General features: G+C 33.4%; 12 protein-coding genes and 2 non-coding genes across 23 annotated transcripts; 6 read left to right on the top strand and 8 right to left on the bottom strand.

Annotated features, from left to right (window-relative positions):
* The first annotated feature begins 4151 nt into the window (after nt 1-4151).
* Nucleotides 4152-15153, top strand: LOC123910846. Of its 5 annotated transcripts, none has more exons than XM_045962121.1 (5): nt 4152-4374; nt 4597-4807; nt 6052-6924; nt 7225-8085; nt 12320-15153. In XM_045962121.1, exons 2-5 carry the CDS (start codon nt 4651-4653, stop codon nt 14956-14958), a joined length of 4530 nt encoding a protein of 1509 aa, XP_045818077.1. In that variant the 5' UTR covers nt 4152-4374; nt 4597-4650; the 3' UTR covers nt 14959-15153. The 5 variants fall into 5 exon arrangements, with proteins under 5 accessions (XP_045818077.1, XP_045818081.1, XP_045818078.1 ...); XM_045962125.1 differs by having other exon boundaries at nt 4157-4374; nt 7228-8085; nt 12323-15153; XM_045962122.1 differs by having other exon boundaries at nt 4157-4374; nt 7228-8085.
* A 2137-nt stretch (nt 15154-17290) lies between these two features.
* LOC123909101 (general transcription factor IIF subunit 2-like) lies at nt 17291-21389 on the bottom strand. Its single transcript, XM_045959877.1, has 6 exons — nt 21126-21389; nt 19482-19593; nt 18724-18854; nt 18557-18631; nt 18002-18148; nt 17291-17573 (listed from the first exon to the last, which is right to left on the bottom strand). The coding sequence occupies exons 1-6, from the start codon at nt 21360-21362 to the stop codon at nt 17469-17471; spliced, it is 807 nt and encodes a 268-aa protein (XP_045815833.1). The 5' UTR covers nt 21363-21389; the 3' UTR covers nt 17291-17468.
* Nucleotides 21390-23395: 2006 nt separating this feature from the next.
* On the bottom strand, nt 23396-29183 carry LOC123909633 (transcription factor GTE6-like). Its single transcript, XM_045960504.1, has 8 exons — nt 28822-29183; nt 26778-26993; nt 25988-26065; nt 25457-25681; nt 25201-25299; nt 24571-24629; nt 24045-24195; nt 23396-23902 (listed from the first exon to the last, which is right to left on the bottom strand). Exons 1-8 carry the CDS (start codon nt 28876-28878, stop codon nt 23732-23734), a joined length of 1056 nt encoding a protein of 351 aa, XP_045816460.1. The 5' UTR covers nt 28879-29183; the 3' UTR covers nt 23396-23731.
* Nucleotides 29184-30441: 1258 nt separating this feature from the next.
* On the bottom strand, nt 30442-30513 carry TRNAP-AGG. Its single transcript has one exon. It is a non-coding gene; the product is annotated as a tRNA-Pro (tRNA).
* Nucleotides 30514-30567: 54 nt separating this feature from the next.
* LOC123910092 lies at nt 30568-34469 on the top strand. Its single transcript, XM_045961139.1, has 2 exons — nt 30568-30749; nt 33507-34469. The coding sequence occupies exons 1-2, from the start codon at nt 30674-30676 to the stop codon at nt 34187-34189; spliced, it is 759 nt and encodes a 252-aa protein (XP_045817095.1). The 5' UTR covers nt 30568-30673; the 3' UTR covers nt 34190-34469.
* Nucleotides 34470-35153: 684 nt separating this feature from the next.
* On the bottom strand, nt 35154-42672 carry LOC123909005 (nucleolar complex protein 2 homolog). Its single transcript, XM_045959772.1, has 12 exons — nt 42418-42672; nt 42164-42327; nt 41530-41587; nt 41350-41444; nt 40345-40413; nt 38986-39501; nt 38067-38351; nt 37595-37924; nt 37289-37495; nt 36051-36140; nt 35876-35968; nt 35154-35557 (listed from the first exon to the last, which is right to left on the bottom strand). The coding sequence occupies exons 1-12, from the start codon at nt 42524-42526 to the stop codon at nt 35414-35416; spliced, it is 2160 nt and encodes a 719-aa protein (XP_045815728.1). The 5' UTR covers nt 42527-42672; the 3' UTR covers nt 35154-35413.
* A 3038-nt stretch (nt 42673-45710) lies between these two features.
* LOC123911919 lies at nt 45711-45861 on the top strand. The gene has a single exon (XR_006810788.1). It is a non-coding gene; the product is annotated as a U4 spliceosomal RNA (small nuclear RNA).
* Nucleotides 45862-47770: 1909 nt separating this feature from the next.
* LOC123911062 (protein IQ-DOMAIN 3-like) lies at nt 47771-51694 on the bottom strand. Of its 5 annotated transcripts, none has more exons than XM_045962399.1 (6): nt 51567-51694; nt 50663-50746; nt 50084-50377; nt 49476-49706; nt 48954-49073; nt 47771-48523 (listed from the first exon to the last, which is right to left on the bottom strand). In XM_045962399.1, exons 2-6 carry the CDS (start codon nt 50729-50731, stop codon nt 47957-47959), a joined length of 1281 nt encoding a protein of 426 aa, XP_045818355.1. In that variant the 5' UTR covers nt 50732-50746; nt 51567-51694; the 3' UTR covers nt 47771-47956. The 5 variants fall into 5 exon arrangements, with proteins under 5 accessions (XP_045818355.1, XP_045818350.1, XP_045818354.1 ...); XM_045962394.1 differs by having other exon boundaries at nt 48954-49076; nt 51567-51675; XM_045962398.1 differs by having other exon boundaries at nt 48954-49076; nt 50663-50740; nt 51567-51588.
* Nucleotides 51695-57836: 6142 nt separating this feature from the next.
* On the top strand, nt 57837-60511 carry LOC123909615 (pentatricopeptide repeat-containing protein At3g42630-like). The gene has a single exon (XM_045960486.1). It carries the CDS (start codon nt 57958-57960, stop codon nt 59191-59193), a length of 1236 nt encoding a protein of 411 aa, XP_045816442.1. The 5' UTR covers nt 57837-57957; the 3' UTR covers nt 59194-60511.
* A 4952-nt stretch (nt 60512-65463) lies between these two features.
* On the bottom strand, nt 65464-66700 carry LOC123908976 (low temperature-induced protein lt101.2-like). The gene is made up of 2 exons (XM_045959734.1): nt 66556-66700; nt 65464-65614 (listed from the first exon to the last, which is right to left on the bottom strand). The coding sequence occupies exons 1-2, from the start codon at nt 66634-66636 to the stop codon at nt 65531-65533; spliced, it is 165 nt and encodes a 54-aa protein (XP_045815690.1). The 5' UTR covers nt 66637-66700; the 3' UTR covers nt 65464-65530.
* Nucleotides 66701-87106: 20406 nt separating this feature from the next.
* On the top strand, nt 87107-90289 carry LOC123909864 (3-hydroxybutyryl-CoA dehydrogenase). The gene is made up of 3 exons (XM_045960791.1): nt 87107-87773; nt 88679-88791; nt 89609-90289. Exons 1-3 carry the CDS (start codon nt 87363-87365, stop codon nt 89976-89978), a joined length of 894 nt encoding a protein of 297 aa, XP_045816747.1. The 5' UTR covers nt 87107-87362; the 3' UTR covers nt 89979-90289.
* A 648-nt stretch (nt 90290-90937) lies between these two features.
* On the bottom strand, nt 90938-95082 carry LOC123909564 (probable inactive shikimate kinase like 1, chloroplastic). Its single transcript, XM_045960424.1, has 10 exons — nt 94790-95082; nt 93512-93558; nt 93323-93377; nt 93167-93239; nt 92984-93071; nt 92469-92551; nt 91966-92092; nt 91783-91861; nt 91427-91491; nt 90938-91226 (listed from the first exon to the last, which is right to left on the bottom strand). The coding sequence occupies exons 1-10, from the start codon at nt 94992-94994 to the stop codon at nt 91158-91160; spliced, it is 891 nt and encodes a 296-aa protein (XP_045816380.1). The 5' UTR covers nt 94995-95082; the 3' UTR covers nt 90938-91157.
* Nucleotides 95083-97550: 2468 nt separating this feature from the next.
* On the top strand, nt 97551-107952 carry LOC123907139 (glutathione reductase, cytosolic). 2 transcript variants are annotated; one of them, XM_045957245.1, is made up of 17 exons: nt 97551-97838; nt 98048-98224; nt 99243-99307; nt 99779-99848; nt 101014-101085; nt 102160-102363; nt 102648-102721; nt 102805-102888; nt 103384-103471; nt 103559-103640; nt 104651-104724; nt 105629-105736; nt 105876-105940; nt 106091-106204; nt 106717-106816; nt 107095-107148; nt 107622-107952. In XM_045957245.1, the coding sequence occupies exons 2-17, from the start codon at nt 98075-98077 to the stop codon at nt 107715-107717; spliced, it is 1500 nt and encodes a 499-aa protein (XP_045813201.1). In that variant the 5' UTR covers nt 97551-97838; nt 98048-98074; the 3' UTR covers nt 107718-107952. The 2 variants fall into 2 exon arrangements, with proteins under 2 accessions (XP_045813201.1, XP_045813203.1); XM_045957247.1 differs by having other exon boundaries at nt 97602-97677.
* A 1370-nt stretch (nt 107953-109322) lies between these two features.
* Nucleotides 109323-113167, bottom strand: LOC123907138 (DNA polymerase I). The gene is made up of 4 exons (XM_045957244.1): nt 112621-113167; nt 110923-111157; nt 110400-110622; nt 109323-109725 (listed from the first exon to the last, which is right to left on the bottom strand). The coding sequence occupies exons 1-4, from the start codon at nt 113092-113094 to the stop codon at nt 109515-109517; spliced, it is 1143 nt and encodes a 380-aa protein (XP_045813200.1). The 5' UTR covers nt 113095-113167; the 3' UTR covers nt 109323-109514.
* Nucleotides 113168-121896: the final 8729 nt, after the last annotated feature.

The following is a 121896-nucleotide window of genomic DNA, read 5'->3' as shown; positions in this document are numbered from 1 at the left end:
CCCCGACCCCATAGCCACCATCGTCGTCCTCCATAGCAAACAGTCAACAAAAGGTACGTTTTTCTAATTTGCTTCCAATTTACAATTTTCAAACCCTAAAATTAAAAATCTTCATTTCACCCTTATTTTTTCTGGATTCATATTTTATATGTTATGAACTTATGATTCAACTTATTATGATCCTTGGTCTGTGATTGTGTTGTGCATTTCCGTTTCTGTCTCGGATGTTGTTGTTTTTGTTTATGTTTTTGGTGTATGTGTATGGCCTGGTTCTTGTGTTTTTTGCTAGTTTTTTGTGCTTTTGATGTATATATCGTTTAACAATACTCCCTCAAAATATGCCTTGTGTTTATACTTATCATTTTGCTGCTCCAATTTGTTTGTTTTTTATTTAAATTAAACACAATAAATATGTAGTTATTCTATTCTTATTTATTTTTAAGAAGTGGGGGAGGATTCGACATTTAAGAAACATGATGAATCTTCAATTTTGTTAAATCTTCCCATATTTTGTTTATTGCTGATAGTGATTTCTTTTTGGCGTTATGCTATAACTATGTAATTGGAACATGTGATTGTTCTTTATAATGTTTATTTTAATTTGGAGAAGTGTTTGCTGCTATCTCCCTCTACCAATTTGCTTTTTAGCGATTGGAATGTGGTGTTTTGAAGTTGTCGTGTACCTGCTCATCTTGTACAAAGTGTTTTGATTACAGTGAATCGGAGGACCTAAAAGGCAATTAACCTAGAGATATCTAGTGTAATAGATTGTGTTATGGGAATAACTTTATGATTGTCCATAAGATTCATAACGATCTTGTTGCTGCTTGTGCATGTGAAATAATTTAACAAATTATATGTGATATTGCGGATGATGTGTTTTGATTGATGAATCTGGCGATGTTATTGGTAAAGAACAAATGATTGTTATTGTTCGCTATGTTAATAGTGAAAGTTTTGATAAAAGAAATATTTCTTGGTATTGTAAGTGTTAAAGAAACAAGTGTAAAGTCACTTAAGGAGAGACACTAGAGAAATTGTCTATGAATAGCTTGGGTTTGTCTAGCATTAGAGGGTAATGGTATGACGAAGCTAGCAATATGCAAGGTAAGTTTGGTGGTTTGAGAACTTTTATAAAAAATGAGAATCTTTGTGCTTATTTTGTGCATTGCTTCGCCCATCAACTTCAGTTGGCACTTGTTGCTTGTGCTAAGACTCACAAAGATGTTAGTGGATTTTCAGTAAGTTCAATATGCTTGTTAATTTAATACGATCTTCTAACAAGAGACAATAATTGCTTCGGAAAAACAAATAACTCAATTTTCTATATTGATTTAAGAGGGCCAAATAGAGACTGGTAGTAGACTAAATCAAGAATAATATATTGCTATGGCAGGTGACTCTCATTGGGGTTTCCACTTTATGACTGGTTTGATGACTTTGCATTATTATAAGCATGATTGTTTGTTTAATGTTTTGAATTTGCAGTTGTATGAGCTCAATGCTAGGTTTGATGAAGAGAATACTAAACTTTTATAATGTGTTTCATGCTTGAGTCTCTTATCGCCATTTACAGCTTTTGATGTGCAAACATTATTGACGATGGTTGAGCTTTGATTTTGTAGATGAGCTGAAAGTGTTGGTGCAACACCAACTTTAGGATTATGATAGGGATGTTCGACGTGATCCAAAATTTGTAAAGTTAAAAAGACTTTTGGATCTTTGTGTAAAACTTGTGAAAACAAATAAGTGCAACACATTTGATATGGTTTATAAAATTATGAAGTTGACTTTAGTCTTTCTGGTAGCAACTGGAGCATGGAACATGTTTATTTAGCTATGACGTTTATGAAGAGTCAGCTATGTAACAAAATCAGATGAGTTTGTGATCCAAAACCTCACTATCTAACATTCCAAAATCTAACATAATTTCTAATCAACTCTTCCGTTTTATCTTTGCCACTTTTTTCTCTTTCAATTTTTAATATTTCATCTATTTGATAAAAATCACTAAAATTCACACACAACAGGAGATACACAACAGGAGATTCTCGAGTTCAAACCCGATTATTCAGTCAAATTTATTAGATAAAAATAATGAGTATCAACGATCTTAAAGTAAAAACAGAATTATGTAATATCATAAATAAAAAGTATATCCGTATATGTAACTCATTTTCTTTTTTGTAAAAAATAAATAAAACTAAATGCGTCATATCAAGTTTCCTTTACTAAATTAACGAAGATGAAATGTTTTTTCCCTACCCTCAATTTGGTTAATAGCAGGAAAATTATAAAATGATTTTTGAAATGAAAATTTTGTATCCATTATTTCCTTCAATGACAAACAACGTTTGAATAAACATATTTAACAAATGCATAATATTCATTAGTTATTTTGTTTTTCCATAATCCACCACTGATAATGCTAGCTATTTCACTTATTATGGTGGACAGCGAGAATCTTTGGACGTATCAATTGGTTTGATCTGTCCAAAGATCCTTTAATGTTCGGTATTTTGTTGACTTATAAAAAATATATATGTTAGCTTTTTTTTTTTGGTGAAGAAAACGTGTTAGCTTTATGTTGAGAGTTATGGTGATACTCTCAACTCCTTATCACTCAATTTCTTAACATCTCCATCTAGCCATCAAATCAATTTTTTTAAATTACTATATTATTGTTATGAAGTTTTTACCATTGTTTAGCAACAACTAATCTCGACCACAAAATCAATTTTATATTTTCATAAAAATACATATCTTTTATGTTTAGTCCCTTTAAATTTGTTGACCACTTTTAGCTCTTACGTTTTTTTTATAAAAACAAGGGTTTTTAATCTTTTGTAAGCACATGACTTTTAATCCTTTGTAAGCACTAAAGTATCAATTTTTATATAAAAATTGAAAGCACCCGTTCTTATAAAATATATGGACTAAAAATTGATAAAATTTTCATAATAGCTGTTTTTTTTTAAAAGAAATATCATAAAGCAATTTTATTTTTTAAGAAAATATTTTATAAAAATGTAAACATTTTTAATCTTGGTCAAAAGAAAAAGACATATTCCGTATTTTGTAAAAAAAAAAAACAAAAAGTTATATTTATATTTATAACTGAAAATAAAGTATGACAAATAGTCAATTTAATAAATTGCGTATTTAAACATGTCAAAATTACAAATATATTTATAGTGCTTGACTAAATTAAAGACAACAATTTTTTTTTTACTATACAATTTTTTTTGACTATACAAAAAATATAAGTAATAACTAAATTAATTATCTAAAATTTGATTCAAGAGATTTAAATCATGTAAAGTAAGGAAATCAAATTTGTGGATTGTGATTGTAACAATCTCATAATTTATGTTTTACACACAATTTATTATGATGTAGCTATAATATATAATTTTGATTTATTCATTAACCATTAATATTACTTACTTTGTGCTATAAATTGATTCAAAAACTACCCTTTTATAAGAAACAACTACTTTTATATTTTTTGTAAAAAAAAACTACTTTTTTATATTAATTATAAAAAATAAAAAATTATTTTTTATATTTATTAAATAACTAATGTATTTGACATATAATATATACTAAATACACAAATTATTCAATAAACTTAAAAAGTCAATAATTTCTTATAAAAAAAATCGAAGATAACATTATAAAACCACTAGCAAATGTCTTTATAATTTCGATATATACTCAGAGATCAATGTGACAATAACGTATTATACTCCCTCCAGACACAAATATAATAAAAAAACACTTCAAATTTTGGTCACTATTATAAGCAAAAGTTAATTACTTTTAAACTAATTAATATTACTATTCCTAATATACCCTTATTTAATTCTATTTTATTTTAGACATTTATTTCACTTTTACACTTTTACATTTTTCAAAATGGATAATATAGTAAACTTAACTCATGTTTTGCATTAAATCAAGAAAATTAACTATATTTAACTAAATTTCGTAAATACCGCATAAACAATTTTATTTTTTATATTTGTGTCTGGAAGAAGGAGTACTACTTAATAAAAAAAAAACATTATACTTATTGTTGGTAAAAACTCAGGGATCAATGGGACAACAACGTAAGCATTATACTTATCGGTAAAAACATTAGCGGATTTGAAATGAGTTTGTTAAAGAGTTAAGAAGCATAGTTGAGATCCGCTTATAGTTTCATTCATTCCCTCTTCTCTCTCTCTCTCTCTCTCTCTCTCTCTCTCTTTTGTTCTCATCCCTCTTCTTCCTCACTTTCTCGCCGGATTTTCCCGAGAAAATCACAACCATAATTCCCGGGATAATTTCTTCAACCTCTAACAAAAATTCCATTCTCCGCATCAAATTCAGGTAAATCTCCTTCACTTTTCATTACCTCTCTCTTCTTTTTCAAGCCTTTCACTTTCCTTTTCGTTAAATCCGAATAGGTTTTGTTCAATTTTCTAGGTTTTTGTTCGGAAAACCCTAGGTAGTTTAATTATTAGTGGAACTAGTTTCTGAGTTTATGAATCGTAGATTTGATGTGGGGTTGTGCTGAATTTGTTGTTTTGGATTTGAATTTGTTGAATTCAGGTGCTGTATAATTGTTGGTGACTAGTGAGTAGATACTGTTTGGTTTGATTTTTCATGTCGCTGGAACCGTTGGATCGAAAGAGCTCGTTTAGGGAGAGGAAGCGCCACGAGAGTTCTGAGTCTTTTGGGTCTGTGGCTAGATGGAGAGGATCTTCTAATTATAACCGATCGCGTGAGTTCAATCGTGGTGGCGATTATCGGAGAGTAGGAGGTTGGTTTTCTTTAATATATGTTTTATGTTTTTGCTTTTTTGGGTTTGTAATTTATGATTTTGTGAACTTGTTAAATTTTGTCTTTGATTTTGGAAGTTATTAGTGTACTGATTGCCCTTTTGCAGTTAATGATTTGGATTATTACAATTTTTCCGTTTCTGTTATCTGATAGATTTGATTTTGAGCTTTTATTATTTTTTTGATTGACAAAATTTAGAGTAGGAGAGGTACGCCATTCAAGGTTTGAGAAAACCACTAACCTCATTTAGGATTAATACAATGGAATTGCGGAGCTTTTATTTATTTTTTTGTTTCTAAAGATCTAGTGGCGAAACACACGCATACACCCACACACACACTAAGTGTTGAGAAGTGGGGAATTGTGGGAACGGTCCAACATGTAAAATTTTCATGCAACCTTTTACCATCTGAGCTGAGCTGTATTTACGGGACTGTGAGCTTTAACTTTATTTATTTTTGGGCTTTTGAAGATATGACTCTGTATTTGTTATTATTATATTAAGTAGGTGAACATGCAAACTTTCTTATTAACTGAGTTAAATGGTATGGGCAATTTGAGTTGGTACATGTAGTCAATGATCTGCAATTGAACTCTCACCTTTCTACAGATATGGGTTTGATTATCTTAGAGCTACTAAAAACCCACATTGTGGCATCGCGCCTTAGGAGTTAGGACGTTGTAGAATTGCTTGCAACTTAGGCCTATATAGTTATCTATGGGTTGGGTCTATGTTGATAGCCCCAAAAGGATTTGTCTCCTCTAAAGTGAGTAGTTGGTTAAATAAGAAAATCAACTGTTGATATTATTCACTTCACTCTTTCAATGTGTTGCCCATTTGAGAGGAGTCAACTCTTTCCCAGGGTTCTATCGGTACCATGCTTGGTAGTAATGCGGTGCTTCTCGGTACTACCATCTTTTTTTGTAAAAAGGTAAATTATTGGAATGACTTTGCACAAATTAAACAATTGAAGGTTGTGTGGCATTTTCTAGGTTTGTATAGCTGTTGTTTTCCATCGCTGGAGTTCTGTTTTCTAAAACCCTGATTGGTTCCGTGATATTTAAATACAAAATGCTTTGCACTATATAGCACTCCTGAATTCTTATACGCATTTCCCTCCCCATAACTTCCTTTATTTATTTTGTTGTGAGAACCAGAAATGTAGTTTACATGTCTTGATTTTTTTTTCAATTTCCAATTTTTGGTTTGTATATTTTATGAAGGTCATCGTAAGCAGGGTAGTTGGCAGCTATTTCCAGAAGAATCTGGTCATCGGCATATGATTTCTCGATCTTGTGACAGGAGACTGGAGGAAGATAACTATCGCCCGTCATTCTCGCGAGGGGATGGAAATTACGGAAGGGGCAATAAGGAAAGCAGAGGAGCCTTTAGCCAGAGAGAATGGAGAGGGCGTTCATCTGAAACCACAAACAATTCTCTGAATATGTCGAGGAGGCAAACCAATGCAAGTAATGATCGCAAGTCGGTCGATGATATGCTAACATATTCCTCTCATTCACATTCTGACCTAGCAAATACTTGGGAGCAGCATAACATGAAAGACCAGCATGATAAGATGGGTGGTGTTAATCGGTTTGTTACAGGCCAGAGAAATGATAGGGATAGTTCTTTGGGTACAATTGACTGGAAGCCCCTTAAATGGACCCGGCCTGGATGCTCCACTTCACGAGACTCGGGCTTTAGCCGCTCAAGTGGCATGAGGAGCTTAGGAGGGACAAATTCGAAGGGAAGCTGTGAATGGAAGGTTGGGTTGCAACAAAAAATTGCAACTGCTGTTGAGTCAAATTCAGGGGAAGCTGCTACATGTCGTGCATCGTCTGCTCCATCTGAAGAGGAAAATTTGAGGAAGAAGCCTAGGCTAAATTGGGGCGAGGGACTTGCAAAGTTCGAGAGAAAGCATGTTGAGGGGCCTGAGGTAACTTCGAACAATGATGACCCTGTCTCACCTCCTTTCAGTATGGAAACCAATAATTTCCTCAGTACTGGCTTAGTAGATAGAAGCCCTAAACTTTCAGGACTCTCAGAGTGTGCATCTCCTGCAACTCCATCTTCGGCAGCCCGCAGCTCTTCACCAGGTATTTTGGATTTTATGTTACTGTTTATAATCTTTTTATTCCTTCTGCGAATGTGGTACCAGATCAAAGTAACTTAACTGGTAGAAGTGTTTAGTGCTGTTAGTGAAGTAACATCTCTGACCCACCTCAGTGTATATATTATAGTGTTGTGTGTGTGTGTGTGTCTGTGTGTTCAGAACTGTAGTAGATAAATAAATAATACTCTGATATCTGGTGAGTCATATTTATTAAGGTGTTTGAATGTGTATGATTTTTACCCTACTATGTATGATTTGTCTAAGCCTGAATTTCACCTTGTAGCAGGTGCAGATGATAAATTGTTTGGAAAAGCTGCAAATGTGGACAGTGATGTTGGTAACTTGAGTAGTTCACCTGTTCCTGGGTCTCAAAATCATCTGCAGATGTTTTCTTTCAATTTAGAGAAGGTGGATATTGACTCATTGATTAGTCTGGGCTCTCCACTTGTTGAGTTATTACCACAGTCTGATAATCTGAACTCTGTGGATTATAGTTTATTAATTTCCACCACAATGGATAAGCTGCTGATATTGAAAGCGGACATTTCAAAGGTATTAGAGGTCACTGAAACTGAAATTGATTTACTTGAAAATGAACTTAGATCTCTAAAATCTGAATCTAAGGATAGATTTCAATGTTCAGAAGCCGTTGGCTCTCTGCTAATCCCCTGTACTTATAGGCATGTTGCCAATGTCTCGGCTTGTGGTGATAGTAATTCATCTTTGGAGGTTAAAGATAGTGTAGATGTTAAGTCTAGTGCGAGCACTGGGGATATTTTATACGATACAATTATTTCTTGCAATGAAAAAACTGCAAAAGCAGCATGTGAAGTGTTTGATAAGTTATTGCCTGAAAAATGTTGCAAGAACGAGAATATTGGGGCTAGCAGTGGTTCATCCTCTCATAATGGCACACTTATTAAGGAAAAATTTGCTGAGAGAAGACGATTGGCAAGATTGAAGGAGAGAATTATAACACTCAAGTTTAAAGCTTTGCATCACTTGTGGAAAGAAGATATGCGTTTACTGTCTATTAGGAAACACCGCCCAAAATCTCACAAGAAACTTGAATCAGAGCTACGCACCACCAGTAATAGTCATCAGAAGAAGCGGTCTTCTATTCCTTTCCGTTTTCCCTTCCCTGGTATGAATATTATTCTTTATAACAATCACATTTCCATTGATTTTGCTGTATTTTTTGTTACATATATTTGTTGTGGTATCGACAGAACTTAATGTCATGATTTAATTCATGTAACCAATCATACCTAGTAGGAAACAACTTCAATTCATCAATTGTTATTGTTTTCTTTGAACATATTTAGCCAATTACGACATTGTGCTCTTCCATTGTTTCATAAGGCCTTGGGTGCACTTTGTTGATAGAGAAGGGGGAAAATAACAAGTTGGAATATAATTTCCATTCTTAAATTTTCTTAAAGAGAACCCAGTTGTGCCTTTCATCCATTTAGCGGACCGCATCTAGTATGATACTAACACTCGATACAAATCAATGGTTTTTGTATGGCTTGGTTGTTAAGTTAACTTTTGGCGATGCTGATGATGTTTTGGTTCATATATAATCTTTTGGTGACATCAACAAGAAAATTGGGACTTGTCTAGAACAACAAACTAATATGTTTCATTTTTAGTTTACTTAATTTTGTATTAGGCGTCAACAACAGTGTTAAGTAATTGACATGCTTGTAAATTATTAGGTCTTTATATTAATACCATGTGATGATTGATGAATCAAATCCTGGGTTCGGCATTGTGCCGAGCCTTATGTCTCTTACACAGTAATTTTAGGATTTACATTTATTTAATATGGACAAGAACAAATGAAACAGTGGCTCCATTAGCAGCATTCTGCTGAGGCTTATGTCTATTAGGCAGTACTTTTAGAATTTGAATTTATTTAATATGGACTAGAACAAGTGAAATAATGGCTCAATAATTATTAGTGCTGATAAAGAAATCGGTTGATGTAAAATTGTGTACATTAGTCTGTATGAGAATGGAATCTTCCAGAACCTTTTGAAATATTTCAGTTTTAATTTAGAATCTTGGAGAATCAATAATTAGCTCCTTGAGTTACTATAGGATACAAATGTTTTTTATCGTGCCATTTTATAAAGTACATAGATTTTTTCTGAAAGTTTACTTGGTAGATATGACAAGATTTGGGGGATCTCATATTAGAATTTTTCCCCGTATTGGCTGTCTACGGAGGATTTATCACTCATTAATTTCACACTTTCTTTTCATGAACAAAATTTATTCTTTTATGAAATCTGTTTTAGACCAGTAAAATAGAGAAAAGAAGATGGTGTGGTTTACAGGATGCGAGTGTACTGTTTCTCTAGTGTGTACTAATTGGAAAGACCCAAGTCCCACTTGAATAGGGAAAAGGCTTGAAAATATTCTAGAAAGAGAGATCCTCTTCACCTTACAAGCCAGTTTTGTACGAAAGTGTTAGGCCTAATATGACACCCAGTTAGGCCTAATTTGTTATAGTATTTCTAAAGTATTTTGTTTGTTTGATTTTAAGATGTTTATATACATATATAGTAAACATTACTTAAAATAAATATTTTAATATAATATATTTACAGTAATAATTATTAATGAATATAAAAAATATATTAGAATAACGGCTTTCCCGCTTTCCACTAAATGGCTATCCCAGTTTTAGCGTCGGCTGCTCCGTGCCCACTTTTGAGATTTGTCACTACTGTTCAATTGTTTTCCTACTGTTTACATAACGTAGTTCCTTGGTAACATGTAATTTTTTTGTTGCTCACTATTCTTGAACCCCATTCGAAGTTAATTATTGTTTGTAATTCTATTATTCCTATCTTACCATATGGGATCCTGAATATTAGATTTGGGAGGTTCTAATCATATGGCTGGTAATTCCCTCCTTATATCTAATTTTTCATAGGCTAATCATAGGCTACTAGTATTGGCCAAACTTCACATCTTTCATTGTTGTCTCTAAATTTTGTCTTATTTTGTACCTGGTTATCCCTTGAATTTGATTTCAATAAGTCAACTTATGCTATCAATTATCCCGTAACATTCACTTTTTATTCTTCTTTACATAGGACCAAAATAGAGACTAGATTGGAACACGATCTAAATCACTAGGTCTCTATTTCCTTCAGTCTCCTTCATCCATCATATGCACTGCATCTTCAGAACTCTTAACCCTCGATTGGAACATCTATGTACGGAAAAGTTAAAGGTGTTGATTCCCCCGTCTTTCAAATTAGAAGTCCTTGGATTCTGATAACCATGTTAGGGTGTTTTTTTTCCCTAGTAGCGCCAATAGATGATCCATGCCTCCCTTTAATATCGTCCATTTTCTATTTTAGGATACAGTATTATGTCACTTACTTTCATTAATGATTTTTCAAGATGCCCTTGGTTCACTTTATTGTAGAATCATGATACGGATTGAACCTAACTCCACCTCAAAACCATGGTTCAAAGGGGAGGATTGTCCAATCCTATATAAACCCTCACACCGGGTTCATGACTTCAGATGTGGGACTCCAAGTTGGGTTCATGAAGCCCAACTTGCACAAGAAATCGGTAACAGATCATTTACAAAGATACCTGTTAAACCTTATGCTCAGAGAAGAGTGACAGTTGGGGAGGATTTAGAAAAGGAATAGGAAAAATTGTAGATGGAGGGATTGTTTCCTCCTTTGAAGTAAAATATGGAGAATCTTAAAAAAAAAGTCATGTCTACACTCTATATAGATAAAGAAACGATGTAGTGAAGGAGGGTAGCACTTGTAACCTTTATGTACTCTACAATATCCAAAGAAAATACATTTGCTTTTACAAGCAAGGAGCTTGTCTCTATCTAGAGAAAGATCGTTAGCAAAACAATTACAACCAAAAAGCTTAGAGGAAGTTATATGGAGAATCATCAAATGGAAAGAGGAATTTGGTTAGTCAGCATAGATGGCATATATGAGTGATAACCTGATGTAAATAAAGCATTTGCCTAAAACTTTATACGGACATTAGCTTAAGTAACAACGTATGAGTGGTGTCAAGAAGATGACGGTGATTTTTCTGCAACTCTATTTCCTAATGTGCATTGAATCTACTCTAACTCTACTACTATACAATTGTTATCATAGCAGATTGCTGAATTTTGTGAAACCCAAAAACCTGCTGTGAAATGAATATTATTGCGAATAAATAGTGGTTCGAAGAAATCAAATATGTAAAAAAAAAAGGGTATGCTGCATACGAAATAAAAAGTGAATTGAGAGATTTAAAATTAGGTCATGTGCAGCTCACATGCTGCCTCTTTTAATTAAAAGTGAATTGAGGGGGAATTAATAATTGTAACAGCTGTTAGGTGTAAGTTAGAGGGGAGCAAATTAGTTATACAGGGAAATGATAAATAGGAGTCAGTTAGTAGTGAGAAAACAGTTATGTTGTAAGTTAACATAGTTCAGGAGAGAAAAGGCCTCTCGAATGCCTTAGAGTGTTTGTTCTCATTGCATACTCTGTTTAGTTCTTCCCCCATTTGGTAGAGCACAACGATTGCTTTGTGAATAATATGAATAATTTCTTTCCGTGAATTACCAGCCTAACAATGTCCTCGTTGAAGATGGAGGACAACATGTTGAAAGGCAACAAAGTTAGAGCACTTTAAAGATATTGATAGATTTACATATGGGTGAGAATATGAATAGATACTGTGATCCTCTAGGTCATGTGCAGCTCACATGCTGCCTCTACAATTTTATGATTTAAAAAAAGATTAAAAGAAAAACCAAGAATTCTTTTGTTTAAGGTATTACCATTTACCACTAAAACTGGTATGACTGAAACTGGAACAGAGGATGCCTGATGCTATTGTCCTAATAGCAAAATTGGGACAGCGTTGTGGTTTTTATAGCAGAGTCCTCAAAAACTCCTATGCTATAGCAATATAGTGCCGCTATAACTGCTATTTAATAACAATGATCTAAGTGGAACATTCATGACCATAAATTCTAAATCTATTTCCAACAGTAAGTTTCTTCTATATATATATAAGCCTGATGCTATTTTTATTTTTATTTTTTTGACAAAGTTTCTTCAATATTTTTATTGTGGGCCTTTGCCTGCTATTTTTGTTGCACCATTTTCCCTGTTACCTGCTGTGCCTTTAAAATAATTTTGGAGGTTGCTGCTCTGTGCTGGATTCTGCTATTAACTACTTGTTCATCAAATGAATCATGGGATTTTACATTTCAGATCACCTGTTCATTTGATGAACTGTGACATTAACATTTCATAGTAGCTCTGTTCTAATTTAAGTCTGTTTTGTGGTGATAAATGTACTCATCTTTTGTCTATATTTGCAGCAGGAAACCAACTGAAATTGGTTCCAACATCTGAGATGATTAAGTATACAAGCCAACTGCTTTCAGAATCCAAACATGAAATTCACAGAAGCACCTTGAAGATGCCAGCATTAATTTGGGATCAAAAGGACAAAATGTATTCAATGTTTTTATCTAGCAATGGGCTGGTTGTAGATCCAGTGGCTATTGAGAAAGAAAGGGCCATGATAAACCCTTGGACCGCAGAAGAGCAAGAGATTTTCTTGGAAAAATTTGCTGCCTATGGAAAAGATTTTCGAAAAATTGCCACTTTCCTTAACCACAAGACAACGGCTGACTGTGTTGAATTCTACTACAAAAATCACAAGTCTGATTGTTTTGAGAAAATTAAGAAAAAAGATGATGACAAGCTAGGGAAATTTTTCAAAGCCAAAACTGACTTGATGGCATCAGGCGTAAAATGTAACTCTGGAGTGAATGCTTCTTCACTTGATATTTTGAGTGAAGCTTCTTCAGTGATGGCAGATGACATTGCACGTGATCGGAAAATGCGTTCAGGAAGTTCCTTATGGAGGGGATATAATAATCATAATAAGTCAAGGGGTGACAATATCATTACAGAGAGGCCGGACAGTTTTGATGTTCTTCAAGATGAAAGAGAGACTGTTGCAGCTGATGTATTGGCTAGTATATGTGGTTGTGTTTTATCCGAGGCAACGAGTTCCTGCATAACTAGTTCAGTCGATCCTGTGAAAGGTAAAAGGGTCGTCAAGAAGTGCGTGAAAGTGAAGCCTCTATCCAAAAAACCTCCAATGCCAGAAATTACTCAAAATATTGATCATGAAACTTGTTCCGACGAGAGCTGTGGTGAAATGGAACTTACTGATTGGTCAGATGTGGAGAAGGCAGCCTTTCTTCATGCTGTATCATTGTTTGGTAAGGATTTTGCAATGATTGCACAGCGTGTCAGAACAAGATCCCAATACCAGTGCAAAGTTTTTTTTAGCAAGACTCAGAAACGTCTTAGATTGAATCACATGGGTGACAGACCTGAAAATGTTGGATCACAGATGAATGATGATGTGGATGGTGGCAGGAGTGATGCAGATAATGCATGCGTTGTAGAGACAGGTTCAGCCAATGGCTCTGATTCGTCAGGCACTAAAACAGGTGTGGACCAGCCTGAATCTGATAAGAACATGTATCATGATGAATCCAATCCTGTAGAAGCTAGCAACCTGTCAGCGGACTTGTATACATCAGAGGAAATTAATAGGAAAGTAGATCATGAAGATGTAAATATGGTTTCTAATGCATGTGTGATTGGTGGTGAGTCTAAACTGCGCACTGATGATATTGTAGGTGTCTTGAATGGTTCTGATAAGTCTGGTTCTGTCCGGGAGCAGAGAGCTATAGTTATGTCAGATGGCATAGAAATTGGAACAAATGAACCAATTGAAGGGGGAGGTGCAGTTACAGAATTGGTGTCTGGTACGGGGACAATGGAACCATGCTACACTAATTCTGTTGCTGAGGGTAGACTAGTTTCTGACGTTTCTTCTGCACAACAGGGAAATGAATTGGAGGGTTCAACTATATGTCTAGTTGATAGAGATGAAGCTGATACAGATGCTGTGATTGAATTGAAAGGCAACGTCCGCGATTCAAGCACTTTGGTGAATACTTCATTATCATCTGTGGATGTTTCTTGTCCAAGATTAAGTGTTGAAGCTGAAAATGAGCCCCAAATATGCCTTGAAAAACCTCAATTCTCAGGATCATCAGAGGTCCCTCTCACAGATCCAACAACTTCAACATTGCAATATACTGATGGTGCTGCTATGCAATACAAGAAACCATCTAGCCAAGATCTACCGTCTTGTGATTTTCAGGGAAACCAAGATATGATTGGACATGATTCCAGTAGTAATCTTGGCCATCAGCTTTGTAATCCTGGGAAATCACTGGACCATGTTGAGGCTGCTAGAGTCCTTCAATGCTATAATTTGCAAGTGCCTTCTGATAAGGAAGTGAATGTGAAGATGAGCTGCAGCAGTTCAGCAACTGAGTTGCCACTTTTGTCCCAGAAGATTGATTTAGAAGAACCACCCAGAAATGATGTGAAAATATTCGGAAAGATACTAACCAATCCTTCATCCACCCCGAAGCCTAATTTAAGTGCAAAGGGAAATGAAGAAAATGGTACCCATCTTCCGAAGTTAAGCAGTAGCTCTTCTAGTCTGAAATTAACCGGCCATGATAATACTGGTGGAAAATCAACTATTTTGAACGTTGATCTTAATGACTGCCGGGTCTTTCAGAATGTTCCTGTTATAAGAAGCTACAGCGATGGGAACAAAATACAGCCTGTTTTCTCATCACTCCCTGATTCTGCCATTTTGCTTGCCAAATATCCAGCTGCATTTGGTAGTTATGGTCTTGAAGCAGTCTCAAGTTTACAGCAGCAGGTTACAGAAATGGTATCATCAAATGGTATTGGTGAACCAGGGATTCTTGCAGGTGGATCCAAAAGTGTTGCCTCAGATCCAATAGCAGCCATCAAAACACATCAGACCAATGCTGACCAGTTTGTGGGTCAAACTGGGAATGCAATAAAAGATGGTGAACCTGTAGGAGAGGAAAAGGATTTGAATAGTTAGATGTATTCAGCAGCAACAGTGCACTGTATTATAGTTTTTCTTAAGCCTGATTTATTTTTTAAATTATGTAATGTAATAGGTGACTGATAATAATTTTCATATGGCAACAGCCATGTTATTATTGTTGTATTTTATAGGAATTCTTGAATAATTTCTGAAAATATTTATGAGCAATTGCCATTTTGGTTTGTGAAAGTTAAAATTCATAATGGGAAGTTAAAAAAAACAAATCACACTCCATTAAAAATTAAATTAAATTGGTATAAATCTTGAACAAAAAAAAATTGGTGTAAAAATAACAAATATAGTGAAAAAAAACTTTTCCGTACCTAAAGTTCAATAGCACTCCCTCCGGTCTTAATTATTATGAGAAAATATTCTTCACTTTTTAGATTCATTGAATAGGTGATGAATCTGACCTATATTAAAGATCAGATACATCAAAAGTCTAAGCGATTAGCCTTGAGGTAGGCAGTCAAGGGTGGTGCCGACCAAGACGTAAGAAGGATGGATGGTTGAAGTGAATTTATGAGATGGGTGGCAAGGCGGAGAATACGAGGTGGGGGGACAAATAGATCTAGGGATTGAAATAAAATACATGGGTTACGCGAGTGATGACAACATAAAAGTAAGGCGGCGACAACAAAAAATGAGTGATTGTGTATCAACACATGAATAATTTTTCGAACGGCGGTGTCGACCAAGATGTGGGGAGGCGAAAAAAAAAATGAATGGTCGGGGTAAATTTAAGTTGGATGGGAAAGATATAGGTTGAGAAGGGTGGAAAGACGGAGAATACGGGGTGGGGGGACAAAGAGATCTAGGGATTAAAGCTAAATATCACGAGTTAAGCAGTGTCGACAAAGACGTGAGAAGGATGGATGGCGAAATAATGACCCTCGTATGCAGGGTTGATGAACCTGCCTTTTTGGTTGGCGTGTCGAGGTGAATTTAAGTGGGTTGAGAAAGGTTTAGGGTTGGCGTGTCGAGGTGAATTTAAGTGGGTTGAGAAAGGTTTAGGTTGAGATGGAAGGGAAGACAGAGAATATGAAGTGGGGGGACAAACAGATCTAGAGATTGAAATAAAATATCATGAGTTACACGAATAATAACAACATAAAAGTATGGCAACAAAAAAAAAGTGATTGTGTGTCAACACATGATTTCTTGGCGGTTGAGAGGGTCAATTTAAGTGGGATGGGAAAGGTATAGGTTGAGAGGGGTGGAAAGACGGAGAATACGAGGCGGGGGGAGAAACCGATCTAGGGATTGAAGCTAAATATCATGAGTTAAGCGAGTGAAAGATATGGCGGAGACAACAAAAATTGAATAATTATATGTCAGGACATGATTTTTTTGCTTGTCGAATGAATAATTTTTTGAAAGATGGTGCCAGCCAAGGCACAGAGCGCCAAGAGAAGGATGAATGGTTGGGTTGAATTTGTGGGATGGGAAAGGTTAAAGATATGGGTGGGAAGGCGAAGAATACGAGGTGGGGCATCAATGAGATTTAAGGAGTGAAGCAAAATATCGTAAAACTTACGCGAGTGGTAATAGCATAAAAGTGATATGACGACAACAAAAATCAAGTGGTTGAGTGTCATCACATGATTTTTTACTTATCAAATGCATTTTATTTATTCATTTACTTTCAAGTTAAGAAATCAAAATATCGTAAGACTTACGACATTTGACATCATCATGTGATGACACGCAACCACCAGGATAAGGGTGGGAAGGCAACGAATACGAGGTGGGGCATCAAAGAGATTTAAGGAGTGAAGCAAAATATCGTAACACTTACGCGAGTGATAATAGCATAAAAGTGATATGACGGCAAGAAAAATCAAGTGTTGCGTGTCATCACATGATTTTTTACTTATCAAATGAGTAATTCTCAATGCATTTTATTTATTCGCTTAATGTCAAATTATAGAATTTGATGTCAAATTAAGAAATCAAATTAAACAATAAAGAAACATAATTTATAGCTATGTAGAATAATAAAATAAGAGTGGATGTGAGTTTCAGTCGGTTCAATTGAAAATATCAAAATTGTTAAGTTTAACCCGAGATTTTTCAATTTTGAGTGAATTTGTTATTTAAACCAATCAATAATATACGAATTAGTTTATCTTTGGGATGCTATGTGATCCCAAAGTTTTTCTAGTTCTACATAACTAATAGCATGTTTGGTTACATGTCCAATTTCTTTTTCTCGTGTAAGTCTCTGCCAGACGTGCGGCATTACCACGTTTTCTCACGTTTCCAAGCATACGCGAAGGTAGAAAGATAAATAGTGATATTGTAAAATCAGCAAAACCAACAGAACTAAGGTTTTAACCCTTCAATCAAACCTTATAATATATAGCCAGTCATTGAAAATCCATAGACCACAAACAGGATGCATGTTTCTCCATTTTGCAACTGGATAGAAAGTAAATGGAAAAATGATTTGATTTATACTGTATATACTAGGTGAAGAGAGAGATGAACATAAATATTTGAAGCTAATCGCCGGATTTTCTGTATTCAGGCTTCAGTTCATAGGTTCCTTGATTAGTTCCTTTGTTATTGTAGACACAAAGATCTTTCAATATATCTTTCAGAAATTGCTGCACAAAAAGGTATCATTAAGTTAAACATAGACACTACTAAACATACATAAACAAATGCTCAATAACCAAGTGCTGTGCTTGGAAGAAACATGGTGGCTAGCACAAAATCCGCCAAAATTTCACCATATACACATGGTGTTGCAGTCTATGGAGGAAACATGGCGAATATAATAGGTGTTGCAGCTTATGGTGGCTAGCACAAAATCCGCCATACTATAACACAGTGGTGCTGGCATGGCGGAAATTTGAAAACACAACAAATGAGTCTTTGAGCATGTTTACTAGTAGCAACAAGCTTCTATGGTTAGAATTCATTTTTAGTTTAAGTGTTCAACGACTACCACAGAAAGCAATATTCTAAATGTAATTAAGCTAAAACTGAATTTTGAGAGAAATATATTAGTCCAGGCAGCAGTAGCACATACCTCAGGTTGGTCAGTTTCTTGTATGAGGTTTCTTAAACTCCAATTTGGCTGCCTTTCAAATAGCTTAAATATGATCTCTTCCATTTCTCCACGGTCTCTTCTTGTTCTCTTAGTTTCTGTTCCTCGCCCAGCAGGTTTCTTCTTTTCCTAATATTGCAATACATAAACTTCTATTACATCTCAAGTATCAATCAATAATTATTTGGTAAAGGCGATCTTAGCTGTCATTTTAATCTCATTATCATAGTTCAAAAGTGTTGTCTACAACTGCAACTGCGGCAGCATCTGCCACATTTGCTCACATTTTTCCGCAAAATCAAAGTTCACAGTACAACCACGACCGCAACTGCAAGTCTGCGACCATAACTTAGAACCATGTTCATTATTAAACTTTAAAAAAAATGGTTCGATGGTAAGTTAATAAGTTATAAAACTTCTGAAGAGAAGCACGTGATGCTAAAAGAAGGGAAGTTTATCTTGGTATGCAAATGCAATCGTTTAGAACTCAAATTGGTAACAGTAAGAAGAAAAAGAAGAATAAGGCATTTTACTTACAGGAGGTCCAGCAACCGAAAAACTGACCATCCCTGGCATTGGCCTCATATTAAGTCCAGTATCATTGTCGATAACCTGGAAAACAGAGTTCAGGTGAGTTCATAGATAGATAAGTTGTATCCGATAAAATGTTATGATGAGAATGGAAGTCATGAGAAGGAAAAAACCTGTATCTGTCTATTTTTGACAGTATATTTTTTTGTCCTTTCACGACAAAGTTTCCCATAGAGTTCAAGGTTTTGATTATGTGGCCTCATGTCAAACTTGTTCACTATTTTTCCCTCCACAGCTACCTTTCCTACAATATGCCAAAAATCTCAACTGTTTCATTTATTTCCTAAATTAGATTTTAAAAAGGGATTTATGATATATGATGCTTCGGATATCAAATCAAAGACTTCCTATGTTGTTATATCCTTATTATGATTTACTTTAAGAAAAATAAAAGATCAATATCATTAAACAAACAATAACATAGCAATGGAACAATTAAATAAATAGATCAAAATAAACAACGATGGCCTCTTGCATATGGAAAGCTACAATGGACCTCTAAAGGGTTCGAATCTTCCCTCGGTTCTGCGATGAAGAGAGCTTTACAGCACTGTTAATAATAATGAGCATCAATAAAGATTGAATCGATCGGAATTATTTGAGTTTGATCCTTGGCTAGAACAATCCTTCATTCATACAAACCATTGAAGTTGCAGCCAAATGTATCTTTGTAATTCGTATTCTATCCTTAATTATCATGTAACTCATTTTGAATAATAAAATCACTTTTGCTCAGATTCTTTCAGTCTTCCTCCTAAACACTCTCAACTCAGAATCTCTCTGTTGTTTGGATTCTTTAAGTCTTATATTATAATGTCATGTGAATTAAAATCCAATACGTGTGGTGATTGAAAAGAAGGAACATATATACCTTGTGTTGTTGAGTCAGAAAAGACAGTCATGGGAATGAAGTCTTTAGACATATCCATAGCAAAACATCTCGATGCATTTCCACCTTCATTTCCACCCAACTCCATTGTAAACTGACCATTTTATTATTTCACTAAACAAATCAATCAATTTATAAATAGCAAAAAGAAAAATACAGGGAAAAGCATCATTAATAAAAAATAGGGTTAAACATATCTTGAATCCATATAAATGTTTATCCATTTCCAATTTCTAGCTTTTACAAAAAAAAACCAGTGATTTTAGTTAGTCACTGCAGAGCAGTGTTGTCAAATATCAGCCATCGCGGCATTATGGCGGATATTGGTGGAGGGTTTTTGGCTTTCTGACATGGCCAATTTTGTGAAGGATGGTGGCGCCATACTCGGATAAGACGGTGCAACATATCAGCCAGTATAGCGGTTTTTGCCTCTCCACCATGGTCCAACATCTGCCATTGACAACAACACTGCTACAGAGAGACTAAAATCACCCTGCTTTTATAACACATGATTGACTAAAAAATGATAAATTGTTGGATTTAACTCATATACACTGCTGCCATAAAGATTTTTAAAATTGTCAATCAATCAGAAAGTAAGCTATTTATAAACATCTAACTTCAATCATAACAACTTATGATTAGTGGTGATTTGATGACATTGTAACTTTTCCCATTGACAATGTATAAAAATTAAAAATTAAACTCTATTTTCTTAAAAGTACTAACAAGAATCCAAACGTATTTAACCCAAAAAAACTATGAAGCACAAACACTCCTCAAATTAGGAATGTCCCGCTGTCAGATGCGCGTGTTTGACATAGACTCGACACCGACAAATATGATTACATTAAATTATGTTATTTTCTAAAATTATTATCAGTGTCAATCTGTCAATGTCCTGTCGTGTCCCGTGTCCATGCTTCATAGATAAAAAGTAAGAGTAAACGGTCATTTTGATCCTTGAATGTATAATATGCTGTCATTATATTCCCTAACTGTATCAAAACTGCGGATAAATCTCTAACCGTCTCTTATTTGCAATTTGATGAACTAAATTGACTAACAAAAAACACATTTGAGAATCAAAATAACTCCGGAACCAAAACGACTCACTAAAGACAAACTCGAGCACGTGTCTGCAAAATTTTTATACATTCAAAGACTGTTGAGTATGGCTTATATGCATCAGGAAGAGGCTGAGGGCAGCCCAGGAGCTGAGCTAGCGGAGCGAAGCTCTGGCCACCCATATTAGGGGTATTGTTGTTGTTATCTGAACCAAATTATTATTATGATTATTAGTATAAATACCGCTTATAACACTGAAACCCTAATTCATTCGTTCATCTAACATGAACAAACCGTAGCGACTTCTACAGTCGGAGACTTACCCACCACTTGGGGAACTTTGTTATCAAACTTTTGTGTGTTCATTGTTTGCTTATATTAAGAAATATGATAATCCCTTTCAGTCAGTGAGGAAATTTTTTACTTTTTTTGATAAGCATGAGTGAGGGATGTAATAACAAGAGAAAACACACGCATGCATGAAAAATCAAAAATCAAAAATCATAACAACGACGATGATGATAATGATGAGAATGAGAATGTTAAGCAATTACATACCTGAGCATCATCGTTAGAGTTGAGAGGATCAATGGAAACAATGACTTTAGCGCTGGGAAGAGAAGGGTCGGAGGAAGAAGGTAGGGCACCAAGGGATTGAGCAACAACTGGAGGACATTTCATCAACCAAATTGGATTAAGAGCTTTTGAAGTGTCAACGTAACCACCAATTCCAGCTACACGACCACCGCTCTTCTCTTTGGTTCCGCCGCCGTGTTCTTCCACCTCCTCCTTCATTATGGCAAAATTCGTTCTTTCTTTTCGCTTCTTGTAGTAGTATGGAGAAACTACGTGTGTGGCTTACACATTATTTATAGAAGACCAATTTTGGTACATCACAATTTTTTTACAAATAATTCAATTTGAGATAAAAATAAAATTTAAAGAGTTTAAAGAAGAGTTTAATGGTTGTGCACCGTCGGTGTAATTTTGTTTTACACATACATCTAATGACGCGTTGCCACATCATTTAATGAATGTGACACATCATGTGTTTTTAATTACTATACATGATGTGTCAGTATATTATTGGACGCATGTGCAAAATAACTTTAAACTGACGGTGGATATAAATTAAATTCTTTAAAGATTACGCACTGTCAATGTAAATTAATTTTACACTGACAATCAATAAGCATGAAACATTCTTCCACATCATATTAAGAAATTGGGGTTCAATGGGGTGATCTGGTGGAAAACATGATTGGTATTGGTTGACACTGTAAAATTATTTTACAATGGCAGTGGATATTCTTTTTTCTCAAATTTAAATTAGTCATTGATATTTTATAAAAAATATTTTTTCCAATATTCGGATTCTATTTTCGAAATTTTAACTATTTTAAAACGTAAAATTCAAACCACATAATGTAACAAAAAAAAAAAAAAGAACCACATAAATACATATTTCAGATTGCATTTTTTGAAATAAAAACTTTTTTAAAAATTTCGAATTCTATTTTTTGATTTTTTTTTATAATTTCCAATGAATTAAAATTTTAAAAATAATGAAATAAAATTTCTAACAAATTTTACTTTAGAAAGTAAATTCCGATTAGTTTTAAAGGTGCAAATATTGAATTTTGGGGGCCCGGAAGAAATATGGGGATAAAGAGAAAAAATCAATATAATTATTAAACAAATTTGTTTGCGGGGAGGTCAGGATTTTGGAGGGAGAGTAGTTGAGAAAAAAATAGAGAAATTTTTCACATATTTTTGAAAGAGTGTCTTTATAGAGAATGATAAATAAATACTTGTGATTAATATATTTTTAATTTTAAAATTATTATAATAACATAAATTAAATTTGAAAAATTCATATACATCCTCCAAAATCCTCCTTCCAATACAATTTTTAAGTTCCACAAATTAATAAATTTTTGTATATTAAAGAAAAATGAACCCTCCAAACTCCTCCCTTCCCAATCTCATCTTCATCCCACCAGTTCCTTCCTTTTATTTCAAAATCTCCTCTCGCTTCTCAACTCGTCCCTGATGTCCGGCCAATTTATACTAGATTCTCGGAACTTATTTTCATTTCGTCTCTGATGTCCAGTCAATTCATACTAGATTCTCGAAACCTATGCGACCCAGTCCTTGGTTGGACATGAATAGGAGGAATCAAAAAGAGTTCGCAAACAAAGTCTTAAGTGGCACGAAAAAGTCATACTCTCAGCATGTGTCACATTGACCTCCACATCACTCCATACGTCATCTTCAGTGCATGCTGCATATAAGGTAGAAGGAAGTGAATCATCCTCCATGGACGTTACTCCTCAAACAGGGTAAAGAAATATACAAGGTTCTTCAATAACTAACAGAGCCTAACTGTTCATAAATCATCAAAAGTGTATGGTTCTCTGACTCTGAGATCAAACTTAGTTTCTTGGAGGTCCTAAAAGCAAACTCAACTTGCTAGGTTAACCACTCAAGCGAACAATCGCAATCTTGTCGAGAAACATTCAAGGTTTTACAATTCGAAACTATTCTCAATACACAATGTGCACCTTTTATAGCTCATGTTGTTTACTACGATAATCCTTTCCCCTTCGTCAAACCAACTAAATGGAACTGAATATATTCTCTGTTCCAGCTAAAAACACTTACTCTAGCTCAATCTCTCTAGTGAAGATAAAGTTAATGATGCCCTGACTTAACCTATAAACAAGCATCATTTCACTTTCTAACAAACTCAATATGCTTGACAAATTCAAATCCTTTCGAACCCATCCTCTTCGTTTTTCAGTTTCCTATCTACTACTAATATCAAATAAAAAGAAACAAATTACCATATCAGTCAAACATTAGAATTTAGAAATGATCAAATGAATATTACAGGGTCATGGGGGACAACAAAAAAATGTCTTCAAAATCAAAACTAGGTTACATTGCAAGGTTTTCTTTGAAAGCAAAAATCAAGCCACCTAAAAAAACTAGGCTTGACATAATAAGAGACAGAATGTGAGCAGCACAAATTTTGCCATTTTCCAAGAAAATGTCTTCATCAAACTAGGTGGTTGGTTTGATTTGTTTCTAGAAATAACTCATTGGGTTATTATCACTAACTCAAGTCAACCTAAGAGTAGCATGTTGTCTCCGAATGAACTTCAAGTAGGCTTCTTGGCCCTCTTCTTCTTAGCTTTTGCAATAGCATCACACAAATCTCTTTTACGTCTGTTGTTCAGATTTTCATCTCCGTCCACGCTTCCTGAATTCTTGCTTTGGACTTCAAGAGCATCTCTAACAAAAAAATTTAACCTCCACAAGGTAGACTCACTCTGCATAGAAAAACAATATACTCATTATCATACAGATAATATAATCATTATCATATCAATTTGATACAAACATAAGTAATTCAATCCAAGTAACAACAGTTTTATTTGTGTTATCACACTTTGAATGAAGTATATATCTGACCTGAGCATCTATGTCAAGATCCACCTCGTCAGCATTTGCTTGGAAGTTCGGATTAGCTTGGGCAACAATTTCCAATGCTCCGCGAAGATCATCAGCAGACAGTCTGGTTAGAGAAGCTCCAAGGTTTCTCTTTTCTTCCGTTGACATTTTTCTGTAACAAATTTTATCAAATTTAGCTTTGTGGGAGTGACAAAGTATTATCATAGATAAGGAGAGATAAAAGCAGAATTGGAAAAATGATGAGACAGAGGCAGTGAGGAAGGTATCAAATGAAGGGCAGAACTATTCAACAAGTTAATTGTGTCAAGTGATGTTGCAAAGTCCTTTCTTTCTCATAACCAATATATATGTGTGTATGATGAGGATCACTATACCGGTATTATACTTGAACACTATTATTTTTTGGTAACTTATACACGATGTTTTAAGATTAACAAATCAGAGCCACAAAAAAAAAGTTCGGGCCAAAAAATATGATAGGTTTGTTTTTTGGGGTACACTTTTAAGGAAGTATATAACACCTAACCTGCATCTTTTAACAACCATCTCCCGTAGCTCTTCTAAATGTGCATCAACTTCATCAAGCTGGAGAAGAAAAAAATACAAAGCAACATCATCTTAAATAAGTTTCATATGGTTCTATCCTCATATATCCTCATATTAGATACTGTTAGGGTCCTTTCTTTGAGCAAGGAAGAATCCCTAGAATAGTAGTGTAAAACAGATTCAAATTGCAAACATATGAAGGATTTCTTATTGGTGTAGAGAGATTGAAGAGAAGATACAAAGGTAAACAATGAAGATGATCGATAACCTTGCACACAAGGCTACCCCAAAAGAGCACTCTCCTTTTGCACTAGATAATTCTCTAGTCACAATTTAATTATTCAATGCTATCATTCCACTCTACCAATTGAGGGCTATTTAAAGACTTTCTAAGAATAACAAAAAAAAACCTCTTAACATCCACCTAACAAACTTATCAACTTACTAACTAACTTCTACTAACTAAATCTTAAGTACTCTAATTATCCTATATTTTATATCCTAACAGATACATCTTTAATAAGCATGAAAAAGATATAGGTTTATTTTATAGAATTCTCTTTCCTCATATTGAAATGCTCAATAAGGTTGTAAATCCCTCATAAATTACCTCGTTACTCAAGTCTCTAGCCATTTTAGCATGAGCTACTTCTTGAGCAAATTGCATAGCTAACCGTGCTTCAGCTTCTTCCTCTTCTCGTCTTGTCTCCTACAATTTAATAACCCCAGATGATAACAAGTACCAAGATATTGTTCTTAGACAATATTTAAGCAGTCTCCAAGATGATATAGGACCACAATAATTTCATCCAACACAAATTTGTTGCAACCATTTCTCAGGAAACAGAAAGTTTGAATTCAGTTACCTCTTCAGTAACTTTAGGCAGAAGTTGCAACCATTTCTCCTCAAACTTTTCCAGTAAAGTTTTTGCCATCACATGAACATCACTTCTTTCGTCATTATATTTCATAGCATTTTTGAAAACCAGTCTCACATCAGAACATATTTCCCGAATATGCTTATATCCAGTACCATCAATAGCCTCTATTTGGTTCTTAATGGTATTGAAATCCATGGGCTTGTCAATGATCTAGCATGCATCATATTACAACATATCAATCAAAACACAAGCATAAAAAGTTGAATACAAATAAAAGATCCAGTCACTTAAGGGCATGTTTGTTTAAGAAAAATATTTGTTTTCTTCTATGTTCCGATCCAGTACTTACCATAAGGTCATTATTAATGCAAATGTAACATTGGAAACCTTGAATGCATATGTGAAACTAACCGTACCTCTTAATAAACATGTAAGCTAATCAAATGCCTCGGGAAAGGTCATCATTACCAATGCAAATGTAACATTGGAAAACATGCATGCATATATGAACCATACCTCATAATAATCATTTAAGCCCAGGCCCTCTACATCAACCGGTTGCATAAAAGGCCAAGCCCACTTGTGTTGTGTGATCTGACAGAAAAAGAGCATTAAAGAATTAATATATAATGTAAATGTGTATGGGCTCAATCAATTTACAAAAGATACATTAAAAATATTTACATCTGAATAAGGATGGAAAACACAAACATCACAAAATGAAATATTAATAATATTTTTTGTAGACTGTTTTAGCAACAAAAATCTTCTTATTTTTATGACTTATGAGGAATAGAACAATGTATTTTTTTGAATTTCTTTTGCATCATCTGTTTCAATTCATGCCCTTTCATGAATCCGAATAAGGCACTTGCAAGTTGCAGCTATCTATATCTTTCAAATAACGAACCCTAATACAATGTTATTTACTTAAGCACATGCATGGTTCGTTTTGTGTGAATTGTGAGCATGTTATTTTGCGAATATCAGGGTAAAAAGAATTGCCTCATCAAAAAGTATTTATGCAAAGAACTTTTCGAGCTATGTGTCATTGTATTGTTGTCTTCACGAGAAGCCCATACAAAGAACACAAAATAAAAAATAAAAAAAGAAATTACAAAAATGCATAACCTACAACTTATTATTATCATGAACCGAAACAGATGATGCAAAAGAAATCCAAAATTACATGACCGTGTGTAAACAAATAGACAGTTAATAACACATTGGTAAAGGCACACAAAGATGTCATATTCCACAACCACAACACCACCTCAAACATTAACAATAAGTGAAAAGTAGCTACCTGGCGCAATATTGTGCCAAACTGGCGTATAAGATCTTGCATTCTTTTTTGAGCAGCCGCTTCTCTACGTGATGCATCCTGCTGTTGCTTCTTAATACTTGGAACATGTTTCTCCTTATCTTTATCCTTTGTAGTTGAGTTACCTTTTGGCATGTCTGTTTGCTTTTTATTTAAGCTGGAGTAAAATTTATCTATCTCATGCCCTTTCTGCTCAAGCTGCAGGAAAAGAAGCATATTACTGATTATAGATAACTTCTTGGGGTATAAAATTAAAGAGCAATCATATACAGACACACAAATGAAGCACCAATTATTGTCCATACAAAATTAATCATAAAAGCAAAACATAAAATCTCGGACCACACAGACAGGTTGATACGATATGGCCTTGTTGCTTGCAATAACTGTAAAATTTCTCAGAACAATCTTTTGTAATTACGCCACATCATTTACAGCTATAGCATTGCACAGCACACATATCTCTGTTCTTGTTCCGAACTTGAGTAGCATAACACACATCAACAAGAGTACATATATTAGCGTTTTGTTCTATTGCTGCTTGAGTAGTCATATGTAGCACTTCTAAAAGAAATTCACTTAAGCAAGTATCCAAAGAAGCTACAGGAACACAGTTTCAACACAGTAGCACAACTAGTCTCAAACTCACGTCGCAATTTCATCAAGAACTGGTCTCTTCTGCTGGTTTCATAGACCTTGTTGACAGCAGAAAGTGCTTCTTTAGGGTCATTAGCAATAGTAATGTCAACAGAATATTTAATCCATAGGCTTTGAAAACCAGATATGTAATCCTCAATTAAAAGATTCCCTTGTGTTAAACTTCCTAATTCATAATCTAGCTGGAATCTCCTTTCCGCATTGTCTTGATTGTAGTATACCCTTTACATATAATTTCACATTTCCTTGGAAGACTTGTGTAACCTCAGATTTAGAACCAAGTGTGGCACAACTGAGCTAATAATTATCCAGCTTGTGACACGTGCATCTTTTGTTAACCATTTAGCTATTTTCTCTGGATCTATATATTCTGGATCACTCCCATCAACATGGACCCATGGAATTCTTTCCCTTTGACAAATATTTTAGGTCGAAATTCCCAGCAGAATAAATATTTCCAGTAAACACAAACATAAAGTGATTCTCAGTTATCGCCAACCACAATTGCAGCACAACAAAAGAAGAAAAAAGCATTCACGAATCACGAACAATGAATATGAAAAAAATAAGAAGGCAACCAAGACCAAGAGCCCATAGAGCAAGAACTCCAGTCCACGAGAATTGACATGTTCGAAGTTGAGCCTCTGATACCATGCCAAATATCAAAAGAATTATGCCATGATAAAACCTATGTGGTCCTTTCCTTTCTTAAATAGAATGAAATTTACGTGTTACAACTAGAAGACCTAGAGACCAGCATGAAATGTTATGGTTATTCAAATTTCGCTACGCTGTTATGGTACCTATTCAACAACACTTTAAACTAAACAGTGTATCACTAAACTATGACGGTTTATTAACATTCTTCTACTCTAGCACCGCTATAGTCACAATTTGACAACGCTACCAAAATCATAACGGCTATAAATAAAAATAATAAACATGTGACAAAATCATAATTGCAACCAGCAACAGATCGGCATAAAAATGTTGCAAAACCATAACTACATCTAGCAACAAATCGGCATAATTATGGTCTATGAACATGTCTCATATGACATAGGCCCCGTTTGGATAAACAGCTTACTTTTGCATCTTATAGCATGATAATTGATAACCGCTTATGTATAAACTATATTTCTATAACAAAAAAAAAAAAGTTATTTTTTTCTTTTATATAAATTATAAGCTGTTTTCATAAACTATATCGGAGAGCTTATTAAAAAAATAAGCTGAAAACAGCTTATGAACATGCCATAAGCTGTTACACTATGGAATGCCTAAAAGCCATAATGTAAATACAATAATCAACATAGAAATGAATTAATTGGCTAATATCATATAATTTAGTAATAATGATAATACTTACTTGATCAACTTTTGAAATTAATTGATCAACGCGATGCTTGAAGTTGAAATTCTCCATGAAGCTCCTATCTGTCTCGACGGGATTCAATCACCGGTGCGCTGCCTTTAGTAGTGGGCGGAGGAGCAAGTCCGGTGGACGGTGGTGTGTGTGTTTCCGGGCAGTTGAGTTCACTGCGAGTCGTTCTCCAAACAAACAAACAAGGCCTAAAGCTGCGTTATTTTAGGGTTGTAATTATTAATGATCAAGTAGGATTAGGATAAGATGGCTTAATTAATATATTTTTAAGAAGTTAAATTAAGCGACCAAAATTGGTACTAGAAAGAATTCAACATGAAGAAAGAATAGTTAGCACAAAGATTATCGAAAGAGTCCGATTCAAACACATATATTATAGCGTGCAGTAAATTAGTAGATAAAAAATTAAACGTACAATTATTTCAAATAATAAACATGTAAATTTTAGGCAAAATATAGTTCATAGATCAAATTGATGGATTATTAATAGTTTTGGGACTATTTAGTATATTTATATATTTTATGGATCAAATCGAGAGAGATTGATAGTTTAAGGATCAAATTGAAGGTTTATTTTATTTTTATAGGTAATTAAGGAGTTGAAGGACTTGGAACAAAAAAAAAAAAAAAAATATCCATCCAAAGGACCTTCACTCAGCCAACATGGGAGCGAACTTGCCCTATTTCCTTGCCTGAACCCTCACCAATCATCATGGCGAATTAGGAGTGAACCAAGTCATAATGTAAATACCCTTGCTCGCCAGGGCTCTCTCCAGCAACCCTGAAGCAAACAAAGTCGGAAACAACCCAATCATATTCACTAGCACTTCGCTCCAACAAAACTAAGAAGTGAATCTAGGTTTGAAAATCAAAGGTCTTTCGCCCGACAAGCATATCTCCTGTTGAACGAGCAAGGTTGATAAAAGCACAAGTTTACAAGTTGTTTGGGAGCTGTCATTTTCCTCCAATGAAGAAAGCTAAGTTTGTTGGATGATTGGATGCTCACTCAACGAGGTTCTGTTTTTCCTCACTTATAAATACAAGCTCAAACAATCTCATTTCTCATTCAATTTTGTAAAGAGCTACGAAATACACTTGTAGAGGTTGAAGGCGTGATTTTTCGCTATAGAAAATTTTTGAAGCTTTACTTTCAAGTCTTGGATGAAATCTCTCATATCTTATGGATTCAACCATTATGATTTAGACGTAGTAATTGTTAAGAATATTAATGATACTATTCTACGTAGTTAGAGTTGGTTAATCCTCACACCTATTTTCATATTCTTTTATCAATCTATATTCATTCAATATGAATTTCTATGAGTATCTTTCTCATAAATACTCTTATGCTCTCTATCTTGCTGAGTATAATTTTCATCCCTATAATTTCATGATTATCAACCGTAATCAACCATACCTTTATCCATTTTTAAGCCGTTATCATGATACTCTAATTTATTTTCTTCTATTTTTTCCAAAATTTTAGCTACAAAACATTCACTAATTATGAAATCCATCTTCTAACTTAATACTAGTTTCCATGATAAGATATTTTCCCATCGTTTACTTACTGAAATGAAAATGAAAAAAAAATATTGTGAAAAAGGGGCATTCCGAGAATTGAACTCGGGACCTCTCGCACCCTAAGCGAGAATCATACCACTAGACCAAATGCCCTTTCATATGCTTCATATTCTTCGTACTAATATACAATACGTATTCATTTTAGTTAAACTGATACACTATTCTTCAACCTCATTTGGTTATTACATTTCAGTTTCACACACACAAAGGAAGAAAGAGTGAGATTCAGTTGAGCATAGCAACATCAACAACAATGAGTCTGATTCATTTGCTCCGATCACAGACTCGCCGTCACTTATCTTCTTTATCATCATCAAACACTCCTTCAGGTTCTTTCTCTTTCTTTTTTCAATTTTCACAAAATCCACCAAATTAGGGTTTTTTTAGGGTTTATTTATCACTTTATGTTTCTGATGCCATGAAATGAAACTGTTATTGTTGTAGTATCTTAACTTAGCTTATATCCATTGTGTTTTGTTAGTGTTAAATTTCTTTGTTTCTTTTGTTGCTTCATCAAAAATGTCTGTTTTTTTTTTTTTTTTTTTTTTTTTTTTTGTGAATTTGGGTATGTTTGGATTGATTTGTTTTTGAGGTTATGAAAAGTTGCTTATGCAAATAAGTTTTTATGTTAATTCATAAGTTTTCACTAACAAAAATTATAGCTTTATAAGTGTTCTTCATATACTACCGTGATAAGCTAATGAACAATACATAAAAGCTTATATATTTGCATTAACTCAAAAATACGTCAATCCAAACGGGACCTTATTTGAGTTATTTACTTATATAAGTACTTGTGAGATTGTTTGGAAGAATTTATGGAAACAACTTATGAAAATAGCTTATAGATTTATAAGAAAACAATTTGAATTTATTTTATCTTGTTCTTGTGTAATTGAAATAGCTTATTCATAAGCGTGCTTATATGATGATCGATTATGTTATAAGCTGCAAATTAAGTTGTTTATCCAAATAAGGTCTTTATTTTCTACACACTGAAGGGAAAACAAGGAGTCTGCAGTTGTAGATTACCTTGAAGTACTGTATGTAATTTTTATAAACTTCTAAATTTAACCTTGGAATATGGAAAGAAAATGAATGAGACAAATAAAAGCTTGTTTTTCGTTCATGTCAATTATCTTTGATAAACATATTTTTATTAGAAATAAGTAGCGGTGTGTAATACCGGCTATATCGCCTAGCGAAATTTGAACAAATCGCTATTGTTGCGTGATACGCTGTTTAGTACAAAGTGTTGCCAAATAGCCATCATAGTACTGTAGGGTAGAAGTTGAACAAATCGCTATTTTCCGTGACTTGTAATTGACAACACTGTAAATAAATTATGGCAAATGCAAATAATTGGAGGGTGAGAAACCTCCGATAGACAGCATGAAAAACTAAGGCGCAGAGTTTTTTTTCCCCAGTGGCTATGGCTATGCTAGGGGGAAATATCAACATTTTTAAACACAGTACCTTAAAAGTCAAAAACAGAGTCTTATCTCAAACTAAATTTAAGGGAAGAAAACCACCCCAAAAATGTGAGATTTTATATACTACTCGCCACCACAATTTCCCCCCTTGATGTTCTGACACTGAACTTGATTAATTCTAAAAGTAGGAGGACAAACAGTTAGGCAAATTACTAAGGACTTCAATCAGATTATTGTATCACTTAAAATTTAATGACAATAAGATGTTTTATTTTGCTACCTCTTAGAAATCAGTTTTGTGCGTACTGCAATCTTTGGCATCATGATTCATGGCTAGTTGGAAAGAGATGTAGGGTTGTATTGCCATGACCCTTTCAGCTATGAAAATTTGTTGATTTGATGTATTGCCCTTTGTTGCTAAAAATTAGTCTATTCTCTTTTAAAATATCAATTATGGGGAAACACTCGTAATTTCTACCTCTTTAGTTGGATGCCTACTACTGATTATCATGTTCTGTCAATGTGTGCTTTCCTTTGTTCTTTACTTAGTTGATATGACGTCTCAATTCAGAGACTTCTAATGATGTATGTTTTTCTTGTTCATCAATCATGGCAAATTTGTATCAAAATATAAGCTTCGGCTGTAAATGGAATGGAAACACAATGTTTTCTGAAAACCCTAACAGAACTTTATTATCTGTGAAGGAGTTTTATTTGCAAATGTCGCATCATTTTCATTTTCTTTTCTTCTTTCAAAGTTTTCCACACAAAAATGTGAAATCAAGTTATTTCACACCAATTATGGCTTTGCTTGATGACTTTTTGCTGTCTTCTGGTTGAAACTAGTGTTGTCAATCGCGGACAATAGCCGTCTGTTCAAATTCCGTTACATTGCAGTGCTATAGCGTTGCTATAAGCCTATAACAACTATTTGCTGCGTCGCTATAAGCCTATAACAACTATTTGTCAACATTTTGTACTAAATTGCATATCGTGGAACAATAATAATCTGTTCAAAGTCAGCTATGAATAGCACCGCTATAGCCGCTATTTAGTAACATCGATTGAAACAGATGTATATTGTCAATGATTGAATCTTAAGTATAATCTTTTTTTATCACAAAAAACCTCCTTTGCTTCAAAGTTTGTGTTTGTAATATGTTAAATTTCCAATTTCTGATTTATTTATCCCAGTTCTTCAATGATCCCGAGAGGTGTTCATCGCCCTAGTTGGCTTTAATTTCTGGCTTAATTAAACTTGAACCATAGAATGTTATGGAACTGAGTAAATTGAATCATGGCAAAAAGACACAAAATTCACTACATAGCTTCAAATTAGGATGTAAATATAATAAATAGCTACAGCTATAACAGCCTATAAAACCCATAATCTGGAGTTAAAAAATGTTCGGGGTTATGCTTATGTTAAAACAGTGGTCACTTGTGTAGTGTTTTAATGGTTACTCGCATCTAAATGTAATGGTTCCTTGAAGAAAGACTCTTTTATCTTGTTTCTGAACTGAATTTATATAGAGATCTGTTTTGGATGTTGTTTCTGAAATGATGTTAAAGCTTTTTTCTTTAATTTTTATTTATTGCAAATAATGACTTCTAATATTTTCTTATTTCAATACATTTGTTTCCATGGTTCAGTGTACCAGTGTTTTAGGTCCTCCACATGCGGACAGCCGATTAGTTCTAATCCATTATTCAAAACACTGAACAATGTGAATCCAACATTCAAGACTTCTTCCCGAATTGCTTCCACTCAAATAAGATGGGCATCTAAAGCCGCGGCAACAGAGGAAGACAAGATTAGCATTGGACCTACCAATGGAAGAGGACAATCTGAGGAAGAAGACAAGGAAACCGGAATTTTCTACTATGGCCCGATCTCAAGTACCATAAAAAAAGTAAAACTTCTGTCTCTCTCGACTTGCTGCCTCTCAGTATCACTTGGCCCGGTCATAACCTTTATGACATCCCCTGACAGTAATGTCATCCTAAAAGGTGCAGTCGCATCATCAGTGATATTCTTTAGTGCTTCTACAACCGCCATCCTTCACTGGTTCGTCAGCCCATATGTTCACAAACTCAGGTGGCAACCCGGTTCGGACAGCTTCGAGGTGGAGATGTTGTCATGGCTGGCAACACATATTCCAAAGACTATCAAGTTTTCGGATATTCGTCCACCAAACACCAATAGGCCTTATGTGACATTTAAGGCTAATGGAAATTTCTATTTTGTCGACGAAGAACACTGTCACAATAAGGCACTTCTTGCTAGACTCACCCCACAAAAGGAAACTCATGATTCTGCTTTCAAGAACTTGTGATTTGAAAAATGCTGCTTGACATAAGTAGAGTAAGCTTTAGCCATGTGTAAATGTGGTTGGACTCAGAATTTTACTCTGTTTGAAATTTTGTACCTTTTGTTCTGAGGATAGCATGAACTCTTTGGGTTTTATAATTAATAAAAGTCTACGGTGTGGTTTTTTGTAACTTCAATTATGGGAGATTTTTTTAGTCCATCAAGATTATTAGTGATTTGGTTTCTGTGGTACCCTTTTCTTTGACACAGCAATGATTAATGTGTACTTATTCATTGTTCTTTGAGTGCTTCGACTTATTAGTTAATACTATAATATTGGATGAATGTTGCATCAACATAATTTATGAAAAAATATTTGTTTTTAGGACAAATGCATCTTGCAATATTTAAAGTTTAACGTTTGTAATAAATTAGTCTTTTATGTTTCTTACTAATCTTGTCTTTTTAGCAGTTTCCAGTATTACCCTTTTAATGAACTTTCGATTGTTGATGGATCCAATTCAGCAAATGTATTGAAATAAAAAATATTCTCCGTCTCCATCAAACTTCAAATTCATCCTCTTCATTTCAAATTCATCATTCTCAATCCAATTGTGTTATATAATGATAAGAAACATTTTATAGTAATGATTAATCCTTTCAGATTACTTATCAATTGATATGTGTTTGAGCCTTTTTTTTCTTTGACAAAAAAATCTCAAAAATAATAATTTTTGTTTGAGTTTTTGAATGCCAATTACCAGCATTCCTGAATGGAATTAAGCTTTGAAGAGGATTCTCATATAAACAAAAATATGATTGATTATTCTTGATAAAAGCTTAAATCTTTTTTTTTTTGACATATATAAAATCATTTTTTTAAAACATTTAATTTTGCACTTGACGTTTTACCGCCAAGAACCGAGGTAAATGTCAACATTTGGTAAAACATTCCTAGTTGTGAGATTAATATTCCTTGCACTGATCAGTATCCATGGCCACACAATATTTGGAATCTCCGAATAAGTTACAAAATTTCAATCTCTTACATTACATTTCCTTTAAAATAAAACCTAAGGACTCTGGAATAAATATTTCAAAATTGATGCTCATCAGGTCCAACGAGCGAAACAAAATTCATCTGCAATGCTGTTAAATTTCAGACCAAAAGTAAGGTACAACAAAGTGTACAAGAACGTAATATCTGTTTTCTTCAACCCCAAGAACCAAATCATGAAAGCAAGAAGCGTTAATTCTTTCCAGAATCAGCAACATTGCCATCAACAACGCCATTTGGATGCTTTATTTTCTGCTTCTTCAAAGAATCAGTAGGGTTGCCATCAACAACGCCATTTGAATGTTGCATTCTCTTCTTCTTTCCTTTGCCCGGAGACTGCACAGCATAGATCATGGAGACATGGATGATCTCAGAAACACAACATTTATAGGATATAAACTTAAGAACATTATATCGACAAATGTATATTGGCTTCCTCCCAAGAAAATTGGTGACCAGAAAACTGAATCTTTAGTGTACCCTCAAATATTACATGGCTCAGCATTATTCACAAATGTAACAGTCGAGAAGCTCAAATTCTATGATGTAAATCATTATTCATGCATCATGACAGTGGATATTGTGAATGCTTATTCTGTGGTGATATTCACAAGAAAGGTAAATAGCAAGCGATACTGTATAAGCCAATCATACCTTCCTCTTTGTAATCGTTTTCCTAGAAACAGCTTTGCGCATGATGCTCTTGTAGTATTGAGTAAATGGATTATTACCGCTACGTTTCTCGGCCTGTCAAATTAACCGTTAAATTAAGTCTACTTACACCAATGACTGGAAACAATATCCAGGGAGGAAAGAAAACTGTGATTACCTGAAGAAACAATTCAACAGACTGCTGATCATTTGGGGAGAAAGGCGCATCGTCTCTTTTCTTTTGCACAAAGTCAATATTCAACTCCACCTGAATACCCCCACGCCACCCCACACACAAGAAAAAACCAGAAGAGTTGGGTGAGATTTCAATTGTCCATTGTTTACTTCAAAAAAGAAAATTTCGAAATTTTTGGTGATATTAACTACATAGAATAATTAAGTCAGATATGGTTATTAAGAATTAAACAAGCTACATATTGCATGTAGTAGTGCACACTCATTGCTGGACAGCTTACATCAAAGCAAGGCTAGGCTCCAATGAAAATCACAAAATGAGGTCGTAAATAAACTACTCAATTCTCCTTGCATCCACATCCTTGCCAGCCAGATGAAAATCCATCGCCGAGCAAAGCTCTTCCAATCCATTACAATCTTATTCTATATATATACTATCAATTTTCGTTTTGGTAGGATCTTACTATTCTACATCTTACCATCTTGCAACCCCCTCCTCGATCCTAGGTAGGATCCCGATCTTGACAACATTGGTAGACCAATCAAGGGAAGGGAGCAAAGTGGTTGGACATCTTAGGAGGCAAGAGCAAATGTTTCCAATAGGTCAGACCAAAAGATAATATAAAGATAAAAGGAGCCCAAAATTAGGTAAGTTCAGTAGAAGGCCTATATCAGCAGAATGGAAGTACTACAAGTATCATATTACACCACAACTACGAGAGTCTACAACGGCCCACAGCCCGTTTGTTCTTTTTGTCCATGTATAAACTTACCAAACAGTAGGCTTTCCTCTGTGCTAACTAACATTTTCTCATTGCAGGCCCTAGCACAATTCACATTCATTTCAACATTGAAATTTGTGGTGGTTTGTAATATACACTAAAGAACTTCTAAAAAACAGACCAAAACTGAAAATTCAATAGGAACCAAAAGCAAAATTTGTCAATTTTTCAGGGACAAAAACATATTTTCACCACCCTTAAAATACCTGAATACTTGCATATAACACTAACATTTCAGGACATTTCATTCTAGGTTTTCCACTAGATTAAGAATAAAAGCTTAGACCCGCAGCCCAAAAGCACGCACAATGTGGCATTTTACATCACATAGCGGATGGAATGTATAAAAAAAATACCGGGCTATTGAGTGAGTACTAATGATACAAAAAAATTTGGTATTTGGTGCTAATCATACAAAAAGTATAGATAAAACTTGTACCTGATCAATGAAACGCTTGATAACTCGTTTGAAATTCTCATTAGAGGTCTTCTCAACTATCTTCTTTAGGTAGACAAGTGGAGCTGTTGCAAGTTCGGGAAAAGATACATGGTAGCTCCATTGTGCAAAGTGCTCTGAAAGGAGTTCAATGGTAGATGAGACACACTCTTGTTGAAACTCACGTGATTTTAACCATTGCTTTGGAAGCTGCAAAAATTAAGTGTCAAGAGATATTAAATAAATAAAAATTCTAGAAATAATGTAAATTTTAATAGATAAAAATATGCCTTTTCAGTTTCATCTTACCTTTATGGTAGACAAAGGTTCAAATTCAAACACTTTGCCAGGTTTCCCACCATCCTTGGTAATATTGTATTCTAGAAAATTCATCACTAATGATGTAACCGGGATGAAAACACCACTAGATCCAGCAAGACGATTAAGCCACTGGATACATCTGAGTCTCAGTGGCAAATATCTAGGCCCAGGAAAGAGGAGAACAACTCCATTTATAATTTGAGCAAGCATATACAGCAATGGCTGAAGATCATAGTCGTGTATGTTTTCTGATATAAATGAAACCCAGAGATCAATGCAATTGATGTACTGCCAACTACAAATTTTATCAACCACCTCCTGCCCATAAGATAAAAGGCAGAATATCAGAAACCTTTCTTCAATCAATATAGTAATATAGAAATATTCTAGAATCTAGATACTTGAACACGGCCTTAGAAAAAAAAGTGGCAACTAAATATTAAAATTGTTTAAAGCTTACCTTCTTTTTTGTTTGCCACCCCTTGAGCAATATCTCACCTAGACGCCTTATGCATATCATTGCTTTATTTGACGACTTCTGCACATCTAAACAACATAGCTCCACAAAGGAGTTCCTTAGAAAATGTGTATGTTCAGATGGAGAGCGACTGATGAAGGCTTTATATGTTTTGACAAAGCAGACGTCTAACATATTCGAGGTACACACAGATGCAATATCTCGTATCATAAGAAATGAGTGTGATGACAGAGATCTATCACCTGTGGCCCAGAGATCAACACAAATCTGCAATAAATTAAAGTGGAAGGTAAGGAATATGTTGCACGGCACAAAATTGAAATTGACATTATACAAATGCCAGAAGACAGGAAAAGTATGAGATCTCAGTTGGAAATTAAATGATAATCATAAAGTACCAAGATAATCTGGCTATGACTACCAAGTCATCAGCACATTTTGATCAAAATTGAAAAACATTAATTTCTCTTCAAATAAGAACTGTAGTCCTTAAAATTGACAATAGAAATAGCAATTTTTAATAAAAACAAATAATAGTTTTTTTTTCTTAATAGATTTTTTTTTTAATAAAAACAAATAATAGATGATTTCTGATTATTGCAAGAAGGTTGGAAGTTAATGCCACATGTTTAAGAATCTAATTTCCAAATGAAAGATACTTCATGCCAATGCCAGCAATAAATAGCTAACAGAAAATACGTAATACTGGAAATCCAAGCTACTATTAGTTACGAAAATCAAAATATGAGAATTTTTTCCTCTTAAACATATATATATATATATATATATATATATATATATATATATATATATATATATATATATATATATATCAGCATCTGTTAAATATAACATATGATGAATTTCAAGTATATTTTACTACTGAGAAATTGAAGAATACCTTGAGAAGCTTGTGCACTAAAGATGGAAATGCAGACAGAAAAATTATTGAAGCTCTGAGTCGACAAATTGTGAACGCTAATATCTCAGAGTCAGTGATCTGGTTCAGGAGAAACACAGTACTCCTTAAGTATGACTTAATAAGTGGCCTAAGAGATAACCATTTAGCTTTATTCTTTGAATCCAAAACAGCTTCCTTCTTTGAACTTGAGCTTGATATTCCCATTAATATCCTAAACATAGTATCAGCCTCATGCAGCATGAACATTAATATTGTGCAGAAAGATTTACTCATCTGAATGCCGCTGGATAAGACACTACCACTGACACTGGTTGTTTCAGAATCACTGTGGCATGCCGCCCTATAAGCATTTATGAGACAAGTGAGGGAAGGCAGACTATGTTGTTCTTTGACCAGTTTACACAAAGACTCAACAGATGCACTTGTCAATATTTTACCCACCCGAGTACCTGCATTGTCATCAAGCTCTCTATCTAATCTTTCATTATCTGAATCCTGAACCACGGAAGAAAAAGTGCGTCAATTTTCATGAACAAAAGTGCTCATCAGGTTGAAAGTTCAAAGCTAGGTGTTGGAATCTTAGACATAGAGAACATGAAGATAAATGTACGTAATAAACCAAAGAGAGAAAAATGTACGTAATTTTAAAATATACATTCTAATATTGAAGGTTGTAGAAGTAAAATATTATTGTGACACTCATTCATAGATTTTTCACAATAAGTGTAGCATATTTCAATTCTTAGGGGAGGGAAATGCATCTTTTAAAATTAGAGAGAAGGGTTACATGGTTTAAGTATCTATCAAGAAAAATTACCCAAATACTAATTATCATAAATCAAAAAGAGAAGAGCTGCAGTTATATTTAAGCTGTGTTTAAAATGTAAGTTTTTCAACGATAAAAAAGCAACAACCTGAAAAATGTTGTTTAGTGCATTTCTATGAATCTAAAAACAGTAAATTTAAAAACGAAAGCTGTAAACTAAAAAGGTTGTTTCAGAAAATCACTTTTTGTAGTTTTTACATTGTTAAACAAACAGACTAATGTCAAATATTGTAAATTGTAAACATTAAACTCTGTGTTTCAGACGTCTAACTCTAATCCTTGAAGTTAGAAGGGTGTGTGTTAAAATAGCACATCAACTAGGCATGTGACTAAAGTATTACTTAAAGACTTGGACGATTTTGCCCGCTTAAGCAAACATTTTGAAGTTGAGTTAAGCCAATTATATCCCCCATTCTAATACGAACAATTAGAAGATGTCAATCGATTATTCACCAGGAATCCCAACGTGTAAATCTCCATGTTCTTATTAAATAAGTCATTAATATACTCACAGTTTCTTCATCTGAATCTTGTCCAGTGCCTACATCATGACTTTCCAGAAATTTAGAAAACCTTGGAAACTGTAGATGTCAAGAAAATAAGTCAGATATTTTTCAAAGAAACATTGAATGGCATAAACAAAATCAACACTTCATTCATTAGAATCAATGTAGGTTAAAATTATAAAATAACATAAATACTAAATCACTATACTATTGTTATATTAACGCAAAGTTAGAACTGGAAAACAGAATGCCATACATTACAGAACCTTGAATGAATTATTGATGAATTCACAGAAAACAAAGAGTTCCAATGAGATAGAATGCAGAGAGTAGAAAATGGGACATTTACATAATTTGGCAGTTGAAAAATGACAACAGAGACAGCTAGAAAGGTATTCACAAGGATGTCCTCTCGCAACTAACCATTGCCTAACTGAATAACTATTTTTTTGGTAGAGACTAAATAACTGAATGGTCCACAGTCCACACCTTTCCTCTCCTATTCTTAATTCAATTACAGCATAATCCTTGTCTAGGCTGAGCCATCTTTATTTGGCTTAAATAGGTGTTCCTCATTTGAGGCCACCTTTCCTCATTTTTTAAGAGGGGCCAAGGGAAGGGCCTAGGAAGTATTAATACTATTCTTAAGGTGTGTTGCAAATGATTGGTAGGGTTTATGGTGCCAACCTAGTTGAGACCACTCTCTTATAGTTATACCTGTGCATGCCTTTCAAGAGAGCATAAAATCAATTTTATTTTGAAAATTAGTGTTTAAACTCGGGAACACTAGGCCAAAGCGCAGGAGAACCCATCTTTCTTTAAATAACCAAAGTTTCTATTTCCTCTGTGTATCTTGTAAGTTAACTCTAGCTAACCTAACCAACTAAACTGAAAAATTAGGCAAAAAACTACATAAGTTTGTTCGATGTTAAGCAGAAAATAAGTTTTCAATAATCAAAATTAAGATTCAACTCGAAACCAACCAAGAAAAAATAGGATCAAATAAACCACCTTTTTTTTCAATTTGTTCAACCTCTTTTCTTTCTTCAAAAGTTCTGCAAAAATTTCCCTGTTTTGGACTGATAATGAACTACCACCATTGCCATCTGAAAAAGCAATGCATCAAAATCTAATCTAATAAAAGGGGATCTTGCAATTTAGTTTAAACTGGAAAGCTTGAAATGTCCTTACTCTCAATATCATTTTCGTTTTCATCATCACTTCCAGTTACATGTGCACAGCTTGAGTCCTGTACATACACTTAAAAATCAATATACTGAATATAGAGTACCTAAACCTAATGAAAAATTAAACAGTAAACACTATTTTGGACCCTAAATATGTGAGTCGGTGACACTATCTTTTTGTTAGTTATTTGATGACCAATCCAACTAACGGAAGACACATTCAATGGCCAAACTAACTGACGAAAAACACATTCAACAACCAAACTAACTAACGAAAGACACATTCGATGATGTTTTCTGATTTTTGTTAATTCAAGGACTTTAGTAATAGCTCCTTACACATTCAAAGACCAAAATGACTATTTTCCCATAATTAAATTATCAATAAACTAAAGTGTTAAATATGTTTTAGTCCCTATAAAATTCAATATTTATTCAAGTTTAGTCCCAAAATAAATTTTGTTCAATTTTAGTCTTTATTTTAATATTATGAGGACTAAAACTAAAAGCACTCATTTTTAGTAAAAATCAATAAAAATAGGGACTAAAATTGAATAAAATTTATGCAGCACTAAACTATAAAAATCATAATTTTATAACTACAAAATACATATTAACCCTAAATTAAAAATCCAAACCTCTGAAAGAAACCCATCACTATCTGAATCATCACCAACCACCTCATTTTCATTATCACTAAACACATTATCAAGTGATATATCTACAATTTCTTCAACAACAGTGTTTGAAGGATTTGTAACAGCTTCAACATCTTCAATTTCTTCAACATCGTGATTTTCCCCTATTCATTCAACATCAAAAATTCAAATCGATTTAGAATAAACAGAAAATTAATTTACATTTGCAATAATAAGAAGAGAGAAAGTAGTACCTTTTGAAGCTTTTCTTTTGAACTTAGATTTCAATTTTCTTTGGTTTCTTAGAACTGATTGTAGATTTTTCTTTGCAAATTTTCGTGCTTTCTTCCCTAATTTACCCATTCAGTAGTTCTAAAGAGGAAACAATTTTGTTGATTTCAGTGAGACTTGAACTTCTGTTTCGTGCAATACAACGATGATGATGATAATGCGTGTTGTTTTAGGGTTTTGGGGATTTTTTTTATTTTTTTTTTTAACATTTAGGGTTTAAGGGTTTTTTATTAATTAAATTATTAAATAAATTAAATAAAATGTGTTTATTTTTGGGCCAGGCTCTTACAAAAGAAATGGATTGGGCTTGAGATTAGAAACTCATGAATTTTTCTCTTCCCACACTCCCCGTGTTTCATTCTACCCCCTTTCTTCCGTTTTTGCCCTTTTATAAAAACTTCGGAACGCATTTTCCGAAGTTTTTATAGTTCAAATTTTGAAAAAATTCGAAAAACACATACTGAAGTTTTTTTCCAAGGCAAAAAAAATTCGAAAAACGCATTCTGAAATATTTATTCAAGGGCAAAAATAGAAAATCGAGGGGTGAAAAAGAAACACGGGGGATGAGAATAGAAATATTCGAAACTAATCTTTTGTTTTTTGGGGTGCTTCCGGCGCCGTATGAGTTTTGCGCCCCATAAAATTATCAAAATATTTTTTTTACAACTTAAGTAGCAAACGGTGTAAAATCCTGAAAAATTGTTAGTTTTTTTTTTTTTCAAATTTTTCATTTTTATAATGTTCACTACTTAAATAGTAGACGGTAAAATAGAAAATTAGAAGGATGTGCGAGATATTTTGGGGTGCCAAAAGCTCTCTTGTTTTTAGAGTTACTTTTTTTTTGGTACATGTTTTTAGAGTTACTTTACTACTCATAAAGATATTTTTTGGTATGATATATACTTAGAAAATATCTTTATGTGGCATTGAGAGATTTATGAGAAACACATAAACACTTTTTTTTAATCACTATGTTATAAGTACAGAGTTTTTGCCATCATTTGAAGTGACTAATCCCAGCCAATAGATGTGTCCAAATTTCGTGATCGACAACACCTTGAATATGATCCTTCTTCAATAGAGGAAATTTATGAAAAAAATAAATATATATAATGCTTCAAATGCTCCCAATTACACATGCATCTTCCAATAATGTGAGTTTAATTAATTATTTTACACCGTCGATGTAAAGTTATTTTACACATGCGTTAATTATTTTACACCGTCGGTGTAAAGTTATTTTACACATGCATTAATTATTTTACACCGTCGGTGTAAAGTTATTTTACACATGCATCAATTATTTTACACCGTCGGTGTAAAGTTATTTTACACATGCATCAATTATTTTACACCGTCGGTGTAAAGTTATTTACACATACATTAATTATTTTACACCGTCGGTGTAAAGTTATTTTACACATGCGTTAATTATTTTACACCGTCGGTGTAAAGTTATTTACACATACATTAATTATTTTACACCGTCGGTGTAAAGTTATTTTACACATACATCATCCAATAATGTGAGTTTAATTAATTATTTTACACCGTCGGTGTAAAGTTATTTTACACATGCGTTAATTATTTTACACCGTCGGTGTAAAGTTATTTTACACATGCATTAATTATTTTACACCGTCGGTGTAAAGTTATTTTACACATGCATCAATTATTTTACACCGTCGGTGTAAAGTTATTTACACATGCATTAATTATTTTACACCGTCGGTGTAAAGTTATTTTACACATGCATCATCCAATAATGTGAGTTTAATTAATTATTTTACACCGTCGGTGTAAAGTTATTTTACACATGCGTTAATTATTTTACACCGTCGGTGTAAAGTTATTTTACACATGCATTAATTATTTTACACCGTCGGTGTAAAGTTATTTTACACATGCATCAATTATTTTACACCGTCGGTGTAAAGTTATTTTACACATGCATCAATTATTTTACACCGTCGGTGTAAAGTTATTTACACATACATTAATTATTTTACACCGTCGGTGTAAAGTTATTTTACACATGCATCATCCAATAATGTGAGTTTAATTAATTATTTTACACCGTCGGTGTAAAGTTATTTTACACATGCGTTAATTATTTTACACCGTCGGTGTAAAGTTATTTTACACATGCATTAATTATTTTACACCGTCGGTGTAAAGTTATTTTACACATGCATTAATTATTTTACACCGTCGGTGTAAAGTTATTTTACACATGCATCAATTATTTTACACCGTCGGTGTAAAGTTATTTACACATGCATTAATTATTTTACACCGTCGGTGTAAAGTTATTTTACACATGCATCATCCAATAATGTGAGTTTAATTAATTATTTTACACCGTCGGTGTAAAGTTATTTTACACATGCGTTAATTATTTTACACCGTCGGTGTAAAGTTATTTTACACATGCATTAATTATTTTACACCGTCGGTGTAAAGTTATTTTACACATGCATCATCCAATAATGTGAGTTTAATATTTTACACTGTCGGTGTAAAGTTATTTTACACATGCATTAATTATTTTACACCGTCGGTGTAAAGTTATTTTACACATGCATCATCCAATAATGTGAGTTTAATTAATTATTTTACACCGTCGGTGTAAAGTTATTTTACACATGCATCATCCAATAATGCGAGTTTAATTATTGTGCACCGTTGATGTAAAGTTATTTTACACATGCATCCAATAATGTGAGTTTAATTAATTATTTTACACCGTTGGTGTAAAGTTATTTTACACATTCATCATCCAATAATGTGAGTTTAATTAATTATTTACACCATGGAAGGATGTGAGTTTAATTAATTATTGTGTGGTGTAAAGTTATTTTGACGCATCACACATCTTTTCAGTTCCGTCTTCTTTGCAAAGCTTCTCCTCACGAGTTCATTGGAGTGTTTACTTCTCTGCATCCTTTGCTTGATTTCCATTCCATGAAAATATGTCATAAATCCAAGAATTGTCGTCATCTCAAATATTTCTATCAGTTCCAACTTAAACTTGATGCGCTTTGAACGAATATGATAATTTCTATAATAATTATGTTTTACATAAGGAATTAGAGAAATCTTATTTGCTTGTCTTATTTCCTGCCATAACTTCATAGTCCCACATTTGTTTAAGCCCTTTGGCTAAGCAGCAAAACTTCAAAGTCCCACATCGCTTATAAGAGGAATAAGATGATATGATGTTATATAAATTGAAGCTTAGACTACGAGAAAAGCCATCTTTGCGCTTGGGGCAATGACGCAGCTAATGAGGTACTAACTGAGGCGCGTCTATTGCTGGTTGAAAACTATTTCCAAACCCCCTCTTAGGCTTGGGTTCTCCTCAAGCCTTTGAGAATTTCTGGAATGACTCCCTTTAGGGTAAAGTCCTACAATTTCAGTTCAAAATTTCCCTTGCATTTGTTTCCCTCTTTCCTTTAATCCTTTATTAGGTATTCTAAGTTAAATAAGTGTGGTTTTTATTAAAGATCCATTATATATATGGTGTAATTCTATTGCACCATATTCTCTCGAAACAAACAAATGCTTAGAGATGACTTGAAACACTAAATTTCAATTTAGTATTTGAGACTCTATGACAATGTTGTTTCTCTTAGTGGATCGATGCTTGTGCGGATTGAATTGCTAAGCATAATGCTTCTTCTATTCTTGTGCAGATTGAATTCATATCTCCAAATGTCCGAATGTATGGTTGTCTCCGGTGACATTTTATGTCATGTGCAATCACAACCATAATTTTTTTTTTATACAGAAATTTTTAATTTTTTTTTTTTTTTGACAGTAGAAATTTTTAATTATTAAAAACACAATAAAAAGGCAGATGTTTCACCGAATATTCTCTCGTACTGGAGACAATTTGTTCCCGGTTCTGATGACTATAGAAAATTTGATTTATATTGAAGCACTGTTTTTATTTTTTGAATTAAAGAGGGTCAAAACCCAAAAGAAAAAAGAAAGTTACGCAACAATAATTTGAAATGACTCCTCCTTACTCCTTAATCCTTATATTATCAATCAAGTGAGGCTCACTATTCCTACACTCTAGTGCTGCTACTAAGGCATCGACAAAGGTACTATAGCTTCAATAAGTATGCACACATTAATTTCTCAACCAAGCTTCATTAATTTTTAATTATGAGTAACTCAACTGATTAAACTAGTTGAATTAAGAGTTAAAATAGTTGAGGGTTCAAGATTCAAGTCCGAAAAAAAATTAACATAACATTGTACTAACAACTAACAAATTGTCATTCAAAAAATAAAAATAAAAATTGACATCCCAGGTGCTTCAAGATTAGCACACTGTCATAAAAGCAATGTTAAGTTTCACCTTAAAATTATATCCCCATGTTTGTCTGAAACTCTCCACACATCAGCCTATAATTTTGCAACAAAAACATTGTAACTTGCTAAAAATTTAGAAAAACTAAAAATTTACTCTCCTTCATCACCTCTCAATAGCCCCCCACACCGTGCTTAGTTTATTCTCTCTATAGTACTTTTTCTTTGACCATGTTGTCTGTTCACTAACTTTTGTCCAAGTTCATCCATTGAAATTCGTAATTTTCTTTTTTTCCTCTTTCTTTCCGCTCAACCAAACGGATACAAGCCCTCAAACCAAACAAATATCTCCCAAACATGCAGTGCCTTGCTTTGCTTGATTACTGATGTTGCATCATGGGCATAACATCATATGCTGCCTCACAATTGATCGTTGATTTTTATTTATTTTTATTAGAAAGAACAATTATTTTGTCTTTTATAGCAGATTCATATTTAGCAAAAGACGTCCGAGACATTGACCGACACATGTGTATGTTTGGTTTTAATTATAGAACACTCAAAATTGATTATATACAGTACGTGCCTAAATAATTTTGTCTCAAGAATTGATTAGACTTGAAGTTATAAATTGTAACATATCTTCGAGAAAATCCGAGTTTGATTTTTGGTCGAATTTTACTTATCTCGTGACCGAATTTTAAATTATCGAACCCATTTCCTTAGGAATCTAAGGTTAAAAAACAAAAATAAACAAACTGCAACTTATGATTATAAAATTATTTTTATACCCAAGTTTACTTATATTAAAGAATTTAAACATACAAAGGAAACACCTCTACAAAAGGTCACAGAAAATCAGATACAAACCTTAATCTTTCATTAAACAAACGTTGTTAGAAATGAAGATACTTGACATTGATTATGAAGAGAATTAACAAACTTTTTTTTTTTTAAAAAAAAAAAAAGAGAGAGAGAGAACTAACAATATGAACAAAGTGAGAAGCCAATTTCTATTATTCTATGTTTACTCCTTAAGACACAAACAATATGAAGGCTCAAGAACAGAATAAAAAACAACTATCAAACCCTATAAGTTACTAAATCTTCATTGATAATTCGAACATATTTGACTTCAAAAACATATTCAATCTGAAGTGTTGGTGCTATAGTTGTTAGTGCTTATATTTCCACCTTCGGTGGACCGGAATGCCTTCTTGAACCAATCGGAGAAGCAGGGAAAGAAAGCCTCTTCCTTGCCGAAATTGAAGATGGTGATTGTCTTTGCATTAATTTGGACTTTGCTTTTGCTGAACTTGTGAGTGCCATGTAACTAGGAAACACCGGCGAGCTTTCAATGCTCGCATCGTCTCTAACGGATGATCCTGCAATGCTACTATATCTTCGATACCGGTCGGATTGAGCACTAAACATGCTTCTTGAGTCGTCAGTAATTTCGCCACCCTTTGAGCTTGGTGGCCTTGTCTTTGAAGTTGAAGGAGAATTGTGAATGGTTTGTCTTCTTGATTTTTGGCTAGTTGGGGAAGGTTTGTTATCATAATTAAGAACATGGCTATGCTTTGATGAAGAACTCTTAATAAATGCATGATCATTGTGATTCATAATGATGCTTTCGCCTTCACACGGTCGAGTTGCCATCCATCTCTCTAACCAACTCCATCCCCAGTGAGGATTGCTTGGATCCATAAATGTTTGGTTCATAGATTTTGAAGAATTCTTCCATGTTTTCTGTTACATTAACACATTAGTTATTTATACATTCAAAATCACTCTCAATAGATATAAGCTCTCTCTCCATTTTAGTCCCTAACATATGTAAAAGTCATAAGTAGTATATATATTAATTTCCGTTATTTTAATCCGTAAAATATATGAAATTCGTCATGTTAGTTTTTAAAATTTAGGGATTAAAGTGACATATTTCATATAAAATTTAGAGACTACTTAATATTTTTTATTTTTTTGGCGTAAATCAGGTATCCTATTCGAGCAACTGCAAAGACTAATCCCTCGAGGCTTATGAGACTCAAATGAGCGGCAAACTCTTCCTAAGAGTTTTACCGCTGCTGCATGCCTAAGCCAGTGAACTAAGTTTGAGAGAGATTAATAATTAGGCATTAAACTAAGGACTTATTCATAAATGAGGTTGTATTGGTACCTGATGTGAGAATGAATAAGCCAAAGCCCTCTCTCTTTTGAAAGCAGCTTCTTGCCTTTGCAACAATTTTGCTTCAATTTGTTCCTTTGACTGCAAGCTAGCATCCCATTCTTCTCCAACCTGCTTTACAAGTATTTTGCCACTTCATTAAACATAGTTTGTAAACAAAAAAGAATTATTCAAAACCATACAAAGATGCATTCTAAGGAGAACATTCTATAAAGTCAAATCCCAATTGTATGATCTCACCAAAACCTCCTGATTGTACGCAGTCAGCCACATCTGAACTGTTCGATTAAGATTGGATGATCCATATTTCAAGCTCGGTATGTTAGATTTTTAAAAAAGTAATAATCAAAATCTGTATTGAAATATGGACCGTTCAATTTTAATTGGTTGGTCTAGATGTGTCCGACTGCGTGCAATCAAACTCCACACAGTCCACATCCGTGCTCTAACATAACATACGTTGCTTTGTAACCTGCATTATAGAAAAGGAAAATATGTACATAAATTGCTTACTACAGAAGCTTGCAACTTCCCGAGTTCTTTTTCATGTTTCTGTTGTAATTGGCGCTGAAGAGCCTGATTCTCCTCGGACATTCGAATTCGCCTTTCGCGAACCTGTGACTGCAATCTTGCTAAAGTTTGCATACATCTTAAGGTGCTGTCTGCTTGCCTTTTAACTGATTGTCCTTGTACCAATGTCTTCAACCTCACCAAGCCTCTCAAGGCTCGCAACGCTCTTCTCGCCTGAAAACCATTATATATGCTTACAAGCAATTCAAAGCAACTATACATACATACAAACTATTATTCAGAATCAAATATACTTATAATGATAAAAAGTAGAATCTGTGGTTGAAAAGAATCTGTTGCAAATATCGAACAGAAAGCTACTGACATAAGACGAACAACCTTTGCTAAAAATCCAATGAAACACTTACATAGACACACTCACACATTGACACGACATCTAATAATTCGAAAAAGTAGTATAATTGAATGTAACCAAACCACATGCATCTGACACCAGACACGCCTTCGATCTGAAGTGACATTGCTACATGAAAAATGACATGATTTGATTCATGTAACAACTTGCATACAATTTGGCTAAGGGATCATACCAAATATCCGCGGAACGCTGTCTGAATCTTGATAGCAGCCAATTCTTCCTTAGTCTTTGCGGGGAAATGAGGCATGCTAGTTAGACGAACAACTTCAGCAGCAGCCTTAGCGGCAGCAACAGCAGCCCCTGCCGCGGCAGCAGTAGCAAAAGCAAGAGAAATTGCTTGTTTATTTTGTTCATTCTCTACCTCACTTAATTTCACATCTTCTATTTGTGGAACAACAACTTGTGCTTCTTCTGATTCCACTTCTAAGTCCTTTTGAGTACTTTTTTTCTTTGATTTCTTACTTTTCTGTTTTTTTTCCAATGAACAAACATAAATGCTTGAATTTGTATACACTGTCAAGTATAAATATATGGTTTAAATTTGTATACACTGTCAGTATAAATATGTTTTATACTATCAATCAATCATAACCGTCAGATCACTAAAAACGTCTGACTTTAATCGTAACTACTTTTAAAGTCACAAACATCAATGATTGTGATTTATTGACAGTATAAAACTTTTTAGCGTATCAAAATTAAATTCTAAAATATTTCTATTTTTTGTACAATATAATAATCATTATGAAACCTTGTCTTTTCTTGAATCATGACTGAAAACTTTCTTCACTGCAGAAAACCAACTCCCTTTTTTCCCCATTTGTAATTCCTGTTACTTTAAAGGTAAAAAAAACTTAGATCATAATATAAAATATAAAACCAAATATCAATCCATAAAGAGAAAATTAAGAAGAGATATATAAGATGAACAAACTTCAGTTAAAAGTAATTAAATTAACCTTAACACATTTAAAAACCTCATATTTCAACAATTGAAATCTTATACTAAAAGCAAACCGTTGAGAAATAAAAAAATAAATAAAAATAAATAATGTATAGAAAAATTATAAAAAAGAAACTGCAACAAAAATTCCAAGAAAGGGTCAAAACAGAAACCATAAACACTAGAAACAGATCTATGATCAAATGTTTACTGAAAAATCAGTAACAACCTTTTAATTATTAATGAAAAGAACTAGAAACTGAAACTAAAATCATAAACACCACAAAAAGATTTGATTTTTCAGAAAATATACTAATGAAGTGAAGAAAAATAAAAACCAAGTCAAAATCTCCAATCTTAGAAGCCTTGTTATAACAAGAAATTACTAATTTTTTTTTAAGATATTTTTAAAACCTATATATAATCAAAATTTCTTAATTAACATCACAAAAGAAAAATGCAAATTTAGTATGCAATTGCAATGTTCAATGAAGAAATGTAGAAGAACCCAGATAGTAAAATCCAAAAAAGTATACATTTTTATTTTGTAGAAAATGTGAAATACAATACAAAACACAAACTTGAAAAATACTAAAAAAAATAAGAAAAATGAATTAATGTTAAACATTGCAAATGCAAAAAAAAAATACCTTTGCATGAGAAATGCTAAGATTAGATCTCTGAAAATAAAAATCAAAGGTAAGTTACTTACTTGTTATGACAAAAACAGATGGAGCCCACAAAGTGCAATGAAATGAAAGAGAGAATAGATCTTGTTTTGTTTGGCTTGAAAGAAAGGAAACTTCAAGAAACAATGTGAGTAAGTGGGGCCCACAACACAACTGTTCTTCTGATATTATGTTAGTTAAATAACAGTCAGACAGACCAAACATGACGGACACTCAACAGTTGGATAATGTTAATGTAATCCAACAACACATTAATCAATAACTGTTTTTTTTTTTTGTTTTTTTTTTTCAAAGTTCAAATTTTTTAAAAAATAAATAGAATAAACCATGGAAAAGTTTAATTGTTGTGCACTGTCGGTGTAAAGATTTTTTACACATACATCAAATGATATGTTGCCATATCATTTAATGAATTTGACACATTATGTGTTTTTAAATACCATACATCATGTGTCAGTATATTATTGGATCCATGTGTAAAATAACTTTACACTGATGGTGCATATAAATTAAATTCAACCATGGAATTAGTCTCTAAATTTTATAAATTATGCATTAATATATTTAGAGTTTAAAGACTACGAACCGTCAGTATAAATTAATTCTATACAGACAATCAATAAAAATGAAGCATTCTTCCACATCATATTAAGAAAGTGGAGTTTAGTGGGACGATGAGGCGAAAAACATAGTTGGTATTGTTTGATGGTGTAAAATTATTTTACACTGTCAGTGCATATTTTTTTTCTCATATAATTAACCTTATGGAATTATTTATGATAGCTAATGAAAAAAAAGTATGATTAGTGGAAACAACACATTAATCAATAACTTTTTTTTTTTTTCAAAGTTCAATTTTTTAAAAAATAAATAGAATAAACCATGGAATTAGTCTCTAAATTTTATAAATTATGCAAATATATGTTCATTATCTATCATAAATATATTTAGGGTATGTTGGGTAAAAATAAGCTATAAGCTAGCTGATAGCTGAAAAGTTAGCTTATTGAAATTAAAGTGTTTGGTAAAATTAGCTTTTAAAGTGGTTATTAAATATAAAATTACATAATTGATAGTGGGTAGTTTATTTTTTAGAGTGGGTAGTTATTAAATTAAAGGGTAAAAATGGAATAAAGTGTAAAAAGCTATAAGCTATAAGCTCAAATGCTACTTGAAATAGCATCTGAAAAAAATCTATAAGCTAGTACAAAAAACTTGTTACCAAACACCTCTAATTTTTTGAAACAAGCTTATAAGCTCATATAATAAGCTATAAGCTAGCTTATGTGTGTTACCAAACAGAGCCTTAACCATATGGAATTATTTATGAAAAAAAATTATGAATAGCGGAAACAAGGCAAAATCAAATTCTAAAAATAATGTATATCTAAGAAAATAGATAGTGGTAAAGTTAAAAAAATTTATCCGTCACAAGTCCGGTCACTTTAAGAAAAATTATCTCGAGAAAAGGGATAATAGTTTAGCTTCTCTGTTCATATTATTGATGTAGCTGATGAAGATGGTTATGAAAGTACAAGAACACTGGCTGTTACAATCTGAAGAACATGAAAGAAGTTTGATTATGGACTCACAATGTTTAATTTCTATTGATCCCAACAATAAAATTAGTTTGGTGGTTTATGTTTCCAACAAGGTGAATCTACAAGACGATGATGCAACAACAATCTCAATTGTCTACAAATTTAACTCATTATTGTTTTTTAAATTGGTCTCATGAAATCAATCATTAAAGTCCTACAAAAACAAATAATATACTTCATCCGGTCCTTAATATAAGAAGAAATTTGTTTTTTAGATTCATTGAAAATCTAATGTATCTGGTCTGACAAGATACATTAGATTTTCAATGAATCTAAAAAATAAATTTCTTCTTATATTAAGGACCAGAAAGAGTAATATCTATTTGCTTTTGTGGGGCTTTGATAATTGGTTTCTTGAGACCGGTCTCAAAAACAATAATGGGTTGGACTCGTTGTACAATTGAATTTGTTGTTGCATCATCCTCTTGCAGATCCACCTTCTTCGAAACATAAATCACCAAAGTAATTTCATTGTTGGGATCCATAGAAATATATTAGTTTGCTACTAATTTTATTGCACACTAAAAGTATTGATGTGATTTTTATTCAAATTCACAACAGATGCTAATGTTGTTCTTAGAAAATTAGATATGCATGTTGAAAATGGAAATGTGAATGTTAATTTGAAAAACTACTACTATCTTATTAATAAGGATTATATGGAAAATTGTTTTCTAAAATCACTGATGCACAGTTTCTTACACGTACTTCTCATCTAAACCCTAGCTATTTGTATGCTTCCTTTCCGTTCCTTTACCTTAGAATTTTTTTATAGTTCTTAGATTATGGTTTTCTTTTTGGTTCGAAACATTTACACTAAGGGCAAGATCTTTGTCAAAAAAAAAAAAAACATTTACACTAAGGGCAAGATCTTTGTAGTAGTGAATTTTTATTGGATCAATATCAATTTATATGAAAAAGAAAACATATAATAATATGTATAATATAAATGATCCAATACTATGAAAAACTATCAAATGCATATGGAAAAATAATAAAAAAGAATAAATTATAGGATTTAATATTGATGACATACCTTTGATACTTCATCGATTTGATATTTTTAGATTTACGAGTATTTTTATAAGAACTTCATTATCGTCACTGTCATCTTCAGATAGTTTTATCAACCGTCAAACACATAGTTGATCTGATCAAGTTCAGATCGAGAAAGTTATTAGACTGATGTTAACATGGTAAAATAATTTGTAAATAAAACTAAACCACTAAACTCAAATTTTGGTGGACCCATAAAATTGCATACATCACGAAATCTATCATCGATAAACTCACAAAAACAACGAGACTTTTTAAGACAATTTAAAATAAGGAATATCGAGAAGTTAAAAGAAAAATAAATTATATATGAAGAAGAAACAACATAAAAAATGATTTGAAAATAAGAATGAGAAATAAGTAATTCTTGAAGAGAAGAAGAAGAATCGGAATTGGGGAAAATAAAATGTAACATCGCCTTCTTATAGACTATATAACAAAAGAAGGGATCAGACTTTAGGGTTAGACTATGGGCCATGTTTGGGCTTCGAAAAATTAGATACATCATTAATAAAAACATAAAATGGTGCCCAATATTTTTTATAAGAACTTCATTATGGTCAACGTCATCTTCATCTTGTGTTGTAAAAACTAAGATGGACCGAAAAATCAAATTAGTTGGATCAGCCGTTAAACACATAGTTGATTTGGTCAACTTCATATCGAGAAAGCTATTAGATTAATGTTAACATCATCCAGTAAATTGTAAATAAAATTAAACCATTGAACTCAAATATTGGTGGACCAATAAAATTGTACACTACATAATCACGAAAAACTATCATCGATAAACTCACAAAAACAACGAGACTTTTTAAGACAATTAAAAATAAAGAATATCAAGAAGTTAAAAGAAAGGAAAAAAAAATTATATATGAAGAAGAAACAACATAAATAATGATTTGAAAATAGAATGAGAGATAAGTAATTCTTAGAGAGAAAGAAGAATCGGAATTGGGGAAAATAAAATGTGACGGTCGCCTTTTTATAGACCGAATAACAAAAGAAGGGATCATACTTTAGAGTTAGACTATGGGCCATGTTTGGGCCAAGAAAAATTAGATACATCAATTAACAAAAGAGTCTTTCTTCTCGTGCCCCGACCTTTCAATTCTACACCCTCATAACGTAGGATGCGAATGTGTAAATAGCAAAAACTGGGGAAAAAATAGTTAGCATCATAGAATGTGAACTCAACATTCTAAAATCTAATATTTTTGTATCTCTTTCCCTTCCTTCGCCCCCTATTTTATAAGGTCCACATTCTAGGATGCGAACTATTTTTTCTTAGGTTTTGCGCCCGATGAGTTCGCTACTTAAGTGATGATGGGGGTATTTTTGAAATTTCTAGGGGCAAATGAGAACTTCCAGAAAACACGAGAAATAAATCTCTTAATAAAAACATAAAATGGTGCCCAATATTGATCAAAATAAGAAGCGAACACCATTGTGTCACCACCAACAAATGTGAGTGCGTTTGATTTGCTAAAAAACAGGGGACTGAACTGGACAACTTTTGTTGTACCCTGTTTGATTTGAAACTGGTTATGGGACTGGATAAATTAGGTAGCAAGGGACAGAACAAAAACAAGATTTTTTGTCCCTCACTAAACCACAAGACATGTTTTTGTCCACAATACAATTATAAAAAAAACCAAAATACCCATTTTATTTTTGAACTGTATTATCTGTAACTGTATATTATTTTTACACGGACGTCCAATAAAAATTTGTTATTCCTCACATCATATCATTAAAGTGGAGTGTAATTGAGTGAGTTGGCGTAATACATGATTGCTATTGAATGATAGTGTAAAAATGCATATCCTATTTTCCCATAAAATATTGTTGGGAAAACAACAAAAAAATCTCCAAACAAGAAATAAAAAAATAAACAAAGATAACTCACAATAAAATTTCAAAAAACTAATTATTCTTTTTTTTTTCTTTTCTGGATTGCCACATGCTTAATAGACTAAAACACTTACCACTTGCCACTTGAACCTAGAGCTGTCAAAATGGGCTAGCCCGAATGGGCCGGCCCGCCAAGCCCGATTTTTTCCCGGGCTCGAGCCTTGAAAATCTTAGCCCGAATTATTTCCGGGCTTTTTAGCCCGGCCCGACAAAGCCCGATTAAAATATGGGCTAGCCCGAATGGGCCGCGGGCGGCCCGCAAGCCCGAAAAAATTAAAATTAAAAATAAAATAAAATATAAATATAAATATAAATATAAATATAAATAATTTGTTTCGGATGATTTGAAATTAGTTTGTAATATAAATTATAAAATATCGTCCGCTACTTAAGTAGCAGGAGTAAAAATAGGGCACCCAAGAAACTCGTAGGTAGCGGATGAGTAAAAATAGGACGCGTGAGAAACTCGTACGTAGGGGATGAATAAAAATAGGGCGCGCGAGAAACTCGTACGTAGCGGATGAGTAAAAATAGGGCGCGCGAGAAAGTCGTAGGTAGCGGATGAGTAAAAATATGACGCGCGAGAAACTCGTAAGTAGCGAATGCGTAAAAATAGGGCGCGAGAAACTCGTAGGTAATGGATGAGTAAAAATAGGGCGTGCGAGAAACTCGTACATAGTGGATGAATAAAAATAGGGCGCGCGAGAAACTCGTAGTAGCGGATGAGTAAAAATAGGGCGCGCGAGAAAGTCCTAGGTAGCGGATGAGTAAAAATATGACGCGCGAGAAACTCGTAAGTAGCGGATGCGTAAAAATATGGCGCGAGAAACTCGTAGGTAGTGGATGAGTAAAAATATGGCGCGTGAGAAACTCGTAGATAGGGGATGAGTAAAAATACGGCGCGCGCCAATTATATAATATTTATAGCGGATGAGTAAAAAATAGGACGCGCGAGAATTATTAATGCTATTTATATAGTTGAGTTTGAGCACTAAAAGTAAAAAAAAAAAAAAAAGATAAACCGGGCCGCCCGAAAAAGCCCGACTACCCGTACCGGGCCGGGCTCGGGCACTAATTTTGGTAGCCCGTTTTTTATCCGGCCTTTTTAGCCCGGCCCGACGAAGCCCGAAGCCCGACCGGGCCGGCCCGAAATTGGCCGGGCCTCCGTTTTGACAGCTCTACTTGAACCAATTGATAGTTAATAATAAATTATTCAAACATGCATGAAAAATACTCATTTACACTTTTTCAAAGATGCAATAGTAATGAAAGTAAATTTTAATATGGACCACTTCATCAAGTGGTCCATGATGGACCAGTCATAAATAACATTATAACGAATATGAATTTTATAAAATACACTGTTAGATTAAAAGTTTATATCATATAAATTATTTATGGAAAAATTTAGAAAAATTGAAAATCATTTGATATGTTATTGAGACCCATCAAGATTAACGATTTATTAAATACCGTAAATTTTGATTCGTCTCAATAACACATTAAATAATTTTCAATTTTTCTATGGATGATTTATATGATATATATTTTTAATCTAACGATAAATTTTATAAAATTCGTATTTAGTAAATTACTTATTCACTTGTGAAAGTGGTCAACCATAACATTAACTTAGTATTAGGATAGTAATCAAATGTGAATTATGTGATAATGATATCTTCTCTTTCATTACAAAAGGTGATAAGGATTAGTCTCTAAGATGAGATGAGGTGTTCTCAATCTTAAGCCAAAACACTACAAAAGACCATTTCTATTTCTATTTTCTTTTCACAAACAACATTTTCTAATCTAATCTCTTCTCCAAACTTTTCGTTCATTCTCAATGCAAATCATTTCCCTCAATTCTCATATCAACACCCCCATTCTACTTCTCAAACACCCCCACTCTTCTTCTTCTTCATCATCCCCACAACAACAACCTCATCATCATAACCCAAATTTCCACTCCAACAAAAACCAATCTTTCCAAAACCCCACTTCAAAAAAACCATTTTTTCACCAACCCAATTCATCACTTTTTCAAAATCATAAACACAAACTCAATAACAAACACTCTTCTTTACCTTCATTGATGTTATACTATACCGAAAATGCCCTTTTTCATCAAGCACAAACCACATGGGAACAACTCTTAAACAGTTCCTTTAACCCCTCACTCAATTTCATTTCCAAATTATTCAAATCTTACTCAAAACATCGAAAATTCGATGCAATAATCGACATTCTCCATTCTCTAAATTCGAAAAATTCCGCCTTTTTGCCTCAATTTTACTTATTAGCTATCTCTTGTTTTGGAAATGCAGGTAACCTAAAATTGATGGAGGAAACAACCAATGAAATGGTTTCAAAGGGTTTTCAAATGGATGCAAAAACTGGTAATGAATTTCTTTTGTGTTATGCTGTTTTTGGTAGTTTGAATGAAATGGAAAATGCTTATGGAAGGTTTAAAAGATCTAGGTTTTTGATTGAGGAAAATGTGATTAGGGCAATGGCTTATGGTTATATAAAGAGGAGAAAATTCTATGAATTGGGTGAGTTTGTTAGAGATGTTGGTTTAGGTAGGAAAAATGTAGGGAATCTTTTGTGGAATCTTTTGTTGCTTTCTTATGCTGCTAATTTTAAGATGAAGAGTTTGCAGAAAGAGTTTCTTAGTATGGTTAAATTAGGGTTTCGTCCGGATATTACTACGTTTAATATTCGTGCTTTGGCATTTTCGAAGATGGCGTTGTTTTGGGATCTTCATCTTAGTATTGAACATATGAGAAGTGAAAAAGTTGTTCCTGATTTGGTTACTTATGGTTGTGTTGTGGATGGTTACTTGGATAGAAAGCTTGGGAGGAATTTGGACTTTGTTTTGAATAAGATGAATGTTGATGATTGTCCAAGAGTGTTGACGGATCCGTTTGTGTTTGAGGTTTTAGGTAAAGGTGATTTTCATTTGAGTTCGGAGGCGTTTTTGGAATACAAGACACAAAAGCATAAATTGACTTATAGGGATTTAATAAAGAAATATCTTAAGAAACATTATCGGAGAGACCAGATATTTTGGAACTATTGACTAATTTGTATGATGCACGGATATAAAGGTCGGATGAAACGATGGAAAAATCTCACACATGTTGTGCAGTTGGTCAGTTACACTGTGTGCAAAGCAGGTGTACACAACTCTGACAAGTGAAGAACGATATATAGCTGAACGATATATCTCCGATTTTTGGTGAAAAATGTAACAATATACAGCCGAACGAAACATGTTCTGTACCAGATTTAATTGAGAAGTTCAAGAGGTATGCAAGAGTTTAGCGGGGATTCTTTTTCTGACTTATTACAAGGGATGTTGTCTTGCCTCTGTAACAGTTACATCGGAGCTACAGGAAAGCACTAGAGGGGCATACGTAGGTGTTATTGCAGAAGATTTTGAATAAATCGATTAAAGGCTTTCTGATGTTGAAATTCAGAAAAGGGGAGTGTTTTAGATGTGATGAGAAATGTGATCCTAATCATATGGCCTTTGAAGTCATTGGTGGATCTCTGTAAGCAGCCTTTTATGAAGGAACGACTGAGAAGCGAGTCATTGGAGTATGTTTTAATTGGCTGTAAGTTCGGCAAAATCACGGTGGCAGTGAAACTCCAAAGTGTGACTTTGCCAAAATTATAGTAGCTCTTATTGACATGTGTGCTGAACTGTATGAACTAGATTAGAATGTAAAGAAAGTAAAAAAAATTGGTTAATCACAAGATACATGAAATCTTTATTCTGTCCTTTTGTGTTTACGATTTTGATTCATTTTAAAATGAGAAACATAAAAAGGACAGAGTAAAGATTTAATATATCTTGTAACTATGAGATTAACCAACAAGAATTTTGCTAATGTCATAGTTATACAGTGGCTGAATCGAAATCGTAGAATGTCCGAGTAAGCAACAATGAAGAAGTGAACGGCTACACTGAAGAATTTTGGACATTCATGCAGTGAAGAAGTTGCAGCTTTCTGCGAAAATTTATCTGATCTTCCCTATCTGAAGATGAAGATACTTGAAGTAGGTACCGTATTAGCTTTTATCATCGTCTTTTATCATGTAACTAGTTGAGTACTCGCGATGATTCTTACAAATAATTTTAGGACCTTTTTATTTACAATGAACTCATCTGTGACAAATAAAGATCTTATTAGTCAGATAATGTAATTGACTCTCTAATCATTGCTTTTTATAGATTAGCTCCTTCATTACATGCTTTTGAGTTACTGTTTTTTTTGCTCAAATGTTCATTATTGTTTCCAATTAATTATATTATTATTTCTTTCAGCATTTTTGTTTTGTACACTTCAGTTTTTTCGAATCAGTTGTAATCACAAAAGTTGGAGAGTTTATTCTGCAAATGTTGTTAGTTATGAGGATTATATTTTCTTTTGTGAGAATGAAGTTGATAATAAAATATTCTGCATGCAAGTCCAAATCGACTGAATCGTGTAGTTGGAAGAAAATGAGGTAGAGTTATATTGAATTTTCTTCACCACAACAACTCTATTTTTTTTGGGTCTATTCGGAGAATGGATAGTTGTGTCTTGAGAAAGTTTATAATTTTTTCGTGCAAAAATTATAATTAAGAGAGTTTGCAATTTTCTTCTTGTAAAAATTGCAAGTTGAGTAATAATTTTCTATTGTAAGTTGTTTTTGTTTATTTTTCAGGCTTAATTAGTCTTTTGGTCCTTAAAGATATTTTAGGTTTCACAATGGTCCCTTAAAGAAAAAAAAAGTCCAGATTGGTCCCTTAAAGACATATCTGTTTATCAATTGGTCTTTTCCGTCAATTTTTTACAAAAAACGTTAGTTTTAGTTGACTGAATTGTGGATGTCATTAAGTGTAAGTGGTCCACCAAAAACCTTATTAATTTTTAAAATTTTAACCATTGAAATTTTTTGTTATATTTGGAGTTAAAATTTAACGGAAATAACCAATATGGCAAACATATATGTCTTTAATGGACCAATCCAAGTTTTTTTTCTTTAAGGGACCATTGTGAAACTTAAAATGTTTTTAAGGGACCAATAAACTAATTAAGCCTTTTACTTTCTTTTTTAAAGATTTTCTTTGGTTTCTTCTCCAAGAATGTGTCACCAATTGAATCATATAAACTCATATATTTAACGAATCTACTTCTAATCTAATAATCTATTTTTGATATAATAAAATTGTCTTAATCCATTTTAATAATATTCTAAGTTTTATATCATTGTAATTTTACTCTATTAATAAGATATGAACAAAATAAAAATATGAGTCTATTTTTTTTCGAAGAGGCAAACAAGAACTTTTATTAACCTAAAAAGAGAGCACAAGATGGTATTAAGGTAGTGATTATCAACTATAAACAAGCAAAAAACACCAAAGCTTAAACAATACAAGCTGCTAAAAATGATTTAAAGTAATACAAACCCCTAACATTCTCCAAGTAACCATAGAACCAAGCCCCACTAAAATTGAATCTGATGACAATTTTAGCAAGTGAACTAAATTCGTCGTTAAGTAATAAAATTTATAAGATTCGTATCCACAGGGATTGTTCTTATTTCAACGAAACAATTCAATGAATTTAGGATTAATTAATAAATTGCAAAGGGGGGTTTTTAGATTGATTTGTAGTAACAATGACAATAATTAAAATTGCACGAAAGTTGAAACGTGAACTTTTATGAGAGAAAGACGATTAGGAATTATTTTGAATCCTCTCTTTGTCCCTATCTGGTACTCTAGGTTCTAGCCCTCAACAATGAAATTCTTATAATTACGACAATATAACAAAATAGACTGAGTCCAATTCCTTGGCTCATCGATCCCATTTATCTAATAAAGTACCCTAATTTCTTAGGCGAAACTAATATTATCAAAAGCTTTAACGAACGTTATATTAACAATCATGCCAATTAATTCTATATTCCTATAGCAATTACGATTGACAAACAATTAATCTAGTTCCAGTATAAACCCTAGGGTCAATAGTGATTTATAACTTAAAATCAATTCGAAAGTGATCAATTAACGAAAAACAATAAACACGAGATTAACTGAATAATTATAAGTTTTCATCGAATAAACTAGAACACGTAGTTACATGGCTCAGATAGTTTCAAAGAGAATCACCTATAATTTCTGATCTAATGAGATTAGTTACTCATAATAATAATTGACATAACAAAAGAGTTAAAAAAATTATACATGAATAACCGATGAAGACCGCGAAGGCGAAACCCTTTTCTTCTCTTGACTGCAGCACGTATTTTCTCTCTCCAAGAAGTAATAATTCCCTTTCTAATTTGTAGTCATATATATAGGCTGTAGCATAAAAGATCGTCCACTAATAAACAAAAATCGCGTCCCTATAATTGAATGACACGTCATGCTCCATTAAGGTGTGTTCCATGTGCTGATGTAAGGCTGGCGTCATGTGAAATTAGAAAGTGGATGCTAATTTTGAGCTTCAAAACTTGGAATATTTTTGTAAGTCTTTTTCTTCTTTGGTCTTTTGTCTTCAAACTCTTTTATGTGTCAATTTCTTCATAAATTCTTCTCTTTGACCATGCAATACTCTTAAAAACTAACTAAAATACTATAGAATGATAATTAAAATTAACAAATGATTGACTGTCATCAGAATCCACCAGAACACCATGTTCAAAAGAGAGCACAGACTATACTGATGGAAGCAGCAGAAGGGAGTAGCACTTATGATTATAGCAGCACAATTTTTTTTGGGTACAAATAGCAGCACAATTTAATTATACAGCACTAAGGGATCTCAATCGTCCAAGCCACAAATGCTGTAGGGATTTACGAAGATGACTGTATTAATATTATGACGTGGCAAGCACACATGAAATTTATTTATTTTTTAAGCCACATCCGTTAATAGGTGTATAATTTTATTTTTTAAAAAAAATTCTGAAAATGAAAGAAAGATTCTTTGGGTTCCTCTCTTCTTCGTGTTTCTATCTTCTTTCATTGTTGCCTTGTTCCTCTCTTCTTCCACCATTTTCGTTCGCATTCCCTTGTTCACATCATCTTCCTCATTATTTGTAATAGATTTAAGTGTTTTAGGGATAAAGGTTTGAAAAATCGGTTATCGATTATATTTGCAATCTACATTTTTGTTGTTTGATCACATGCCGTAGGGATTTACAAAGATGATTGTATTAGTAGTATGACATGGCAAGCACACATGGAATTTATTTATTTATTATTTATTTTCTTAAGCCACATCAGTTAATAGGTGTATAATTTTATTGTTTTTAAAAAATTCTGAAAATGAAAGAAAGATTCTTTGTGTTCCTCTCTTCTTCGTGTTTCTATCTTCTTCCATTGTTGCCTTGTTCCTCTCTTCTTGCACCATTTTCGTTCGCATTCCCCTGTTCACATCATCTTCCTCATTATTTTGTAATAGATTTAAGTGTTTTAGGGATTAAAGTTTGAAAAATGGGTTATCGATTATATTTGCAATCTACATTTTCGTTGCTTGATCACATCCACGGCCGGGTAAATTCAATCCACTCTAGTTTTCAATTGATGATGTTTTGCTTCCACCCATTTTTCAGGGTCGGTTCAAAATCCAAGCCACGACAAAGTCAGGGTTTTATGCTTAAATAAGTCTTTGGTCCTTCTATTATTATTATTTTAAAAAAAAAATAGCCATCCTATTTTAAAAACCGATTTTTTCTGTCCCCTAATTTAACTTCTTTTTTTCTTTAGGATTTTGGACATTTATCTCAGTTTTAAACAATTTTTTTTTTATATGAAGTTTGCCTCTTTTTTATTATGAGGTGACAATGCTAATCAGACATATTTTTTCTGACACGCATATTTAGTATGGTCAAATAAGCACAATCATGAACAAATATATATTTTATTACGATTTGTATTTGAAGTTTGTCATCTTAATTGTAGGTTTAGTCTTAGATATTAGGCCGTTTTACGCTATTAACTTGGATAATATGATCCTGTTTGCAGATTCATTTTTATTAATTTTTAGCGAAATTGAATTTATAATGATTTCGATTGAAGTATTCCCTATGAATTTGAATGAATGAATGTCGTTGTTTTTGGGTCAAAAAATAGTAAATGATGCAACTAAAAAAGGAGAGTGGATTGTCTTCTAGTCAATTCATGAGCTTCCAATAAAATAATATATATAAAAAAGAAGAGAAAAATGACTGTCATTAAAATCGGAGAGAATCCAGTGAACAGTGCACCAGAGGGAATCATCTAGATTACTTTATTATCATCATAACATTTAAAATTAGTAGAGAGTTTATCAGAACCATTTTTATTCCAACAGTTGATTGTTGTTAATGAAAATGAAAAACATAAGTTAGTGTTTAAAAGTAGTTCTTTTACATATTTCTGTTGGCAGATGAAGATTCCTTCACTAAATTGCTTCACTTCTACTCCAACAAAGAACCTCATTTTGCCCAAGTCTATCATTGAAAATTTGCTTTTCATAGAGGTTTTGAATTCTTCAAACATACCTTCATTGCTACCAGTGAAAATCAGATCATCCACATACAAACTCACAATCAACATATTCTTTTCGCTATATTTCTTTATGAAGAAAGTATATTCATGAGGACATTTCTGAAACTTTTCTTCAGTAAAGTAAGACTCTATCTTACTATAGCATGCCCTTGGGGCTTGCTTTAAGCCCATATAAAGCTTTCTTTAGCTTATACACTTTTCCCTCTTGCTTATTGTAACCTGCTGGTTGATCATAATATACATTCTCAGTTAATTTACCATGTAAGAAGACACTTTTTACATCTAGCTGATATACATTCCAACCTTGGTTGAAGATTTATGAGTGATGCCTGTTTTCCGAGAGGTCACTTGGTTGAAGATTTGTTCTTCAAACTTGAGGAACTCGGTTCGAGACCGAGAACTGAGAGAGAGAGAAGAAAAGATTTATGGGTGATAGATTTCAACATCTCCCCTCAAGTCCTCCCCACTCTCTTATTACTCCTCCATCAAGTCGAATTAGATGATGATACCATTGTTTGACCGTGGGGGAGAGTCTCACACTGTTAAATCAATACATTGAGTTTTAAGCAACCAAACTTTCTCCCAAAATTTTAAGATATTAGTTTATAAGTTATCTTATTTATATATTGTCCAACTTCAACTCTCTCAACCAATGTAATACTTAACTCACAATTGATAAATCTCAACAATATCAAATACTAAATGTGAGTATCTTTTTCTGCCGGAATTTGAACCTTAATCCGCATTGATAACAAAATATTTAGCAACAATTATTATTAAATAAAATCTAATGCATATATCGTTAAAAAAAAAAAAGAAAGGAAGAGAGAAATGTACACAAAATAAAATGTTAATTATTCAAGTGTCATCCAACCAATACATAAATGGCATATATAATCCCTGGAATGTATCCCAAAAATGTAAGCACCATATCTATCCAAAACTCCACCTGCATTATAATTTCCAACCATCAAAAACTAATTAAATTAAGGGTCGTGATATATGGTATTCTCGGATTGTTAAGTATACTAAAAATAAAATTAATATTAAAAAATAATATTTTATATTTTTAAGATATTGAATGCATAAGTTTCTTTTTTTTTTTTTGGGAATCGAAGCCAAAACCTATTACATACTACCTAAACCTCTCACCACTAGACCAAACCTAGTAGCTTGAATGCATAAGTTTCTAGATAAAAGAACTTTCTTATCGATAAGCTTAACTAATGCCTGGCAGAGTAGTGTTTAATATTTTCGTTAAATTAATTTATTTTTTTTAAAAAAAAGTAATCACTTAATCAAAGCAACCATGGTATTGTATAGATCAAATTGAGAAAGGATCCTCTCAATTTTTTTTTCCTCAATTTCTCTTATTTATACATCTTAACCATTGATCAACTTTTCTTCATATTTTTATAATTAAAATATTAACACATATTTTTGATCAAATGGTTTATATACAAAAATTATTTCCTCAATTTCTTTTTCAAATGGAGAGAATTCATTCTCGATCAAATTATCTACATCGCATTGATGCTTTAAATTAAAGCTGACACATGTGGTTTTAATCAATTAAAGCAATAAAACTTATACTATATAACATCGATATTATATATGTATCTTCTATCATAGATGTCTTGATGTCAGAAATTACCATAAAATATGTAGTATTCACGTTCTAATGTCATGTTTAGTATATGTGTCGAATGAATCAAATTAATATTTTGATGTGTAAAACAAAATTAACAATAAACAATATAAGGGATGCAATAATAATCACGAACAAAATAAAACAGCGCGATTCTGACAAACAATTAAAGATTGCTATAGTAAGATAAAAATGATTATTATAAGAAGAATTGAAAGAGAAGAGAGAAGAGAAATACTCACTCCACAACCGTAACGAAGGAAAACACCAACAGGAGGTAACAATATTGCTAGTATAACTTCTACAAATGTTTCAGAACCCATTCTTTTCTTTTACTGTTTTTTTTTTTTTTCTCAAAATAGAAAGAAAATTTTTTTATCAAGAAAATAGAAAGAATTGAAATGGAAGTGTTATGGTTAATTTTAGAAAGCATATATGAAAATGAAAACGGTTACGGTGGAGATCTCACTAATGAAAAAATTGCAGCCACATTCTAAGACACGTGTTATATAACTCACACGTGTCACTTTACTTGAACGCATGTGTGAAAAAGAATGCAAGAACAAAGTTATTAAAAAAAAATTTCCTTAAAATAAAAAAGTTATTCAATTAGTATATGATTTCTTTCTATTTTTTTAATCTAATCAGTCTGACTAAAAATTTCATCCTTAAAGGTGAACAAGTTTGAATGTCATCCAGAGTTTGAATTCTGATTCCTGCATAAAAAATGTGATGTATCTATCAATTAAGCTAAACTTACGAAAACTCTTCTTATCTCTTTATCCAATTATCTGGTACATATCATACAAGTAAAATGAATTTTTCTCTTTAAATTGAATATTCTTTAGCTTAAAAGCAGTTGTACCACTCCTATTTTGATTGAATCGAAATTTTACCTCCAATTTTAAAATCCGAAATTTTAACCATCATATTTTGTAATTCTTTGGATTTTTCCCCCTATAATATTTGACTCATATAAACGCATATGATAAACACGGACATGGATTCTAAGAAACGTTTCCTACAAACATTTTTGTCGGAAATGTTTTATTTTTAAAAATAAATTAAAATTGCAATGACACATCATATTTTTAGGGTCATTTCCTACCAACAGTTTCGTAGGAAATATTTTATTTAAAAAAAAAATGCAATGAACATCACCAATGCTGCAACCACCCTTACCACTAAAAAAAATAAATATGCAATGGATATCATCAATGCTGCACCACCCTTACCACTAAAAAATAAATTAGTTTGTCTAATTTATCTATAACAATATATAAAGGGGATAGGGGAAATTGGGCTGGATTTTTCCTTGGTCCATTTTGTCCTTCACTATCATTTGAAATAACACTTAACAATAATACCAATAATACCCTTAATTTTTTTTAGTAGCAACAAAAATCTTTTATTAACAAACTAACCATAACATAAGACACTTTTTTTTAGTAGCAAAAGTGTTTTATTAAAAAACTCATTATAACATCAAGCATTTTTTTTACATAAGTTAGACACAGGCAGGCGCGGAACGCGCTTGCCTGGCCCGCTAGTTTGAAATTGTTAGGATAAAAAAAATATTGTTATTATTCATAAAAATGTTAGTTGATAAAAAGGGGAGTTAAAATTTTTCAATTCTTACTAAATTGTGGCTTGATCTGAATAGGCCACGGTTTTCAACATAGTAGTATACAAAGTGTCGAAACTTGGCAACACCTATAAAGCCCGACAATGGTTCTTCAGTTGTTGCCTAAAGTAAAAAATATTGCATTTTTTTTATTTATTTTAGCGACGCTGCTATGCTTACTTTACTGAACATTTTGCCATTGTTATAACAGTGAACATATTATTTATTGTTTGGTGGTGGTGGTTGTGGGGTTTGTGAAGAAGATTAATTTGGGTGGTGTTATGGAAGAAGAAGGAGAAGAAGATGAAGTTGGTTGTTGATGATGAAAAGGAAGAAGATGAAGAACACAAATTAGTGTTTAAGGAGTATGAATAAAAACACACAAATTTGTTACAATTAAAACCATTATTATATTTAAACCGTTAGTAAAACGAAGAAGAACACAAAATTCAGTGAAATTGCACAAACTAATTACATATTTAAGCCATTATTATATATCCAAAAGTATCCAAATAACATAAATTACTTGTAGAATATAGTTATGTTCCATGGTACAATTATATCCGGTGGTCTAAGATAATTTGTCTGATTGTTTTTTTTTTTTTTTTTTTGATAAGCAAAAAAATGAATTATAAGGAGTACAAGGGGTACTCAACCCTTACAATTCAGAATAGATCACTTTAGATGCGTTGAAAACAATCTAAAGGATTATTACGCCATTCAGAGAAAACTAAATTAACATTGTTCCCTGTTCGGCCTATAAACCAAAACCAAGAAAAATAAACAATTTGCTCCACTAAAGATGATATGTTAACACAGTCTCCTCTAAAAATAATGTTATTACGCGTGCGCCAAATACTCCATGTCGTCGCCAGCCAAATTATATGACGAATTCGCTTGCTATGGTTGCCTTTTGCTAATTCACCAAACAAAGTGAAATGGCTTGTGACGTCCTCAAAAGAGATCACATTAGTGCCCAACCAAACAAATACTTTCTGCCAAATTTGTGAAGTAATGCAGCAAGTGAAAAAGATGTGTTGTATGTCCTCTACCTCTTTGAAGCAAAATACGCAACTTCTCTCATGATTATTCGTGATAATACCTTTGCAAAATAAAGCCTTCCGGGTTGGTAATTTTTCAAGTAACAACCGCCAACCGAAAACGCTAACTTTTGATGGAACATTGTTCTTCCATAATCTTTTCAATGCTGCCACTGTATTTGTATCAAGAGTAGTACCTACACGTTTGTCCTGCAAAACCATGTACGTTGATCGAACCGAAAAAGAACCATCAGAATTTGATGACCATCTTCGCCTGTCGCTAGAAGCTCTGCTAGGCCGAAGTTGTTCAAGCAATTGATGCAATTCATTGAGGGATTCAATATCTGCATCATCAAGTGCTTCCATCCAATTAAGTTTCCAAGACCACATGTTGTTATTCCATATCCCCATATTTGAAATGCAAGCATCTTTATGAGTTGATTTTTGGAATAAAGATGGATACAGTTCACTTAACGGTTCCATTCCTAACCATTTTTCCTTCCAAAAAGCTATATTGTTACCGTCGCCGAGAATGCTACTAATATTATTAACAAACCAACCCCCTTCCTCCGCTCCTCCTGTTTTCCACATATCCCGCCACCAAATTGAAGCATGTTTGAGACTCTCCCTCCCTTCCCCATATAAGAAATTAGCGGCAAAAGAACCATAACGAAAATGCAAAAGATTGAACCAAGAAGCAGACAAATCATTCAGACACCGCCACTTCCATTTACATAAGAGTGAATCATTAAAAGACTCCAAATTTTTTATGCCTAACCCTCCTTTATCCTTTGGTTGGCAAATATTATCCCAACTAACCCAACATATTTTTGATCTATCCATTCCTCCACCCCATAAAAAATTCCTTTGAATGCTCACCATTTCCTTCAACACACAAACCGGTGCTTTAAAAAAAGAGAAGAAATAGAGAGGTAAACTAGAAAGAACTGAATTTATGAGAGTGACTCTCCCTCCAATAGATAAAAGACGACTATTCCAAACACCAAGTCTCTTTTTCATGGAATCAATAATAGGTAGCCAAGTAGCCTTTCTTCTCGGATTAGCACCTACCGGTATGCCAAGAAAGCGAAAAGGGATAGAATCCACACCACAATGCAAAAAAGACGAAGATGCGCGCAAAAAACTATCATCCAAATTAATACCATAAAGCTTACTTTTGAAAAAATTTACCTTTAATCCAGAAACTAATTCGAAGCTTCTCAACACAGTTTTAATAGTCCAAAGGTTGAAGAGGAATGATGACGGTAAAGATTTGACTCTAGGATTTAATCCAGAACATAAATTAGATGAATTAGTAGATAGATTAAAAGTCTTAAATATAGGATCAACATCAGAAGTTAAAATTAACACTCTATCGTTTGGAAATGAAGAAGAGAATATTATTTCTCGTTTAGACAAAGCCCCTCGGCCTAAAACTCGAAATTATTATCCTAGGCCTTCCTTTGCTGATGTTCAGTTTGAGGAAAGAAATAGTTTTATCGGAGACAGTTACTCCGGAGACTGTATTATATATATATATATATATATATATATATATATATATATATATATATATATATATATATATATATATAGATGTTTATACATTTAAAAAACTTATTTATACATCACATTTGAAGTTACTTTGGTATCTTCTTCATTAACATTGATTAGCAATATCTTTAACTCATTCTTCAAAATAACTATGGAAATGATAACATATAATTGACCATGGAAAACAATCGATGTTGAAACATAAGTTTTTATTTATATTATAAATCTCATCGGAGGATTCTGAGTTGGATTTATATTATAAACTACTTCATTATCTCTTACCAAAAAACTACTTCATTATCTCTTACCAAAAAACTACTGTATTATCGAATTTGACATTTATATTAATTTGAAACTTATTGGAGCAAAGATAAACCAACTTAACTCATACTCAAATATCGAATATGATAAAAATCATATAGGGCATAACAACAATTAGTAAAATTTATTTTATCTATTTTTTTTACTAACATTAGAAAGTAGTCCTGACAATCGACCAACTCCTTATATTTATAAAGATTGGACAAAAGATTATTAGCAAAAACATTAACTTTTTTGAAAAAAAGACAATAAAATACACAAAATAATAAAATGAACAAAAAAATTTAAAATAAATAATAACCCAAAATAATAATAATAATAATAATAATAATAATAATAATTACAATTATTACCCCACATTAAATGAATGTAAGTGGATGATGTGGCTAAATGAAAGGTTTTCATTGGTTTGTGGATTAGGGTTTAGATATGCAATTCCACAACTATCTAGGATTTATATATATAGATATGCAACTCCATAGTTATGTTGTTTTTCATCAATAAACAACATATTCATAGACGTAACCTCAGTTTAGTTTGTATTTGTCCGTTATATTCCACACATGAACTATTCGAACTTGCAACTTTAGATTTGCTTTTCCAGCTACTATAGCAGACACATGAGGGTAGATAGGAGCTATGGTTTGAAAGAGTGATTTTTTTTTAACTAAAAACTAAACTCAATAGAAATGTATGCATGGATAAAGAAGTAACTGTTATACTAATTATATATACCTATATGTATAGAGAATGAGTAGAGACCATCAAAATTGAATGAAATATGATAATGATAATGGTTATATATTTCAATCTCATAACCTAACTTTTGTCATAACCTTCACTCTTCTCTACAATTATAATGTAATTAAGTCAATAATGTATACACACTTCGTATTTTTTTGTGTGACTAAATTATAAACTCTTTGTTGTTTCTATGAAAACGGTTGACATTTAAATGAAATAAATGTTAAAAGAATCCAACTATGCTCATCTTCATTGTCACTAAGGAATGTTATAATCTATATATAATGTGTGGTACTAATTATTATTATATTTTGGATTATTATTATTATTATTATTATTATTATTATTATTATTATTATTGTTGTTGTTATTTTGGGTTATTATCATTTTCTTTTATTTTGTGTATTTTATTGTTTTTTGTTCACAATAGTTAATGTTTTTGCTAATAATCTTTTGTCCATTCTTTATTTTATTGTTTTTTGTTAATCAAAACTATAACATCTTGTGACATCAATTTTTGGATAATTAGAGAAGCATAATTCTTTATTATTTATTATGAAATTGATATAATATAAAAAAAAATAGAGATGAGAATGATATAATATAAAGAAGTGATGTGACATTATTGTGGGATTTAATTGGATGTAAGTGAGTGATGTGGATTAGGGTTAAGATGGATAGTAGGAGAACTATCTAGGAATTATATTATTATTATTATTATTATTATTATTATTATTATTATTATTATTATTATTGTTGTTGTTGTTGTTTTGGGTTATTATCCATTTTAATTTTTTTTTATTTTTTTATTTTGTGTATTTTATTGTTTTTTGTTCACAATAGAATGTTTTTGCTAATAATCTTTTGTCCATTCTTTATTTTATTGTTTTTTGTTAATCAAAACTATAACATCTTGTAACATCAATTTTTGGATAATTAGAGAAGCATAATTCTTTATTATTTATTATGAGATTGATATAATATAAAAAAATAGAGATGAGAATGATATAATATAAGGAAGTGATGTGGCATTATTGTGGGATTTAATTGGATGCAAGTGGGTGATGTGGATTAGGGTTAAGATGGATAGTAGGAGAACTGTTGTAAAACGGTTTACTGAGTTTAATAAAAAACAGAAAAACGATTTTTTTTTTTAAAATTGGCAACGAAAATATTATTGGCTGAGTCGCGTACTAGGTCGCTTTCTTTAAGACGTTTAGCGGAACTACTCGAAATAGTGCACTGTAGTATATCAACCGCGAAGTCCCCAGGATAAAACAGCCGTTTTCAATGAAAATACCGACAAACTACTGCACTGTAGTATCGGCCAGAATAACACCAAGTATGGTCGAAAATTTCGAACCACTCTAATTGATATACGAATATCAATTCTACGGTTTACAACCGTTCAAATTTTGAAAAACAAGCAATAATTACGAAGAAGAAAAAGAGAGAAGGAAAGAAGCAGTTTTCTCAGAATGCAGAGAAAAAGAAGTGATTTAAAACTGAAGAAAGTGAAGTGTATTTATAGGCAAGTAGGGAGCTGGAATCAGAGAGATTTCAGGAGCTGAAGTTGCTCAGTCAAAGGCAAAAACGTGGCAAAAACGTGGCAAAAAATCAGGGATTTAAAGGACACGTATTTTGACCGTTTAACAGAAAAGAATTCCGTTCAAGACTTGGTCTAAGCACATTTAACATGTGCGAATTAAGGGACACACTAAAAGAAATTTAAATTTCAAAAATTTCTTTTTCTTAGTATTAAAAAATTAATATATCACCCAAGCCCAAGCCCAAGCCCGGCCCGGCCCGAACCGAACCGAGCCGAGCCGGCCGGTCGGACGGACGGCGGCGGCGACGCGCGCGCGCGCGTGTGTGATATTCGACATTGTGTGTGGTCTCCCTTTCTTACAAAAGTGGGTACCCCAAGGGCACACCCTTGGATTGCCACCTTGTGGTATATAAACACTACCTTTTCAATTCACACTACACATGGTTCTAACAAATGTGTTTACTTCAATACCAAGTTTCCTCTTATTCCTTCATCATGTTCCAACAATCCCCCACTTGAATTTAAAAAAGTTGTTTCAGTCATAACGTTAAACGTTTCAGTAAGATTGTGCATAAGCGAAGGTGAGCTATGTCTTGGAACCTTCACGTAGCCAGTAAGAGCCTGATTCAGCAAGAGTGACGTTTAGTCTTGGAACTCTATCTCAGATTTTCCTCAAACCAGCACACAACCTTTCTTAAGGTGTTTTCTAAGGCCCGTGCATTAATGGCCCTGCACGTCTATCCCAGTTTCATGAATGCTCTAGGAATTCGCCCCGAAACTCCAGAGGAACCGGCCTCAGTTCCACATTCATATAGGTGATTCTATCAAGAGTACTCCTGATGTACTCCACTCCTATAGAGTATAGATTTCATTAAGAGTTTTGCTAACTCAACCTTTATCATTACAGGATTCATGCCTCTTAATTTGCATGTTCATCTCATATTACTCACAACTTGTTGTTTACCCATTGGAACCTAATTCTTGGGATCTCCAGTCTTTTAGGTTGGGTTACCATCATAAGTAATTCACTTCATAGGCATTAGTCCCATCTTGACAGATGTATTTTGGACTTTCTCTCTAGCCAGTCCTTTCGTCAAAGGATCTGCTAGGTTATCATTAGTGCGTACATGATCCACTCTCACAGCACCTGTAGTGATGAGCTCTCTCACTGTGTTGTGCTTTCTTCTAATTTGACGTCTTTTACCGTTATAAAAACGATTCTCAATTTTAGCGATAACTGCAGTACTATCACAATGGATCAAGACAGCAGGCATAGGTTTTTCCCATAAGGGAATCTCAGATAACAAGCATCTCAACCAGCTTGCTTCTTCACTAGCAGTTGCTAGAGCTATCATTTCAGATTCCATAGTGGACTGTGCCAAAATGGTCTGTTTCTTAGACTTCCATGATACAGCTCCACCGGCTATACTAAATATAAAGCCACTAGTAGCTTTGGAATCATCTGACAAGGTGTTCCAATCAGCATCACTGTACCCTTCAAGTACAGCTGGAAATCTCTGATAGTGTAATCCGAGATTCATGGTCCTTTTCAGGTATCTCATGACTCTCTCAATAGCGTGCCAATGCTCATTACTGGGTCTGCTGGTAAACCTACACAAGAGTCCCACGACATAGGCGATGTCGGGTCTAGTACAATCAGTGGCATACCTAAGACTACCAATGATGCTCGCGTATTCTGTTTGTCTTACGCTATCACCAGTGTTCTTAAACAATTTTACACTGGGATCATAAGGTGTGCAGGCAGGTTTACAGTTAAAGTAACCGTATTTCTTTAGGATCTTTTCCACATAATGTGATTGATCTAGGGATATTCCCTTCTCAGACCTAGTGATTTTTATTCCAAGAATCACACTAGCTTCTCCGAGGTCTTTCATATCAAAGTTGTTACTCAACATTGATTTCACATTATTTATGGATGAAAGGTTTGAGCCAAATATCAACATGTCATCTACATAGAGACATATTATAGTGCAAATGTTGCCATCACATTTATAGTAAATGCATTTGTCACTCTCATTGAGTCTGAACCCATTCAATATCATTAAGTTATCAAACTTTTCATGCCATTGTTTCGGAGCTTGTTTAAGACCATACAGAGATTTATCTAACTTGCAGACCTTAGTTTCTTGTCCATGTATAACAAACCCTTCGGGTTGTTCCATATAGATTTCTTCTTCTAAGTCACCATTTAAAAAAGCAGTTTTAACGTCCATTTGGTGTACAATTAAGTTATAAATAGCTGCTATTGAAATAAGTACTCGAATGGACGTTATTCTAGTGACAGGTGAAAATGTGTCGAAGAAATCTATATTTTCTCTTTGTCTAAAACCTTTGGCTACAAGGCGAGCCTTGTATTTTTCAACCGTGCCGTCGGGTTTTAGTTTCTTTTTCAAAATCCATTTGCAACCAATTGGTTTGCAACCGGGAGGTAAGTCTACTAAGTGCCATGTTTTGTTAGATTCTAGAGAATCCATCTCATCATTAATAGCTTCTTGCCAAAGATCTGCATCCATCGATGACAAGGCTTCTTGAAGATTTGCCGGATCTTCATTCAATGTAAAGGTCGCATAGTCTGGACCATAGTCTTTAGCAACTCTTACACGTTTGCTTCTACGAAGTTCATTTTCTACTTCGTCATTGCTATCCGCATTTGGTATCACTGGTAAGTGACTCGACTCAGGAATATTATCCTGTTCAGTGCCCCCACTATTTCTTGATTTAAAGGGAAATTTATTTTCATAGAAGTCTGCATCATTAGATTCTATGATCACTTTTTCATTTAGGTCGTAAAACCTATATGCTTTACTGTTTGCTGCGTAACCAATGAATACACATTCATAGGCTCTACTAGCGAGTTTAACTCGCTTCGGGTCCGGTTTACGGACATAGGCTAGACATCCCCAAGTTCTTAAATAAGACAAGTTTGGTTGTCTTTTCTTTAATATTTCATAAGCGGATTCGCTTCTTTTAGATTTGGGAATTCTATTCAAAACAAAGCAGACAGTCAAAATTATTTCCCCCCACCAATGTTTAGCGGCACCAGAATTTAACATAATAGCAACAACTAATTCAGTAAGAGTTCTATTCTTTCTTTCTGCTTTACCATTCATTTCAGGGGAATATGGTGCAGTCGTTTCATGTATAATTCCGTGTTGTTTATAAAAATCATTAAATAAACTAGAATTATATTCGGTTCCCCTATCACTACGAAGTCTTTTGATTTTCGTATTAAATTGATTTTCTATTTCTTTCACAAAAATTTTGAACATGTCAAAAGCATCACTTTTATTTTTCATTAAATAAACAAAAGTATAATCTGAACAATCATCAATAAAAGTGATAAAATAACGTTTGTTATTCCTAGTCATGGTTCCATCTAGTTCACATATATCAGAATGTATAAGGTCCATTGGTTCAGATTCTCGTATTACTGATTTATGTTTGCTCTTTGTTATTTTAGCTTGACTACAAAATTCACATTTTTCTATGTCATTAAAACTAAGTTTAGGAATTAATCCTAAGTTACTAATATTCAAAATAGATCGTTTATTAACATGACAAAGTCTAGAATGCCAAATATTAAAATCACACAAAGAGTAAACAGAAGGAGAAATTTTATTAATAATCATTTCATCAACATTAAGCTTAAACATGCCATCAGAGGCGTACCCTTTCCCAATAAAAATACCATTCTTAGTGATGGTGTACATATCAGCCCCAATAGTTTGATTAAACCCAGCCTTATTTAAGAGGAAACCAGAAACAAGATTCTTCTTCATCTCAGGAACATGAAGGACTTCCTTCAAGATAAGAGTCTTTCCAGAGGTGAACTTCAGAACAACCTCTCCAATACCAGCAACATCAGAGGTGTGAGCATTACCCATCTGCACCTTCTTATTTTCAGCATTCGTGTATGTTTTAAACATAGCACGATCATAACAGACATGGCGGGTAGCGCCAGTATCTATCCACCATCCATCAGTACCACCGACCATATTAATTTCGGTGATCATAGCAGCATATGGCTCATCAGCCACATTCACATTAATATGTGCAAGATTGGCCGGTTTAGGCCTCTTTGGATTTCTGCACTTCTTTGATATATGACCTGTTTTCCAGCAATTGAAGCAGTAAAATGGCTCAACAGCGTCATTTCTAGGAGGTGGTTGTTGCTGATGTTGCTTAGCAATATGGCCCCTAACCGGGTTACCATTCTTAACTCGGTTTTGTACGCGGCTCTGATTCTGATTTTTCAAAGGTTTGCCCGTAGGCTTCAGAGCTGCACCGAATTTCTTTTTATTGGTGTTAGAAACAACCAATATCTTTTCTTCCTCTTTCATATCCTGTTTCCGGGATTCTTCTTCTATACGAAGACGGGTAATCAGACCCTCAATGGAAAATTCCTTTGTCTTATGACGGAGCTGATTCTTAAAATCCTTCCAACTAGGGGGCAGCTTATCAATTATAACAGAAATTTGAAACTGCTCATGTAAAGGCATACCTTCAGTTATTATCTCATGAGCAATCTTTTGCAGTTCATGTGACTGCACTTCCACCGACCTCTCATCAACCATCTGGTATTTCAAATACCTACTCACAGCATACTTCTTCACACCAGCTTCCTCAGTATCATACTTCTTACTCAGAGCCTCCCACACATCACTGGCTGTATTATATGTTCTGTAATAATCATACAGATCATCCTCCAATCCATTAATGATATAGTTTTTGCAAACATAATCATTATCAATCCAGAGCTGCCTATCTATTTCTAGTTGCAGCGCTTTCTCTTTAAGCTGTTCTGCCGTGGCCTTGCCTTTATCTTTCTCGGCAGAGACAGCATCACCGTTGGTGTTAACGGTCTGTTCATTAGTTCCAGAAGCAGAAGCCGAAGCTTCAGCAGGAACCACAGGAATGAGCTGTTTCAAAACGTAGGCACACTTTTTAAGAGTTAGGAAGAAAAACATTTTTTGTTGCCAACGTTTGAAATGATTGCCCTCAAACTTAAACGGCCTTTCGGTAGCACCGACAGAAGAATTACCAATAATCTCTTCGTTTGCCATGATATTTTCGAAACGTCTTAAAATTGTTGTAAAACGGTTTACTGAGTTTAATAAAAAACAGAAAAACGATTTTTTTTTTTAAAAATTGGCAACGAAAATATTATTGGCTGAGTCGCGTACTAGGTCGCTTTCTTTAAGACGTTTCGCGGAACTACTCGAAATAGTGCACTGTAGTATATCAACCGCGAAGTCCCCAGGATAAAACAGCCGTTTTCAATGAAAATACCGACAAACTACTGCACTGTAGTATCGGCCAGAATAACACCAAGTATGGTCGAAAATTTCGAACCACTCTAATTGATATACGAATATCAATTCTACGGTTTACAACCGTTCAAATTTTGAAAAACAAGCAATAATTACGAAGAAGAAAAAGAGAGAAGGAAAGAAGCAGTTTTCTCAGAATGCAGAGAAAAAGAAGTGATTTAAAACTGAAGAAAGTGAAGTGTATTTATAGGCAAGTAGGGAGCTGGAATCAGAGAGATTTCAGGAGCTGAAGTTGCTCAGTCAAAGGCAAAAACGTGGCAAAAACGTGGCAAAAAATCAGGGATTTAAAGGACACGTATTTTGACCGTTTAACAGAAAAGAATTCCGTTCAAGACTTGGTCTAAGCACATTTAACATGTGCGAATTAAGGGACACACTAAAAGAAATTTAAATTTCAAAAATTTCTTTTTCTTAGTATTAAAAAATTAATATATCACCCAAGCCCAAGCCCGAACCGAGCCGGTCGGACGGACGGCGGCGGCGCGCGCGTGTGATATTCGACATTGTGTGTGGTCTCCCTTTCTTACAAAAGTGGGTACCCCAAGGGCACACCCTTGGATTGCCACCTTGTGGTATATAAACACTACCAAGTGGTGTGATTTTTCCAATGTGGGACTCAAAGAGCCTTTTTTCAATTCACACTACACATGGTTCTAACAAATGTGTTTACTTCAATACCAAGTTTCCTCTTATTCCTTCATCATGTTCCAACAAGAACTATCTAGGAATTATATATATTCCCTCATTTGTCTGATTGTTGTTACTAGTGTTTTTTTCTGTTGCATCAACTCAGGTGTAAAATAGTCATTAATATCACTTTAATTCATAATAATAAATTTATTTTCCTATCTTTATTTTAATTTATTTTGAATTTTTTGTTTATATTTATGCAATGTTATTTTTTATTTTTATTTTTGAATATTTTCATATGAATATTAATTAAAAATATTGAAATTAATATTTTAAGTTGCAATAAAATTAAATATGAATAAAATTAAGAATTTTTTTTTTGTCAAAAAAAAAAAGAACTTTTCTAATCACACACCCAAAAAACGAGTAATTAGTCAATTTAGTCCCTAAACTGCCACTCTCTCACCAACTTAGTCCATAAACTATTAAAAATAACTAAAAGGTCCCTAATCTATTTTTCATCCATCAATTTAGTCCCTAAACTATCAATCTCTCACCAACTTAGTCCCCAAACTATTAAAAACAACTAAAAGGTCCCTAATCTATTTTTTATCCGTCAATTTAGTCTCTAAACTATCACTCTCTCACCAACTTAGTCCTTAAACTATTAAAAACAACTAAAATGTCTCTAATCTATTTTTCATCCGTCCATTTAGTCCTCAGTTAACTTGTCTATAAAACCCTAAAATATTATCACCCTTTCTTCTTCCACGTGCTTCGACGAAAACAACCACTTTGCTCGCCGCCAACCACTCCACTCTCCGGCAACAACCGTTTTGCTCGCAACTCAAATATAACCTCTAGTCGCCGAACTCAATTCATTCTTTCAAAATAATCATTTAGAACGAAAGAGATCTTTAGTATGAAAAAAGTGGCAATTGTCGACTTTTTTTTTTTTTTAACACAGAATAATTTTTTTATTCAATTTTTTGACTGAAAGATTAAAAAAAATGATATGATTCAACTGTTTTTGGTTTTATAGCTTGTTGTTTTGTCTGGTTTAATAATACTGCTTATCCTAGTGAGTTTTATGGTCCCACTGGACCGGAAGCTTCTCAAGCTCAAGCATTTACTTTTCTTGTTAGAGACTACGCTAAAATCATGTTTGTTTTTTGTTCTCACTTTTGTAAATTTGTAAGGGTTTGTGATTTTGTTTTATCCCTTTGAAGTTTATGCTGTGATCTCTTGTTTCTTGCGGGTATGAGAATTTTTTTATCCTTCTATTCCTTTTCTTCTGTTATTGTAAGGAATGTTTTGGGGTGTGTTGGTGTGTATAATGATGACATATAGGGTACAAAAGTGTCATCATATGTAGTATGCTAACAAAGTCTTATTAAATTCCAAACATTTGTATGGTGAATTATCTTTGCAGGCTGGTTGTGTTATTGGTAATACTAGTAGGAGCTAGCTTTTTTCATCCATGCTAGTGTGTTAAAGAAGTGCCTTTGAGATATTATAACAGGTTTGTTAGGAATCATAAAATGATGTTTATGAGGGACTAAATTGAAGGATGTGAATATAGTTTAGGGACCTTTTAGTTGTTTTTAATAGTTTAGGGACTAAGTTGGTGAGAGAGTGATAATTTAGGGACTAAATTGACGGATGAAAAATAGATTAGGGACCTTTTAATTGTTTTTAATAGTTTATGGACTAAGTTGGTGAGAGAGTGATAGTTTAGGGACTAAATTGACTGATTACTCCCCCAAAAAACCTAGTTACACCCAATTTTCATTAAAATTTAATCATAATATCAAAATTGTCCTTCTTAGAACCGAGTATAGCGCGTGAGTCTCCAACGTTGGCGAGAAATAACATCCCTCTGCATATGATACAAATCAAACAACTTGAACTAACAAAACTACTCTGTACCTGATGATGTTGGTCAACAACTTGCCTCAGAATAATCTCATTCATTAAGTTATTATTCTGCTTAATTCTCCCTGCAATCTATAACCAGATTATTTCCTCATCAAACTTCCATGCTAAAACAGTGCTACAGTTTTAAATTTTGAACTTTTTTCAAACATCTATTAAAAGTGATCAAACTTGATGAAAGGTTATATAATATGGTGCCATTGCCATTAATTTTGCTAAAAGCCTAAAACAATTAAAAAATTGGACAAAAAAAATTGTTATCGTACACGTTTGATTTAAAAAAAAAATTGGACAAGAATTATTGTTATCCAATAGCATTTAAATGAGTGCATGTCTCTTCTAGTTTAACTAAGGTGTTTGGTTCAATCCCCGACTTCATGCATGCAGCAACATTAAAACTCTTGAAAAAGTAATTGTCATTCATTTGAATTTCATAAGACTCGATGAATTGGTCTATATAGTTGCGCACAAAAAATGAGTACATAATATTATTGTTCAATGTAATAAGACATCGCACAACAAATCATCGTACCGCTCCAAAAAATGAGTACATAATATTGATGGAATAAGAGATTAAATGTCCCTGAGATAAAATCATTTTAAGAAGTAAAATTTTGATCGACAAAAAAAAAAAAAAAGAGATTAAATAATGATGACAAAATTGTAGCAATGTCAAAAAATATTTCAATATTGTGAAAAGATGACAAAAACAGATTAAACATGCAATCCAAATACGTGAATGAGAATTTGAAGAAATGAAGAGCACTTAAATCACTTATAAGATCAATTAAAAAAAAAAATTAGGGGAATCAAGCGTAACTACCTCCGTCCTAAAATATAAGATTTTATAGAATAATTGTACAATAATGTTAAAATCTAAATAATTATAAGGGTACCAAATAAAAAACTGTACAAAATTTGGTCCTTGTGTTTGGCACAAGTTTTGTCACCATTTGAGCTTGAAGACACAATAGAAGTCAAGCTAGCCATTTGTTCCTTATTTCTCCTCAACACAAGCTTCAAGAGAAAACCACAGTTTAGAAGATTACAAAAGAGAAAATCATGTTCAAAGTGCACTTGAAATTCCTTCAAACTAAAATGAATGGAACAAGAGAAAATTTACAATGCCATCTAAAGAAGTTTAAGTTCAACACACTCATCAAACAAACAAAATCATATACATTCTAATGTTGATAAAGATGTCTTAATTAAATCATTGTAAAAATTGTTATAGAAGCTGCCGACTCCAAGGGACTTACTTATTTGCATCGCAACTGTATCCCACTGATTGTTCAAAATGACGTAAGATTTAACAACAAATTGTTGGATGGAGAGTTTGAGGCAAAAGCAGTAGAGGTTTTGGAAGTACTAAAACTGTGTTACCTTAGTAAGAAAAGGTGAAGAGTTCATGGAATCATGTTTATGATTGCGGGACCTTATAGCAACATTGCAGCAGCGGAAATTGGAAAAGGGCAACAATGGGAACCTGGTTGACAATTGGTTACCTCTACAAAAGCTATATAAAACATGGCTGGCATTGCGGCCTATGGTGGAAACATAGCAGATTTAATAGGTGCTGCAGCCGATGTCAGCTGGCACAAAATCTGCCATGCTACAACACCATGGCGGAAATTTGAACATACTTGTAAATTGTAACGATACGATATTGGAGGCCCAAACCTTGGCCAACCCAAAAGTGGACTGATGTGGTGACACAACTACATTCTAGAATAAGTTTATCAGCATTCTATTACGACTTTGCTACTAATTATGTTATGGCATACTGCTACATAATCTTGTATTTGCTGGCGGAATCAACGTGAAACGAGAAATTAATCTTTTCCTTCCTATCTTCTTCTCAGGAGGCTTCTCACGAACCAGAGTAAATTGTTGGGTCATCACGAGGGGGCAGCCGGGGGATCATCCACATTGGGCTTAAGAACAACTCTACAAGTGAGTTGGACACCACACTCTTACCCAAAACCTTAAGGTGTTAGGTTTATGGGTCATCTCATTTATAAAGTGTTCAACCTCCACTTTTCTAAGCAATGTGGGACTTAACCACTCACACTTGCCACAACAATCTCCCCCTCAAGTGTGAGTCCATCCACTCTTGGATATGCTCCCCCTCAAGCGGAAGCTTTCTTCATCCTACACTTGTACCGCCGTAAGCCACACTGCTCCACGGGACTCGCCGCCTGACCACCTTTGTCAGGAAGACTTTCGATACAAGGAGCCAGTTCAACCGTTCGTCGAACCATCGGCTCTGATACCACTGTTGGGTCATCACGAGGGGGTAGCCGGGGGATCATCCACATTGGGCTTAAGAACAACTCTACAAGTGAGTTGGACACCACACTCTTACCCAAAACCTTAAGGTGTTAGGTTTATGGGTCATCTCATTTATAAAGTGTTCAACCTCCACTTTTCTAAGCAATGTGGGACTTAACCACTCACACTTGCCACAACATAAATCACATTTTGTCCATCCCTTGTTGAACACAAACAAATAGTATAAATGGGTTTTATATATTACTTGGTCGTGCAGATACTACTTTCCTTATGTGATTACAGTTTCAGTATTACCGTCTTTCTTATAAATAGGCTCCCTTAAGCTACAATCCCAAAAACACGATAGTGGGCACGAAAACACTATTGTGCCACTATTCAACCGCTTTTTGCGGTCATTATGACCACTCCTCTCAGTGGCACTTTGCGGCCCTATGGCGTAGCAGTGGAGGACCTCGCCGCTATGTTATGCCCATATAGCGCGCTATTAACTACATAGGCCTTAAGATCAACATAAAATTGATTTCCAACTAATTAATTCTACCTCCCCGTGTATTCCAACAAAGAAGCTACTGAAAGCTGTTACATAGTGACACATAAGCAAACAGAAAACATAACCAATATCATGTGAAGACACATAAGCAGATAGCAACAATACGCAATAGAAAGGTTTCAGCAGTATTTTATTTATATGGTCTAACCCAAAAGGCCATCATCTAAAGCCTTATTTTGATTATTTAGACATTTTCTCGGGTTATCAAACCGGTCATTGTTCAAACTTTTCTCACTTTGCCTCTGACCTATAGTCGAAAAATGTTTTTTTGAGTGGTTTTCTTGATGATGAAATGAAATATACATGCAAATATAGCTTCTGAGTTATTATATCAACGACAGGTCTCTGGTATGTAAACAAAACAAGGTCTTATATCGTCTCAAACAAGCCCTAGATCCTGGTTTGAGAGGCAGGATTCTACGCTACTCATGTTTGGTTTGGTTCTGCGATAGAGCAGAGAAGAACATAATTAAATGATAAAAAAAAGGAAATTCAAGAGACTAAGATCTCAACAATGGAAACCAGAGATCCAAGCTCCTCAAAGAAAAGAAACTCACTCTCAGCGCCACACCTCTCAGGTTCTTGCTCAAATCGAACAAAATTGAGTGAACCAACAAGAAAACTCAATTGAAATTGTGAGGACAACTTCTAATTCCTTAAGTAGTCAACTCTATTAACTCTCTTATGGTTATGGCTAGAACAACTATACCAGAAACTTGGAAAAATTTCATTCGCGGTTTTAAAACTGCAATTACACTGCAATATAAAGAATTTTGAGGTTCCATGGCAGCATCACATCTGCAATTTCAACTACATCAACTATATTTTTCTTACATTTTACCACATTATAATAAAGGTTCACGGTGTAACCCCAATTTAAAACCATGCTTTATACTACCTCCGTCCCTAAATATAAGACCCTCTTTACATCTTTCTTTATCCCTTTTTATAAGACTCCTTTCATATTTTCAAGATCGTTAATTATTTCTTTACCAACATACCCCTAATTAAATTGCATTTTTCTACAATATGTAATAAATACTTTAGAAAAACAATAACTCATTCTCTTTCTTGAAAGATAAAATTGTAAAAACAATACCAATTGTCAAAAAATTTAATGTCACAACCTACTTTCTTAATCTCCACAATTTCTCAACGAGGTCTTATAATTAGGGACGGATCAATTTCAACACTGACCAACCCTGCACAAAAAAATATATCTCCCCAAAAAATCAAACTCAATTGAACAAATCAACATAAACAGCTTCCTCTCTTATATAAATTACCAGCTCAATTAATCATACATAATATACCAAGACAAAAAATCAAAACCAAAAACAACATCATTAAATAAACAAAATTCACCAATTCCCTTATAAACAATACAATCACACAATTGTCAATAAAGAAGAAGATTCAATTACACAAAATAGAAGCAATTAGAAGAAGAAAAAGGGTAAAAGAGTTACTACCTCCACAGCAGAAACAACAGTAACAGCAAGAAAGAAGCAACAGAAGCTCATGACATATAGAAGTTAATACTCCTCCAGTTTGGTGAGGTTTGGGAGTGTCAACGTTGCTGTTGTTGTTGTTGTCTTTGTCTTCCAACAGTTTGTGTTGGGTTGATGATGATTGAGAACGTTGTTGGTCATTTTCCATTCTTTGGTAGTTCCATTGGAGATTTTTGAGGTAAGATATTTTGAAGGAATCTCTCAAACTCTTTGTTGGCCATAGATGCATCTCTTTCTCAACCTAAAACGATGAAACTCGTTCAGTTTACTGTTTCTTTTTAAGAAAATTTCTACAACACCAAAATGAACTTTGCTATTAGATGAATGAACACGTATGTTTGTTTGGTAAAACCAAAACACATATTTTAACTTTTTTTTCTTTTTTTTTTTAAATTTATTGAATAATTAATGCATATGTAGATTAGATATATTAATTTGTCAGATGCATTCATTATATAATAAATTTAAAAATTAGATACATTAATTATGTGTTTGGTTCTGCGGTGGACAGAATTGATTTTGATAGAATTGAGTTTGACAGAATTGATTTTGATAGAATTGAGTTTGATAGAATTGATTTATGTTTTGATATATTCATACAAAAGTGAGTTGAACAAATAATTTGAGTGTAAAAATCAATTCTAGAATGAGAAGCTACAATTTCTAGCTTCAAATAGAATCCATTCTGGAGGCAGAATCAATTCTAGTTTTGAGGAACCAAACAAGTCAAAATTCATTCTACATGTCCAGAATCAATTCTGGCTGCTCCAGAATTGAAACCAAACATACACTAATTTGTTCTCATGAAATAATGAAAAATTAGATATATTAATTTGTTCTCATGAACTTAACTCAGTTGGTACTTAGCTCAGTTGGTAAGAGACATCGTATATTATATAAGGGTCGGGGGGTTCGAACCCTGAACACCGTATTTATCCACTTTGTGAAATTTCCAACCACTAGGTTACCGACAAAAAAATATTTGAAATGCTAAATTATCTCTTATAAAAACGAAGGAATGGAGTAACTTATAAGTTAAAGATTTATTTGTTAAGTGTTGTTTTTTATCATGACCTCATAGTTAAAAGGAGAATTTGTCAACTTATAACTTATTTTATAGAAGTTATTTAAAGTAGTTTATATTTTATCATTTTTTTTTTCAATTTTACTCTTATTATTTTTACTAGAATTCACTTTTACATGTCATAATTTTTTAATTTAAAATAATATAATTATGTGTTATAATACAAAACACTTTATGTATCAATATTTGAAGTACAAGGAGACCTTCATTATCTCATGGTCGTTTCATTTCTCGACTTCCTCTATTTCCACGCTCTGTTTTCAAGTTTTTTCGTCTCTTTTCAACTAAATTTTTTTATTTATTTATATTTCTTATGTTATACTTCAATAAGTTAATTTGAGTGGTTTGTGTTTCTTTTTTCACCATTGCTAGTGTATATATTTAAAATATATATTATATTAAAATAAAATTTTAGCATATAAAATTTAATTTAATAATATATAAAAAATATATTACGTTAACAAATTTAGTTTACTATCTTAAATATAAATTTGATATAATATTATAAAAAAAAAAAAAAAGTTGACATAAATTTTATTATTAATTAAAAAAATATTTTTATGTCTTTCATATCATACAGTATGTTGGATGGCAGTTTCCTTATTGACACACACACATTATTAAAGGGGCAAATTCGTAATTATGAATTTAGATTGTTTCTAACTTTCCACTTCCCACATGTCTATCAGGACTCAGGAGCATTCACAGATGTTCTCTCTTCTCCATAATCAAACAATCACAATGTTCTTGTTGTGTTCTTCTCTCTTCTTCACGACATAGTTGTCTTATCCTTCTTCTTCACAACCATATTCACACAGTGGTAGATTCTTCTTTAACCTACTTTTTCTCATTGTAACTATTTCAATGGCGTCAACTGTGAAAATGATCGGTGTAATAGGCGGTGGTCAGATGGGATCAGGAATAGCCCAACTAACCGCCATGCACGGCATAGATGTTTATCTTGTAGATGTAAACACTCAAGCTCTTTCAACTGCTTCATCTTCCATTTCTTCATCAATCAACCGTCTTGTTTCCAAATCACAACTCTCACAAGATAAAGCTTCTGATGCTTTTAAACGACTGCGTTTTACTACTGATTTAAATGATCTTTCTCTTGCTGATTTTATTATTGAAGCTATTGTTGAATCTGAAGATGTTAAGAAATCTTTGTTTCTTCAATTAGATAAGATTGCTAAGTCTTCTGCTATATTGGCTTCTAATACTAGTTCTATTTCCATTACTCGTTTAGCATCTTCTACCTCAAGGCCAAAACAGGTTCTTCCTTCTTTCTTTCTCTTTTTTTGTTCTTACCATTATTTATTATTATTGGTGATACAATCCTCTTAAGGCTTTGGATGGTAAAATTAAGCTATAAACTAGTTGATAGCTGAAAAGTAGCCGATAAAGTAGCTTATAACTTATAGCTGAAAAGCTAGATGAATGAAATTATAATGTTTGGTAAATTTAGCCCTTACAAAATGAGATAAAAGTACATGGTTATTTTATGTGAATGAGTGGTTATTTTATTTTAAATAAAATAATAAAGTTAAAATTGGATGGAATAAAGGGTAAAAAGCTTAAGCTATAAGCTCACATGAAATAGCATTTCAAAAAACGCTATAAGTTCGAAAGAAAAGTTTTTTGCCAAACACATTTTACTTTATCAAACAAGCTTATAAGCTAATCTAATAAGCTATAAGCTAGTTTTTTTGTGTTACCAAACAGACACTTATCTTGTACAACAATGAAGTGGTCCAAGTTCCCTTAAACACATTGGTCAGGGTTCAATTCTTGGCTTATGCGCATCAAAAAAATTCAGTTGGGACCGAAGAACTCACCTTGTGTGTCTCACAGGATTTTTGACGGAGATTAATTATCGCTAACAGCAGTAGAAACTATGTACCAATATCATGGTAACAAAAAAAAAAATTGTACTGGTACTCAAACCATATAACTACTCAATGTGGGACTCCTAATAAAGACATGTACACATGCTCAATTATTACTCTTTAGCATAATGTATAATGGATCTTTCTCGAATTACTTGAGAGATACATGAGTTCCTCTTTTGATTTAGTGATTCTTGGCCTCCATGTATCATAGTTCTGCTGCGTTTTCACTTTTGTTTTCCATTTGATATATTAAACTTGTGTTGTGTGGTTTGTTGTCTTTTGTGATAGGTGATAGGAATGCATTTTATGAATCCTCCCCCTGTGATGAAATTGATTGAGATTGTGCGAGGTGCCGACACTTCTGATGGAACATTTGCTGCCACAAAAGAACTATCACAGAGGTTATAATCTTAACTTTGTTGCCATTGTCCACTATATATGAATATGACTATGAAACACTCGCTCTAATTAATTTGCATCTTCATGAAGTGAAAGAGTCATAAAGTAGTCTGAGTGATCACTACATTCCTGCTATTATTCTGAAAAATGTGAATGTTACCTATGTTGGTTTGATGGAAGATGATGAATGCGGCTGCTATGTTCCCATCCACCCACAATTTCATGTGTGTATGTTAATATTATTTTCATGAATTGTGTTCGGTATTTTTTGGTTAAGTATCCTTTATGCAGAACTGCATATACTAATCCTTTTGAGGATTTGGAGCACATTTAAGGGTTGCGTCTCATAAATAGTGAATTTCCATATCCATATGCATGAGCCAATGATCAAACCAATTTCCACATGCTTAAGAGACCCGGATTGCGTATTACTCATACTACACCAGTGGGCTTCTTAAAAAGTACACATGCTGCATTTATATCTGCGTACCAACAAAAGACAAGTGGCAGAGACCAATTCTAGAAACGCTTAATAAGTAGGGGACCAAATTTGGGAGAAAGATTAGTTATAGGTATTTTGTCAGGATCAAAAATATAATTAAACCTAGAATGTAATCCACATGTTGTTATGTTTTCTTCTTTACAATGCATCACATTAATGCCTTTATGCTTAATTGCCTTTAACCTGCATACATCGTATCTATTTTCGTCTCTTCCCTTGTTCTCCGAGATTCTTTTGTTTCATTCTTCTTTTTCAACGAAGCTAAAGCACAATACCAATTGTTCTTCTAATTTATGCTGGTTCAAAATTTGTTGTAGGCTTGGCAAGACAGTAATAACTTCCCAAGATTATTCAGGCTTCATAGTGAACAGAATCCTTATGCCTATGATAAATGAAGCATTTTATACTCTTTACACCAATGTTGCAACCAAAGAAGATATCGATACGGGAATGAAGTTGGGTACTAATCATCCAATGGGACCTTTAGAGCTTGCAGACTTTATTGGGTTGGATGTATGTGTGTCTATAATGAAAGTTCTTCATGCTGGCCTTGGGGACAATAAATATGCACCTTGCCCTCTACTTGTGCAGTATGTTGATGCTGGCAGACTTGGAAGAAAACGAGGTATTGGCGTGTATGACTACAGTAAAGAACCGAGGTCTACAAAATCATCTTCTCGACTCTAAAATATTTGGCTTCCTTGGAAGAATAAGTTGTCATCACCACACTTGTACCTTGTTCCATGTGATATTCCTTTTACACATTCACTACTGACAACTTCAGGTTGCATGTCTAGTTGAAGATTATTGTGATAAGGTTAATAATGTACAAAGAGGGATATGCATACAAAATAATGGAATTGGATTTCCGGCTGTAACTGCGTCACACAGTTACAGGTCCCAGCCGTCCGATTTATATTGACGGTTGAGATCATTTTACTGTGTGAATTGATTATGTGATTTAGACCATCCAATTTTAAATCAACCGTTGAGATTTATTACTCTGTGGAAGTTCAACAGGAGCCAATCTTGATCAGACTAACTATAGAAAGAACCACAGATTAATTAGTATTTTAGGTTCTCTGTAAGATATTTAAGGGTAAGTAGCTACTTTTCCTCCTTTTCATAACCAAATAGTACTTTAGAACCCTTCTTTAATTTTTTTATTTTTTATTTATTTTCAAACAAACATACTTACACAAACAAACTCATGAAAACTAGAAACTTGTCTTGCAATGTGTGTTTTGGTTTTTAATGAAAGTGTATTTTAGCCTTATTTTTTTATTATTTTATTACTTCACTATTAATTAAGTTATTTTTTATTTATCATATAAAATTAAAAATAGTTATCATGAAGCATGTTTTGAAACACCAAGGTGCTTCTTAATTTTTTTTTTGGTTTTCATCCTCTGGTTCCTATGGGAAGAGGGCCCTAGTAGTCTAGAGTTCGGGGCGAGTTCTGACATCAAGTGGTTTCAGTCCCCTTCTAAATGCAGTTACAGGGAATTGAACCGTGGTCCTCCCTATCAAGTTTAGCATCAATCATCACTGAACCAACTAACATTTGGTCCAAGGTGCTTCTTAAAAGTTGTTGAGACATGTGGAAAACCAAATAGGCAAATTTAATTTCAATTCTAAAATTCATCTCTCTCTTAAACACACTCTTAGAAATCAATTAATTACGGTGACCAAGAGTATGTGTAATTGTAAACAGGTATATTAGAGATACATGAAGGAGTACTTTTATTTTCTTAGAAATTAAACTAGTATCATTATCCAAATAAACAAGATAAAATCTAAACAAATTCCAAAATATTTTTAGAATTTTAAGAATCATTCATAATATGGAAGCATGCCCCGGGTTGGTTAAAATGGTCTTGCAGCTTCTTCCATCATCTTCTTTACTCTGGTCAACTTCTCAACCTCCCCAAGAACCTAAAATTAGAGAAAAAATTTAAGTAAAATAAAGATACATGGCCTAAAACAAAATTTATGAAGAATATCCATCAAAGAGTTGGTAACAATGCGAAGTCAATGTAGCAAAAATGACGCTTATCTGGTACAGTCCTAATATGCAAAAAAAAAAAAAAAAAACTTGGTAAAACATGTTTCAAATCAAAGCTAAAAATTATAACCTCTAAAGCCACGTCTTCTGTTGTAACGTCATCTAAGTTTTCATAACCCAACCGAGTAGCTACTTCTGTAAAAAGAAAGAAGCTATTTTAGGAAGTAAGTCATACATGGAAAACCAACCCTTGCAGACATTTTATTCCTTGAAATAATAAAGGTAGGATCAATTTAGTCCCTCAAATTTGTGAAATAGCAATTTAGTCCCTTAAATTGATTGATATTTTTCAATTTAAGGGACTAAATTGTTGTTTCGCAAATTTATGGGGATAAATTGACTGGCCCTTACAATTTCAAGGAATAAAATGTCTATTTACTCGACAAAAAATGTAAAAACACCCCAGAAAGGTTATATAATATATACTTTGAAGTGAAATAATTGCATCAGCTGTAGCATATCCATCTTTGTACTTATTGTATAGAGCGGCCAGTTCATCCATTACCTAATGTCATTTAGTAGAGACATTACTAATTAGGGTTTAGATTTACTGCAATTGTAAGTTTGTAAACATATATGACTGAACTTTTAAAAGTATGGTATCACAACCTCTGGGTAAGATCCTGAAGTAGATATATCAGATGAAGGAAATGGACTCTGGTCTTCAGTTACATCCCTAGCCACAGTGTCTAAAGGCAAATCTATCCACAAGGAAATTCCATGTCTCACGAGTGCCCTATAACAATTTAAGAGCAGATTAAAACAATATTGTAGCAAATCATCATTTTGGTCCCTAAATGTGTGAGGTGGTGTGTCAATGTAGTTCTTGAATGTATTGGAATTACAACAACAAAAAAAAATCCGAGTGTGTCTTTGGTTAGTAGTTTTATGGACTAAATTTATTGACATAACACACATTCGGAGACCAAACTAACTAACAGAAGACACATTCAAGGACCAAACTTGCTAAGGAAAGACATATTCAGGGATGTTTTTGTGATTCGGTTACATTTAAGAACTATAGAGACAACGCTCGACACATTCAAGGACCAAAATAACGGTTTACTCTGTAGTAAAGGTAAGAAAAGTGAGCTTGCAACTATAATCCATACAGATTAGTTTTGTTTTGAACAGCATCATTTCCGGCACAAACTACCAGTCGACCCATGGACGACAATTGCTTAAGTACTTCAGTCTGCAGTATTTGACATGTAAAACATGAGTAATAACCTATAGTCTAACTCATCAGAGATGATTGATGTATATGAGCATCTTTATCCTGAAATTTAAGTGAGAAGAACACTTCAGCTCAACAATCAGAAGAAATTAGCGAGGTAGGAAGACGATCACGCTATTATAATGCATAGATGAAGTCATGAAACACAGAGTACATAAACATGAAGTGAGACCCTGATTGGTTAATAACTTAATTAAGTATATATAGCACAAGTGTTTATGTATAAACTATTTCTATAACAGAACATAAAATAAAGTCAAATTATTTTCATATAAGTTATAAGTTGTTTCCATAAATTCCCTCAAATGTCTCACAATTACTTATGCTAGTAGATAAGCTTACATAAGTCAGCCCAAACAGGCCCTAAGTCAGTCTAAGACAATTAATTACCTCAGACTCATAGAAGCTCGTTTCATCACTCTCTTTCAAGGATTTTGCAACTGAAGCACCACCTAAAGCTTCTTCCACCAAACTATCGCTGAATAGAGTATATAAACATCAAGTTTAGCTAAGAATTCTAAGTTACCTTATATCTAAAATAAAACCTTATACTATTAGAGAATGAACAAGTACCTGTCAAAATAATAATATCTCAATACATCAGCCAGCAGTTTTCCCAGATTGGTTTTAAGAGAACTTTTCATACCTTGATCAAATAAATCAGGATGAGTCAGAATAAGCCAAAAGCACTGAATGCCATTATTTGTGTGCATAATACGCAATACTTACCAACCAAAAATATGGAGGACCCTTTCAGTTCAGAGGATACCTCAGCCGCTTTCTTCTGAATCAAAGGTTAAAGTTAAAATGTGAGTTTCAATTCAGAAACACTGAATATAAGGGTCAATTACATATAGACAAAAACAAGAGTAGCAAACCCAATTATGGTTGCGAGTTCAACAGGAAGGGTAATCTCACCTTCACTGCAAGAGATAAATCCGCGGCAGCAACCTTAGTCACTGAAGCTAAATGGGCAGATAAAAGTAAGAATATGAATATCAATTTCTACATTAAAAGGGATACAGACGGTAGGATGATAAATATCAATAGTTGTTGGAAAAAATATCAACGCTCAATAATGCACATAGAAGCACAACAAATGCATGAATATAAATCCCAACAAATTTAGAGGTCAAATTTGTTGATGTAGTATTTTCTTATCAATAGTTCTAAGTTTAACTTAATCGGTCTGCCACCAGGTACTGAGTTTGATTCCTACTAATTAAAAAAGAAAAACTTAGTCTATAGGAGTAAAATCCGTGGGATATAACTCCTGTAACATCAAAAATCAAGTAATGAAACCAAGTGATTAATGAGCTCCACTTAAAGAATAAATTGTTTGGGAGAACCGAAGTTCGATCCCTGGGTGGAACAATTATTGGCCAGAACTTATTTATCGCTCGGCCGAACTCCAAATTATCAAGGACCCTTCTCCCGGGAACCAGAAGGTTAACTCTAAAAAAAATAGTAATGAAATTTTAAGATCATTATAATCTCCGTAGCACCGATGCTTTTTATAGAAGGTGTGTCCGGTGTCTAACACCACAACACACGTGATTTCATTCAAATTATTACTTTGTGCCAACATGTTTGTGCCAGTATTGTGTCCCCAATGTCTATGTTCAATGCTTCATATTCGTTGTTTTGTATTTTTGTAACAATTTCATCTACTGATCTCACCAGATTTTGTACAGAACACTTAATTCTAACACTATTATTCTAAACTCCTTTATCATTTTACACCTAATGAATCCCTAATGCATGTGTACCGTATATTGTTATAGGAATTAAGCATATTAGATCATTAGTTATTTTAATTTCAGTTGGTTGATATTTTCCCTAGTTATATGCAATGATATCGTTATCTTTGTAAAATTAGTCAGTTTAATTAGTTACTATTTAGTAAAGTTTGTTATCAACTTGTCTTTATATAACTAACCATCTAAGGTTAATGGAATAAACACATTGAATTCATAACTAAATTCTTTAATAAAATTCTCATTCAATACTATATTTGCACAATCTCTCTCAATTGTACCGGATTCTATTCTAAATCATTAAAATCTCTGCTTGAGACTTTGGAATGTTATTGGTTCGTCCCTAAAATTCAATTTTTCCGTCTCATATGTCGAATATGAATTACAAGTATATGAAATAATGAATGTATAGAAATTGAGTTGAGAAATTGAGAGTTACATGGAATAGGAAAAATGGCGTCTGGTGATGATGAAGAATTGATGGAAGAGTTTGTTAACCTGCGTCGGAATTGGAAGGGAACAGAGGTTGGAATTGGGAAGTTGAGAATTGATGAAGATTGAAAAGATGAGCAGCAGCAAGTGGAAGGAAGAAGAAGACGAGTGCTGTTCATCTGCCACAATACGCTGGTTGTTGCCTTCTCCATTGGATAAACCACTGACTGATACACTCTGCTAATAATCACTTATCTATCTTTCTTTTTTTCTTTTTTTTTTTTTCTATTTTTTTAATAGGTGGCAATCATCTCAAATTTACTACTCCCTCCGGTCCTTATTATAAGGAACAATTTGAAAAAAACACACATACCAAGAAACCTTATCTTTCTTAATAAAATTCTAAAATTTTACAATCTATTCCAAAACTAACCTTGGTGTATTAATTTATCCTTAGGGAATATATCACTCTAATTAATGCATAACTTTGGAATGGATACAATTTAATAAGGGTAAAAATGGAATTGTAAGAATAAATTTAATGATTGTTTCTTATAAAAAGGACCAAATTTTTTTTCCAAATTGTTCCTTATAAAAAGGACCGGAGGGAGTATTTCACTTCCACCTAAAGAATACGGATTTGGATCATTTCCGACTCTTTTTCTCATCGGTCATTACTCTCTTATGCATTGTACCTATGATGTTAACAGAGGTGTTATAGCGTGGCGTCAGACCACCTCTCCGCTATGCTATAAGGCCGCCTTCCGCTATTTAGAGAAGCGGAAATAGCTGCCGCTATTTGCAGGATAATGGCGGTGGCGTAGCGGATCGGTAGCGCTATTTGGCCGCTTTTGCGTTTTGGAGGAAATTTTTTTATAAAAACCCTTATGTTGGAAATAAATCATAAAGTGAGAGGTATTTTAGTCTTTATTTAGAACTAATTTTGATGGTAAATGACAATATTTAGTATAACTATTAAGTAAGAAAGTCATTTTAATTTTGTGTATTTTTCTATTTTTTAGTATTTATGTATGTTGTTGGAATTTATGTTTGATTTGTACATGACCGCTATACTGCTATAGCATTTTTTAGGGTCGGCACTACGCACCGCTATATGATATTAACAACACTAATTAGCCTAATATTTAACAAAAAAAATTGTAATATTAAAAGGTATTTAAAAAAAAACTTTATTGTAAGCAAAAGATGCGGTTTGATTCCCACTATAGACAAATTTAATTTTTTTTAATTTAAAACTGCAATAAAAAGATAAGGAAAATGAGCGGGGAAAATATTAGGTTTAGTGTAAGCAAATAATGCGGGTTCGATTCCCAGTATACAAATTAATTAATTTTTTAATATAAAAATGCAATAAAAAGAGAGAGAAAATGATTAGGTTTAGGGTTATCGTATCAGAATAAGCTTATAATATAAGAGATAAGAGATAGCATTGTACTCTATTTTCTTTGTTGATCAATAAACGTTGAATTAGAAAAATGAGAGAAGCTGGACACAAAGTGCTGCAGAGATCCAATTTCAATGAATACAACTATAGATCTATTATGATAATTAGGCAGCGTTAAGAAAGGATAAGTAGGTAAAAATGTTGTTAAATATAAGGGTAATATGATAATTTTAAGTAGTGTGGACTGTGGAGCGGCCGTAACCACTCTTTGTCCTATAACCAGCCTCCGTATTTAAAATTTTGGTTTTCCCCGCACTCAGCTGGATTAGTTTTTCCCCGCTAAATTCACAGCGGATCAGAGTGGATTTGAGTAGGGATGTCAATGGGGCGGAGATTAAGTGGAGGGTACTTTATCACTCCTTGCCCCACCATTTAAAATATTTTTGATCCTCGTCTCTGTTCCCCGCTTCGGGAAGTATTCTTCCTCCATTCTCATCTCCACGGGGAAAAACTCTCCATCTTCGAGTCCCCAAACAAGGCAATATATGCGAAGATCCACATTTACAGATGAAATTGATATCCCTGGGTCTGAGTCCATTCGTCATGCCTATCAAGTAGTCTAGTTAGTTACTAAAATTTGACATTTAAATGTGAATAAGTGGAAAATCTAAGTTTAAATGCTAACCTATGCATATTTTAAGATGGAGAATGTTAACTTGTGCCCTTTTAACATTTCTACATACGGAATTATATTCTCAATAACTATATTAATTCTCTACCACTCTCTTTATCGTGTTGCCCATTCTGCGTTAAATTCAACCACTCATTTGTATGGACGGATCTCTCTCTAGATTTATTAAAAAAGTGATATATATACATGTGTATACTAGTATATTACATTTTTCAATGAATTTAAAAAGTTAATTTTTATTTATATATGAAACCAGATAATCATAGCCACTAAATTTCATTTTATTTCTTCCTTAAATCTTTGAACAATCAAGATGCACACCTTACAATAAACAAGATATTGATAATAATATGAATGACCAAGGTTAAATGTTCGTTTTGTATAAATTTACTATAAATTTTGACAAAAAAATTAGCTCCACCGACATGTTTATCCGGATCCCCATTTGTGCATTGTGCTACCGCGTACAGTAAATATTGTTTTAACTGTGAAAATATGCACTTGTGACCATCCCATTCAACCAAAGAGAATCCAGATACGCAGAGTATCGCTCAAGATAGGTATATGATGACCCACATGACATGAGCCTCTCCTTAATTCGTCCCACATTATGGACCAGGTGAAGAATACAAAATTCAATTTTCCACTAACAAATTTTAAGAAATGCATGGCCAAATTTTCTTAAAAGAAAAGTATAATTACGTGGTACTTTTTTCCAACTAAAAACGTACTGTATTGGCTTGACGGCTTTAAAAAAAACACGTCTAGAAAATATTCGGAGGTGCAAATAAAACTTCAGGGAGGCGTAAATAACTAATTCCACATATAATTACTCCTACTTACGTACCATAACCATAGTTTCAGTTCATTTTTTCTTCTTTCATTTTCTCTTCATAAATCTCATTTCTCAAAACGCGCTCTTCTTTCTCTCATTCATTCATTCTTCAATTCACAACACAGGTAACAATTTTCGCATTTTCTTCGTATATTCCACAATCACATAGCAAAATTTCATCGATTTTTTTTCAATTCGAAGTGAATATGAATGAACTTGTGAAGCATTTATTGTTTTGAGATTTTTGATTTCTTTGATTTGTACTGAACTTTGATTTTGACCTGATTTGTTCGATTAGTATTTGATTTAGGTTTTAACGATCGTGATTATGTAGGTTAAGTAAGAAATTTGTTCGATTGCGATGGCTAGGAAGGTGCTTAGGGATGATGAACCTGATTTGAACAAAGGTGAAGTGGTAGAAGGGACGAATTTTGACTTTGACTTGTTTATTATTGGTGCTGGTAGTGGTGGTGTTCGTGCTGCTAGATTTTCATCTAATTTTGGAGCTAAGGTTTGTTACTACGTTCTGATTATGATTTTGTTTTTGTTAATTAATAGTAGTTTAATACGTTGATTAATCTGTGAAAACATTTTTTTTGTTGTCTATTATTCATTATACGAAGCACATGCATGAACACCGAAGACATTACGGCAACAATAATAATTTGTGAAAATGACATAATTCAAGTAATCATATGTGTCGGTGAGGTGTCAGTGTCAGCACCGATGATTCGGACACGCCTAATCTGAGGAGTGTCTGTGCTTCATAGACTATTCACATGTGTCGGTGAGCCGTGTCAGTGTCGGACACCGACGGTTTGGACACGCCTAATCTGAGGAGTGTTTGTGCTTCATAGACTATTTATGCTAATCTCGTGTGAATATCAGTTCATTACTACGTTCTGACTTTGATCTTAATATATTTTTTGTTAATACGTTGATGTTGATTAATCCGTGATAATATTTTTTGTCTATTATTCGTGTGAATATCAGTTCATTGTTTTATTTTCTCCAGGTTTATAAGAGAAAGTAGTAAGAAAGTCCTAGATGGTGTTTGGATAAATATCTTTATTTGCAGCTTATAGCATTAACCCTTATTATGATAAGTGTTTGTGTATGAGCTATTTCTATAACAAAAAATGAAATAAAGTTAAGTTGTTTTTGTATAAGTTATAAGCTGTTTTCATAAGGAATCTTGAAAAACTTATGAAAATAAGCTGAAAATAGCTTATGAATATGTCATAAGTAGTTTTCATAAGTTATCCTACATAGTCTCATAAAAGTATGCCAATACATAAGCTGAAATAAGACACTCGAAACAGACCATTTGAGATTAAACACATGTCTGTTATGGATTATAAAAAAAGTGATTTTGATGATATTCAATAATTTTGAGATTTATATGACAGAATATTATGCCATGGTTTGATCCATGTAGCTGACTCTACTTAGTGGGATAGAGCTTGGTTGTTGTTGTAGTAAGGTTTATTTGTTGTATTCTAATTATATTCCACATCCTGTGTCTATAGGTCGGAATTTGTGAGCTTCCTTTTGACCCGATTAGCTCAGAAACTATTGGAGGAGTCGGTGGAACGTAAGTTTATTCACTTTATGCTACTTTCTCTAACAAGTTTTTATTTCGTTGGTATTAAGAATAGAGTTTAATTTTCATACACTCTTAGCACATATATGTGTGTGACTTTAGAAGTGGTTATAGTAAAAGTCAAATGCATCTAATGATCTGACGATTAAGATTAATTGACAGTGTATATTAAATTATTATTGAAATCCTTATGAATATAATGGTAGTCTTGTTTGTTTGTTACAGTCCCCATGTAACATTATTACTTCTAAATCAATTATGTTAACCGGTCTTTGCCTCTTGGTTGTTATTTCTTATCCCCAGTTACTAGTTATTATATCTTGATTTTCTAAACCTTAAGCATGAGAATAGTGTGATAAAGTGACTACATGTATGATTGTAATTTTGTCATTTACCTTTCTTGCTAGACCCTGCCTAATAATATTTTAATGAATGACATGCTTATATTTATTGATTTCAAAGGTGTGTCATTCGTGGTTGTGTTCCCAAAAAGATTTTGGTCTATGGAGCATCTTATGGAGGTGAACTTGAGGTAATGGTTGATTCTTGAATTTCTTAGTAACAACATGGATTAATTAATGGGAGTGATTGTTGTGCTTTGTCCACTTCAGTATTTTTGGGGCATTTTCGTAGAATGGAACGGGTGCATTTTTCAAAGTATCTCATTGCATTCCACCAAAATTTATTTTGGGATATTATTATGTGCCTAGCTTGTCTTTGTGTTGTGCCAAGGTTATTTTGAGGGAGCATCCGTAACTTATGTACACAGGGGCTTCACAGCCTTGTTGCACTCACTGTCTTGTTTCTTTTTCAGCTCTTTTTTATCTCTGGTGGATACTTTAGCTTCGTCGTCGTTGTATCTTGATAGGAACTTATCAAATTTTTGTTTATGTATTCGAATTTCTAAAGGAGATAAACTAGTACATGAAAATAAAGAAAATAAAGAAAAGGGCAAAGGCCCCCAATCCCAAAGCCAGAGTATGAAAGAGGCAACCAAACTAAACTAAACTAAAAATTACTAGGGTTATCCTTGACGGTGGGTGGTCCCAAATAATAGGAGATAGGATATCAGAATCTACTCTAGATACCAACTTGAATAATTTAGATTGAATGACTTAGATTACACAATGGGGCTGCACAAAATGTTATTTATTCAAGAGAGAATCTCTCAGAATAAAGAAAAGTAGGACACTAAATATTTATAATGGACTTGTAGCTCATTAAAGCTTCTAAGTATTCAAAAGCAAGCTTAAGCTGTTAGGTGAAGCTTGAATATTTCCCCTCAAGAAAGATCCCTTTGAGCTTGAAGCATCAACAATGCATAAATCCTTAGTTTTTTACTAATATTTAATTTTCTTTATTGAAAATATTTCCACAGCAAAGATCAATTATAGATCACTTAGTTATAGAATTCTATAACATGGAAGAATTAGCTATTTGAAGAAACTTGAATGATTTTTGTTTTTATTTATCTCTAACATAAGATTTATATTATTAGATCTGATGTTATATAGTTACAGTATTTGGTTCAAATTCTCATCAAGTATGTCATGCAAATGAATTCAATATTATATTTCATTACAATCCATTTTTCTTGATATTTTTACTGGTGCTGGGCCATGATTTCTTGTGAGATCATCATTTCTAGTTAACTTGTATTTGCTGATTTAACAAACCCTGCTATGATTTGATGATAGGATGCTAGAAATTATGGATGGGAATTGAGCGAGCATATTGACTTCAATTGGAAGAAGCTCTTGCAAAAGAAGGTATTTCAAGATCTTATTTATTGGTTATATAACATCAAAGCATTATTATTTCTTTTTCTATCAAAATCGAATTTGCTTTTATACTTAAAGAACTTTGTTAAATGTAGTTTGAATAAATAGTATTTGGTTTTCTAGATGTTCTTGGTTTATTAAAGGGCCAGGAGTTGAAAACTAAGTGAAAGAAGACTAGAAAGTAATCGCTAAATGCTTGATCTTGATTTCGTTCGTCACTTCAAATACCTTTGGTATTAAACCAACTTAACCAGAATTTGGTACTTGGTTCAGTTATACTGAGTGAAAAACTAAGACACACTAACTTATACTGACACCTATACTAACTAACACAACTGATGCATGTGCTACTCCTACTCGACTTAGCAGTGCTGGTAGAGTCAGCTAAACTAGCTTGCCTGGAGAATAGGTCTACTGAAAAATGTACAAATACATGGCTGCATAATCTGACTACTAGTCCCATTTCAAATTTGTCAAACACCCTGTGTTTGTCGCTCAGTTGGTTGAGGGAAATCTTGGACAGAGATTTTGTTAATGCGTGAGCAAGTGTGTTCAACAGGAAGGTGGGCTAAAAAGTTTTTTTAGGAGGACTTACTTATGAACAAACAAAGGTAGGCTAATAAGTGTTTTATAGTAGGACTTTCTTATGAACAAAGAAGAGGTCCAAAAGAAGAACTGAGATTTTGTACATTGAAAATTGAATGAATTGTGGTAAAGAAATCTTAGGTATTCGAGAGACAGAGACCTGGTGATAGAAACCAGAAAGTTCAGATAACAATGGTGTATTATTTACTTGAAGTGGATTAATGTCAACAACTTAATTGATTAAACTCTTAATCGATTAGAATACCAATTAAACTCTAAATTAGCTAACTTAGTGAATAGATATACTGAAAATGTAAACTTACATGGTTACATAATCCGACTCTTAGTTTCTATAAACTCTACACGCATGGTCTCCAGCTTGTCCAATTTTATTGAGCAGGGAGCAGTTTATTAGTACCTGAAAAAATGAAAATTAATTTGTCTGTTGATCAATAATATGTACTTTGTCAAATGCAGACAGATGAAATAAACAGATTAAATGGAATTTACAAGCGGTTGTTATCCAATGCTGGGGTTAAGCTATTTGAAGGTGAGGGAAAGATAGCAGGTCCAAATGAAGTTGAGGTGACACAATTGGATGGCACTAAATTGTCCTACACGGCAAAGCATATTTTGATTGCAACTGGCAGCAGGGCTCAGCGTCCAGATATTCCTGGCAAGGTTAGTTTGCTTGCTTAAATATATCATTGTAAACGCGAAGGTTGCAGTTTATTAGTATAGTAGGAATATGCATGTTAAGAATTTTTTCATATGGAATGTTGGTCTCTAAACTCTGGACTTCTATCTATATTCCACTCTCACTGATTCTTGACAAATGACTGTTATATTATGGAAGTTCTTTTTTGTAAATCTTAACAAAGAACTTTTGCAATAAAATTTTAGGATGTGTAATGATTGTTGTCGATGTTGTCTTATTTGTTTGTGACTGCGGGGGCTTTTTGCAGGAGTTGGGTATAACATCTGATGAGGCACTAAGTTTAGAGGAGTTTCCCAAACGTACTGTGATTCTCGGAGCAGGGTGTGTCTTCATCTTCTCATGTGTATTACAATAACTACTTACTACTGTCTCACTAATAAATTTGTATATATGTTTGTGTTCAGTTATATTGCAGTTGAGTTTGCATCTATATGGCGTGGGATGGGTTCAGATGTCAATCTCGTTTTCAGAAGGGAACTTCCATTGAGGTGCGGCTCTGACATGAGTTGAAGCTAATGAATTTTAATCTCTTCCATTTTGGATTGATACAATTCAAAATATATACATGCAGTACAGTTTGCAGCACACAATTAATTTATTAAAAATTAAGAAAATAAGACACTAAATTGGGGGACATGAACCAAAACCCAGGCAAAAATCAAGAGCTATGAAACCTATAGTTTGGAAGTTGAAATCTATTGCAAGAGAAGTCCCGTGAAATGAAGTGGGGACATAGGAGTCCCACCTGTTGAAACAAGGACCAACATAAGCAACTAGTTTGTTAGCGCATATATGTGTAGTAAAGGTTGCAAGAAATGTCAAAGATAGATGAATTAATAGAACTTTTCCACTACTACTTACTATTAATATCCATTGGTTTCAATATTCTCTTTCTTTTTTGTTTTTGGCTAACATTGTTTTTTTTTTTTTTTTTTCTTTTTCTGTTGTATAATTACTTCATGCTTTATCAAACTCTGTTGCAGAGGTTTTGATGACGAAATGAGAGCTGTAGTTGCAAGAAACCTTGAAGGCAGGGGAATTAATTTGCATCCAAGAACAAATTTGAAAGAGGTATTGCCTTTTGTAGTTTTCTAAAATGTAAAATTTTCTTTAAATTCATATTTGGAGGCTTAGCTAATAGCAAAAAATTTCTTCTAGTTAATCAAAACAGATGATGGCATTAAAGTTATTACAGATCATGGTGAGGAGTTGATTGCAGATGCTGTGCTATTTGCGACTGGTAAGTTTCAAAAATTGTCAGTTTCAAAAGATTGACAGTGTTAGTATTTTTAGGCTGTTGGACTTCTAAATACCTTTTCGCTCATGTCAGAATTTAATAGGAGTATTAGCTTTAAATGAAGAAGCATTTTAAAAAAATGTCTTTGCGAATTCCAAATTTGGTGCTCGTGTCTTTCTATATTATCATTTTCTTAAGTATATATGCTAATAATTGGTAACACTTGATCGGTTTATATGATTGATCAAATTATATACCCTATCACAGAATTCGAACATCACACTTACTCTATCTAAGAGTGTGTTTGGATCAAGTAATTGGAAATTCTAGGAAAATTAGAATTCTAGGCAATTCTAGTGCATCAACTGAATTCCTTTCATTTCTAAATTGTTTGTTTGGATAGAGTAATAAAATTCTTCGTTGTTAAACTTCTTTGAACTATTTTTATAATTCGGAGAATTATCAAAATGAAGGGATTTTATGAAGTATTTTGTCAAACTAGATTTAGAGAATTTCAAATACCACCTAAAAACTAAGAATTTCACATCCCTTCCTTACTCTATAAAATGTGAATCTCAAACTACTACTTATAATTCATTCGAATTATGCAAATTGGTTGATTTATCCTCAAAATTACATTACCTCAAAAAATTTCCTCATCCAAACATATTCAAATTTCCACATCCAAAATTACTTTATATGTACATTGATCTAATGAATAATGGATGAAGTAAAGTTTTCTTTTTATCTGTCTTCGGTTTTTTTCTTGGACGGGTGGGAACAATATTGTGCATATTTATCTTGTGAAACATTTGCTTAACTTGTTTGAAAGAATTATTCTATAACCCCACTCTCTACACACTTTTTATATTAATTAAAATTCATATAGATCCCATCAAAATTATGTAGGACCCGCGTGATTTAGGGGGACTCATTTGAATTAATAGTAGAGAGTGAGTTGCTTGTACTAAAGATTAATCCATGTATTATTAAATGCTCTTTTGTTGCTGCAGGTCGGGCTCCTAATTCTAAGAGGTTAAATTTAGAAAAAGTTGGTGTGGAGGTTGATAAGTCAGGAGCAATTAAGGTTAGTAGCCGTCTCTTTTGTCATCTGCATGTTTACCTCAGTTTTCCAAGAAGTTTAGAAACATGATTTGTTGTTATGAAGCTGCGAAAGCCATAATTTAGTTATTGTGCTGACTAGTCTACTGAGCTGTTATTAATATTGAGAGATCCTGAGAAATTGTATACCATGAAATTTGTATATCTAGTGTTCAGTGTCTGCTCATTTATGCTTTGCAAAAAAGGTGATCTTAAGGTTGTGTAAAAATGCAATTTTGTTCTAAGAGAAGTTACATAATATAGAAGTCATTATTGGTTATGTTACAATTGTAATTTATAAACAACACTTCTGTTGTAGTAATGATAGTTTTTTTCTTTCTAGAAGTTACTTTAAATAGTAAAAAATATAGTTTTTCCACAATTCTGTTTTGTTTAAAATGATTAAGCAAACATTATAAAACCTTTTAAATAGGCAACAAAATCTTTATTCACACACTTGTCCTTTTACAAGTAATACTTTAATAAATTTCAATATTTCAACACTTAAATGAAGATTCAATGGGGTTGAATTTGGAAAATAGAATAAAAATATATATAACCTTTAAAGGAATCACTGGTATTTATTTTAAATGCTTTAGACCTTGGAGGCCAAAAATTATTTGGTGTAAATTGGGTTTGAATATTGCTTATTAGATATGCATGTCTTTAATGTTGTGTATTCTTCCAATTGTTTTAGCTTATATATTTATAGTACGAATTTCTTGTATTGTTTCTAACATAGCGGCGGCCATATGCTTCCCAGTATAGTGTTTTGGGAGTCAGCCACTATGCTCCTCTAATACCGCTATCCATCATTGACTATATAGGAATTAAAGAAGTTTTGTTTCTAGTGACATTTAGTTCTAAATGTACTACATTCATGTGTTTAGGTAGATGAGTACTCACGCACCAACATCCCTAGCATATGGGCTGTGGGTGATGTAACCAACCGATTCAATCTTACCCCAGTGGCCTTGATGGAAGCATCGTTATTTGCAGTAAGTGTTCTGATATTTATTTGATTAGCAGACATGTTTATCTTTTGGGGAGGGAGGGGTTGTTGATTAGTTGGTTATACAATGATGTTATTTATTGTTTTTAACATACATTTATTTTTCTTTATTTGGATATTTGCAGAAAACAGTATTTGGTGGGGAATCACTCAAGCCAAACTATAATGATATTCCATATGCAGTGTTTAGGTATAGTTGCATTTATGTAATAAAACTTGGCAGCTGTTAACTACTATGAACATGTTACATGACTTATGATAACATATCTGCTTCCCTTCTCAATTTTATCTTTTACTATTTTTTGGCTTAATATATAACTCATTTTTTTCTGATCTGCAGCATTCCACCACTTTCGGTAGTTGGTTTAAGTGAGGAGGACGCGATAGAGAAAACTAATGGTGATGTATTGGTTTTCACATCAACCTTCAATCCTATGAAAAATACAATCTCTGGGTAAGTCTAGTGTTGTGTGAAAAAAATGCAAGTGTATGGTTTTCGAAGTAGTATAAAAAACTATTGTACCTGGTTTTCGAAGTAGTGTATGGTTTTCGAAGTAGTATAAAAAATGCAAGTGTATGGTTTTCGAGGTAGTATAAAAAAATGCAAGTGTATGGTTTTCGAAGTAGTATAAAAAACTATTTTTATCAGCATCAACTAATTATAATTTAATAAGGAATTTCGAGGATTGTTGTGATAACATCAAGAGGAATTTCGATTGGGGTTACTAGTGATAATTAATGAGTTTTGATTCATTTTTTAGCAAGATCTTTTAAAATTGAATTGTCCAATGTTTTAAAAATTGAGTTTGCGTAAGATCTGGGGTGGTTTTAGCAAGATCTTTTAAAATTAAATTGTTTGGTCTTTATGATCGCTCTATGCTCTTCAATCCTCAGCTAGATTATGTTTGTTCCTGGACTTATGTTTCATTTCTATAGTCCTATTAATTTTTGTTATTTTTTCAATAGGCGGCAAGAGAAAACTATTATGAAGCTTGTTGTTGATGCTCAGACAGATAAAGTTCTTGGAGCATCTATGTGTGGGCCTGATGCACCTGAAATTATTCAGGTACTATTATTGCTTCATATTTTCTGCTAACTATGATGCATCAATGTGATTTCTTTCTTTACTATGTTGTCAATTGCCTAGGAGCCTTTACATTATCATTACAGTAGATTGTTATCTGTATCCTCCATCTTATTGTATGCATCGTTCTTCAAGAATTAGTTGTGTTTGTGACCGTACTTCTATAAGCTAGTGCTCATTGTTTTTCTTTATTTATTTCTATCTTTATTAGAGATAGAAATTCTCTATTAATTCATGATATTAATATTGGTGATCAATAGGGTATTGCTATTGCATTGAAGTGTGGAGCTACTAAGGCGCAATTTGATAGCACGGTAAGTTCACATTTTTCTTGATGATTCTGTCCTGTCTTTTTAGGACAGTTATAGTATGTTGTCGCTAAAAAAACCATTGTATGATAAACCAGTCATTCATCTTTTGTTGATGCAACCACTGGTGGAACTTGACTTATTACATTATTTTGACCAAAGGAGTTAGATGATAAACTCAAAGTTTAAAGTTACATATATTCGTAGTGATTTATATCGATAGGATCATTACTTCCTTGAGCATTATTGAAGTTGACATCAATTTCAAAATCAACTTCAAAATTGCATGTGTTAACATTATTGAAGTTGTTTAAAATGTAAATCTCTTATGTTTGCGACGGGTTGAAGTACTCCTTGTACTCCCCATTAATAAATTTGCTTATAATAAAAGCTCGAGTGAAAAAGAATTATCCTAATTATTTTAGATATTAATAAATCGTGCGACAAATGAGTCCTAATGATTGTGTTCTTTTATGCAGGTGGGAATACACCCATCGGCCGCAGAAGAATTTGTGACCATGCGCACAGTGACAAGGCGTGTTACCGGTGGTGCGAAGCCCAAGACAAGTTTGTAAACATGTTTTAATTAATTAAATAAAAAGATACAATCGGCTCACATTGGTCAGGACTTACTTGCATGTTTCTTTTCCTCGGCATAGCCCCTTTGATTTTGTAAAATTTTAATCAAAATACGAACTGTTTGTTTGTTAATAGTGTAGCTGCATCTGTTGTTTCAAATACCAACGAAGAGTATTCTTTTATGCAAATTTAATTTTCTAGAAATTTCGTAATGAAGGGTGTTTTCTCATTCTAGTTTGATTTCGTTCAGAATGTTCATAACTATAATCTGATCATAACAAAGAAATCGTATCAGTCAACTCGTGTGATCTTGTTTGCTTTAGTCAAGTATTTTGGCACAACACAGCCTTTCAGCTTGAATAAATTTTTGTAGTATTTTGTCATCTTCAAAATTCTCATTTTACGTTGAAGTAGTTGAGGATGATGAATATGAACCCTATTCTTCCTACGCCAGTCTAACTCGTGAATAAAACAAGTATAGCTGTGCAACCAAGTTGTCAAAGAATGGGATGTTCTTGGACAATTGACATGCACTGAATGAGTAGTTTTAGGGTAATTCTATATATCTATAGGCAATTGAGTATGAAAACTATATGAATGATATGTTGATAACTTCACCAAATTAAAAAACCATACCTACACAATAATAAAAATAAATCATTGTTATAAAACAGTTAAAAAGTATACACTTAGATGTATATATTGTACACCTATGTACATCCAAAGGAAGAAAGCAATTTAATTTATAGCTAACTACATTGGTGATCCAAAGTATTCTAGTATTGAAAGAAAATAACAATTGGGAAAACAAAAGGGGCAAAGAAACTAATCAACTAATAATTTTTTGGTTTTTTTAAATTTAAACAATTAGTTTTTTTAATTTTTTGACAAAAATAAAAAATTTATTAAGTAATTGAAATAATGGGATTCTTGACCCAAAAAAGAAGAAGAAACAATGGGATCAAATTTTTGTTAATTAAAATTCTGATTGTTTTACTGATGTTTTTGATTTAATTTGTTTTTAATATAAATTAAAAATAATGTTTTACTAATCTTGGTGTCTGAATAACCTATCAAATGATTTTAAATTTTTATAAAAATAATAATTTATTTTAATATAATTTATGGAAAATCTTATAAGAATTATCTATTAAAAAATTATGACTCTTCTCGTTTTTATGGCTAAAAAAATGACATTATTAATGTCAATTTAGTATGATTTTTTTTTTTGATAGACAAAATGGTTAAGGTATTGAAACTCAAACACACAAAGTGAAGTGACCGGGGTTCGAACCCCGGTCCTGACTCGTGACGTCCGACACTAACAATTTCGACATTTCTGTCAGATGAGCTAAGATTTGTGGACAGTACGAGTTATATCTTTATTATATGCTATTTTAATCAAACTGGTGTCAATTAAGTCATTATTTTAATCATGAAAATAAAAATAATCATTAAATTATATGTTTAAAACATCAACATATATTATGATACTATTTTAAATATTTTTTAAATATCGATCCACCATAGACCACCACTTAAATAAGTGGTCATTTTCCTACAAATATGAGCAGTTATGTAGAAGTATAATACACAGAAAATGAAAACTGTCTGAAACATAAAATTAAACAACCTCTAGGAATTAAATAGCTTGGTCTGTCCCTTTTTCCTTTCAGCCAATATTTATAATTCTAACTTCCTACAACAGTTTCTGACTTCCTACTACAGTTACATAGCAATTACTGCATACATAACATTTAATTTAATAATAATAAAATAAACTGCTACTAATATTACATAACTTTTGCTTCAACACTAATTGGATTATTATGCTTCTTTCTAACATATTTACTGGTGATAGCAGGCCTATTACTAACACAATTCGTCATAGGTATTAGCTCTTTACTTTCTTCCAAATATTTGAACAAGGTAGATAATGCAATAGTATCATTGTGAGTGTCTCTCTCAACCAACCATTCCTCGTAAAGCTGAACATTTACATCCCTGTCAAATTTCAATACAATATATAAGAAAAATAAGATGGTTGGAGATTTGTTGGGACAAATGCAGCGTGCTAGAATTTATTATTTGCATGAGATAAGGTCCAAACATGATTTACGAGTTAGGGCAGTGCTTACCTTACAAACCGGATTTGTAGGGTTGAGTTAGGTCTAACCCAAGTTTTAATATGATATCATTGTTTATCCAAGATTCGTTGGGCCACCCTCTATTGGGTCACCGCTATTGGACCACTAGGGTGACACTCCAGATGTCCAAATCTGGCCGTGAGGAGACTGTGTTAAGAGTCCCACATTATCTAAGATCCGTTGAGCCACCCTTTATCGGGTCCCCAACATTGGACCACATTATCTGAGATCTGTCGAGCCACCCTCTCTCGGGTCCCCAGATCTGTGCGTGAGGAGACTATGTTAAGACTCCCATATTAAATGAGATAAAGCCTGAACGTGACTTTATAAGTGGGAGGGAGCAGTCGTCACCTTACAAGCTAGATTTGTAGGGTTGAGTTAGGACCTTAACCCATGTTTCAAGACAAAGCATCACTATGATAACTGACATAACATCTTAGCTCTGATGGCACCTCAGCTACCAACAACTATTTGCAATATGTGTAAATATGTGAATAGGCGAGGCAAAGATTTAGGAACAAACATCAATACCTTTTCAAGGCAAGAACTTTATAGTTTCTTCGTAGATAATTGGCATGGTTTTTTAGAGCATCTTGTGCATATGGTTTTCCCACAGTCCTTACTGCAGCTGCATTTAATAAAGCTTCCAATGAACCATGCTTTCGAACGAGTTTTAGAGCAGTCTTCCAACCAAAATTAGGCACTAGATTTTGGATACCAGGAACACCGTCAACTTCATCACCTACGATAGATCCTACAAAATAACAGCATACATAAACAAAAATGTTAGTGTTCATTGTGTTACCACGTGATCAGTAAACAAAAACACGATTGGATTATAGAAAGGGTCAAGAAGAAATCCAACTCTTTGCATTTTATCTTTATGACTGATATGAACTGGATCAAAAGATTATAAATTGGTTTTGAGCCATGTACAAGTTTTCAATATATACTATATACTCAATGGATATTTATGTTGGCATAAATATAAATTAATGGAACAATCAAACATGAATATAGCTATAGCGTAGCGTATGATATATCATATACTCACTGAGGCTCAGATCAGATTCTGGGTCACAATTATACTGATCTCTGTAATGTCTCATAGTATAGAAGGACCATCTTTGTAACTCTGGCAAAGGCATAACTATTTGCACATTGTCAGAAATAAGTTGCTTAAAATCCTTATCAGGGGAAGCAATCACAACTCGAAACCCTTTTTTGAGAACTTGTTCGACAAGTGTAGCTACAACATCATCAGCTTCATGGCCATCAACTTTTATCACCTATATGATTTCATTTAGTCACAATGAATGATGTGATTGAATAAAAGCAAACTGACTATATATGCAGTTTTGCTTATGCTTATTAGAACGAAATCTGCTTTTATATGTAAACTGACAATATGAACAGTCTTTTATATAATGCTACAGAAGGAAAGAAATTGTATCGTTGAATTTACAAATTGCCAACTAGTTAATCATAAGTAGTTATAATTTTATACTATAGAAACATTCTAGGACAATAGCATACACAGCTAAGCCAATCAACATACATAATAATGTATTCTAGTAAGTTGTCATCACTGATTTGGTGACCATTGGATTTTAATGCGATTGAAAACTTTGAGACATCATGGTTAAAATTTCAGAGACATTCAGAAGCAAAAAAGAAATGTCGGTTCATGACTTAATGAGCTTTAAGAATGCAAGTATAATTCTGTTATCTTTTCTGCACTTTCTTCTACTGAAAACTCAAATGCATGTTGATTTTAAGTAGTTAAAAAAGAGTTAAAATAGTTGTATGGACATTCCATCAGGAACTAGACAAGCTTGAACTTTTATATGTAATGAACTCGATGAAAACAAGCTTCTTGATAAAATAAACTTCCTTGCAGGAAATATGTGAGCAAAGGTGGAAGTTATTGTATGCAGGAGTAATTAGTTATATAATGACTTGGAATTATCCTTAAATAAATCAGATGTACATTTTAATTTGATATGAAAGCAAGGTGTCAAATCATAAAACAATGAATTGAGAGATTTTAATTTCAATGTTTTGAAGGATTCCGATACAACTTGAACTTCAATCAAATTAAGAGATTCTATAGTTGAGCATAGTATAATGAATTAGAGTTAGTTGTAGCTTCTTAGAATTGAGAGATTGACCTAACTCAACCCTACAAACTGGTTTGTAAGGTGATGAGTGCCCTCACTTATAAACATATATTCAGGTCATCTCACAACCGATGTGAGACTCTTAACATAGCTTATGGAATACAGTGTCTTAGTTTGATGAATGGGAGACATATACTTGATTAGTCTCATATAGTATATTCGAGTATCATAGTTGTGAATATATCGAAATTACAAACACATCCACAAGTGTCTCTTTTATTAGTCATTTTGGTCTCAGATATGTTTTAAGTAGTCAATTCAATCCTCAAATGTGATTTTCATCGGTCAATTTAATCCATAAAATTACTAACAAAAAGACACTAGTGATTTAGTTGTAATTTCAATACATTCAGAGATTAATGTGACAACCAATTATACTTACAAGTTTCAAACTATGAAAGTACGAACACTTCTTGGATTAGGCTTATCCTAGTGTTGGACATGCGTTAGTGTCGAACACGACATTTATGATTACCCTAAACTATGTAATATTTTCAAATTATTAACATGTCCTCAAAAATGTACAAGAACAATGAAATGACAAATGACACTAGTAGAAAAAAAACACTCACAGGCACATTGCATTTTCTAAGAACATCACTAATAACCGGATGAAACCTTCCAACATAACCACCACCAGCACCACCACCGGCAAAGAATTTTTTCCGATTTGCTTTATAAGAAGGAAGCAACTTTCTCCGATGTTCACTTCCTCTATCACCATCAACAACAGCAATAACAGGGCTATTGTGAGCAATTTGAGGAGATAGAAAAAGTGAAAACCATCTAGCAAATGAGTGTAAGCTAGGGTTTGATCCTTCGTAACAGAGTGGATTTACATCTAAAAAGAACACTCTTTTAGGTTTATGTGTGACGGTGGTTGTGGTGGTGGCGGTGAGTGCGGTTGTTTTTGGAGTAGTTTTGAAGGATAGTGAAGATGATGATGAAGAAGAAGAAGAAGAAGGGTTGAAATTGGAATGGTGAGTGAAATTGAAAGTATGTGAGTGTGATGATGATGAAACATTGGTTGTTTGTAATGATTTCATTTTCTTCTTCTTCTTCTTCTTCTCTATCGATATCTGACATTATCTCATCATGCTTGCTTACCTTTTGTAGTGTCTCCAACAAAACAAACAACATCGAGTTTAAGTTTTTTTTTTTTTTTTTTTTATTAAATATATTTTTAATCTTGGTAAATATTTTAAATTTTGGTTTTTAATTCGTATAAAAATTTAACTAGTCTTTGGCATTAAATATTTTTTACTATGATTTTCTATTCATAATAATTTAGTGATTATAAATTTTATCTTAAAGATAAATAAGTGGAGTGTCCAAGATTCGAACTTTCACTATTACATAATACTACGTGATATTTCTATCGACCGAGTTAAGCTCACAAGATTTTTTTTATCATGATTTTTTATCTTTGCATTTTAGTCAACTCGTATATATCATTTGAATTTTTCATTTTGCGAATTGCGATTAATATTTAATATATTATAAGATTTCACTTTTTTTTGGTAAAGTAGTCTAGTGGCTAGACTCTTACATATTTAAATGTGGAGAAATGTGAAATTCGAGATTCGAACCCCGATAACTCCAATAATGTCTCTGACAGCTATCATTTGAGCTTCAGACAAGATTTCACTTTGTTGGCTAAAAGTGGAAGATGTCAAAGGGCTCCCGCAAGAGCATGCTTTGAGATTGGCTAAGATCGAATAGAGCCTTAGGATCCGAATCTGTCTTTTTGCGATAGTGTTGTACTTTGCCAAATATAATTGTATTTTGAAGATCGAAGTTAGTAATCCTTTAAAGTGGAACATTGATCATATTGAAGGCTACACAACAAGCGTTTACAATTTTTAGCTAAGGTTCATCCCGTGGCTTTATCGGAGCATCAGATGATTCAAAACATAAGAATTTATTTGGAATAAGATAATTCATTTGAAGATTTTTGTTTTTGTTTGGCGAGTTATCAACAATAAGCTAACAAGAAAGTATAATTTCAATGAGTTAAAACATGACTTAATTACTATTGACCATATCAGTTTGTATCATAGTGTAATCCCTAGACATAGGCAGACTGCATTTATTATGTTTCTATGTTTAGCTTATTGTGAATTACTGTAATTATGTTTAGCTTGATTCTTGGATCAAGCCTTGTACTCTTACTGTGTATTTAAACACATTTGTATAATGAACAATACATAACATTCAGTACCATTTCTTTCTTGGCATCAGAGCACTTAAGCTTGAAGGCTCTCGATCCATTCAACCATGTCGTCCGCTGCAAACTCAAACAAGAAAAACGACCTTCCATCAATCATTTCTGTCAAGCTGGACAGAGATAACTACCCTCTATGGAAATCATTGGTTCTACCATTGATAAGAGGATGCAAGTTTGATGGTTACATACTAGGTACAAAAGAATGTCCAGAGCAATTTGTCACTTCTGCTGACAAGAGCAAGAAAGTTAATCCTGATTTTCAGGATTGGATGGCTGATGATCAAGCTCTCCTAGGATGGTTAATGAATTCCATGGCAATTGACATTGCAACTCAGTTACTGCATTGTGAAACCTCCAAGCAACTTTGGGATGAAGCACAAAGTCTTGCTGGTGCACACACAAAGTCAAGAATCATCTACCTCAAATCTGAATTTCACAACACTCGAAAAGGAGAGATGAAGATGGAGGAGTACCTCATCAAGATGAAGAATCTCTCTGACAAATTGAAACTTGCAGGATCTCCCATCTCAAATTCTGATTTAATGATACAAACATTAAATGGACTAGATGCCGAATACAATCCAGTGGTGGTCAAACTATCCGATCAAATTAACCTTAGTTGGGTTGATGTGCAAGCACAACTACTAGCCTTTGAGAGCAGGTTAGATCAACTCAACAATTTCAGTGGTCTAACACTGAATGCTTCTGCAAATTTTGCCAACAAAACTGAGTTCAGAGGCAACAAATTTCACTCACGTGGAAACTGGAGAAGATCCAACTTTAGAGGCATGAGAGGAGGCAGAGGAAAAGGAAGGATGTCCAACACCAAATGTCAGGTATGTAGTGGAATTGGACACACGGCTGTGGACTGTTCCTATCGATTTGACAGATCTTACACAGGCAGAAATTATTCAACAGAAGCAGACAAACAAGGATCACATAGTGCATTCGTAGCCTCACCCTATCATGGTCAAGACTATGAATGGTATTTTGATAGTGGAGCTAGCAACCATGTGACACATCAAACTGACAAGTTTCAAGGCTTCAATGAGCATAATGGTAAGAATTCTTTAATGGTTGGAAATGGTGAGAAACTAAAAATTGTTGCTTCAGGTTCAACAAAATTAAACACTCTCAATCTACATGATGTTTTATATGTACCTCAAATTACCAAAAACCTGTTGAGTGTATCTAAGTTGACTGCTGACAATAATATATTTGTTGAATTTGATGCAAATTGTTGCTCTGTGAAGGACAAGCTGACAGGGCAGACTCTTCTAAAGGGGAGACTTAAAGATGGACTTTACCAACTTTCAGATGTCAGCCCCCAATCAAATAAACACCCATGTGTCTACATGTCTGTCAAAGAAAGCTGGCATAGAAAGCTAGGACATCCCAACAATAAAGTTTTAGAGAAAGTGTTAAAGGATTGCAATGTGAAGATTTCACCTAGTGATCAATTTTCTTTTTGTGAAGCTTGTCAGTTTGGCAAACTACATTTGTTACCTTTTAAGTCTTCTTCCTCTCATGTTCAAGAACCTCTAGGATTAATCCACTCTGATGTATGGGGCCCAGCCCCAATTTTGTCACCGTCTGGATTCAAATACTATGTTCATTTTATTGATGATTTTAGTAGATTTACATGGATTTTTCCTTTAAAGCAAAAATCTGATACAATTCATGCTTTCATTCAATTCAAAAACTTAGCTGAAAATCAGTTCAATAAGAAAATAAAAATTATTCAATGTGATGGTGGTGGAGAATATAAGGCTGTGCAAAAGGTTTCTATAGAAGCAGGTATACAATTTAGAATGTCTTATCCCTATACCTCTCAACAAAATGGGAGAGCTGAGAGGAAACATAGACATGTGGTTGAGTTAGGACTAACACTACTGGCCCAGGCTAAGATGCCTTTGCGATACTGGTGGGAAGCATTTTCCACAGCTGTCTACCTAATCAATAGACTGTCATCCTCAGTAAATCCAAATGAGAGTCCATACTCCTTAATGTTCAAAAGGGAACCAGACTATAATGCTTTAAAACCTTTTGGTTGTGCTTGCTACCCTTGCCTTAAACCATACAACCAACACAAGCTACAGTTTCACACAACTAGGTGTGTATTCATGGGATACAGCAACTCTCACAAAGGTTATAAGTGCATCAATTCTCATGGCAGAATATTTATATCACGACATGTGGTCTTCAATGAAAATCACTTTCCCTTCCACGATGGCTTCCTTAATACCAAAAATCCTTTAAAAACACTAACAGAAAATAGTTCCATTTTGTTACCTATTTGTTCTACAGGTTCCACTACACAAGATGCAATTGGGTCAGATAACAACATAGTCAATGATCAGGACACAACCAATGATCAGAACACACACTCTACCGAGTCAAGTGACAACAATGAAGAAGAACATGCTGACAACAGTGAATCTTTTGTCAATACCAACTGTACCGACCCAATTTTCATATTATTATTTTTATGTGTTAAAATATTTTATTTAACGTGGAATTTTAATTAAGTTAATAACTAGAGTTATTTATCGAGTACTTTAGTTATTAAGCGAGTAGAGAGAGAGTTAACGTGTTATTGGGCCAAGCCAATTGGGCTTGAGGCCCAATGGGCCTTGTGTGTGTGAGGGGCGCCCATATGGCCTAGGGGAAGGGAGAAACATTTCATTTTTTCTCATGTTCTTGTGAGAAAGAGAGGAAGAAGAGGAGAGCTTGGGAGCTAGAGCAAGGGAGAGCTAGGGATTCGAGAGCTTCGTCGTGTTTTCTTCGAATCCAGGTAAGAGAGTAGATTTCATATTCGTGGGTGACCCGAGGAAGGGGAGAATGTCGATTTCTCCTCACCCGAACTTCCTCCACCCCATTTTCGTTTTAGCTTGGAATGGATTTTCTTGATGGAAATCGTTCCTAAGGTTCTTGATATGTTTAACATGCTTGTAACATGGTTAATGAACGGAAATAATGGTTAAAACGAGTTTTCTAATGGATTAAACTCAAGAACTTTGTGTTCATGAGAGTTTTGATGAAAAAGTGTTCAATCTTTACTTTTTCGATGTTTATGATGTAGATCTGAGAAATGGACTGTCCTTTTGTGTCTATCTATGTTTGTTATGCTTGAATACAAACTCTTTTGGGATTTATAACATGAAAAATGGGATTTTTGGGCGTTTTTGTGTAGAAAACGCATGCTTTTCAGCCTCAGGCGCAATAATTTCCGCCTGAAACGGAAGAGCAGTGAGCAGCCAACCTTTCAGATGTTTCTGCGTCTCAAACGTAAACTTTTGCGCCTCAGGCGAAAACTTCCGCCCCAAACGTAAATATTTCCACCCCAGGCGGAAATACTGCAGATTTCACCAATTTTTGATCTGCTATCTTCCTTTGCATGTATTTTCAATCAGTGTCTTATTCTTACATGATTGTTGATGCTTGTTGATGATTGTTGATGCTTATAATGCTCATTGCTAATCGTTAATTGATTGTTAATCATGTATGAAGTATAAATGAAGTATATTAAGGTGTTAATCAACTTAATAAAGAAGGATATTAGAATTATGTTATTCTAATAAAGACGGATATTAAGGTATTGATTATCTTAATAAAGACGGACGTTGGATAGTGTTCCACGTTATTGTTGACGGGCTATATGCCAAAATTGTTGATGAATATATTCATGAGTTTTGAGTGCATGCATCATGAATATTTAGGGATATTGGCTTGTCCAATAAAGAAGGATATCGAACTATATTTGTTTGATAAAGACGGATATCGGAGGTGAAATAATCTGATAAAGACGATGGTACCACATGCATTAGAGGTGTCTATAGGACATAACATGAATGTGAAGCATTAGATTGCATTAGGGATTATGTGTGCATTTTATAATAAATGATATTTGACACATACTTGGTAAATGTTGATTGTTAATCCGTATGTGAGGAGCAGAGTCCGTCATGACTATAAAATGAACAACGCAGGGTCCGTCATGACCATAATCTGAACAATGTATTTGTCGATGTTTTGGTATTGTCCGAGACGACGTGAAACTATATGTTTGGTGTATTTTGTGGATGATTGATTAGGTGATAAATGAAGTATATGCATGATATATGAATATGCATGAATGATGGTGATGTATATGTATAATGTATGATTATGCATGTTTTTATGAAGAAGTGTTTAAGTACCATTTACTTACACTTGTATATTTTGAGTATGTTATCTAACTCTCTTTTATGTGTTATGTGCTGGACCGTTGGGGGTCCAGATTTACAGGTTTTGTGGTATTCGATGTCGAGTCGTCGGTGAAGCTCTGCTCTGATTGTGACACGGGAAAAGGGGTTTTATATGTATATAGAGTCTCCTTATCTAGGTTGTTTTGTATAGCTAATAAATACATTAGTTGATTTAACATTTGTATAAACAAGTATTTTTACTAATTAACTACATTAGTATTATTTTGGTAGAGAAGTGTAATACTCGAACCGACATTCAATAAATTAAATGTGATTTTCCGTTGCGTATTTTGAAAAAGATTTTTCTAAGGTAGAAATATATAAATAATGGGTTTGGGTGTTACAATTGGTATCAGAGCCCCGTTGTCTTCGGACTGTGTGGGTTATGTGTCGATCAGAGCAGGTCTGTGCAGTCAGACCAAGTGAGTGTTGTGTGTCAGTCGTGTTTGTCAAACAATTTTGTTGTGTTTGTTTTGTGAAATCATTCATGTTGTTCATTTAGGAACTATGAGTGGTGTGAATTGGATTAGATTATCCATTCTTTTGTTGAGTAGGGGTGTGAGTGTTATACTTCTATGTTTATAATAGTTGTATATGCTTAGAGTTTAACCTTTGTGTAGTTTAAACTTGATTGATTGATGCTTATTTGCTAATTGTTGACGATCCGGCATGATATAAAACTGCATGTGATGATCCGGCATGATATAAAACTGCATGTGGTAATGATTTGAAATAATTTTAAAAACTAATATTATTTCTTGAAGATTTTGATGAAAATATAGAGTTATTTTCTTTTGGGTGAGTGAAAATTAATTTTCAAAATGGTGAGAAGAATAGGATATTAATGTGTCCTGGTATGTGTTTGTTATATGTTTGGATTTTGTGGATTGGTGAGTCGAGAAAACGAGAGTTTAGTGAGCGTAAGTTCAAAACCGTAGCAGAGCACCCAGATTTTTGGATGTGCTCGCTAGGCGAAGAATGAACCTCGCTAAGTCTCGCTAAGTCTTGCTAAATCCTGTGAATGTTTTTGACTTGTCTCGCCGGGAGCTCGCTAGCTTTTGCTAAGCGAGGGAGCCAGACAAGAAATTTATTTTGTTGACGTCTTGTTCTGAGTTGATTGAATGTGAGTATGAATTATTGCTATGCAATGTTCATTTTTCTTGTGTTGTTTTGATTTCCTAACTTTGATAAGTGAGGGAAGTATAGGTTACTTGGATGCTTGCATGAATTTGTGTTAGTGTTTAGGTATCGTGGGTTAGGTTTTGTCCCCTGTATGCGACATGCGTATAAACGATGTCGATACTAGTTTCTTCTTAGGAAGAATATGTTTAGAGACGATAGAACCGTTAGGTGTGAGCACCAGAAGTTCTAGTGGAAGAGTGTAGGTGGGTTTGAGATAAGTGGGGGAGAAGGTTATATCCCTCCGAGATGTCTCGATCGTGAGAAGATGAGATGAGTAGAGATGTTCTTGAAGCGGAATATTCAGGAATTGGCGACGTCGTTCGAAGTGGAATGAATGGGCGTAACAAGTTGTGAGAAACTATTAGAAGAGGAGTTGTCGGACCAAGTGTTTTGCCGTGAGGCGTTAGTGAGATTGGTTAAGTGAGATGAAGAGTATTCGGAATGATTGGAAATCGAGTGTTGCACTAAAAGTATGGAGGCGTGTTTTGTGGACCAAAGTTGAAGTACCTGTTTGATCGAAAGGAGTCGAATGTGAGGAAGAGGAAGTGATTATGATTCTTGAGAGGTGATGATTTTGAAGTAAGTTGTCATCCAAGTGGATCGGATGTTGTAGCGGATTCTTGAGTAAGAAGTTTTACGTGAGTCGTGCATATGGTAGTAGGTTGAATTGGTTGAACAATTTGGAATTCTAAGTCTAGTGTGTGAAGTGATTTTCAGAAGAGATTTGAGAAGCTTAGAGAAAGAGATGTGAAGATTAGTGAACCGTTGGTGTTAATTAATCAAGGAAGGGAAGTAAGTTTTAAAGTAGATGAGAATGGAATTGAGAAATATCATAATAGGATTGGTATGTTTGTTGAATCGTTGGAAGTGAGGATTGTATGAGTAGTCGAGTTTATTCGAAGATGGAAGTAGGATAACAATTCGAAAGATTTTGTGAGAGGCTTGCCGAAGAAAGGGTAATTGGATTTGGATAATGACAGGGCAATTTGTGTCGAAGTTGAATGAGATCCTAGAAGTGAGATGAAGCTAAAAGAGAGGTATTGTTTTTGAATGATGAAGAATAAGAAAGTTAGCCGTTGGAGAACGTGTTGAGAGTGAGTAATAGGAGGTCATGTTGGAAGTGACTTGTGTTAGGTGAGAGTTTGCGAAAAGGATTACCGCACATATGAGTAGATGTTGTGTTTGAGCACATATAGTAAGGAGTTGAAGGTGATGCCTAAGGTAAGTATCGGAGAGCATTTTGTAGTGCCCAAAAGATAAGAGTGAGTAAGTATTTGCTAAGGAAATTTGGATTTATGGAATACGAAAGTCGGTGGAGACTAGTGTTGTTAGATGCATCGTGGATGTTGATGTGGTATGGTCACAATCGGTGACAATGAAGTAAAAGATTTTAAATTGTTTCATCATGGATGATGGGACGGTAGTGATTTGGTGAATAAACTTAAGATGTATTTTGGACGAGAATCTTTAGAAATTTTCTAGAAATGTCATGTTGGGAGTAGACAAGGAGTCATTAGTAAGAATACTAAGACAAAGGTTGATTAGAATTTAATGGATGGGATTAGATCGTATGACGAGTATTTGGAGCTTTGTGGATTTAATTCAAGAGTTTGATTTTGGGATCGAAGGTACTAAGGAGAGGTTTAAAGATAGCTATCCATAGAGAGATGATGATTGGTAGAGATCGGAGGTGAATAAGAAACCGATGAGTGAATAAACGGAGAAGAGTGTGATTGTTGCAATGCAAGATGATGGGGAACATGGATAGGTGGAGCGTGAGCGAGTTGAAGATGTCGTTTGGAATCAACGAGATAGAAGTTATGATTGTTTGGAGAACCAATTTTAGGCAGTGGTCTAATTTGGAAGTAGCGAATTACTAAAAGATTAAGAAGTGGTATTGGAAATTATTTGTGTTAAGGAATGCAAAGGTTGGTTAAGAGATTACTTGGGAATAGAATAGTCGTAACGAGATTCGACTCAATGATTGGAGATATGTTAAAAAAGGAATTTGACGGTTAGAGATGGTAGTTTTTAGCATGTGTCAATGAAGTTTGAGAATGTTGGTCATCAAGTGATTGTTGGAATTGAATTATCGAGTGATATGTTGGAATAAGATTCGAATATGAATAAGTGGTGTACCACGGTTAAGTGATCCATGAGGGAATCAGAGACTTATAGGATTTGTGGAGTTA

This window comes from Trifolium pratense, linkage group LG2 (assembly GCF_020283565.1).
Source record: "Trifolium pratense cultivar HEN17-A07 linkage group LG2, ARS_RC_1.1, whole genome shotgun sequence".
NCBI lineage: Eukaryota > Viridiplantae > Streptophyta > Magnoliopsida > Fabales > Fabaceae > Trifolium > Trifolium pratense.
The sequence above is the reverse complement of the archived record's forward strand: the minus strand, read 5'-3'. Positions and strand labels throughout refer to the sequence as shown.

What these genes read in the sequence shown, in the direction of transcription:
- LOC123907139 (XM_045957245.1), top strand. Translation starts at nt 98,075, where the DNA reads ATGGCTAGGAAGGTGCTTAGGGATGATGAACCTGATTTGAACAAAGGT. An exon ending in GTCCAGATATTCCTGGCAAG is followed by an intron (nt 102,364 to 102,647) that starts GTTAGTTTGCTT and finishes GGCTTTTTGCAG; the next exon opens with GAGTTGGGTATAACATCTGA. An exon ending in TGGAAGCATCGTTATTTGCA is followed by an intron (nt 105,737 to 105,875) that starts GTAAGTGTTCTG and finishes GGATATTTGCAG; the next exon opens with AAAACAGTATTTGGTGGGGA.
- LOC123909564 (XM_045960424.1), bottom strand. Translation starts at nt 94,994, where the DNA reads ATGGAGAAGGCAACAACCAGCGTATTGTGGCAGATGAACAGCACTCGT. An exon ending in CGCCATTTTTCCTATTCCAT is followed by an intron (nt 93,559 to 94,789) that starts GTAACTCTCAAT and finishes CTGCCCATTTAG; the next exon opens with CTTCAGTGACTAAGGTTGCT. An exon ending in CGAGCTTCTATGAGTCTGAG is followed by an intron (nt 92,552 to 92,983) that starts GTAATTAATTGT and finishes CAAATACTGCAG; the next exon opens with ACTGAAGTACTTAAGCAATT.
- LOC123909864 (XM_045960791.1), top strand. Translation starts at nt 87,363, where the DNA reads ATGGCGTCAACTGTGAAAATGATCGGTGTAATAGGCGGTGGTCAGATG. An exon ending in CTACCTCAAGGCCAAAACAG is followed by an intron (nt 87,774 to 88,678) that starts GTTCTTCCTTCT and finishes CTTTTGTGATAG; the next exon opens with GTGATAGGAATGCATTTTAT. An exon ending in ACAAAAGAACTATCACAGAG is followed by an intron (nt 88,792 to 89,608) that starts GTTATAATCTTA and finishes AATTTGTTGTAG; the next exon opens with GCTTGGCAAGACAGTAATAA.
- LOC123908976 (XM_045959734.1), bottom strand. Translation starts at nt 66,636, where the DNA reads ATGGGTTCTGAAACATTTGTAGAAGTTATACTAGCAATATTGTTACCT. An exon ending in TCCTTCGTTACGGTTGTGGA is followed by an intron (nt 65,615 to 66,555) that starts GTGAGTATTTCT and finishes ATTATAATGCAG; the next exon opens with GTGGAGTTTTGGATAGATAT.
- LOC123909615 (XM_045960486.1), top strand. Translation starts at nt 57,958, where the DNA reads ATGCAAATCATTTCCCTCAATTCTCATATCAACACCCCCATTCTACTT.
- LOC123909633 (XM_045960504.1), bottom strand. Translation starts at nt 28,878, where the DNA reads ATGGAGAATTTCAACTTCAAGCATCGCGTTGATCAATTAATTTCAAAA. An exon ending in TAATTTCAAAAGTTGATCAA is followed by an intron (nt 26,994 to 28,821) that starts GTAAGTATTATC and finishes CTTTTCCTGCAG; the next exon opens with CTTGAGCAGAAAGGGCATGA. An exon ending in GCTTAAATGATTATTATGAG is followed by an intron (nt 25,682 to 25,987) that starts GTATGGTTCATA and finishes GATGCATGCTAG; the next exon opens with ATCATTGACAAGCCCATGGA.
- LOC123910092 (XM_045961139.1), top strand. Translation starts at nt 30,674, where the DNA reads ATGAGTCTGATTCATTTGCTCCGATCACAGACTCGCCGTCACTTATCT. An exon ending in ATCATCAAACACTCCTTCAG is followed by an intron (nt 30,750 to 33,506) that starts GTTCTTTCTCTT and finishes TCCATGGTTCAG; the next exon opens with TGTACCAGTGTTTTAGGTCC.
- LOC123907138 (XM_045957244.1), bottom strand. Translation starts at nt 113,094, where the DNA reads ATGAAATCATTACAAACAACCAATGTTTCATCATCATCACACTCACAT. An exon ending in TTAGAAAATGCAATGTGCCT is followed by an intron (nt 111,158 to 112,620) that starts GTGAGTGTTTTT and finishes GAAATCATATAG; the next exon opens with GTGATAAAAGTTGATGGCCA. An exon ending in AGAATCTGATCTGAGCCTCA is followed by an intron (nt 110,623 to 110,922) that starts GTGAGTATATGA and finishes GTTATTTTGTAG; the next exon opens with GATCTATCGTAGGTGATGAA.
- LOC123909005 (XM_045959772.1), bottom strand. Translation starts at nt 42,526, where the DNA reads ATGGGTAAATTAGGGAAGAAAGCACGAAAATTTGCAAAGAAAAATCTA. An exon ending in TGAACAAATTGAAAAAAAAG is followed by an intron (nt 40,414 to 41,349) that starts GTGGTTTATTTG and finishes TGACATCTACAG; the next exon opens with TTTCCAAGGTTTTCTAAATT. An exon ending in AACCTTTGTCTACCATAAAG is followed by an intron (nt 37,496 to 37,594) that starts GTAAGATGAAAC and finishes TAATTTTTGCAG; the next exon opens with CTTCCAAAGCAATGGTTAAA.
- LOC123909101 (XM_045959877.1), bottom strand. Translation starts at nt 21,362, where the DNA reads ATGAAGGAGGAGGTGGAAGAACACGGCGGCGGAACCAAAGAGAAGAGC. An exon ending in ACTCTAACGATGATGCTCAG is followed by an intron (nt 19,594 to 21,125) that starts GTATGTAATTGC and finishes TAAAATGGTCAG; the next exon opens with TTTACAATGGAGTTGGGTGG. An exon ending in TTTCGGTTGCTGGACCTCCT is followed by an intron (nt 18,149 to 18,556) that starts GTAAGTAAAATG and finishes TTGCAATATTAG; the next exon opens with GAAAAGAAGAAACCTGCTGG.
- LOC123911062 (XM_045962394.1), bottom strand. Translation starts at nt 50,731, where the DNA reads ATGGGGAAAAAAGGGAGTTGGTTTTCTGCAGTGAAGAAAGTTTTCAGT. An exon ending in CAGCGTTCCGCGGATATTTG is followed by an intron (nt 49,707 to 50,083) that starts GTATGATCCCTT and finishes AATGGTTTTCAG; the next exon opens with GCGAGAAGAGCGTTGCGAGC. An exon ending in GGAAGTTGCAAGCTTCTGTA is followed by an intron (nt 49,077 to 49,475) that starts GTAAGCAATTTA and finishes ATACTTGTAAAG; the next exon opens with CAGGTTGGAGAAGAATGGGA.
- LOC123910846 (XM_045962121.1), top strand. Translation starts at nt 4,651, where the DNA reads ATGTCGCTGGAACCGTTGGATCGAAAGAGCTCGTTTAGGGAGAGGAAG. An exon ending in AGCCCGCAGCTCTTCACCAG is followed by an intron (nt 6,925 to 7,224) that starts GTATTTTGGATT and finishes TTCACCTTGTAG; the next exon opens with CAGGTGCAGATGATAAATTG. An exon ending in TTTCCGTTTTCCCTTCCCTG is followed by an intron (nt 8,086 to 12,319) that starts GTATGAATATTA and finishes CTATATTTGCAG; the next exon opens with CAGGAAACCAACTGAAATTG.